The following is a 144179-nucleotide window of genomic DNA, read 5'->3' as shown; positions in this document are numbered from 1 at the left end:
AAAATCGAGACTCAAACAATTACATGATTCGCTCAAAACCACATAGCTGGTAAGTAATACTTATGATAGTTAACACCTGAATATTTACCACGTGTCAGGCACTGCTAAAGTCATTTACAGATACACATGATTCTCACAACCACTTGCGATGTAGGCACATGTGATATATCCACCTGGCTAAGCTACGGTCAACAGTTAGACAACCATATGCTAATCGAGGTGTTGCTCAGAAGATATTTTGTAGATTTAATTAAAGTCCATGATCAGCTGACGTTAAGTAAAGGAGATTGTCCTGGATCATCTGGATAGGTTTTTGGAATTGTTTAACTGGCACCCACAAATGTGTGAGCCATTTCCATATTACAAATATATATCCTACTGATTCTGTTTCCCGGGTTGAACCCTGACTGATATACTACTGCTATTATGTTCATTTTACAGATAAGGAAACCGAGGAAGTAGAGAGATTAATTAACTCATCCAAGGTCACATAGGCAAATAGTAGAGTGAGGATTCAAAGCTCAGCCCCTGGATTCCAAATCCTGGGTCTTATCCACTGCTTCCTGTCCTAGGCCACAAAAATAACAAAAATATATCCTCTTGCTGCTAACCCAGTGATTTTTTTCCACAAAAAGGAGTCTATTAGTTATATATTAGCAACAATAAATTGCCAATTATTTTGAGCTGTTTTGTTAACTTTTTCCTGATATAAACATGAGCCACTTTGTCTTCACTCACTGATGAGTTCATATTTGTGATTTCTAATGGACTAAAAACAATTTACTCTCTAACAGAAATATCACTGGGTTGTCTGTCATTCTATTTACTTAAAAACAAGAACAGTTCTGCTAGCCATAACACTTGTGATTATTACAAATTTGGTAGTTTGACCAAGTACGGATTTCAAGTCTAAAAATCAAACACAGAGCTATTATCTGTATCTGAAGAGAAAATTCACACAATTATGATTTAAAGTTTCCTTAATATTTCGTTTGCCAGTGTCAATCATTTGTTAAACTGAGGTAATATACAAACATTAAAAAAATCCTTAGCTTTCTAAATAGATATTTAAATTTTACAACTTGAGTTGAAAATAAACAACCAAGACCAGCCAACATTTTCAAGAAATAAGGTCTAAAATTAAAAAAAAAAATTAGGCTGCATCAAAGAAATGGAAATAAGGTGAATTAAGGCAGCTGTCATCCCCTTAGGTATGCTCATTGTCTTTTCCTTATGGATTTACATTTAAAAAAATTCAAAGCGTAGGGATGGTAAGAGTTCAGATGATCCTTAAAGCCCCTGCACCTTCTGACAGTACAAAAAGGTGAGAATTTGAAGCATTTTGTCGGAGGCGGGATTTGAAGAAACTTTCTATGAGGGTGGCCCTCAGCGGCACCACACAGGTAAGAACTGACCTTACCTTGTGGTGGGAGATGGAGACAAGAGCTCTTTGAAGGAAGAGGGAAGCCAACCATGACCTCCTTCTGCTTCCTACTTGGAGCTGGCCCCAGCTTGGTGTGTGGAGATGCCTCAATTTTAAACCAAGTTCATGGTTTTGATTAGTAGAGGGGACTGGGCTTCTAAGTTCTGAATGAAGACTGTGCTGAAATATAGACTAACTGGAGGGTTGTCATGACTTAAGAGTGACCAGGAAACCCATGTGGTGCCCTGTTTTTCCTTCAGGGAAGGAGTTGGCCCTACCAAATAAATCTAAATGGAAACAAAAATAAAATGATTTTTTTTTTTATAATATTATGTTAGTCACCATACAGTACATCCCCGGTTTAAAATGATTTTTTAAAAACCTGAAGAGACACTTATATGAGACAAGTCTATTCTAGGTACCATTTACATGAGTTGCAACATTTCCGTAAAGTTTCGCCCCCTTCGTGCCCTCCACGGGGGTGCCTTCCTCTCCAGAGCACATAGCACCGTTCTGTCTTCTTGGAGCATTCTTCGCAGTCTTAGGTGCTTGGAGCTGCAAATTCAAATACCTGTTTCTTTCTCCGACGTTACTTGTCATCCTGTCAATATGAAAAGAGAAAAATGCAAGCAAACAACTTATTCTTCTTGTTTGTCCCTCTACTTCTGACAAATCATTAACCTTCACAACTTCTTCAGCTGCCATACTCCTCAACTATTGCTATATTTTAAGCCTTTTAACTTCAAATATTATTTTGGGCCCCAACTATACAGTCAGTACTTCTCTACTCTGCAAGAACGAGCACTGTGGTAGGTCTTAGCGTATATCGTTTTTAATCTGTTTCATGAGAAGGTAAGAGAATGGGAGGTATTTTTTTTATCAACACACACACACACACACACATATTTAGAGGGAGATGCTTATGGATTTGTACTCAAACAGAAGACTATAAAAGAAGAGTGCTACTCCCCAAAGCAGTAAGCTTACATAAAATTTCCTTGTGGATATACCTCAGATGTTTGGCCTCATCTCCCTCAAATTTGTTCTTTTGCGTCCTTCCTTTCCTCTCTCCCTCCCTCTGTTCCTCCTCTCTTTCTAAAGCAAAGCCTCTGTTCTAATGTGAGAAGTTATGTCTTTTCCTTCCTTTGTGGCAAGAACACCTTTGCTCATCTCCCGGGATGATGCAAGCCTTTCACTAATGGAAGTGTCACAGAATCCCTGGCCAAGAAGGATGAGCTTTCCCTTTCTAATCTGTAAAGAAGGATAATTGTCAAATGTGTAAACAGTGAACTGGGCAGGGCTACTGTAGACCAATGACCTTGGATCTTCAGTGTGCATCATTTTAAATATCTTGACTCCGTCACCTTCATGAAAGACAGAAAGAAAGAGATAAAGCAAAACAAACCCCAAATCCCACGGAAAGCAAAATCGGTTTCCATTAACTCAAGTGGCAAAAGAAAGCAATTGTATAGGGTTATATATTTGGAAAAGCCTCTTTGCGTTTCAATAGCTCGCCACCTGCAAATATAACCAGCAAAATTGAATTTAGGTTAAATGGATAAGATGCAGCGTCTAACTCAAGGGTTACAATACATGAAAAACATGTATTCATTAGCAGATTATAGTTACATTCTGTGTTTGTTCCAGGGCAATAGCACATAGGCGCAGATAAGAAATGTGATACCCAGGGCCATATACTTGTTTACACCCCGTCATCCTTTCAGAGTTCTACTAAATTCTCCCAAATTGCCGTCTTTCTGAGAAAATTGTATTGTTGTTTACATGGGCTCCTTTCTCCTCTTGACATTCCTCTGTTGGCAGTCACTGTCACAAAGTATTACATTTTCCTCCCTTGATTCAGGTCCAGGTCAGAGGCAGGATGGAAATAAGTGACATGTTCATTCAAGGCAGAAATTCCTGACTGAGTTTTCTGGCCTGTGACCTGAGAATACCTATGACCCTAAAAATGACCTTCTCTTGACCAAAAGAGTCAATGACCACTTCCATTCACTTTTAGTTTCCCCAGGTTTTTTTGGTCTATGACATGCCCAACCTTGAGTAGGTGAAAATCACTGCAAAGAAACACCTCGAAAGAACCTCCTTTAGTGTCACCTAGTCAGAGATGAGCATGGTGCTGTGAGAACACAGAGGCTCATGGGTAAAAGGACTGGCAATATTGTGGGCAGTGCCGGGGCTAGAACCCAGGTGGCAGAGCTTCCCATGCCCCCCCGCCCCCGGGCTCCCTCCGTTTGTCCATCAGAGATGTCATGGACACATCATAGCCTCAAGGATCAGAAGAGCAGTTGACCCACTTGCTGCATCTCTGCTGAAGTGGGAAATTATATGGACATGGAAGACGGGGTTAGCTCAGCAATTTTGTTCACACTGGCCCAGACCTGCCACCGTCTAGCCATCTATCCCACAACCCCTATCCTCATTTTTATTTTAAGGCAAGTTTATTGAGGTATAATTTATGCACAATAAAATTCCTTCCTTTTTGATGCACAGAATGATAAATTTTGAGAAATCTATGCTGGTGAATAACTGTCCTAATAATCAAGAGAGAGAGTATTTCTCTCATCCTCATCCCATAAGGGGCCCTTCTGCCCCTCCATACTCTCGCCCCCTAGTCCCAGTGCCCAGAAAACTCTGATCTGTTTTCTCTAATTTTGCCTTTTTCAGAGTGTCATATAAATAGAACCGTGCAGTGTGTAGTGTTTGTATCTGACTTTCTTTTACTGAACAGAGTGCTCTGTGATTCATTCATGCTGTTGTACACAGCAGTATTTCATTCTCCTTACTCCCGAGTGCTATTGCATTGCATGGATGTTCCATACTTGCTTATCCATTTACAACTGATGAACATTCTGGTTCTTTCCGGTCTGGGGAGATTATGACTACAGCTGCTATACAGATCTTTCTGTGGGCGTGGATCTTTAGTTATTTTTTGGGTAATACTTAGGAGTGGAGTTGCTGGGTCATACAAAGTATACACTAATTTTATGAGAACTTGCTAATTGGCTTCTGAAGTGGGTGCACCATTTTGCATTCCCAACGGCAACGTTAGGGAGTTCCGGTTGCTTCCCATCCTTGTCAGCACACGGCACTGTCCATTTAAAAAATTTTAGCCATGTAAGTGTATCATAGTATCTCATTATTGGTTTAAATGTACATTTCTTTCTTGATAATGATGTTGGATATATTTCATGTGCTTATTTGTCATCCATATTTCCTCTTTTGTGAAGTGTCTGTGCAAATCTCTTGTGCCGTGTTCAATGAGTGATCGATTTTGTTGTTGAACTGTCATAGTTTTATTTTGATTCACTTGGCTCAGACCTCAAACGGGGGCTGCAGGACTGCAGGAAGCAAGAGGCAGAGTGTGAAGCTGTGGGTTTGTGGTTCAAGGTGCTTCTGACACTTTTTGGCTTTTGGGGCTCTGGCCCTGGAGGCTGGGCTTCCTCCTTGAGCCTCAGTCCTCAGAGCAGGGTTTCTGGCACCTGCTGCCAGGCCTCCCTGATGGCCATCCTCTGCCCACCCTGGGCAGTGGTAAGGAGGTCCTTACCCTTCTATCAGAAGTGAGCTAGTGAGTTTCTTTGGGGTTTGCACTTTTATTTCTGAATGTGTATCTTGACTGCCCATTCTTATGTCTCAGCCTGTCCCATCCAGCCAGCACTCATGATTCAAATATAGCCCTTCATGTCAACAAGACCAAAGCATGTCAGTACAGCACTGAAGCTGTCTTGAGGCTGAGACTCCACTGTTGCATTGGTTTCGTTTTATGTCTCTGTCAGCATTGAGTCCTCTAAGAAAGTTAACATGTTTCTTAGGTCTATCTGTGGTACTCACCCTCTGCTGATGCCCCCCCCCCCCCCATCTAAATCCCACTGTCATTTCAGGACAAATTGAAATCTCATTTTCTCTGTAAAGTTTCCCTTGACCTCCCTCTGTCCCCCAATCCATCCTAAAAGACACTTGTTTGCTCCCTCACGCTCTTGCTTTCCTCTGCAGTCTTTAGGAAGCACTAATTATTTCTTCACATTCAACACCACCTCCCACCGTTTAGAGGATTTGTGGTATCTCTTACCTCTTTGGCACCTTGAGTAGTTTTTGTTTGTTTGTTTCATGTTTGTCTCACCTGTTCAAAGGCAAACTCCTTAAGAGAAGAAGATGTCGTCTTATTCATTTTCCTACCCTCCACACGCTGCTGTGCATGTAGTCAGTGCTCAATAATTGCTTGTTCACATCTCCTGTCTAATCAAATTCTCTGTGTTTAAAGATTCTCTTCCCCTTCTTTGTGTTGTGGCAAGGACAGTCACTGGCAGCTGTGGGGGAGGGGGGCGAGGAGGGGGAGAGGGGCTGTGAAGCAGGAGCAGGAGCTCCCTCTCCCTAGACTGCTCCAGTTGAGGCAGTGTCCCCAGGGCCAACTAGGGTTCCCCCAGATCCATGTTGAAATCCTAATGCCCAGTGTGATGGTATGAGGAGCTGTCATTGAGAGGGCTCTGCCCTCGTGAAGATGATTGGTGCCCTTGTCAAAGAGAACCCACAAAGCTCCCTAGCCCCTTCTACCCTGTGAGGACACAGTGAGAAGTTGGCAGTTTACAACCGGGAGGAGCCCCTTCACCAGAACCCCTCCACACCAGCTCCACGATCGTGGACTTCCAGCCTCCAGGACTGTGAGAACCAATGTTTGTTGTTTATAAGCCACCCAGTTTATGGTAATCTTGTTATAGCAGTTTGAACTAAGACAAGGTCCTTTCTCCCTGCTGAGGGACCTGGTTCCCATGCATCTGGTGACCTATGGTGCAGATCTAGTCTTCGTCCATACCCAGCCCCCATGCCCCTCATCAGCTCTGCACACCAAAGACCACCTGACTGCTAGCTCCTGCCACCCTCTGCCTGAGTACTTTCCTTCCATTGCTGCAGAGCCTGTGCACCAGGAAGCCAGAAGTGCTGGTGAGTTTCTGCTCAAGGAAGCAGCCTTCAACCAATGACAGATGGGGAGTTGATGGATAAGTGTCTCAGCTTCCCTACCACCTCCTCCCAAGGTGGAGTGGCAGATATCTTCTACAGTGTCCCCTGAGATCCTGGCATGGCTGAGCTGTGGCTCCCCCTGCCCCTCTCCTCTGTTGGCTTCCTTCTTCTCAATCGTACCTCCCCACCCCCTACCAGGGGTTCCTAGGGGCAGCCTCCAAATAACCTACTTGCACTTAAAACTTTGTCTCAGGATCAGCTTCTGGAAAAACCTTAATCAGGACAATTTGTTTTCCATTCTTTTGGACATCTTCCCCCATGTGTCGAAAACAGAAGCCAAATCTTTTCAGAGCAAGCCCTGGTTGATGACAACAGAGGCAGAAGGACTGATTCTGGCAGCCTGGTCAGGCTTTTCTGAGTGGTCCACACAGCCCACTCTGGGCTGCCTCCCAGTGCTTCCAGTAGATTCCAGGTCTGGTCATTTCTAAAATGCAGAGCTGACTGCAGTAGCACCTACGAGAATTCACTGGGTCTTGGCTCTACGTGCTTCATACAAACCATGCAACTTCAGATTCTCTGAAATAAGTGGCTGTAGATAGACTGCATTTCCATAAAATTATCAACACCCTTCACCTACGTAGAAACCAAAGAACTATTTACATTCACAAGATTTGCCTAAGGACTTTCCTAAGTAGGAAATAGATGGGAACATTTTATCTAACAGACCGGCAGAATACTTTAAGAAAATTAGAAAATATTCTTTCATTAAGTAAGGATCAGTCTAGGATTAGAACAAACCTATTCTGCGGTATCCACTAAGGAGCCCAGTCCACTTTTAATACAGTAAAATTTCCTTCTTTACTGGTCTCTGTCATGTTTGAATCCATAAAGCAATATGACCCAAATTTGACATTATTTGTCAGTATAAAAACATGGTGTTCTGCAAAGAATTATAAATGCTTCACTGAACGCTAGTAGCCAGTCTTCTCTTGAAAAATGGAAATCAATGTCTACTGTAATATGCAGCACTCTTAGAAATAAGACAGATTCTATGGGGCTTGGTCGGTTAAGCATCTGCCTTCAACTTGAGTCATGATCTCAGGGTCCTGGGATCAAGTCCTGCATTGGGCCCCCTGCTCAGTAGGGAGTCCGTTTCTCTCCCTCCCTCTCCCTTTGCCCCTCTCCTTGCCTGTGCTCTCCCCCCCCTCTCTCTCTCAAATAAATAATCTTTAAAAAGAAAAAAAAAGAGAGAAATAAGAAAGATTCTATACAAGTGACAGAATCCTGCCTGAAACAAGCTTGAATATATTCAATCCAGCCATTGCTGTCATTACTGACAATGGATGAAGCAAGTTCTTGACAGAAGGGATTGGGAATGCTGGACTACAGGGCAATGAGAACCATAGACGACATACTGCAGTGTTAGCATCAACCACTGTACTCACTGTCTAGTGGGGTCCCCTATTCAGGCATAATGTCAGTAATTATTGAGAACACCTGGCCCACTGTCACTAGGGACTCGCACCTCTTTTGGTCTGATCTGGGTGGGTCTGGGAATGTCTTTTAATGTGGTCATGTTCTGCTGGTGTTCATCTATGTGTTGTGAATGCTCTTACTATCTTCCTCATGATCGGATTTTTACTCACTTGCAGAAAATTCTCGGCTTCTGCACACTCGGTTGTTCCGTGTTTACTTCAGTCCAGAATCTTTACTTGATGGCGGAGAGTATTCTATTTCCTTCATCGTGTGCAACAACGGACGGGCCACTGGTTACTCACAACCCAGAACGGCACCTCCCTACTGTACGGGGGGGGGGGGGGGCAGACTGGCTCTGTGTCTGTGTGTCCCCAGGCAGCCACCAGTGCTGCCGTCATAGGAGGCTTTATTATGCACACTTGATTTTAGGTGTGGGGAAAGAAGCATCCAAGGCTCATAAGATTTTTAAAAAATGTACTAGAATATGAATTCCAGGACTAGGTATCATCCCAATTTCATGATACAGAGTGATTCTCTCCCACCTGCATTCTCTGTAAGATTCTCTTTGAACATTAAACTATTGACATTGAGGTATGTTATGCTGACCAGTGTGTCCCTTTGGCTCAGGTCTTTGTTGGTCAGAGCTGAGCTCTCTTGAAATCACATGGAGTTTGGAGTTTAGGTCAAACTCATTTATGTCTCTGTAAATGTCTTGCTTGGAGATGATGCTTGTTGTTAAAACAATTAAAGGCAGAGCAGATGCAATAGATCTTTAGAGAAAAAAAAATGTTCCCTGGATAATGAAAATCAAGTGGATAATGTTAATGTGGAAATGGCTTTCAGAAACGGTTAGAGTGGTTTATCATAATATTAGTCGCAGACCTCAGAGGACATTAAGAAAATGTTATGCATGTATTAGAGTACAGGGAGTCTTTTCTGGATCATATAACTTTAGATATAGATGACCTGTCATTTCTTAGATTTGTTTAATGGCTTCAGTGCTCAGAATCCTACTGAATGGTGAAACTTAAGCTTCTTGAATGTGCGGGGCCAGCCAAAAACATTTCCCTGCACGTGTTTGCTGGATCTCAGCAACAGGTCAAAGGCCAGGTCACAATCATTTACCATCTCGTATTAAAATCACATACTAGTTCAGGGCTTTGTGCTATCGATTATTCCTTCCTTCTCCCATATCTTCAACCTGTTCCCTGCAGCTGGCTGCTTTCCACTAACGTTTAACATTGTAAAATGCTTGAGGCTCTCCTGTCTTAAAATTTAAACGCCTCACTCCACCCCCTTCTTTTCACAGTCAGATTTCTTAAACTGACTGGCTTCAGTTCCTTACCTCTCATTTCATTCCTCAACCCTATGTGAACACTTCTTTTGCCCAGATCACAAATGGCCTCCTTGTCATTGAATACAATGGCCACCTTTCAGTCTAAATTTCCCTTGACCTCTTGGCCACTTTTGGTGTTGCTGATGTCCCTGGGATCTCCCTGGGATGGGGTAGAAGCTGGCAGGTTGAGGAGGTAGCTCTCCAGGACACCAAGTGAAATTATAAGAGGTAGGGGGTGTGCAGAGGAGGTGGGAACTAGGGGAATGTAAGGACTCAGAGTCACGGGACACACATCACTCCTTCGCAGTTTTGCCCACATCGATACGGGAAACACAGCCCAGCGCCCTGTGTCATTTGTTGCAGGGAGGAAGGATTCTGAGTGGCTTTGTAGCATCTATTTTTTTTTTTCCTTTCTCCTTTTCAAAATTCACCTGATTGAGTAAGGATAAGATGACAGTTTCCAGGCAACACAGAAAAATAAGCACATCATCCTTCTCTTTGAATTTCTGGTGAGTTTATCAAGCATAATATGCTCATTATAAGCAAACGTTTTTAGCTGCTGAAACTAGACAGGTTAGCGATCATGTGTGTTTTCCCCTCCTTTTCTCTCCAGTCACATGTCCTTCCTCCACATCAAGCCATTGCCAGCTTCATGAAATTCTATAAATAGCCGTAACTTCTTGATTTACAGACTACGTCTTCACCCTCGCCAATATATTTGTCTCCACCATGATCCTGTAGCCATGACTTCTATCCAAGTAGCTTTCTGAGGTGCCTAGAAGGGCAGTCATGAATTTGTTTTCTTTACAGTTTTTTTTTTTTTTTTAATTTCCTACACAGAGCTTTCGGCATATAGATATATGGGGCCATAAATGGTGTTCTTCACAATGGTGTCTCTGCGGTCTCCTTCTCCTTTCCTCCCAGGCACTTCGGTAGCCACTTTGAGGTTGTGCCTTTTCTGTGTAATGCCCACTGATGAGCAGCTCTCTCTGCTGGGAGACCCGTCTTACACACAGTAGTGTTTAACGCCTCGGCTGAATCTCAAACCCCCCCACACCCACCGACGTTCATTCTTCCTCCCTGGGTCTGCCGTGAGTGGGTGCCCAAGAACACCTGTGTGTTTGGCTAGAGTATTGTGTTTGTGGGACTGATTGTTCTGCCCAACAGCGTGTCCAGTGAGTGAAGACGGATGTCATGTCTGCAGTCAGGGCAGGCCACCGCCTCCGTCTCTTCTGTTACAGGAAAAGAGAATGTTTTCTGCTTTGACTAAAAAAAAAAAAAAAAAAAAAAATCCAAAGACTTTACAACAGCTTAGAAGGCCATTTTCCTGTTAGCACCACACAAACCTCCGGCTACTTTCCCCTCTCACTGTGCTCGGGCCACACGGCCGTCCTGCTGTCCCCGAGCTCTCCTGCCGAGGGTCCTCCTGCCTGAGGACCTTTGCTCTCCATTCCCTCTGCCTGACTGCTCCTCTCCCCACTTCCCACTGGGCTTCCTCTTCACCTCCAGCAAGCCTGATCGAATGGGATCCACAGCCTGCACACTCTGCCGCAGAACTTCCAATACCCGGAATTCTTGCTCCATTCTTTTGTCCATAGCAAATGATGTAATTTACCTATTTGTTAGTTTATTGCTTATTGCTTGTCTCCCCAGTGCCCTGCCAAGAGTGCAGGGATAGCTGTCTCTTCCTGCTCTTCAGTGCGTATCCCAAGTGCTGAGAAAATGTCACATGTGTGGTAGCTACTCATTTTTTAAATTATTAGATGAATAAATTAACGAGGAGGTGGATATAAAAAAGTAAAAATGCATTATTTCCTGTATAAGTAAATTTCAACTGGTTATTTTTTCTTTTTCTGACAAATGTCTCGGACTGTATCTTGAATCTTCATGTTTTTTCACAGTTTAGAGGAAAATTGGTGCTTGGAAAACGACTGAAGAGTTTCAGTTGCCAGAAACTATAATTTTGACAAAGGATCGGGTGGTGAGCAGGTTTGAAAAGGAGGTGTGGATGGCACCCCAGATGAAACAATGAGTTGGAGAGATTTAGATTCAGGAGATGGCCCTGAAGGGTGAAGCAACAGAACCGTGTGCTGACCCACTGAATGGCCGCACAAAGGGGAGGGAGCAATCCAAGCTGAATTCTGTTTCTTGTTTGGAAGGGTCCCAGGCAGGGAAGTCTGCTGCTGCTGCTGCTGCTGCTGCTGCTGCTGCTGCTGCTGCTGCATTTGCTTTCAGTGGTGATGGACCTCAACCATGCTAGCAGAGCCAGAGCAGGAGGGCCAGGAGACCGTGCCAGTCGTCCAGGTGCAGAGAACAGCTGACCTCAGGGAAGACAGGCGTCCCTCAAGAACACGACAGGAACATGTTTGTGATTGTATCAAGGTTGTGTGGCTGCTGACACTGTGGTTCCTCCTGGAGGTGAGTGTTTATGGTATGGACAATGAACTAATCTAAGAGTTGTCCTCACCCCTTAGCACCCTCTGGGAGAGAACTCGTCACTCTCAACTTCCCAAAACTGGGAACAAGAGCTTTACTGAGCAGTGAATTGAGCCAAGTGCTCTGGAGCAGCTTCTCTGTGCCAGACCTGTGTGGAGCCATGTGAGACACGAGAGCCATCAAGATGCTTCTCCTTCAGGGACAAGACCACTGTATAAGCAGATCATCAATACAGTGGCCATTGAAGATGGTAATAAAAACCCTTTAATCTGATTGTTGAGAGGTGGTTTCCATTTGGAAGAATCAGGGAGGCTTTTATAGAGAAGGTGGTGGCTAAACTGTAATAGAATAGGTGGGACCTTGGTGGGCAATCAGTGGCTCATTCCTGGCAGAGGGGACCCCGTGGAGAAGATGTGATGTTGGAAAGGGAAAATATCATAGACATTCATTCAGTAAACTGCATAGCGCTTTTCAGGAGCAGTAGAAGATGATAAGGACAGAGAGGAAAATAGCATTCAAACTGGGGAAGACCCCTAGCAACAATGACATGTCATTGGATGTTTTTGAGCAAGTGTCTAAGTGGATCAGGGTGAAGTTTCTCCCTACATGTTAAGAAGTGGATACTAAAAAGAACGCCCCCCGCCCCCCTGCTGAGGAGGAGCCTGCTGAGTCCTGAATCACTCTCAGGTCCAGCTACCATGATAGACGTGGGACATCAGAAGGTAACATGGAATATTACCAAAGCCTAGGAGGCCGCTCCCTCTGCTCCAAGCTTTGGATCAGTACAGCCAAGCCTCTCGCTGGACCTTGCTGAGATGGGAGGCCACGGGCCCTAGTGAAGAAAGCATATCCAGGCCTGGGAGAAACTGCAGTCATATATCTGAAACTCATGTTCCCTGAGTAGATTTTTTACCTCAAATTGTTTCTGCCAGCTTGCCAATTTCTTTTTCTGCTTTTACATTAAGTCAAATTTTTTTTAATACAACCTTTAAAAGGAAACATAATAGACATACCAAGTGAAAAATAAGCAGAAGGGAGCTGTAAATCATATTTCTAAAAGTAGTAAGATAGAATAATCACATCCATTTGAGAACCGTGGTCACAAAGGCATCGTCTAATGTCTGATTAGGTAGTCCTCTTCAAGAAATAAATATAGATGTCGACAATTTTGTTGCTTTCTGTGCATGTCATCATAGGCCTGACTTCTTTAGAGGTTACAGGGCATGAGTAGAAAAATTGCTCTAAAAATATTCCTCTGTAATTTTTCAATTTTTAAATAAAATTGGTTACTTGGCTCAGAAAGTACCGCACAAGAGATAAATCATTTTTAAGAAACATTGAACTACTATTAAATTTTTTTCTTTATGTGGTAGACATTCTCACTTTAAAAATAAATATATACTTTACAAATTAGAGCATAGAAGGAGCATTTGTTCTACCAAAGTTGACAAGAAAACATGTTTGAAGGAGCATGCCATCTGTTTCTCTGCCTTATGTTGACACGTCCCTGTTCCTTCGAATGTACCTACATGCCTCAGTGTACGTCATGTATTAATAACAGACAGTGTGGCAGATGCTCCCATTTTTGTTGCTTTTGGGAAAATGTCACAGATTGTATTTAGCTATTCCATGGTGATATTGTCTCATGTTGAACAACCACTGCAGACGTATGCTGTTCTGTAAGTAGCCAGAGCTAAGCACCGACCCGTGTCTTTATACCTTACCTGAGGGCTCTGGCTATGGAACTGTATTTAAAACCATGAAGGTCGTTTTAGCCCATTTGGGACGCTATAAAAGGATACCTTAGAGTGGGTGGCTTGTAAACAACAGAAATTTTTCACTGTTCTGGAGTCTGGGAAGTCCAAGATCAGGGCGCTGGCAGATTCTGTGTCTGCTGAGAGCCCATTTCCTGGTTCACAGACTGCCATTTTCTTTCTGTGTTCTCACAGGGTGGAAGGGGAGAGAGAGATCTGTGGGGTCCTTCTCATAGGATACTAATCCCATCAGGGCCCCAACCTCATAATCTCAGCACTTCCCAAAGGCTCCACCTACGAATACCATCCCATCAGGGATTAGGTTTTAACATAAATTTTGTGGGGACACACCTTTCAGTCTATACCAAATGTATAGCAGCCTTGTCTGGCTTCTTCACACATCTTTGTTCTCTCTTCTGTAAAAGGCCTTAACAGGAATTTAGGGGTTTAAAAGTCTTACATATTTTGATTAACGGCCATGTGTCCAGAAATACATCATTCTTACTTTAAAAACATTGTGTAAATGCACACATAGGCGTGCTCCCACACGTGCACATACACCAGGATGAGCTTGCATTTTCCCTTAAAGATATTTGGCTAAAGTCCACAGGACCATCCTGGTATTTGAGGTAAAATCCAGTTTGAGTTTGTCTTCAATCAATCTACACATTTGTTTCAGTAATGCCACTCAGTTCTACTCACACACATCTTTGTCTTTTCACAGTATATCTTTGGAGTGTTGCTACTTAGTTAAAAAGCAATGCTTAATAAGCTTTACTGTTTGAACACAGTTACCAGATAGAAGCTCAGTGTGTGTCTATTGGTGAGAATTTATAGACCTGGTTTGACGGCTCTGCCCCTCCACAATGTGTAGATACTTTGTAATGCGTTATTGGATTCTGGCTTCTTTTGCAGCATAAATGCATTGATTAGGTTACATTAAGCGTTCTGTGTTTATATGCAATCATAGTTTTATTTTCCTTTTAGTGTAAACACCTCTGATGAACATAATGTATCCTTCATTTAAGTGTGACATTTCCCTGCTTCCCTCCCACCTAGTCTGACCTTTTACATATACACTCAATACTGTTCTGCTGCAGGACGTGAACAGTCCTTCCCATAGCATGATGAATCTAATCAAAGGTGTGTCTTAAGAGAACATGGAAGTATTGATGCTGATGTTCAAAGAGGAACAGGGTGGCTCGAGAAGCTGGAGGGAAGAAGAAATTAGGGAGGATAGGCCATTCTGAGGTACCTGTGATACTAGGAATATGACCTGAGTAACTTATCTTACAGTCCCAATCCAACAAACATAGCCTCCAGGGAACCAAATTTTAAACACTATTTACCCTTCCAGGTGATGTGTAGAAGAGTCCAGAAACTGCCACATGAAGAAGGAAACTGCTGAGGAGCTCCTTTTCTTCCCTCCCTCTAGCTACACACACACACAAATGGCTAACAGAAAAGGAGGGAGGAAACTGGTCCTGGGTTGTCCCTGAGAACAAGTTAGTATCAAAGTGGGGAAGTGTAAAGGGACCAAGTTTAACAATATAATAATGGCATGTAATTTGTATGTAGGCTTGCCCACTAATGGAATGAATGGGCTCGGGAGCTCCAGGGCACCAGTGCTTCCACAGGAACCACTGATGTGCTTCTCTGTTGGAGGATAAAATCGGCCAAGGTCAGTGGTTCTTGGAGCCGGCTTTTCTTTAGAATCACCTAGAGAATTTCTTTAAACTGAAGATTCCTGGGCCCTACTTCAGACTTACTAACGAGAATATCTAAGGGAAGGCCCCAAATATAGTCCTTTCATAGATTCTGCAGGTGGCTCAGATGTGCCTCAGCAGTGGGTAGCACTTGGAACATAGAACTTTCAGATGCCATTTCAAATTGAACTTCTATCCATGTATCCACAATGATTGCAACAGCAGTAACAATCATAAAAATAATACCTTTGTCATCAGATGTCTGTTCCTCTTTCCAAGCCCAAGCTTTGCTTTCCTCCATCTTGGATTCACTTTCAGCCAGGATCTCTCCAAGGGATGATAAACTGACAACTAACACATGGTTCCTCCCAAGTAATACTCATTTGCCAAAATCTTATCTTTCCCATAATATGAATAAAGACATGAAAATAAGCAGGAAGGAATTTTTAAAGAATTATGTGCTGTTAACCTGAGAACAGTACAAGACAAATTAAGTTTGGTTTAGACACAAAGACAAGCACCGTGTCACTAAAAGGCATCACATCTGGAATATGTTACTGTGGGTATATGCAAACATTCCTTTCCAGGAATCTCTGGAAACCATGTGGGGTCCTACATACCCAAGAGGACTGAGTCTTGTCTGTAGGTCAGAGACTCTTACCACCCTAAATTTTGTATTAACTTTCAACTCCCAAATGCATCTGCAACTCCAACAGCTTTCTCAGGTCTAGCTTCAGTGTTTCTCTGGGATACGTGTGTCTGTACCTGCTGGCTGGGGTTGTAATAGTTGGTGTGGCCCAAGGCCTGGCTTCAATTTTCCCAAGGAACCTTCATTTTCATGGTCTTCTTTGAAACCAGGGCACAGGGAGATGACTGGACTTTTGTAGTTGCTTTGTTCATTCTTTTGTTACTTAACTGCCCTCTCTAGAACGAGAGGGTTAAATTTGTTTGATTGGTACAAGGATGTATATCCAACACTTATGACTTTTGTTGAATGAATAAATCATAAAACTAATTGGTTTGAAAACTGGAAACAGAAGGGAGATTCATGGCCAAATTGTAGACGCTGCTTACTTTCTCTGCAGAGACTTTGCATACACTAGGTCCATCTGAAACACTAGGTCTCTCTCTTCCCTTCTGGAGACAAGAACCCTGGGCGGGTGACTCCAGAATGATGAGTACCAAAGACAGTCTGTGGTCTGCAAGCTGTGCTTGCCTTGGGAAGAGGTCATTTGGTTGAGCTCATTAACTTCAACAAACTAAGTCACAGACCACTGAATACCATCCTGCCAAGAAGCTGGGAAGGTGTGAGTGGTGTGCAAACTGTGAAGGGCTGTTCACTACACAGAATATCTAGACGTTCCATGGGAGTGTCCAAGACACTCCATGATGTGAAATCAGGGAACTGAAGATAGATGCTTAGTGGGGTCAGTGGAACCAGTTCAACCAATTAGAAGCCTTTCAATCTCCTCCTCATTTTGCTACCTCCTTCTCCTTCTTCTCCTCCTGCTTCTTTTGCTTCTTCTGTTTCTGCTTCTTCTTCTCCTTCTTCTTTTTCTTCATCTTCTGCTTCTGCTTCTCCTCCTCCTCCTCCTTCTTCTTCTCCCTCCCTTCTCCTTCTTCCTCCTCCTCCTCCTCTTCTTCCCCCTCCTCCCCCCTCCTCCTTCTTGTTTCTTCTTCTCCTTCTTCAGAAAAAAATATTTATTGTCTAGAAATATATATTTCAAAATTCCCCACAAAAGATGCTATTCTCTCATTTCCCCATCTTCTTCCTCTTCAACATCCCTGATACAAACGACATTATTAGACCTTATTAAAACTTTACCCACATATCCAGACAACGCTTCATCCATGTATTCTTCTGTGTTTACAAGCTGCATGTTCACATAGCCATCTAGAGATACCAGGTAGCCTTTGTACTCCATTCCTCATTTCAGTTTCACCATACTGGCTTTCCTGTGAATCTCCTGAGGAAAGGTTTGGGATTGAGGAGCAAACTCATCCCAATTACAAGCAAATGTTGTGGGCCACTCGCCACCAACCCAGCTGTTGTTTGTCCCTCGTGACTGGAGTAGCTTCGGCTGGGTACAGATCCTCCTTTTACTTTCTCATTTATCTGTATTAGTAAAATTTTTTTCTTTGGACATGTTAACATTGCAAATGAAAAATATTTTACTGCTTTATCCTATAAAAATTCCAACTTATTGAACCTACCTTGCCATTTCTAAGATTGTATTTGACAGAGAATGCCGTCTTCATGAGAATCAGTTGCAAGAGTGATCTAGGTGGTGGCCTGAGAGCCAGGAGGGGGTAGTTTGGAGACACCATTCCACAGGTAACCTGTCCTCCCTGAGAGCTGCCAAGTGGCCTTCACTGCCCCACCACAAATTGTTTTTGGATCCAACATTCTATAATTCACACTTAAACAAAAGACAATGGAATGAACATCTTGAAATTTTTAAAGAATTTCTTTTGCCACCTACCATCTAAACATGACAGACCAAATCTTCTGAAGAGTTTTCAACACCCACAGCCTGGCAACTGAGAGTAGGAAAAAAACTCATGCACAATATACACTTTCAAAAGTATTTTTAGTTTCTTCCATGAAGTGACATTTTATTTTACTCTTCTTAAAAACACTTAACTGTCAGCAAAGGTTCATGTCTGCTAAGTTCTGTAATTCCTATGAACAATGTGCTTAGTTCTTCAAGACAATGGACAGCTTCATCCTAATTTGTTTGCCCACGTTTTATCAGGCTCAGAGCAATTTGGTGTGGTTGTGAAACAATGGAAGTTTACCAAGGGGAGCGGTGGGATCTGCTCTTCTAGAACAAAGAGAGTCCAGGTCCTAATCTAGAACAGGATACACTTAGATCTACTCAAGTTCATATATATGAGATATATTAGTGTCCTTGGAGGGGGGAAATGGCAGATCCAAAGTAGGCAATTTGAGGGTAGTTTTAAAAATGGATTACTTACAATGGTGTAGGTGGGATTTGGAGACCTAGTAAGGAAATTCCCAGGGCTAGCAACAGCAGGGAGTCACCAGGCCTTAGACAGATGGAACAGTTATAGAAACTCAGAAAGAGTAGCAATATAAAGAGAACTTTCTAGTCCAGATCTCAGTCTCTTGTCCACCTTCCAGTCTCCTGCCACTGCCTCTCATTGGCCAAACCTGTCAGAAGTCAGGTGACAAAGAGGCACGTTGATTTGGCCTCCTGGGGCAGGATGGAGAGAGTGGACAATGGATTCCAGGGCAAACAGAAGATATGCAGTGGATGGAAACTGAGCGAGGCAAGGGTAATCTAATGAATGCTCTTATTCATCTCTTTGTTCATTCTTTCATTTATCAAACCTACATTAGGTAAGCACTTTCTGTACTTGAAAGCACTTTGGAAAACACAGGCAAAGGATGATAAGTTGTCTCTTCTCTCAAGCTTTAATTTTTTATTGAATGTGGAAACCAGACACAGCCATGTGGAACATCATAAAACAAAAGCTCACTGAGAGTAATAGTATGGCAGAGCGTATCAGAGGTGGGGCAGTCTGTGTGGGTGCTGAGACAAGGCAGGCTCAGGGGAAACGTAAGAGGATTTTCACAGGGCTTTGTGGGACTCAAGGGAGAGTCTTGAAGCCATTAGTCTCCACTTCAGTACCTCTGTGGAGTAATGGACTGGCCTAGTGAATTGTCAATGAATTCTAGGACTATAAAAGAACTAAATAAACGTACCATTTTTTTAATTGAGTACTTATAATGCATCAGTCATTTCACATGTAATATCTCAAGGAAGCCTTACAATGAGGTTGCTGAAATGAGTGTTATTTTTTCATATTTTACGTATGAAAATAAATAAAATTCCAAGAGGTAGAGTTACTTATCTAATGTCAGATACCTGGTGTTAGAGCAACTGGGACTCAAAGCCAGGCATTTCTGACATAAAAGTCTAAGCTACTAAGCTCTTTAAAAAATGACAATAAAGGACTCAGCAGTGGTGCCTGCCTTGGGTGTAAACATTGTCCTGGTAACACCCCCGTGTGTTCTCAGATAACTGGTAGTTAGAACTTTCTCCCTGTTTTAAGAAGCTGCTTGACTTATAATAGGTTATGTTTTCACAAATGCTGCCTGCACTTAGGTACAGTATTGGCCCCTCAGGAAATCTGAATGGAAGTGCTATTGTTGCATCTTTCCTATGGAAACCATCTAATGACTTCTCATTATGCTTGGAATTAATTCTTTGAACTATATGGGCAAATGATCTGGCTTCTCCTACTTCTGATTTGATCTCTTACTATCTACCACTTACTCCACTCCAGCCACCCTGACTTTCTTTCTCACCTTTGAATAAGCTTTGCTCTTCTCATCTTAAGCTGTTTGCCCTAGGTGTTTTCTCTGTCTAGAATCCTCTCCCCACAAATCTTCACAAACTGGCTCCTTTTGTTATTTAGTCTCAACAGAAATGTCAGATTCCTTTTCTGACCATGTCCCTCCTACTCAATCTGTAGAACTCCATCCTGTTTTATAATCACTGTAACAGACATCTTGTTGGTCTATTTATTCTCTGTCCATAGGAGGCTTGGACAGCCTTATGCAATGCTAGATAACCCCATGTCTTGGATAGTGACTGGATCCTTAAATCTTTCCAAATGAATGACTAAACTCATGGAGATGAACTCTGGTTCAGAAAGAAAAGTAGTAACAGTATGGTATATTTATTCATTATTTAATATCACTTACCTCTCAGGTATTATTTCTACTTATATTTTAAGATGAGAAAAGTGACATTTAGAGATGCTCAAGGTCATGCGAGCAATGGAGAAGGACTACACACACCTTTGACTGCAGCTCTACTGACCTTTCAAAGCCACTACGTATGAGTTACGGCCCCCAAGTACTGTCTTAAGTGAGGTCAACACTGATTTTTCTCTCATGTGTTAGTACAGAAGTGATTGTCTCCACCAGACAGAACATGTCATCACTGGGTCCAGGCTAGCTGTTCTGGTTTTAGCCATTTCCTCACCAGAATAAAGGGGGAAAGCGGTGGGGGGAGGGCCACAGCTTCCTTGTGAAGGTGTGATCAGGAAGTTATATGCACCCCCTTCATCGAGCTACAAGAAGAGCTGGTGGATGTGACAGCTGGTTTGGAGGTGTGTACCCAATTAAAACTTGACCATTTCTATTACTAAAGGGAAGAATGGGACACTAGATGTGAAGGATAGTAGGGAAACTGTTAGGTCTAATACCAACCACATTAGGTAGAGATTAGTATCATTTTCATTTAACATATGGAGAAACTGGGCTCCAAGAGATTAAAGACCATAGCATTAGTCAGGAAAAGGGCAGAACTCATGACAAGATTCCATTTTAGTCTCCCGTTTCATCATTATCATCTCTATTTCTCTCTCTGCCTCACACACACACACACACACACACACACACACACACACACACACCACGGCTCAGTGTTCTGTGCTTTGATGGGATTTACTCCATTTTCATCCTTGGAATGTCATTTCAGCCTTGATATATTAAAGAGAATTCAACCAACAACAAAAGGAAGTAAATAGAGGTGAGGGTCCTGAGGGCTAGGCCAGGTCTGACCATTTACAGCAGAACTTGCCTTCTCCTTGGTAGAGGGGTGCCCCGGGAAGCTGCCTCCACGGGCAGTGTGTTCTGATAAGTTAGGACCTGATCTTGGGTGGAGGGGCTTTGTAAATAATGAGCCAGGAGTCCCTGACTCCTGCCAACAAGAACAAATAGGCCATTAGTAGGTATGGTGGACACGTCTCATGTACGGGGATAATAATCCTTGTTTACAGCTGTTGTCCCAGTGCACTTATTAAAAGCATCCCCCTCAAAATTGCCCTAGTTCAGATGATAAATTATATGGTCACCCTATCAACAGCCCTATGTTACCATTGGTATTCAGCCTTAAAAATATTGGGGCAAAATCTCTAAAGATGTTGGACAGCTAACTAAGCAGAAGAGGTACCTAAATATGAGTCCCCGAATTTGGCTGCCACTGTAAAGTACTAGTAAGAAATTGATCGACTGTTTAAATTAACGGTAATCCCAGCCTTCTGGATAAGCCCAAATAATCTCAGTATAAAGGTTAATTTTATAATTCATTCCTAGATTATCAAAGGGAGTAAAAATGTCTTGGAGGGTGTTTTATGCTGCAGCATCATTAGTGATTAAAATGTCTGGGAACAGAAGCATGTATAGTTACAAATTATTCAAACCACACAAGACTTTATAAAATTCTGTCTATGAGAGGCATTCAATAAATAACCCAGAATTCATCTATTTCATGTCTATGCCCTTTGGTTTCAATGACATTCTCATTTTTCAAAACAGTATTGAGTTACACTGCACATGGAGTTTCAGAAAAGTTCTTCCCAGTTAATCAAAATTTACTCAATTTGTAGCACAACAATTTTATTGCCCAGAGGTCGTTATTGACACTCTGTATCTATGAACCTGGTTGACAAATCCTAGAGGGAGACTTGCAAAATGACAGTCCTCAAGTAACTTTGTTTTTCGGGATCAGAAAAATGAAATTAAAAAAAAATGAAATTAAAGAGCAACACATAAAAGTAAGTTTCTGCTTCTTGAAGTTAGAATGAAGTAAAGGACATACTCATTATCTAAGAATAATGGGTAAAAGAAAAAAACAGCAATCTAAAGTGAGCTCACTTAGAACAGGGAACAAAATTGTACAGTAAAAGAAAAGAAAGTTACCATAGGATTTAAAAAAATTAAAAACTACAGATTTTGGTGTAACTTTCCATCAAAACTGTACTTCAACATATACCATATCTCATTTGATGTTTTAATGACCAGAAAGAGGATCACTTAATAAAAATGTGCGAGGGCTTCACTGGTCTCCCCAGGGGATTCTTTTCGACCTGTTCATATACAAATACTCTCTTTTGGAATGCTTAGCTACACAGTCTCCATGCCCTTCTCTTCTCTCAGTTGTCAATAGGTCTAACTCCACCACAGCCTCATTTATCAAAGTCTTAGCTTGTGTGATTTAAGCAGTTTTCTAACATCACTTCCACCAACCTCACGAAATCCCACATCTTTGGTAAAGTTTGCCTTTTTTCTTTGCAATCAACGTGCACTGTATTAACAATGAATTGTTGGATATTCTAAACAACAAATGATCCTGGAGTCCAATCAACAACGACATTGATGTAATTGCTGGGAATCAACACTAAATGGAGTAGAATATTGAATAGGGAATAACTTTCTGTTTGGTCCATAGACAATATCTTCTTTTTAAGGCCCCGGGGCAACTGTGTAGTAGCAGGGCCTTAGGTAATAACTTCAGGTAGCCAGGACTCCCCTGTACTTTAGGCTTGAGCCCCAACTCCATCAGCTTGTTCTGTGGTCTTGAGCAGGTTACTTCATCTCAATAACCTTACAAGCCCAAGACACGCAGATTCTTTTCTGGGATCTAAGAAGTTCTGCATATATGTTTTAACGTGCATGTTCTCAGGGAGTGTGTGCATGTTTCTCTCAATTCTCATTAAGAATCTAAACCACTAATCATGAAGTATCTCACATGATCTCTAAAGTTGCTTCCAGCTTTCACATTCTCTGATTTCTGATTTTCCCTGGGTAAAACCATCTATAGGGAATGAAAGTAGAAGTTTGGGTTAGGCCACGGAAGGGAAAAAAAAAATCTGTAAACTGTTACCAGTAATTAGTGCTGAAATGTAGGAAGGTAATCCATCAATTCTAGCCAATGATCCACCTCCCAGCAGCCCCCAGAAGCTTGTTCTGAGAAACTAAAGATTTTCAAGTATTTTTTTTTTTCAGAGAAGCCAGAATGCTATATAGAAGATTGACTGATGTATGTGCAAATTGTTAAAGAAATATTGGTCACTCCGCTCAATGTACTTCTAAGGATTTGAAACATCACTAAATAATTACCATCCTACATTTGTAATTAATTATGACTAAGATCATTGCAAATATCAGAACTAGAAAGATAGAAAATGACACATACTATCTGATGTGGGCAGAGCAAATAGGGTTTCTGAGAGCTATAGTAACTGGGCCTTTAATACAGCTATTCTAAATCTTGACATCATCATAGCTATAACTTTATCAAATACTAAGTGCTAAATTTACCTTCTGAACTTTAAAGAGACCTCAATATGATATTCTTATAATAGCAAATAGGAAAGAAGAATAGGGAAATTGCTTTGATGACATCAGTCCCACTTTTAAGACTCTTTAGAATCTTCTTCATTGGATTAAAAAAAATCTGAGTATCATTTATTTATTTATCCATCAGGAATTCAGGATGGGGAAATCTGGTGTGACACTATTGCATTAGTGTGCAGGCCTATACTCATGAAATCTTGAATGACAATACTCAACAGTGGAGAGGCTAAGGCCCAGGACTGCAGGAAAATAGTTTGTATTTTTTATTTAGCATTCACAGGCAAATAGAACCTACCCCTCTGTCAATGTGGGTCTTAAGAAGTGTATGGAAAGACTTGACACAGTGATAGAGAGTAAGTTAATTCAAATATAATCAGAAACTAGAACACGAAAATTTGTTAAAGTGATTTACTGATGTACTTTCTTAGCCAGAGAAATTTTTTGATTTTTAAAGGGGTTGGAGAGACCATTTGTTGGACTCCTGATCAGACCACGATTCCTTACAGGTATGAAAAACACATATGAACAAAACAACTGAACCTGTCTGGAAAGACAAAGAGCATAGTTTACTAATTCTAGAATATGCTAGGATTTAAATTCAAACTGGATAGAAAGAGTAAGTAACTGACAATAGGAAGAGATTATTTTCTATTGCCAAACTGCCATGAGCCTATGAAAATCACAGATTTTCCAAATTGCACCATGTGAAAGTAAATGAATAGTTTTGAAAGAGATTGATACATTTTTATGACCATGACATTTGAACATTTGTGGACATTTGCCTTCCCAGCATTCATTTCCCCTTCTTTCTCCTACTGTTTCACTGGCATCCACCCTTCCACACTGTTGGTGCATGGGTCTATGGAACTCCATCCAAAGCTCCACGGGTGTCCTTGTGCTCAAATATGTGACTCAGGCCTGACAAATTACAGCAGCTCTTCCTTTTAGTCACAGTGACTGGAAGAGTAATGAGTATGACCAAAGTTACGGTAATAATTTTGAATGTCTGGGCTGCTAGGGATGCTACTGAAAACAGTCCTCTTTCTCCAGACCTAGAAGGGTATGAAAACATAACTGCCGTAGCAACTTTGCCAGGCACCATCTTGAGAAGCCCAAGCATGATATATTGCTACTGTCTAAGCCTCAGACCTCACTCCAGTTTAATCAAAAAGGTCCAGTTCTGAATCATGCGCTGCATTTGTCATGTCTGTGAAGTCCCCATTAGTGCAGAACAGTTTCTCAGTTTTTCTCTGACTTTCCTGACCTCAAATCTTTTGAAGATTATTGGCCAGTCACCTTTGGAATTTTCCTCCACTTGGGTTTTTCTGATATTTCCTCACAGTTGAATTTAGATTACGCATCTTTTGCAGGAATATCACAGAAGTTCTTCTAAAGGCCTTGTATTAGGTGGGGCAGGATTTCAATGTGTCTCATTGATATTTATTTTTTGACAACTTGAAAATGTGACGTCTGCCAGATGTTTTCACTATAAAGTTACCTTTTCCCCCTTTGCAATTAATAAGTGTTCTGTGAAGAAGTACATTGAAATTATGCAAAATATTATTTTTTCGTAAATCAAACTTCCATTTATTTATTTATTTATTTATATCTGAATGGATTCATAGTTTCCTATGTTTTTCATAATCATTATTTCTTCTGATGCACAAATTGTCCCAATTTGGCCCGTCTCACTTACTTCTGAGTCTTTGTGACCTATCTTCATCATTTGCTGATCACTTATTTCTCTGGCTCTGTTCTGTAGAAAGAACCTGAACTCAACCCCACCACGGACACACTGAATCTACAGCTCCATGTGGAACAATTTCCTCTGAAAACTAGCTGAACAGTTCCTACGCATGGACAAACAAGAAGATCTCACCATAAACCTCACGCTCAGCATGGCGACCCACAATCAGGAAGTAACTTACAAACCCAGAGCTTCAACCTGGGGAGTGAACTGTTCATACCCCCATCAGACACCCCAGATTTTAAGACCTTTACCCGAAAGATGAGCTCCCAAAACATGAAAACCAATGGGGCTCACTTCCACAAGACCCAAGAGGCTATGATGAACTGAGCGATGCCTCTTTAAGGGCTCATGTGTGAACTCACTCCCTCCAAGGCCCGGTGCAGAAGCAGCTATTTGAAAAGTCCAGACTTTATGTAAAATAGATTCATTTGCTAATCTTAAAGCATCATCCAGAGAGGCAGGGTCTGTTGGGATACTCTCCGGGGATGAAGGAGAGGGCAGGCACCATTTTCATGCTCTCGCTCGCTAAAGGTGGCAGAATGCTTTTTTTTTTTTTCTTAAATCACTTTAACTCCCTTTCCCCTCAGTGGGTAGCATCTTTACCCTCTAACCAGTGGGATCCATCTTTGCACTCTCCTTCTGCATCTTCTGCACGGGAACTTTAACAGATGTCTGATGCCCTAGTTCTTACGTCTGGTGCTCTGGTTTTTGCAGCTGCAGCCCAAGGACACCCCTTGATTATACAATTCTGGAGGCCAGGGGAGCTTGCATTCCTGGGTCCTCTGGGATTGTAACAATTAGAAAGATGTTTTTGGCAGACTACCACCCGCAGGGCACTGCACAGATAGCAGACTGAAACACAACCCCAGGTGTTCAAAGAAAGAGGCCTGTTTACTTATTCTGGAGCCTGGGGGACAGGCTTCAGGTTTGGAGCACATCTAGAGGCCTAAGGAGGGGTTCTCAGGGAACACAGGCCAGGTGACACACCATTTCTCTGCTCTCCCTCTGCCACACTATACCTTATCAGTGTCTCTAAGAAAGGAGATTATATGCTTGTCTAGAGCCCTGATTTTTGTGACTATTGCCCAGGGGATACCTCCAGATTACCTGGTCTGGTGGCTTCCAGGGCTTACACTTGCAGTCCCACAGAAATGTATATATTTGCATACTCTAAAAGCTGCTGCCTGAGGATCTGACTTCCAACCAGCCTGAATCTAGGTGTTCACTCAGATCTCCTCCTTTGGGACACTGACAGATCTTAGCACACCTTCAACTACTGGGTGCTACTGAAACCCAAATAGGCTGCCTGGACAATCACAAAAGCTTGAGAGACAACCAAGAGCTAGGACAAGGTAGATGATAAAGTTTATCTCCTACATGAGGCCACTCCTTGAAGACTAGAAGAGGTGGCTGTTCCATCTAATACATAAAAACAGAGTCAGGCAAAAAGATGAAAGAAACAACAAGATAAAACCTCAGGAAAAAAAATTTAATGAAATGGAGTGAATTATTTACCAGATAAAGAGTTTAAAGTACTCTTTAAACTTTAAAGTGGTCTAAAGACACTGACTGAACGTGGGAGAAGCATGGGTAAACACAACAAGAATTTCTCTTTCTTTCTTTCTTTCTTTCTTTCTTTCTTTCTTTCTTTTTTTCAAGACACTGAATACACTTTTATTGAGCCTTTTGATTTACAACATGAAGTAAAAGGAAAGTAATTTTTTTTAACCAAATATTTCAAACTTTAGGGAATTATAATGGACTACATATATTAAAAGTTGGGGATTGGGTAAACAATATCTGGATTCTTGAATTTTCCAGTTGACTCTTCCCTTACAATAGTAACCAGCTGTAATTAGTTACGTATATTTCCTTAAGGCCACATTTTATTGTTGCTGATGTCTTCACCGAAGACAATAGCAATCCGAAGCATTGCTATTTCAGTCAATATCAACTAATTCCACTTCAAAAATGAATTTTGCATTTGGTGGAATTTTAGCATCAGACTGTCCTTTCTTTCCATAAGCCCATTTTGGTTCAATCTCTAGTTGAGCCTTTTCTCCTTTACTCATAGTTAAGAGCGCTTTATCCCATCCTCTGATAACTTTGCCTATTCCAACTTTAAAACTTAAGGGCTTGGCGTTTTTCTTCTTTGAACTTGTTTGAATATTAGTATCAAAAACTGTCCCATCCAACACAGTAGGAATTTCAGCAAAGAGATTGAAAATACATGAAAATACCAAATAGAAGTCATAAAGCTGAAGAATAACTGAGCTGAAAAGAGACTAAAAGTGTTCAATAAAAGACTAGATAAAGCAGAAGAAAGGATCACTCAATTCAAAGATAGGGAAGTGGAATTCACCAAGAGAAACAAAATGAAAAAAGAATTTTAAAAAAAGTGAAGATGGTTCAAGGGACTTATGGGACAACATCACATTATAGGAGTCCCAAAAGGAAAATAAAGACAGAAAGGGACAAAAAAATTATTTCAAGAAATAATGGCTGAAAATTTCCCTAACCTGGAGGGAGGAAACAGACATCCAGATCCATGAGGCCCACAGAGTTCCAAGTAAGTTGAACCCAAAGAGACCCACACCAAGACACACTTAATTAAAATGTCAAAAGTTAAAGATGAGAAAAGAATCTTAAAAGGAGCAAGAGAAAAGCAACTTGTTACATACAAGGGGACCCTCATAAGACCATCAGCCAATTCTTTAGCAGAAACTTTACAGACAAGAAGAGAGTAGCACAATATATTCAGAGTGCTGAAAGTAAAACAACACATGCAACCAAGAATACTCTACTTGGCAGAGTTACCATTCAGAATTGAAGGAGAGATGGTTTTCCAGACAAACAATAGCTAAAGGGTTCATCACTAAACTGGCACTATAAGAAATGTTAAAAGGACTTCTCTAAACTGAAAAAGAAAGGGTGTTTATTAGTAACAAGAAAACAATGAAAATATAAATCTCACTGATAAGGGTAAATATATAGTAAAGGTAGTGGATTAATCATCTATAAAGCTAGTATGAAGGTTAAAAAAGAAAAGTAGTAAAAACAACTATAACCACATTAATTAGCTAAGAGATACACAAGATAAAAATAAATAAACTGTGACTTCAAAAAAATAAAACTTTGTGGGGAAGAGTAAAAATGGAGAGCTTTAGAATGCATTCAAACTTAAGATGTTATGAACTGAAAATAGACTGTTATAAATATAGGTTGTTATATGTAACCCTCATGGTAACCACAAACCAAAAATCTATAGTAGATATACAAAAGATAATGAGAGAGAAATCTAAGCATACCACTAATGAAAATCATCAAACCACAAAGGAAGAGCGCAAGAGAAGAAGAAAGGAATAAGTGGAACTACAAACAGCCAGAAAGCAATTAATAAACTGGTAATAACCACATACCTATCAATAATTACTTTAAATGTAAATGAATTAAATTCTTCAATCAAAAGACACAGAGTAGCTGAGTGGATAAAAACACAAGACCCACCTATGTGCTGTCCATAAAAGACTCACTTCAGATGCAAGGATACACGCACGGATTAAAAGTGAAAAGACTGAGAAAGATATTATATGCAAATGGAAAACAAAAGAAAACTAGAATGGCTATACTTACATCAGACAACATAGACTTTAAAATAAAGGCTGTAATCAGAGAAAAAGAGGGGTATTATATAATAATAAAGTAGTTAATAACAGAAGGATCTAACATTTGTAAATACTTATGCAGCCAACATAGGAGCACCTAAATATATAAAGTAAATATTAACAGACCTAAAGGAAGAAATAGACAGCAGTTTAATAAAAGTAGGAGACTTTAACACCCCATTTGTGTCAATGGATAGATCATCCGGAAAATAATCAGTAAGGAAACATTGGCCCTAAATGACATATTAGACTTAACAGATATATGTAAAACATTCCATTCAAAAGAAGCAGAATATACATTCTTCTCAAGTGCACAAAGACCATTCTCCAGGATAAATTATATAGGCCATAAAATGAGTCCTGATAAATTTAAGAATATTGAAATCAGGGGCGCCTGGGTGGTGCAGTTGTTAAGCGTCTGCCTTCGGCTCAGGGCATGATCCCAGAGTCCTGGGATCAAGCCCCACATCAGGCTACCCCGCTGGGAGCCTGCTTCTTCCTCTCCCACTCCCCATGCTTGTGTACCCTCTCTCGCTGGCTGCCTCTCTGTCAAATAAATAAATAAATAATCTTTAAAAAAAAAACAAAAAACAAAAGAAGACTGAAATCATATCAAGCATCTTCTCTAACCACAATGGTATGAAACCAGAAATCAATAACAAGAAGAAAACTGGAAATTTCATAAATACATGGCAATTAAAAAATATGCTACTGAACAACTAATGGGTCAGTGAAGAAATAAAAAATATACCTCAAGACAAATAAAAATGAAAATACAATATACCAGAATGTATGTGATGCAGCAAAAGCAGTACTAAGAGGGCAGTTCATAGTGATAAATGCCTACCTCAAGAAACGAGAAAAAGCTCAAACAATCTAATTTTACACATCAAGGAACTAGAAAAAGAACAAAGTTCAACATAAGTAGAATGAAAGAAAACAAAGAACAGAGCAGAAATAATTGAAATGAAGACTAAAAAGACAATAGAAAAGATCAATGAAACTAGGAGCTGGTTCTTTGAAAAGATGAACAAAATGGCAAACCCTTTAGGTACACTTACCAAGAAAAAGACAGAGGGCTCAAATAAATAAAATCAGAAATGAAAGAGGAGCCAATACAACTGATATTGCAGAAATCCACAGAACCATAAGAGACTACTAGAATAATTATATACCAACAAATTCGACAGCCTAGAAGAAATGCATAAATTCTCAGAAACATACAACCTTCCGAGACTGAATCATAAAAAAACCCAGAAAATGTGAATAGACCGATTACTAGTAAGGAGATTGAAACAGTAATCAAAAACCTCCCAAACAAATGAAAGTCCAGGACCCTATGTCTTCACTGGTGAATTTTATCAAACATTCTAATTGGAATTAATACTAGTTGAAATTAAATTTTCAGACTCTTCCAAAAATAGAAGAGGAGGGAACACTTCCAACTCATTTTATGAGGCCAGCATTTCCCTGATACCAAAACAAGAAAAAGACATCCTCCCGCCAAAAAAATAGGGAAAGAGAAAATTACAGGCCCATATCCCTGATAAACATAGATACAAAAATCCTCAACAAAATATTAAGAAACCAAATTCAACACTAAATTAAAAAGATCATACACCATGATCAGGTGGAATTTATTCCAGGGGTATAAGAAGGGTGCAACATCCACAAATCAATCAATGTGATACACCACATTAACAAAATGAAGGATAAGAATCATGTGATCAATTCAATAATTGCAGAAAAAGCATGTGACTAAATTCAACATACGTTTATGATTGAAAGTCTCAACAAAGTGAATACAGAGGGAATGTACCTGAGAATGATAAAGGACATATATGACAAGCCCATAGCTAACATCATATTCTTTCCTCTAAGATCAGAAATAAGACAGTAAGACAGTTGCCACTTCTAATCAACATGATATTGAAAGTCCTAGCCAGGTAAATTAGGCGAGACAAAGAAATAAGCATTACAATTGGAAAGGAAGAAGTAAAACTGTAACTTTTTGCAGATGACATAATATTATATATAGAAAAACCCTGAAGACTACCAAAAAACTGTTGGAACTAATCAAAGGATTTAGTAAAAGTTGCAGGATACAAAATCAATATACAAAAATATGACACATTTTTAATAACAAACTATCAGGAAGAGAAATTTAAAAATAATCTTATTTACAATTGCATCAAAAAGAATAAAATACCTAGGAATAAATTTAATCAAGAAGGTGAAAGACATGTGTAGAAGGTGAAAGACATGTATGCCAAAAACTATCTGACACTGATGAAAGTAACTGAAGAAGACACAAATAAATGGACAGATATTCTGTGCTGATGGATTGGAAGAATTAATATTGGTTAAAATACCCATATCACTGAAAGCAATCTATAGATTCAATGCAATTTCCATCAAAATTCCAATGGCATTTTTGACAGAAATAGGACAAATAACTCTAAAATTTCTATGAACCACAGAAGACCATGAATAGCCAAGGCAATCTTGAGAAAGAACAAAGTTGGGGGGGTGCGTGGGTGGCTCAGTAGGTTAAGGGTTCAATTCGTGATTTTGGCTCAGATCATGATCTCGTGGTCATGGGATTGAGACCTGCATCGGGCTCTGTGCTCAGCGCGAGTCTGCTTGAGATTCTCTCTCTCCTTTCCCTATGACCCTTCCCCTGCTCCCATTCTCTCTCTCTCTCTCTCTCTCTCAAATAAATTAATAAATAAATAAATCAGGGGCTCCTGAGTGGCTCAGTCGTTAAGCGTCTGCCTTTGGCTCAGGGCGTGATCCCAGAGTCCTGGGATCGAGTCCCGCATCAGGCTCCTCCGCAGGGAGCCTGCTTCTTCCTCTCCCACTCCCCCTGCCTGTGTTCCCTCTCTTGCTGGCTGTCTCTCTCTCTGTCAAATAAATAAATAAAATCTTAAAAAAAAAAAATCCTGAATTCCCAAAGTAATGTTGAAAAAGAAAACCAAAGCTGGAGGCATCACAATTCTGGACTTCAAGCTGTATTACAAAGCTGTAATCATCAAGACAGTATGGTACTGGCACGAAAACACACAGAGATCAATGGAACGGAACAGAGAACCCAGAAATGGACCCTCAACTCTATGGTCAACTAATTTTCGACAAAGCAGGGAAGAATATCGAATGGAAAAAAAGACAGTCTCTTCAACAAATGGTATTGGGAACACTGGACGGTAACATGCAGAAAGATGAAACTGGACCACTTTCTTATACCATACACAAAAATAAATTCAAAATGGATGAGAGACCTAGATGTAAGACAGGAATCCATCAAAATGCTAGAGAACACAGGCAGCAACCTCTTTGACCTCTGCTGCAGCAACTTCTTGCTAGACATGTCTCCAAAGGCAAGGAAAACAAAAGCAAAAACTAACTTCTGGGACTTCTTCAAGATAAAAAGCTTCTGCACAGCAAAGAAAACAATCAACAAAACTGAAAGTCAACCTATGGAATGGGAGAAGATATTTGCAAATGACATATCAGCTAAAGGGTTAGTATCTAAAATCTATAAAGAACTTATCAAACTCAACACTCCAAAACCAAAAAACCCATCAAGAAATGGGCAAAAGACATGAACAGACATTTCTCCAAAGAAGACATACAAATGGCTAATAGACACATGAAAAAAATGCTCAACATTACTCATCATCAGGGAAATACAAATCAAAACTGCAATGAGATACCACCTCACACTAGTCAGAATGGTTAAAAAATTTTTTAAAGATTTTATGTATTTATTTGACAGAGAGAGAGAGTGAGCAAGCACAAGCAGGGGGAGTGGCAGAGGGAGAGGGAGAAGCAGATTCCCCGTGAGCAGGGAGCCTGACACAGGGCTCCATCCCAGGACCCTGGGACCATGACCTGAGCCAAAGGCAGACGCTTAACCCACTGAACCACCCAGGTGTCCCTAGAATGGCTAAAATTAACAACTCCGGAAACAACCGATGTTGGTGAGGATGCAGAGAAAGGGGAACCCTCTTACACTGTTGGTGGGAATGCAAACTGGGGCAGCCACTCTGGAAAACAGTATGGAGTTTCCTCAGAAAGTTAAAAATAGAAGTATCCTATGACCCAGCAATTGCACTACTAGGTATCCATCCAAAGGACACAAAAATAGTGATTCTAAGGGGCATGTGCACCCCCAATGTTTATAGAAGCAACGTCCACAATTACCAAACTATGGGAAGAGCCCAGATGTCCATCAACAGATGAATGGATAAAGAAGATGTGATATATATACATACACAAAATGTAATATTACTCAGGCATCAAAAAGAACACAATCTTGACATTTGCAATGACATGGCTGGAACTAGAGTGTACTATGCTATGTGAAATAAGTCAGAGAAAGACAAATACCATGTGATTTCATTCATATGTGGAATTTAAGAAACAAAACAGGATCATAGGGAAAGGAAGGAAAAATAAAATAAGATAAAAACAGGGAGAGAGACAAATCATAAGAGACTGTTGACTACAGGGAACAAACTGAGGGTTGCTGGAGGGGAGGTCAGTGGGAGATGGGGTAACTGGGTGGTGGGTCTAAAGGAGGGCACATGATGTAATGAGCACTGGGTGTTAATATGCAACTGATGGATCACTAAATTCTACCTCTGAAGCTAATAATATACTATAGGTTAACTAGAAATTAAATTTAAAAAAAGAGAAAAAAATACGAAAAAATCACATACAAAAAAAAAAAAAAGAAATGCTATCATCAGAAAGATAAGAAATAATAAGTGCTGGCAAGGATTTGGAGAAAAGGAAACCCTTACAGTTGGTGGGAATGTAAACTGGTGCAGTCATGATGGAAAACAGTATGGAGTTTCCTCAAAAGTTTAAAAACAGAACTATTATATGATCCAGCTATTCCACTTCTGGATATTTATCTGGAGAATATGAAAACACTAATTCTAAAAGATACATGCACCCCCATATTCATCACAGCATTATTTATAAGAGCCAAGATATGGAGCCCACCTAAGTGTCCATTGATGGATGAATGGGTAAAGAAGATGTATAAAGAAACACACACACAGGGATACTATTAAGAAGGAAATCTTGCTACTTGCAACAACATGGATGGACCCCCTCAGGGCATTATATCAAATGAAATAAGTCAGACAGAGAAAGACATAAACTGTATGATTTCACTTACATGTGAAATCTAAAACAGCTCAAAAAACAAAACCCAAGAAACCCTCAAGCTCAGAGATAGAGAGAAATGACTGGTGGTTGCAGGGGTGGAGGGTATAGGCAAGCTGGGTACATGAGGTTAAAGAGTACAAACTCACAGTTATAAAAAAAAATAAGTCCTGGAGATATAATGTACAGCATGGTGCCTATAGTGAATAATACTGTACCGCATACTTGAAAGTTCCTAATAGATCTTCAGAGTCCTCATCCCAAGGAAAAATAAATTTGTAACTGTGTATGACACAAACATTAATTAGGCTTATTGTGGTGATCGGCTCATAAGATATGCAAATATATGTTGTTTGAATCATGATGCCATACACCTGAAAGTAATGTCATATGTCAATTATACCTCAATTAAAAAAATGCAACCAGAATGTTTAAAAAATGTTAATAGGCAACCTTTATTGAGTGCTTACAATTGGGGACTTTGAGAGGATCTGAATAAATAGCACTCCTTTACCCTGATCAAATTCTGAACAAACTGAGAAAAAAGACAAAGGAGTGGCTGATAGTGGCCAAAGTAGCACCCTGTTACCGATAAAGGGTAGGGTCTGGGAAACGGCTTGTTTCCATGGGCAAATACTTCTCTCCAGGGCCACCCCTAGGATGGGCAAGACCTTTGAAAATATTTTTGTTGGGCCCTTGTCTATATAAACAATTTGAATAAAAAATATTTAAAACCCATGGGTCCAAGTGACGTATTGTGATTTATCAATCAAAATTTAGAACAAATAATGAGAAGACATACTTACATACTTGTCCGTGGTCCTGTCAGTGCACATGAAGATTTTCCATACTATTCAGGCATCACTTCTTTCTGTCCAGGTGCAGGAGCCATTCAATCACGTTCTTTATTGTCAGATGTGATGTTCCTAGCTAATTTCATATCTCCCACACTGAGGAAATGATAATAGCATTATTACTCATGATGCCATGGCCTTTCAGAACCTGTTTGTACTGAAACAATACAGGTCTTCTTGCCTCTGCAGTTCCCTAATTCCATTTATTTAATGCTGGTTACATCATTGCATCACCCTGAAGTGTCCCCTGAGAATAGCCACAGCCAATGACTACTCTATCAAAGGTCGGTATTGTACTTCGTCGATGATGACCACATATGCAAGTCTCACTGAGAATATGCAGGAAGATATGAATAATTTCAGTTTCCAGATGCATTAAGTGTAGTGTTCTGAATCTTACAGCATAAACAGAGCAGCATGTCTTCCAACTACATCCTTTCCTGAATTTCTTAGGCCATAGTCTCTGCATTTCTAGAATGTCATCTCTTTCCATGGGAATGACACCCCTGCCTTCCACACATCATGAGCAGAGAGGAGGGGTGATGAGCAGCTCCTTTTGCACAAGAAATGCCAATCCCTCATCCAGCACCGTTTAAAAGCACTTTGTGAGGAGAGCATGACATCGCCACAGTTGGAGGCAGGAGAAGGCATGAATGCAAAGGGCCTGCTGGTGTTGCAGAGGAATGGTCTCAAGTGTCCTCAGAGGGGATGGGCATAGACACTCTGGAGTCCGCCTGCTGGGGGTTGGCCCCCTGGGTGCTAGCGGTGGGGGTGGAACAGGGGAATGGACACCTGCGGCCCCCACCCTGAGTCACGTAGACCAGGTGGCACCCTGGTGACGTAGGCCCACACATGCAGCTCAAGCCAAGACCTGAACTTGCTTTGCTTCGGAGGTGAGCGAGAGGTACTCCAAGTCAGCTTGATTCTGGGGGCTTCATCTTGCCCAGTCTTGCAAAAAGAAACATCCCACCAGTTAGCAGGAGAGTCGCTGGTGAGGACGCCTTCCTGGAACCAGAGCATGGTTGCGGCCGCCAGCATGAGCCCATGCGTGCGAGTCCTGGCAGCCCTGGGAACGTCTCTTTGAGCCCACCTACAGGGTAGAGGGGAAGGGGGCACCCGAGGACAGACACAGGGCTGGGGCCCACTCACCCCTGCCCAGATGTCACCGCCTGTCAGGCCAGTCCAGGCTCTGGAGGGAGACTTGTAACATTTTGAGGAAGGAACTCGGAGGCGCGGGCCCCCCCGCTTGTGGCGTGCGCAGGGAGGTGTGAGGGCGGTGCGGCTCTTCTCAGAGGGGAACCCCGGAGTCAGCCTGCCCGAGCGGTCCTGACAGCATCACCAGTCTCAAACGAGGGCTGCCCTTGGAAGAGCAGAGGCCAGCGCTCACTCGCAGGGGAGGAAAGGAGCTTTAGCTTTACTCACCCTAATCCTGACCAGATGAAGTCACTCTCCAGCAGGGGAGGGGTGGAGAGAGCCCAGGCGTGTCTCAGCAGTAGGAGTCCCTCCACATGAGGGAAACATGGGGAATGCAAACTAAGTGTTCCCACCTCCCCAGTACCGTGTACCGGACAGGATTCTAAGTACTTTGCAGGTATGAACTCACTCGGTCCTACAAGAGAGATGTTTTATTTCTCTCCCTGTTTTATAGATGCAGCCAACAGACACATGGAGGTCAAGTAAGCTGCCCACGAGCTCACAGCTAGTACGTGGTCAGACTTGGGATTTAATCTCCGGCAACCTGGCTGAGGGAGGAGAAAGAAGGACAGACAAAGGAAGAAGAGGGAGGAGGAAAGAAGGGACAGAGGAGAGTAAGAAAAGACCAGTGCCTGTCGCCTCTGGAGTAGAGGGCAGGATTGAGGGTTTTCTCCTTCACTTAAAACTTGCACTGTGTCGACATGGCCTCAGCTTCCCTCTTTTCAGGCTCTTTCAAGAAAGATCGCCCAGAACAACCTTAAATTTGGAAAGAAAAAATATTCTCCCTGGTGCAAAGAAGCTTATCCTCACTTTTATAGACATCATCTTTGACATTAACAGGTCACCAGGGAATGCTGTTACTCAATTTACAAGACAAAATATTCCCTTCATTGTGATTTTTTTTTTTTTTTTTTTTTTTTACCCAGCAGGTTTCCTACTTCAGGACCATGAAGCAATCACCGGGCTCCTAGGGATTATTTAATCAATATTGTCATACTTAAAAAGCCCCAGATTTCACCCTGTACTTTCATTTTAATAGAGGGCCCGCTGCAGAGCAAGCTGTCAAGAATGCCAAGGCAGGCCAGACTCCAGTCTAGAACAGACGAAGCATGCTTAACCTTCAAGCCCAGAGCTGAAGAAACGCTGTTTCCCATGAGGCCTTCCGCTGACTCTGCAGGGGTGAACTACAGTGGCGGCAAACAGGCCAGAGGTCAGATGGTAGAATTTTCTGCAGAGACAGTCCAACCAGAGAAGGACAAGCTAATTTTTTTCAGACATGAATTATGGATGTCTTCCCGAACGCGCTGCAACTCAACTTTCTCAGTGATTTGGGAGCAGAGCGTTACAATGGTGCAGTCTCTTCAAGCACGCAGGGAAGGAAGCTTCTCTTGCTTCCGGGGTGAAGGACTGTGGCACATCCCACTGCGAACAGAGAGGTGGTGGGGAGCAGTGAAGTAGCGCTGTGAGCGGGGGCAGCTCTCAGGCCCCCACCCCGCCTTTCCTGCACATTCCCATACACATTCCCAGTCGTGGCACTGTCTTTCTGAGCCGGTATCCAATAGTACCCCCTGCAGCCAACTGACCAGAGGTGAGGAGCTAGGCAAAGCCGATTTATCACCTTTGACTGTGGGAGACCCATAGGGTTTTAGGAGGGCCTCTGAGAATGAGTCAGGGTGTGGAGGTTGAAATCAACCTTCCCAGAAGATGCTGCACTTTTTTGAGGAAAAGGAATAATTACATATACCTAAATGTATCTATGTGCATTTTTTTTGCCAATATGGTAAAATATTAACAATTCTTAAATTTTTAAAGCCATAAAGATAGATGATGGCTACATAGGGATTTGTTATATATTCTTCTAATTGCTCATGTATTTTTGAAATATTAAATTTTTTTTTTTAATATTGACATATCTTTTTAAAAATCCCTTAGAAGGTTAACATTTGTGCTCTGCAAATGTGGCAAATAGTCTGTAGAGAAATTCTCAGTTGCTGGAAGCTGGAGAACCACTGACATTTGCTTTTATTTTGTCTCATTGTGGTTCTCCTGCTCTCCTGCTCTGTGCACACATTCTCCTGTCAAGACTTTCCTAACTTAAAACTGACCCAAAAATGGAGGCAGAAAAAAAAGGAGCTCACAAGTAAATGTCTCGATCTGCTTATTTGTCACATTTTCCCCCTTGGTCTGCTTGCAGCTGAGGACATGTGCACAAAGCAGGCAAATGCAACCTATTTCTGATCTAACCTTAGCGGCTGCTCTGACTTACCAAAGGATTATATGGGGGCAAGAAAGCAGGAGCGTAGCTTTTGGCCAAGTAGGACAACTGTTCGCAGTCAGAAGACCTGAATTCAAGTCCCAGCTCTAACACTTTCTGGCTGTGTGATCATGGGCCAGCCACTGCCTCCTCCCTAAGGGAGGTCATGTATTGGTGATTTAATCTTTAACTATTCATTGATTCTAAGTACAAAGCAGTCTATAAACAGACAAGCTCCTTCCTCCAAGTTGCTTTGGCCATGCTCTCCTAGCCTCCTCTGGTGTCTGTTACTGGAGATGATGGGCCATGGGTTTTCATTAACCAAAAGGATTAGCTGTCAGGGACAGACTAGGGCAGAACAAGATCATGTAGAGTGGACTTAGTATAAGTCACAGTAGGGACCCAGCATTTACCCCAATTCAGTTACAACTTGCTATCTACTTAGGCCTTACCAGTCTGAAGAAATACAACAGGCTTCCTTTGACCACATCATTGATCTTGCTTGGAGATGCGGGCAGTGGTCACTGGCACTGTGGGGGCCACAGGGACTGACAAGAGAAAAATGGTGGAGGTGGAATTCTCTCCACCTCCATAAATGCAACATAAACTTCTGCATCTCCTGAGATCATGTTTTGCAGGTAGGAGAATAAATCAATTTAATATGTTTAGGCTCCTCTCCTTAGCTTCTTTGGGCTTATTCTGTGTAACACTGGTAATTCCCAACTTCCGAATCATTTTTGATCCAAATGTAGTGTTTTCATCTCCACTGAAACAATGTTATAAAGGGCTACTGAACTTCCAGATGAGTCTGCAAGACCTATCAGTACTGCAGCTGAAATTTACCTTATTTATACTTACCTCGAATGTTAACTCACTTACGTATGCAGGAGAGAATATAATAGAGCACTGGACTCAAATCCTGACTCCCTTACTTGCTATGTATGTGGCCCTTGGCAGTTACTGAACCTTTTGATGCCTTTTTGAGATTAGAATAGTCTACCTCTAAGAATTTTTGTTGGGATTAACTAAGCTGGTGCATATAAAACTACCTATAAAAATTCCTGGCATAGAGTATGCACTCAACAAATGGTAGCTCATTTACTCACTATCCTACATCTTTCTGCACCTCGTCTGTTCTTTATAACCCAAACAGCATTCAGCTGTTGAGTTACAATATAGCAAATGTGACAGTTTGGCAGTGGGCCTTATTCCTTGTCAAGCCCTGAATAAGACAGTTTCCAGGGTATGTTGGTTCTGGTCCGTCAGCACAGTTACCAAAACCTGTAAGATATTTTGCCCCAGAGGTTGCACAGCCAGCAGGAAAGCAAGGCTTCAAAACTGCCTGGTTTTGTTCCAATTTCAGGTAAAAACACACTGGATGTTTATGTGTACATGCCATAGAACACAAGGAGTAGAAGGGAAAAGTAATAAAAACATAGCACAGGAAAAGAAGGTAAAACACTTTTAAGTGTTGATTTTTTTAAGCTCCCCATCTCTATCCTCATCTGCCGTAAATGTGAATTTAAAGTAAAATAAAAACTGACAGTCTGTAATGGCATCAAACCTAGGGTACTGCAATACCTCGGTCGAAGGATCCTTAGTCCAGGTCAGGAGGAAGAATTACTTGTTGAGGCCAAAGCCTGGTCAGTATGATGGTATGTAATGAAGCCCCTTAGAAAAGCTGTAGCACTTGGATTCTTTTAACAAAACAAAACCAAAACCAAAACCAAAACAAAACAAAAAACAACAAAACAAAACAAAACTAAACAAAACAAAAACAGGAAGACAAATGGAAGGAGGGCATAGCTTAAATTCCTGGGAAGAATTTAAAATAGCACTTAAGGATTGGAATAAAAAGGAAACCCTCTGTCAAATATCTATTCCTATTGATGAAACAATCGGGGGTAAGGTTCTCTACTCTTTGGCGTGATTACAATTGTTGAGGGCAAATGCCCATGGCTTTTTAAGGAAGAAATCCAGAGACTTTTGAAAAGGGTGGGGCTGAGTCACTTACAGATAGATGTCTACATTAGTGAGGACTTACTGGCTTAAGAAACAAGGGCATGGGGCACCTGGGTGGCTCAGTCCTCAAGCATCTGCCTTCGGCTCAGGGCGTGATCCTGGAGTCCTGGGATCGAGCCCCACATCAGGCTCCTCTGCTGGGAGGCTGCTTCTTCCTCTCCCACTCCCCCTGCCTGTGTTCCCTCTCTTGCTGGCTGTCTCTCTGTTAAATGAATAAATAAAATCTTAAAAACAAACAAACAAACAAGGGCATGACATACATCTCAGGCCACTCTCGGCAGAATAACTTAAGGATCCCATATTATCAAGCAGTTCGGAGATTCTCATCAGATCTTTTTTTGTTGTTCTTTTTTATTTTTTATAAAGATTTTATTTTATTCATTTGAGAGAGAGAGGGCACGAGCAGCAGAGGCAGAGGGAGAAGCAGCCTCCCCGCTAAGCAGGAAGCCCGATGAAGGGCTTGACTCCAGGACCCTGAGATAATGATCTGAGCTGAAGGCAGACAATTAACCAACTGAGCCATCCAGGTGCCCTTCATCAAATCTTAATGGTGATTAAGAAACTTTACTAACCAGGACATTAGAACTTCGGTCAGCAGTACATAACTTAAGGCAAAAATGTCTCTCTGTAACAATTTAGCAAAGCAATATGGCAAGGAAAAACAAAATATTTTTTCAAAATTTTGAACAGCAACCCCCGCCTGCCGTTTCTTTTCCTCATTTTTAAAATTCAGACTGCATCTCAAACAAGTTATTTAAATATTAACAATGATCAGATAGGCTGCTCCTACCCAGGAGGGTGGCATGAATAAGAAAGAACCCTTGAGCTCTTAAGAACCAGGACTCAATATTTTAATTTGTGAAATTGGAACAAAACAACCTATACTGCAAATTCATTATGAGGAGTAAAACAAAGAGCCTAACACAATGTCTAATACTTAGCACTTCATAAATGAAACTATTCTTATAATGTAAAAGTGCATTTTTTTCCTGGGCACCTGGATGGCTCAGTCGGTTAAGCGTTCTGCCTTTGGCTCAAGTCCTGATCTCAGGGTCCCAGGCTCGAGCCCCACCTGGGGCTCTCTGCTCAGTAGGGAGACTGCTTCTCCCTCTGCCCCTCACCCCTGCACCCTGCTCCTTCTCAAATAAATAAATATACATTTATACATTTTTTTCAATGAATCTTAGAAGAGATGCTGTGTTATAATCAAAAGAAATCATAGTGGCTTGCAGAATTTCTGTTACTGCAGTGAATGGCTAAGAGGTGGTATCTATTTCTAAAAAGATAAAGACCTCCTCCTTCCATTTTTCACTATAAAAACTGTATATTGATTATAAACTAAAAATACAAGATTGAATACATTGCCATATCCAGGCATGCAGCCTTTTAGTAAAATTATTGGTTAAATTTTAATAAAGTTCCCCTGTCAAAATCTTTCAACTTCTGAGAGGTAATTAAGATACTTTTATGATTTTCATCTGAAATGTTCATCAATCCTCACAGGTAGTTCCAAAATCAAACAATGATGGAAAGCAACGCTATTTCCCCATGACTTTGCATGTCAACAAAGAACATCTTTTCTCAAACCTTTTCCCATGCACAACCAGTAGTACTGAACCTATAATTTAGATTCATTATAGAGAAAACAAGCAGAACAATTAAGTGACTTGTCAAGGTCATGTTACGTCAAATATCGCAATGTTTGAGAGGAAAAATAGTAGATTCTAAGAATTATAAAAATGAGCTTGACATCACAAATTCTAGGGCAGATTAATAAACAGATGGCATGTGAACAGAGACAAAAGGAGGTAGTGTTATTTCACTAAGAATAAGGCATTTCCAGTTAACTTCATTTCCTCTTTTTTTTTTTTAAAGATTTTATTTATTTATTTGACAGAGATAGAGACAGCCAGCGAGAGAGGGAACACAAGCAGGGGGAGTGGGAGAGGAAGAAGCAGGCTCATAGTGGAGGAGCCGGACGTGGGGCTCGATCCCGTAACGCCAGGATCACGCCCTGAGCCGAAGGCAGCCGCTTAACCACTGTGCCACTCAGGCGCCCCAACTTCATTTCCTCTCTTGATTTAATATATTAGCAGATTAGGCTACTTCCATAGACAGTCCTATCTGCTTGTCTGCCAAACATGACATTTCTTGTGTCCTTTCAGGAAAAGATGAAGAACCATGAGCACGTAAGTGTTGGCAGTTGCCTCAACAGCTGTACCTGAAGTACTGATAAAGGGATCAAAGTCACCCGGAGCACAGCCTCTCGGGGCATTCTCGTGAGGGTCTGCCTTTCATCTTATTCTATTCAATCTTTATCATTAACTTGAACAAAGCCACTAAATAATAAAGGCATGCTTCGTCAAAACTGAAACGGACACAAGGCTAAGAGAACGAATCAGAACTCGTAAGGACCTTTACAAGTTGATCGAATAAGGATGAATGCAGTGCTTCAATGAGGTTACGGAGAAATTGTAGAAGTAATTTTAGGAATGGATTTGGCTTACCAGCAATGTCTGTTAAGTTCAGCAAGAGACAACAGTATGACATGCTTCCCTAATGGTGACGGTAACAGATAACATCAACATATTCCAATCGTTAACAGTCCTGAGAATCACTGATGTTGGCAATAAAGCCTCTGGACCCTGCTCTTCTCAGACCACGGAAGAACCGTGTTTAGTGCTGAGCAACGTATTTTGAGAGGGATTGAAAGTGCCAATACCAGGTTGGTCTGGAACGGACATCATGTAAGAACTGGGAAAAATGTGAAGTCTGAGGGAAGGTGTGAAGAGGTGACCACACAGAAGAGACAGGACTTTTCTGTCTAGTGTCACATGTGTGCTATTTATAAACACACGTGGGCAACACTCTTCTAACAATGAAATCCATCCTTGTAGTAATGCTGAGTGGCTCTAACTCTGGAAGCAGTGGCTGAATAAAAATCGTATGAAAATTATAAAAGGATTTGGCAGTAGAGAAGAGGTGTGCCAACCCTGTCTCTAGTTCCGAGACTCTTTCTCTAGCATGTGTTTATTCTATTAAGGGAGAATCACAATTCTAAATATTCTAAAGCTTCGAAACAAAATTAATGATTCGTTTTCTAATTTAACGCGTGCATAACCTATCAGCACTCAATTTACCCTTCTGAAATGGGTGAGGTCTTTGAACCCTTTGGAAGTCATGAGGAATCTTCCTCAACAGGTAGATATAATAACAATCCTATGTCTGATCTGGAAGAAGCCACTGAAGCGAGGTGGGCCTCTGTCCTGGAACTTTGAGGGTTTCTGCAATCCCGAGTCACTGTGGGAAATCCAGCCCTGCTAAACCCACAGGATTGCTGAGAACATAGGCAGGAGAGGGCAGGGACTACTCCTTCAGAGCCCTTCCGGAAGTCCATCAACAACTTCTGTATAGCTGGGCTCTCTGTTAGGGCCTTCTTAGTTCACAGTTCAAGGACTATGAAATCATATGCCCAGGAGCCCATTCCAGACTTTAACAGCTATGTTCTTTGCCATTAATGCTAAATCCTCCAGGGGCTTAAATTATAGAAGTGATGTGACTGCACAATTAAATATTAGAAATGACCACTGAGTACATCCTGTTTATTGTTTATGATTTACACGGAAAATGATGGACTGGGGTTGTTGAACAATAAACCAATCATTACATTTAGACCTGGGCTTTTGAAAACTTGCATTCCATTTTAACAGTTCATATATATTTAACAGCTTATATATAAATCCAAATCACAAATAATCTTAAGAGTTAGTTAGCTCAGAGATAAACAATTAAGAAACACAATAGAAAATCACATGGATCTACCTTTAAATATCAGCATTCATATTACAAAGAAGAAGAAAATGTTTTAAAAAAATAAAATTAGGTCAAGTCACTTAACATAGAGAATAAGAGAAACAATATTTTTATCAATATTTATACTTATTCCTAATTTTCCTTCATATATTCTTAACTTTTCCGAAAGAATCTAAACAGTATTTCAGAGGATCAAACAATATTTTGGCATCTGAACTTTTCCACCTCTGCTTGTATCAACTTGTTACAATGAAAATCCTAAAATCTCAATTTTCATAAAAAAAATTTTTTTAAGCCAACTCTTTTTCAACTTTTCTCCTTCATAGCAGCTGTTTATAGACAGTAGGGAGCCAAGAATGAAGGAGAGAAACAGATGGAAAGCAAAAAGTACAACCGCTATCTTAAGTTCAGCTCTCAACACTACTGGTTGAGTTTGGAACCCAAACCTCTTAACAACTGGCAGATAATAGCTAAATCTTAACAGGCAAAGAAGAAATATTTTCTTTGGGACAGCTGCTACTAGGAGAAGAAAACTGACGTCCCTTAATACTGCCTAAATATAATTTGTGGCTTACTACAGAGCAATCTGTAGTAATGTCAGTTTAACCAGTAAGCCTCACAACCGATCAGTATTACTTAAAGGAAACAAACAACAACAAGAAAGAAACAAGAAAAGGAAAAGAAAAAAAAAAATCACACTAGCCACAAAGTTCCACAATATACACATGAGAATTAATTTTAATCTGATTTGACTCCTTGACACTAACTGATCATCAATGAAATATGGTATGGAAAGATCACAGAGTAGAAAACAAGCAAAGATTAGTTTATACAACAGTGACTATATACATCAGAAGGAAAACATGCTAGCTAATGCAACATTAAGGCCTGAATGTAAGCATTTCCAAAGTCACAGAAGCCCCAAAGAACCCCTAAATTACAGTCACCACATTACATGCATGCAATGTTCAGTTTTGTTTTACCCATAAAAGGATACACAGTATTTTGCTGTAAATACCAGACACACATTTACAATATATGCAAAAATTAGAATGCAAGTGTTATGTTCCTTATATTTAAGCCTCAAATGTGCCAACAGTGAAAATTCATTTAAGAATGGAGAAAAGAGATGGAATATAAATACTCAGAGAAATTACACAAATAAAATGTAATTTTGCATTTGGGAAGCCATATAAATACTCCTTTTACGTGTCCAAACTAAATTATCAATGTACTACTCAGATGGATGTACACTCACTACGTGCTTTACAATTCTACTTGCTCAAATGTGGTATTCTAACACCTATCATTCTCTGGTGCTGACAGCAAATCACATCTGTAAGTTAAATATTATGTCCATTTGTACATATTTGCCTACTGGGTGTGATCAGCTAAACGGAAAGCTGTGCAGTCTTATTTTGGGGTTATATAATTATGGATGACCCTAAGGGCCAAATTTCCCCTAAAAACAACTAAGGAAAGCTCAATTCCTCACTATTATAGAAGAATCTGAACAGAACTCTTTTAGAGGGCAGATCGGGGGTCAGGGTCATCTTTTCTCCTTTAGAGAAAGGTAAAACAAGAAAGGAACCGTGTTACATGTTCAGTTCTGCTCATAGTCACTAGATGATCATATAATTTACTCCCTTTTCACCCAGGGCTTAATTTGGTTTAATTCAAAACAACCCATTTTTATTATTTATTTCCAGGTGAATAATTTTATCAAAATAAATCAGTGTAATGAAACAAATGCTGAAAATGTACTATGAATAATCCTTGTTCAGGAATACTTTAAAGGAATAAATTATAACACAGTAAGGTTTAGATATGTTGTAAAAAGATGCGGCCAAATCTGTCCTATACCCCATCAATGTTATACGTTATAAAAGTTGGTACCATTAAACTTCTGGTTTTTTAAGGATCAGATTTCCTCTTGGGATACAACAGAATGTTTAAACACTTTGATGCACGTTTGCAAACTTTCCAAAATATTTCAGAACAAAATTACTTTAAACAAACTGTATCTTCTATAAATTTATATACTTATTTATAAATTTATAAATTAAAAAAACAGTATTTATTTAACAAATGTGCCATGAATGTTCTCAAGTATACTGTAACCAGGTAGAAAGGGAGAAAGGATTTCATAAGGCCATCTAATTCATCTCATCATACCAAACACTGAGCACACTAGATTGTTCATAAGCTTCACTAGCCTTACCTCAAGCACCAACCATAGTAAAACACCCATGCCTTTTGCTAACCTTACTTTAAGCACATCCACCATTTAGAAAAAGAAAAAAAAATTATTTTACTATCTAATCATTCCAAGGGGATTACATTTAAGATTTTAAAATTTTGTGATGTTTAAGCCAAAATTCTAGCCTTTGTTTGGCAGTCTAAAAAGTCCTAATGTTAAGGAAAGATGGAGGAGTAGACACCTTCCTAAAAAAAAAACAAACACTCAGTATTATGAACCAAGAGGTTCTGATGTAGCAAAAGCAAAGTGACCAATGAAAAAAAGCATGTTTTAGAATTCTTTTTATTTCCAATGAAACCAAATTTTACTACTGTTGTGATCACAGTCTTCACATTTGATGCAAATAGGAGAGCTTAATTATAATCACTCAGTGGCAGTACTTCAGACAAAACCAATAATATGTGCCACATATATGATTATTTTTTCTGGAGAGAGTTAATTGGTAAGCTTGGCTTTACAATTAATACCAACATATTCAACTAAAGAAAATGGATGCACTGCTTCAACATTCAGCTTGAAAATGTTAAGTACTTTCTGCGAACCTAAATTTAGTTTAGAAAGGTTAATATTCTTCTTTCTAAACTATGGCATAGACTATATATAGCATTTTAAATTTATTTATATATAATTATTTGCACATCAGATTGAGAAGGAATTTGCAGATTGATTTTGACAGAGTGATCGCATTCAAGCGTTAAGGTTTAGGGGGCTTCTGCAGAGCTGTCGCCAGAAGGGGGTGCCTCCTGGTCAGGCTCGGAGGATGGAGCTGCCGATGCCTCGATGACAGCAGGTGGGAAGTGGCGGCGGCACACAGGGCACGTTCCCGACTAGAGGGGGAGGAAAACAAGGTCAGAGCCAAAGGAAAGGTCTTAACTGCCACACAATATCTTAGCAAAGAAAAAGAAAACAGTATCTGTTACACAAAAAACAAATCAAATAAAAACAAAAACTAAATCAACTTTAACCCACACAATCCAGAGACACAAAATTGTGATGCTATTTCCTCTTTATCCCAACCAGATTCTAATTTCTTTGAGGGTGAATAGTGTCTCCTAATTGTGTTTGTATCTCTCAGTCAGTCGTCTTTCATTTAGAATTAACGGAGAGTCTACTACACTCCTTGCCCAGCACTGGTGCCATGGGGGAGTGTGAGCAAGGAATCACAAGGCACGTCCTCACCTGAACTGAAGTAGTTTTATTATTTACTCCATGATGCCTACATTAGAGAAACCACAGACCTAATTAATTCACATATTTGTATCACCAAATCATCCCCTAGGATGGTCCTCCCTTACATATATTGAAGCCTCACTTAAGTTTATGTCAAAACAGATGGGCCTCACACCTTCCTTATTAGCCATAGAACTCCTTTTCAAGAAGACATGGAGAGTTAAGTGCCTGCTAACTAGGAAGGAAGATGGGACAGGGAAAGCAGTCATACTGTGAGTACATCCTTGGACCAAAGATTATAGAGATGTGTCATCTGGTGATAGATTATCCCCTTGAGAATATGTTTTTTCCTCTCAAAGAGGCAGCCCTGATAGAAATCATGCTGTTGAACAAAGATTTGTATCCTGGGGATCTTTTCCCCAGAGGAAAGGCTTTTTCTTGATGGGAAAGAGACCGAGGAGATTATTACTTTGGGTTAGAGCAAACTCAATGACAATTCAAAGCTGTACAACATATATAATGTTGACAATTCAAGAATTTAATTTAGCAAGCACTTATTGTGCTCCTGCCATACAGACTGGGCGTGAACAACAACATTTTAGAGTCACATCAATGTGGTCTCAAATCAACCCATACCAGCTGTGTAACCCTGGATGAGTAACAGTCACTGGAAAATGAATAAGGATATGTCCCAGTATGTCCCAGAGTTACTGTGAGAATTAAATGAGAAAATACACAAGTCATCTACCACCGCCTGACACATAGCAGGAACATTTAGATCCTTCTTAAGGCTTAGATACTATCATGGGAATTTAAATAAAGGGTATATGAAGGACAGAAAAGGTGGGATTTAAGCTAGCCCTACCTAGATCATCTAATCTTACGGATGGTACGGGGGAAAACTACACCAGCTAAGCAAACATCAACAAATGTACAGACGAGTAAATCTGAATAAACACGCTGGGGGCTAGATCACAGAAGGCCTTGAAAGCTGAGAGAGAAACTTCAAACTTTATAATGGAATAGTGAACATTTCTGCATTGGATTTTACAAATCTTAAGTAGAACTTGGACATCCATGAAGTAGCAGTAGAAGGGTAGCAACAGCAAAGAAAGAGAAAGGAAAGAAAGGAAAGGAGGAAGGAGGGGAGGAAGAGAGGAAGGGGACAAGGAAGGGAGTGGCTGTAGGGAAAAGAGGGAGTTATATCCCTAAGTAAATAAGCTGTGAAAGTGATTTGGGAATTTCTACCTTACTGCCTGTAAATATACTTTATGTAAAAATATAGTTCACAGAGAACATTTAAGTAAGACTCTTTCTTTTTTTCTTAAGTAATTCAAATGTTGTTAAAAATTATTGGGTAAATATTTAGGGAGAATATATATAGTTGGAATAAGAGGTACATGGTAGGTGATTACATATTTCTCATATACATTTTCAAAGACACTGATTTGTATTAGCAGAATATCTGTATATTATTATAGTACTTTGAGTAGTGCCAAAGGCTTTTTTTTTTTTTGCTTGTGATATTTTCAAAAACACAAATTTCAGGGATATGATTAAAGATCTAATTAGTTTTATCCTAAAATAATTTTTTGATATTTAATCATTTCCAAAAGTGATTAAATATGTCAAGCAATTAGTGTTGTCTATATTGTTTTTTTAGAAATGTTAGTAAAATAGTTTCATATTATCATTAATCTGTAATCATTAAGAGGTAATCAATTTTTTTTTAAAGATTTTATTTATTTATGTGACCGAGAGACAGCCAGCGAGAGAGGGAACACAGCAGGGGTAGTGGGAGAGGAAGAAGCAGGCTCCCAGTGGAGGAGCCTGATGTGGGGCTCGATCCCGGTACGCCAGGATCACGCCCTGAGCCAAAGGCAGACGCTTAACGACTGCGCTACCCAGGTGCCCCAAGAGGTAATCAATTTTTAACACTTAATTAAAAAGTACTATGAGTATGTAGCTAAATAAAACAGGCATAAAAGATACTATCATCATTAACTTTCAGGAGGAACTATTAAAATATTAATTCCAAAAAAAGTAAAAATAAAACTCACCTTCTGTAGCCAAATTGAGACACAAGGTTTGTGAAAGAAATGGTGACAGGGAAGCTCTGTTGCTATATCATCCTTAATATACTCACTGCAACAGATTGGACAGCACTGCTCCTGACCAATCGCTGAAAACAAAAAATAATCTCATCAATCCCACAGAGTTCAATTTTAATAAAACTGAAAATCAACATATTAACTCACAGATGATACCTATGATAGAAGACCCAATCTTTGAAAAAGTAATTTGCAAACATGTTTCTGCAATACATGACAATTTGGAATTTAATAAATATTGCTTTTATAGAAAAGTTGGCTGGGGCACATTTGTTCCAGCCCATGACTTAATAAATTAAAAATATTCTTCTACTAGGTGAAAGTTTGTCAGAATCTGGTTTCATAGAAAAACTGATGAAAGTTTCTAACAGTCAGTATTTTCTCTTTCAGGTGCATTGATAATATACTTAAACATGCAATGTGTCATTTGACATCAGAGATCAACTTTGTCCTTACCAGTGTGGTCTTCAAGAACAAGGGTCTCTGGAAGACCATCAATGCTCTCCTTACTGGCTGGTGGATTGGCCACCTCAACATCCACTGCAAGAGACTCTAAATGTGCCAGTGCAGTCTGAAAAAGACATCACAGTTCCTTGTTAGAAAACACTTTAAAACAGTAATAAACTATTTTTAAGGTATCTTTCAAAATTATATGCACCACTATTCTCTTCTGCTTCAGTCCCCTGCCCTTTTTGTCTCCTCCCAAAAGGAACCACCATCACACCATCAAAAAACATACCAAAAGAAGCACCGTACTTTTCACAAGAACAATAAAAATCTATCTTGTCTCAATAACCATCTACTTGCCCACCATATTTGTATCTTCAGAAGAGTGGTTACCTCTTCCAACTTATGAGTTCCTGTGTGGAATCAACAACATGAAAAAAAGTAAACTTTTGGACAGGCTCAACATAGGAAAGATAAAATATGACTGAGGTTACCTGATGATGTTCAAGGTATAGAAGCAAATAATGTATTCCTGAATGGCTGTATCTATCATGGCATAGAAGCAGCACACCCACACGATGAGTTCACTAATATTACTAGGTTATCTGGGATGTGAACTTTATTTAGGGGTTCAATGTCTATATAAAGCTACTATTCTAACAAGGATGAATGGAACAACAGATCATATGACCTCCTACTATAATCCTTCTGTGGTTTGATTAGCCTTCTGGATACAATTAAATTAGAACTACAGGTGGGATTTACAGTCATGGGATCCAAAAGGTAGAAACCCAAATACCCATCAATGGATGAATGGATAAACAAAACTGTGGTAGGTAAAGGTAAGTATACAGTCAAATTCAGAGTATTATGGTACTATAATGTAGTAATGTGTCAACTGCTTTATTCTAGTATAAAGGTTAAAGGACAGGAGTTATCACTATAGCTACAATAATTTGTTAACAATATACAATATAAAAAGAGGTAAATTGTAACATCAAAAATATAAAAGGGAGGAACAAGAGTAGAATTTTTGTATGTAATATAGTTTAGTTGTTATCACCATAAAATAGAGTGTTAAGATATTTTACGTAAGCCTCATGGTAACCAAAAAGCACAAATCTATGTTAGATTCACAAAAGATAAAGAGAAGGAAATCAAACAATACCAATATGGAAAATCAAGTCACAAAAGAAGGCAGCAAGAAAGGGAGAAAGGAAAAAGAGAACTACAAAATAGCTAGACAACAATTAGTAAGATGGTATTAGTTAAGTCCTTACTTATCAGTAATTATCCTAAATGTCAATGGACCAAATTCTCTAGGCAAAAGGCACAGAGTGGCTGACTGGATTGAAAAAGCAAGACCCAACTGTATGCTGCCTACAAGAGACCCACTTCAGCTTTAAGGACACACAGGCTCAAAGTAAAGGGATGGAAAAAGATGTTCCATGAAAATGGAAACCAAAGAAAGCAGGGGTAGCTACACTTGTATCAGAAAAAATAGACTTCAGGCCAAAAGTGGTAACAAGTGACAAAGAAGGTTATTCTTTAATGATAAAGGGTCAATTCATCAAGAGGATATAACAATGACAAATAAATATGCATCCAACATTACAGCACACCTAAGTATATTAAGCAAATAAAAGCAGATCTGAAGTGAGATACTACAACAATAAATAATAGTAGGGGACTTGAACACCTCACTTTAAAGAATGGATCATCCAGATAGAAAATAAAAAAGAAAACATTAGACCCGAACTACACTTTAGATAAAATAGATCTAAGAATATCCAAAACATTCCATGTAACAGCAAGAGACTACACATTCTTCTCAAGTGCACACAAAACATTCTCTAGGATAGATCATATGACAGGTTACAAAACAAGTCTTAGCAAATTTAAGAAGACTGAAATCATACCAACTCTCTTTCTGACCAAAATGGCAAGAAACAAAAAAAATCAACAACAGAAAGAAAATGGGAAAATTTACAAATACGTAAAAATTAAACAACACACTCCCGAACAACCAAAGGGTCAAAAAAGAAATAAAAAAATATCTTGAAACAGAAGCAAATGGAAACAACACGCCACCACTTATAGGATGAAGCAAAAGCAGTTCTGAGAGGGAAGTTTATAGTGATAAATGCCTACATTAAAAAAAAAGATCTCGAATAAACAACCTAACTTTACACCTCAAGGAAACAGAAAAAGAATGAAGTCAAAAGTTGGCAGAAAGAAGTAACAAATATTAGAGCAGAAATAAATGAAACAGAAATCAGAAAAATAATATAAAATATCAATAAAACTAATAGCTGTTTTTAAAAAAATAAACCAAAATGATAAATATTTAGACTAAGAAAAAAAGAAGAGACTCAAATAAAATTAGAAATGAAAGAAGAGAGGTTACAGCTGACACTACAAAAATACAAAGGATCATGGGAGACTACCATGAATAATTATACACCAACAAATTGGATAACCTACAAGAAATGGCTAGATTCCTAGAAACATACACAACATGCCGACATCAAGAAGAAATAGAAAATCTGAACAGACTAACACAAGTTAAGAATATTGAATCAGTAATCAAAAATTTCCCAACAAAGAAAAGCCCAGGTTTGGATGGCTTCCCTGGAAAATCCTATCAAACATTTAAAGAATTAAAGCCAACCCTTTTCAAGAAGCTCTTCTAAAAAAAAAATGAGAGAGGGAACACTCTCAAACTCATTTTATGAAGCCAGCATTATCCTGCTGTCAGAGTCAAATTAGGACGTAAGAAAGAAAATTACAGCCCAATAACCCTGATGAACATAGATGCAAAAATCCTCAACTAAATACTAGCAAGCTGAACTCAACAGCACATGAAAAGGATCATACACCACAATTAAGTGGGATTTATCCCTGGATGCAAAAATGGTTTCAACACATGCAAATCAATAAATATGATATACCACATTTAAAGAATAAGAGATAAAAATCATATGAACATCTTAATAGATACTGAAAAACACATTTGAGAAAATATATCATTCTTTCATGATAAAAGCTCTCAACAAATTAGGTATAGAAGGAACGTACCTCAACATAATTAAGGCATCCATATATGACAAGACCACAGCTAATACCATAATCAACAATGAGAGGCTGAAAGCTTTTCCTTTAAGAACAAAAACAAGATAAGGATGCCCACTCTCACCACTCCTATTCAACACCGTACTGAAAGTCCTACCCAGAGCAATCAGGCAAGAAAAAGGAATAAAAGGCATCCAAATTGGAAAGGTGTCTTTGTTTGCAGACATCATCTTTTATATAGAAAATCCTAAAGACTCCACCAAAAAGCTGTTAGGACTAATCAACAAATTCAGGGAGGTTGTATGGTACAAAATCAAGATATATTAATCAGTTGTGTTTCTATACACTAACAATGAAATATCTGAAAAAGAGATAAAGAAAACAATCCCAATCCCAATGCATCGAAAGCAATAAAATACTTAGGAATAAACTTAACCAAGAAGGTGAAAGATTCTGTTTATTGAAAATTGAAAGATGTAAGAGACTGAAGATACAATGGAAAGATATTCCATGTTAAGGAACTGGAAGAATTAGTATTAAAATGTCCATATTACCCAAAGCAATCTATAGATTTAATGTAATTCCTATCAAAATTTCAATGAAATTTTTCACAGAAATAGAAAAAAATCCTAAAATTTGTATGAAACCACTGCAGACCCTGAACGGCCAAAGCAAAGAACAAAGGCATCACACTTCCTGATTTTAAACTATACTACAAAACTGTAGTAATCAAAAACAGTATGGTACTGGCATAAAAACAGACGCATAGACCAGTGGAACAGAGTCAAGAACCCAGAAATACATCCTGGAATATATGGACAATTAGTATTTTTGACAAGGGAGCCAGGAATATTCACTGGGGAAAGGATGATGTCTTCAATAAATGACATCAGAAAAATCAGATAATCACATGCAGAAGAATAATTGCATACATGAAATTGGACCTGTATCTTAACACCACTCACAAAAATTAACTCCAAATGGATTAAGGACTTAAACATAAGATCTGAAACCATAAAATTTCTAGAAGAAAACACTGCTCCTTGACACTGATCTTGCCAATGATTTTTAGGTATGACAACAAAAGCACAGCAACAAAAGGAAAAATAACTAAGTGGACTACTTTAAATTAAAAAGCTTCTGTATATCAAAAGCCAAACTAAAGAGTGGAGGAAAACATTTGCAAATCATGTATCTGATAAGGTGTTGATATCTGAAACATATATGGAACTCAAATAACTCAGTAAAAAATAAATAAATAAATAAAAATAAAAAAAATTTAAAAATGGGTAGAGGAAATGAACATTTTCCCAAAGAAGACACATGAACGAATAAGTACATGAAAAGATGCTCAACATCACTAATCACCAAAGAAATGCAAACCAAATCACAATGAGGTATCACTTCACAACAGTTACAATGGCTATCACCAAAAAGCAAGAAATAACGTGTTGGCAAAGACGAGGAGATAAGGGAACCCCTTGGAGACGGTTGGTGGGAATGTAAATTGGTACAGCCAATATGGAAAACAGTATAAAAGTTCCTCCAAAAATTAACAGAACTACCATATGATCTGACAATTTCACCTCTGAGTATATATCTAAAAATGAAATCAGGATCTTGAAGAGATATCTGCACTCCTATGTGCACTGCGGTATTATTCACAACAGCCAAGCTATGGAAACAACCTAAGTGTCCATCAACGGATGAATGGATACAGATGAGGTACCTATATATACACACTGGAATATTATTCAGCCATAAGAAAGAAAAAAATCCTGCAAAGTGAAATAAGTCAGAGAACATAAGTATTGTATCATATAACTTAAATGTGGAATCTAAAAAATCTGAACGCACAGAAACAGAGAGTAGAATGGTGAGGAGTAGGGGAAGCAGGAAGATGGTGGCCCAAGGGTACAAACTTCCAGTTACAAGATGAATAAATTCTGGGGATCTAATGTATTAACATGGTGATATAATTAACAATACTGTATTATATACCTGAAAGTTTCTAAGAGTAAAAACCTTAAATGTTCTTACCACAGGAAAAAAATGGAAATTATGTGAGGTGATGGAGGTGTTAACTAACCCTAATGTGATAATCACTTTGCTCTATGTAAGTGTATCAAACGAATACTCTGTATACCTTAAACTCATACAATGTTATATGTCACTTATACCTCAATAAAGCTGAGAAAAATGCGGTGTATCATACAATGAAATATTATTCAGCTTTCAAAAGGAAATTCTGACACATGCTACAACATGGATGAATCTTTAAAGCATATGCTAAGTGAAATGAACTAGTCACAGAAGGATAAATACAGTATGATTCCACTTAAATGAGGTACTTAAAGTAGTAAAACAGAGACATAAAGTAGAACGGTGGTTCCATGGGTTGGGGAGAGGAGGAGGAGGGAGTTACTGTTTACAACGTACTTAATGCTACTTAACTATATAGTAAATAATGGTAAGAAGGGTAAATTTTACATTATGTGCATGTTACCACAATAAAAAGCAAACTGAGCCTCCCATGTAGGAGGAGGGTTCTGCCTGACAGTTAACGTTGCCCTCTCTTGGATGGCAGACGTAACCTTTATATACTCTTCCAGGATTTAGCCCAGATAATCTCACAATGAACTATGTCTTTCCAAAAAGGATCTGTGGGGACTTACAATAGAGGACAGGGCCAAGGCCTAAGCAAAGTGAGAACTAAAAAAGGGGAAAGCAAAAAAGGTTCATCATGAGTTAGTAAATAAAGTTAATAATCCTGAACACCAATTTGACACTGAATTTGCAGAGGCTGCAAAAAGAAAAACAGTGTGCCAGGAAAGGCATTACTGACTCTTAGCTCCAAATTCACCTTTCATTTCTGTTCTGTTAAAATAGATCTGGGCCTTTTGAATATTTTTCCCTTTTTGGCCAGCATGAGGTTTTGTCAGTAGAGGGCTCTGGAGAGATCGCACGAAGGACTTTGCTTCTTGGTTCTAGTGGCCTTGCTGGGCAGGCCCCTGTAGCGGTAACGGCTCCCTATTGTGGGCTTATGCATAACAGATGACTTCTTCAGCATGAGGCTCCTCTAGTGTGAGTGGCTTCTCCTGAGCCTAGCTCCAGAAGCACATGCCGTTTCTCCAGCGCCTGACAGACACAGTGTAAGGTAGCCAGCAGCTTCCCCTGGCACCCATCTTGGGTGGCTTTGCAGCAGTTGCTTCCAGTTAGTCACCTCCCTGTAAACAGTTTCTCTAGCACTCCAGAGGGCAGATTTCCAGCAAGTTCTGCCAGCAGGGTAGCACAAGAACTTCTCTAAGAGCAATGGCTGCGTCCTCCCCAATAGTCTGGATCTCAGCCCTGGGTGGAGATGGGGGTGGGGTGTGTGTGCTCTACTTCAGTCCTAAGGTTATTCCTTAAATCTGCTATTCCTGCTTCTGGCCAACAGGAATGGAATATTATCAATCCAAAGCCCGATTACAAATAATTGCATTAATCACAATCAAACTACCACTGTGGTCCACTGTAATAAGTGCCAACTAATACATGTGTCTTGGGAGCCCAGGTGCCTGCTGCACTTGACCTTAGGGCAATAATAATGACTATAAAATCTAACGTGGGATGGGATCCTTTAGAGTACCCTTGCTCACATATGAAGAGAAAAAGACAAACTCAGGCCCATTTACTCTCAGAGCGAGGTATTGTATAAGAACCACAGAGTTTCCATGATAGCCCTAGAACAAACAACTTATCTCTGAAGATCAAACACAAAATTTAATTGTGTGAACTACTGAATTAAAATGAGAGTTTAATCCTGTCTTGTCAAGTTTTTTAAAAGTTGTGTCACTGATTGGTTCAATCAGGATTCTGATATTTAAAATGGGAACATCTGGTTGGACTTAGAGGAAACAGACTATTTTGAATTCCCAAGTCACTCAGAGCCTCCTTTTTCCAGTAGAAATAGCATACAGACCAGCTTTCTTCAACTTGAGAATCCTGTGATGCTCTCACTTGGAATGTACATCTCTTATTACTTCTATGCCCAACAGTGAAGTTACCAGAAAACGACAACATTCACCCCTCCCCTCCAAAAAGGCAGGATAATTGAGAACACATACTCTTCGGGAATGGAGATTTGGGTCACTCCACCAAGTAAAGAATCCTAACCAGCTGAGAGTCTTGCTGAAGGCACAGAAAATATGGAATGGGTTACCGAAGAAGGAAACCACAGCTATCAATTACAGCCTGTGACCAAATATAAAAACAATGACTAATAGGCTTTGCATATTTTCTATCTGCAAATCATTTTCTTTTTCTCTCTCCTTCCCATTTTTATTTCATATAGCAGTTAACTTTACAACTTAATCTTTCTATAAGAGAATATTCAATGTGACTGACTGAATTTGTAGAGTAATTAATATTTAGTGATGGATATAATGACCCTTGGGAGTCTATTCATCTGTTCATTCTTGAGAAAGGGTGAAAACTTCTTCGTTTTAAGAATAGCTATATCTCGTTAGGTGGAATAGTTGCATTGCTGTTGAATAGAGTTCAAATATGTGTAGAAAGGTGTATATGGGATCCAACTGGACTGTTCTCCAGTTATCAATTATTGCTCCTCAAATCCAAATTCACTATTTTTGTCAGCTCTGTGAAAATGGATTTGGGCTATTTAAGTATCTTCCTCTGATAGCTGTCACACCGTTAACTAAGCTTTGTTCACAGAAGACACTGAAGAGACACGGCAGAAGGAAAAGGGCTTTGCTTCTAATCCCCTTGTGCCTGCTTGACACAGGCTTCCATGGCATGCATGGTTTTCTCCAGCAGCAGACTTCTGCAATGCCCACAGCTTCTCCAGCATCTAGCTCTTATAATGCATGCTGCCAGCAGCATTCAGTGGCCAGTAGCTTCCCCCAGCATCCACCTTGGACAGTTCTGTAGCAGAGTGCTTCCAGTTAGACATCTCCCTATAAATAGGTTCCCCCAGCAGCACCCCAGGGCTGATTTCCAGCAAGTTCTGCCAGTCCAGCACTCCAGTGACTTCTCTGCCATTCAGCAAGCCACAGCTGTGCCATCTCCATCAAAGTTTGAATCCCAGCCTTGGAATGGAGTGGGGATTCTTTCTTAGGTGATCTGAGCCCGACATGTGGTGGCCATTCCTTGCATGTGCTTTTTCTGTATTCTTTAGAAGTATCTTTATTCCTTACTAAGTAAATCCTTGTTACTCTAATCCCCAATTACAGTTAACAATTCTTTATATTAAACTTTACCATCAGGAAATAGAAATGGAAAGTAATAGCCTATTACTTGTCCCTTCTTTCTCAGATAACTATAATCATGAATCTCCTCCAATTTCCTGTGTACTTCTCAAGACATACTGTTAAGAATTCATCTGTACAGTACCAGACATTAAAAAAAAGGTGGGGATACTATTTATAGCAAATTCCACTTTTGGTAGGATAGTTATGCTCTGATACATGTTTGTCTCAATAGGTTCATTATTCCTTTCTGATGATTAGCACATTTGCAGTGCTAATACATACCTGGAATTTCACATATGTAAAAATAATTTACTGGCTTGGTACTGTACTAATACTTAAGGTGATCTGGAGTCTTAAGCAACAAGAGTATGAGAGACTGCTTTAAAAACACTGCTATGAAAATCGATAAAAATACAAAAATCTATCTACACCTCAGGCAGTATATTTTCCTGTTAGTCCAAGTGTCAGAAAGACAACAAAATAGACTAAATAGGACAATTCGAATATACTTGGGTTTAAAGTAGCATAATTCTTTGTCAGTACAAAATTTAGTTTTTAAAGAATAAAACACAATTTAGTTTTGAAAGAATGAAGATTTATAACGAGTGATTTAATATTGATTTTTGAATGATCACTGAATCCAGATTTGCTAGATGATTACCACCTGACTGATTTGAATAAATTTTTCAATACAGCCACTTATTGAGAGCTTACACTGCATCAACTAAGTGCTTTAACATAATGTCACAATGATCCATAAGGTAATTTTATTATTCCCACTTTGTAGATGAGGACCTGAAACTTCAGGTTAACTGAATGGTGCAAGGTCACACAGCCTAAATCAATCTATCGAACTCAAAAGCACATGCTCTTACCTCATGGACTACTTTCCTAAGGCCGATAGCCCAGTGTATATGAGGCGCTCTGTAAGTGTATAAAGACTTTCCAGGGCTCCATGGACATGGAGAGTCTTAAGAGACTCCATTTCAATTCAATTAACTTTCTTTCATAACCTTTCCTCATACTGATCCGCCTAAAAATGTACAGGCAGTCAAAGTAGCATGCTGGTTCTCCGTTTCCATGTTCCTTTTTACATTAACCTTTTCCCCACTTTATAAATAAAAGCATACTTCTTACCCATTCAAAAGGGCAATCTGAAATACTGGGGTCAAACTGAAGTAATGACTGAGTTACAGTTTTGTAGGTAGGCTCCAGTCATGTGCTTTCAAAAAAAATTGGAGGATCTAGACAATCTGTCAAGTTGATGTGATTTTGGCAAATATCTCAGAAATACTAGGTGACGTTGCTATAATAAACTTCTTCCATCCCCATCAATTTTTTATGTGAACTAGGTTTTTTCAAGCTTACATTCATAAAGATGAAAAACAAAATTGATGTTGAACTATATTTCATTTTAGGAATAAATAAAATTCACTCATAAACGTAATATGGAAGAAAAAAAGTCTCCCTCTATCTCATTAAAAAATACATTTCTGGTAAAATTTTACTTTATGTTTCAATATTTATCAACATTTATAAATTTGTTTTTGATGCTACAACTGGATGCTACAAACAATTTTAACTCTAAACCAATTTTTTATACATTTAATTCTTGACAAATTTTTTATTTTTATTGCAAAGAGATATGATACGTAAACAATATTGGTTAGGGTGCAAAGGGAAATATTTTTTTTCAAAACTGGCTGGGAGTAAAAACCTTTATTATCATTATATCAAACAGTTAAAGATCTTAAATATTTTGTCCTGTTCGCACTCAAATTTGAGACAAGATAGGAGGCAAATGTTTACTGTCAATATTTTCACCAAAAGCCTCTATCTGGAAAAATAGATCAGTCTGGTATTAAGAAAATAGCAGAAATGGAAACAACCAGTGCTGCAGAGAGATCAGGCTGCTTGAGAAAAAAAAAAAAGCACACAGTTTACCTTATTAGTTGTTTTTGTTTCATTTAAAGAACGTTGTTCAATTTAAAAGGAAAGATCAAAAATCAAAAAATCATAAATTTTTTCAGCTTCATTTTTCAAAATGATTAAACAACTAGATACTAGACACAGAAAAATAAAGATTTCTAGACAGTGATAAGAAGATGGAACTGTATTGATGGTCAACTGAATTCAAATAAAGCAAAGCAGAGCACTAAATATGAGGAAGCTGTGAAACAGTAGCGAAGGGAGACACTTAACACCATTAGTCAGAAGCAGGAGGATAGACAGGTCAAAACGACCTGTCACTGGGCTCCCTAAGAGCAGACAGAAGCCAACAATGTGGGGACTGTAAGTTCCCTGGACATACTACGTTCTTTCTTGACTCTTTCTTTGCTGACTCTGCTAGTGACTTTACACAGTATGACCCCCACCCACCCGACCAATCTTTCTGCTGCTTCAAGAAGCCAATCAAACGTCACATTTCCTACTGGTAACAAATAATAAAACTTCTATTTTAATTCTCAAAATTTCTTTTTAAAAATATCTTTATACCGTAGGAGATCATAAACCACTCGCATACTAATGGGAAAAACTGTTTAATAAGCACTGTGAAACCAGACTCCAGAATGTATATATTCCATTGTGGTCACTTAAAATTTATCGAACTCAAGAAAATTAGTGACCCTTCATCTTTATATATTATATTTCTGATACAAACTATTACACTGTGCTACTATTTCATGTGTCAGAATTTAGCAAGGCAAGAAATAATCTGGGAAAAGTCCTAAGTGTATTGTCCTATGATGTTCTTTCTTTCTCCTAGCACACAGTATTCCTGCTATGGTTACTTTAAAAAAAAAAAAAAAAAGACACATCAAACAAAGCATATAACTGATCAATGATCTCCCTGGAAGATTAAACAAGACATAAAAAAAGTGATGTCAAAGCAAAGCTACCTTAAGTGTGTGGATGTGTAAATAGATAGGTTGGTCTATCTACCCACCTACCTACCTACTGTCTAATTTGTGAATCTAAACTGGACTTTCTAACTTCAGAAAATGTCAAGATAAAATGCTGTTATAATGTCCCTGAAAGTTCTCTCATTCATTTTTGTTCTCTCACTTTTGACTCATTCACATTCGTATTTTTCGACTTTGGAAATCATTTCAGAAATAGTAACTTAAAGAACAGACTTCTAATAATGAAATCCACTAGTGCAGTGGTAGCTCCCAAACATGAAAGTTTGGGCTTCTGAGCTTAGGAAAACACAATTACAAGTAAGTATTTGTGTTTTAGTCAAATACGGAAAAGAAGGCAAGACAAAATTATGTGCCACACTTAAGTATGTATGTGTATGGAGATAACGGGAGTAAAATTTCTAACTTCGTAAAGCAGCAAGGTAGTATAAAGAAGCCATGAGGACAAAAAAAGAGAAGTGATTTGTAATATATCCTTAAAAATCTTCCACCTCATTTCACAAATATACCTGTGTGTGTGTATATAAAATACTCAGATTCACAGACCCAGATAATTCAAGAAAGGAAAAGTGTATTTTCTAAATGTAAGCAAAACATTTTCTATTCTGCACTAACTAGGAAATACTGCAAATTCTAGGCAAATTGGCAGAATGTCTAGAGTGATTTATATACATACACTAGTGGCAATCACCATTCAGTAAATGTTACTGATGAAAAATTATTCACCTTTTCTTAAAAGCAGTTAAAAAAACTTTTAATTTTTATAATTTTGCATCCCACCAACTTATATATGGGCATCAGCAAGAGTCCCTAAAATACCTCCATAGCCTGGGCTAAGCGTTCTTCCAGTGCCATGTAGGTGAGGAACTGAGGATCCACGTAAGAAATCGCTTCAGCAACTCCTAGTCCATCTGCAAAGCCGTCGAACAGGCTGAAAAAAATATATAAACATGATTTGGGAAATCTTTATGAAGATATAATTATATTAGCATTCCAATAAGCCAATAAACATAGTATAAGCAGAAAATATTAAATATTTAATAATATTTTAATATAAAAATATTTTAAAAGAAATAAAATACTTTATTATAAATCTTGTGTGGTGAGGGGCAGGAAGAACCCAACAGAAAAGTGAAATACTAAGCATGAGGAGTTAGGATACCACTACCTCTCCTAGCTTACTAGGACACAAAATTTATAGGAAAATTCTTACGTTTCTAGTTCTAACTCTGGGGATTGCTTAGGGCTGCAATAAAGGTAGTACTTTTTCCCCTCTTAATTCTTTCCCATATATTTCCCCTTCTGTTGGTTTGAGATGCCAACCTAAATTTACATGAGAACATGGTAAAGACAATTACTGCATTTATTTCAATTCTATCATTAGTCAAAGCCTCTTTTTCTCCTTGTACTGCTTAATTACTTAGGCCTTAAACAATATTTTATTTTCTCAAGTCTTTCTCTTTAATCTCTCTTCTATTCTCCTGAGAAGTAGGCCTCCTCTGTCATTACTCAGTTTGAAAAATAGTTAGCTCTTAACTTCTCATTTTTATTATCTTTTTTTTTTACTAAAGGACTATAATCCCCTTAAAGAAAATAAGTTTTATTCTGGTCCTAATCTCCTTCCTCCAGCCCTAGACATACATAGATTCCTCCTTTTCCTCTAGTCTTGGAAATACCATATACTTCAAAATTTGGAAACCATAGTATGTCCTCAGTCCTCTTCTTTTTAATCTTGCCTCCTTGGAAATTATATTCAAGTCCATTTCCTCAGTTATCCTCTCTGTAGGTTAATTCTTAAACCTTCACCTAATTCCTAACCCTCTTCAGCTCTTGACCTACATTTTTAGTTTTCTGTGGGGCACTTTACCTCGATTAACTCCCACCACCTCAAATCCAGTATCTCCAAAACTGAGCTTATTTTGTCTACCTAAAGGCAAACTTCTGTTGACTTCTGTGTTCCTATGAGAAGTCGAATACAGTCAGGAACATCCAGTTATACACACTAGCTCAAAATAATTTTGATGCCAACTTTTGTGCCATCATTAAAATTACAAATCTATTGCCAAAAGATACAAAAGTATTCTTACGAAGATTAAAGCTCAGTATTTAAAGATTAGCAGACACCACATAGTACAAAGAAAAATTCTCATATAATCACAGATTATAAAATTAAAATTTAAACTACAGGGGCGCCTGGGTGGCACAGCAGTTAAGCGTCTGCCTTCGGCTCAGGGCGTGATCCCGGCGTTATGGGATCGAGTCCCACATCAGGCTCCTCTGCTATGAGCCTGCTTCTTCCTCTCCCACTCCTCCTGCTTGTGTTCCCTCTCTCGCTGGCTGTCTCTATCTCTGTCAAATAAATAAATAAAATCTTAAAAAAAAAAAAAATTTTAAACTACAAATTAGTGAATCCAACCTTCCCTGTAACACTAGAACTAGCGTTGTGCAGTGAGATATACTGCAAAGAGGAAGAGACCTGGAGTCAAAATAGGGACTTAACTCCACATTTAACTGAGTCAGAGTTCAGCCATGTGAAAACTGTATTTAACTGTTACTCTGTTTCTTCATCTATAAAACAAATTAAATGAGTCGATGCATACACATGCCTAGCACAGAGATGGCACCAGAGTAGGCATTCAAGAAACAGCAAGAAGCCTGACTTACTGAAGTAAGTGCTCTAGTTCTGCCTGCTGAAGCAACACAAACTATGTCCACTTTTTCTCTGCAGAAAACTCCAAATGGTTAAGAGTCACTATCTCCTAATTCTTTTCTTCTCTAAACAAAGCTAGACATTCAAAGCAGAATTATCTACTTGTAAATTTGATCACTGCAAAATAATCAGCTAATATTAAAAATTCTAGTGTCATTCATTCAGCAATCACCATGGTTAATAAATGTTTCAGACAAAAATCACAAATGATACTAAAACTAGTAGACGGAAGTTTGGTAGTTTGAGAAGAAAGAAGTTATTTACATAGTTTTAACGTATTTTCCCACAAGATGCCGATTATTTATTTAAAAATATGGCAACAGTATAGTGAAGAAATCTGAAAGATAACACCTTAACCAACTGATGAGAATTAACATCACCAGTAATGGGACAATCTGGCAACACGTGCCTTCTGACATGAACTAAGAGAAACAAAATATCATTTCTATGGTGTTCCTGCTAAAAATCTGTAACTTGAATCTAATCACGACATCAAATCTAAGAGACATTCAGCAAAATAAATGGCCTATACTTTTCAAAAATGTCAAGGTTATGAAAGACAAAGAAAAACTGAGGAAATTTTCCGGACTAAAAGTGACTGAAGAAACATGTTAAGCAAGAACAATGAGTGATCTTGGTTGGACTAGGAAAAAAAATTTCTAATGGCATTGGCAGGACAACTACAGACATCTGAATAATATCTGTAAAGAACAGAATTGTTATCAGTGTTAATTCCTGATTTTGAGGATTTTACTTTCTAATATAAGAAAATGTTCTTGTTCTTCAGGACTTCATTCTAGACTATGGGTAAAAAGGCACCTTGTTTGCAACTTATAAATGGTGGGGAAAAAAAATACCATAAATATAGAGAAAGAAAGGAAAGAGAATAACACAAATGTGGTAAATGTTAACATTTAGGGAATATTAGTGAAGAACATATGGAAATTCTTTGCATTATTTTTGCCACTTTTCTGTATGCTTGAAGTAATATCAAAATTGTTTAAAAAATTCATGGTCATATCCACAGGGAATTAATTTCCCACAATCTTAGGTTAATAAATTATAACCCCAGTTTCTTATAGGAAGATAGGGAGGTTTAATAGTTATCAAAAAATAAATAAATGGTACAGTTGGGATTTGTCTTTATCTGAAATCAACTCCCAACACACTAGTTTGAGTATTTTACAACACTTCTATGACATCATCAAAACAAATAAACTTTATAGAGGATTTTTTCCATTTTCTTTTAAATTAGAATAAAGGATCAAAAAGTTTAACTTTTTGTTAAAGCTGTGCTAAAACAAAAAAATACATTAAATTTTGGCTTTAGAGAGAAGAACTGCTGCTGTTAGCCACGGCTTTTCCTTTTAGTTGTCAAAATGATGCTATTTTAAAAGGAAAATCAAATCATATTTTCACTTTATCAACCTGTAGTGACTGCCACATAAATTAATATAGCAAATAATGAGGTGTTGCCACATTTACATAAAAGTCAAAACAGTAACCTTCAGGATTTTGTCAAAAAAATCAATGCTAAAATGCTTTCTGTATTAAAAACAAAACAACTACTTTGAAGCTCCCCAAATTTGGGAACGATCAGCAACATCTCTAAAATCTTACAACAGCCATGTCCAGAAAGATCATCAGTGAATTAGAACCAAAAATAAAAAGTTTTCTAGTTTAAAAATTATATTCAAGAAATACCTCAATTATTTCTTCAAATTTTTATGTAGTACAACCTTTTTTGAAAGTTATTTAGAAATATATATCAAGATCTTAATAAATACTACTTATCTCAGTAATGTCACCTCTATTAAACTGCCCTAAAGAAATAACCTGAAATACAGAACAAGTTCTATGAGGGGAAAGGTTCACTGTAGTATTTCAATGGGGAAATGACCAATTAAATTTTAGTGCAACTATAGACTAGAGCATCTACATAATGGAGCTATAAAAAATGATTTTCATAAAATTTTGAAAATGTGCAAAAGAAAACATTTCTTCCTATTAAACCATAATTGCCTCCCAACATTCACAGACGATGCTAACTAAATCGACAATTCTGTCATCTGCTGAGCATTATGAGGAATGACTTTGCATAATGGAGACAGAAGACAGCAGCATCACAAGGAGTTCAGAAAGAGGGTAACAGGCAGATATGAGAGAGGCGGAAGAGGTAGGAGCACCAAGATCAACAAGACCAGGGCCAGGTGAGCCACTGCTTTCCCATAAAGTATGGGAAGCCAGAACATGGGTTCTGGAGCCAGGAATGCTTAGGATGTAATTACAAACTGTTTGTGTGGCTGTGAGGAAACACCACTTCCTACTTCCACAAAATGGTCACTGAAAGTCTGCTTTGCACATATAATCTTTTTTCGCCCTGGGAAGTGAGAATAGGAAACAGTAAGGAGGATTTCAAGGAGATGCTGAGTTTCATAACTGGAACAATGTGGAGAAGCACAAAGAACTAGCTACACATAGAGAAAGAGACAGAGAAGATACAAAGGAGGACTCAAAAACATAAGTTCCAGAAATCTGTAGTTATCAGGGGATATGAATGAGTTTTTCTTATCTTTATTCTTCTAAATTTTCTGTAATGGAATTTTAACTAGAAAAACAAAACAAATTCTTAAAAATGTATCTGTGTAGAGATGGAAACAAAGGTAGCACCAAGCCGTATTTTCTCCAGAAAAAGTCACAGAAGAGATTAGTTGGACCATATATCCTTTCTACATCTCAGTAACTACCCGCTTCCAGAGGTCTGCTGCACATTTGAAAGATAAATCTAACCATAAACCAAAATAATTCAATTCTGACCATTATATCATGAGACACAGCAATATAATCCACTATAATCCACTTAATTTATAAGCTTCTTTTATTTGAAGTTCATTATTTTTTGTCAGCATAAAGTAAACTGAATACTTTCAGCATATCTGGGAAGGTACAATTATATTTTCCATATTTTGCGTACAGAGAAGGGTAACAATATTCTTTTGATTCTTCTGATTCAATCAGGGGTTTTGAATTCTTCAAGTAGTATTTATTAAGGACTTTTTTTAAAAAAGGATTATAAGAAGTGCTATATTTAGCATATACAGCTAAATTTAAAAGTTCGAAGCCTCAAACCATGAATTTATAAATAACCAGGATATAAGGTGGGCTTCAAGAGAGCCAAAGGTCAAAGAGGAAAAGAGGTCACTGCCTGGGGTAGGTAGGAGGGAGTCTGTAGGAAGTGACATCCAGAATGAGCTCTGAAGAGGAAGACCGACAGATGGGAAAATGAGAACACTTCAGAGATTCGAGATACAGTGTTCATAATTTAGAACCGTGAACGAATTCTGCTCAATGAACAATCAAGCATGGTAATACCACTGTGTTACATACCTCCAGTCCACATCTAAGTCTTCACTTACACTGGAGTCATCCTCAAGATTATTGTTTCCATCCAGCATGAAAGCTTCCGGCTGTGCAAATTCATTGGCAGGCTCATTTCCCTCATCACTGCTGCTTTCATTAACTTCATTGTACTGTAACCAAGGAATCTCGCCCTCTTCCAAGGATGTCTGTTCCCTAATACAAACATTTTGAGGGAAGAAAAAGCATTATTTTAAAACATAAACTTGTTCTCTAAAAAGAGTTCTATTTAGTGCAAATAGACTCCTTTATTCTTTGAGTTCTAAAGTCTTGGTACTTACGTGATTCTAAAAGTCTGATTTCTTTAACTGTAAAGTTATTTAAAAGGTAAGCAAATTTGTCATATGTAAGAAATAGCTCCCAATTACCTAAGAACCTATTTATTTGACATACAAATTACCTATGCTCCCACATTTCCTCTTCATGCAGAAGAAAAATAAGAAAAATTCATTCTAGACAATTTTAATTTTTAAACACTGCTTTTGAGGGTGCCTGCGTAGCTCAGTCAGTTAAGCATCTGACTGTTGATTTCATCTCAGGTATGATCTCAGGGTTGTGAGACTGAGCGCCGAATTGGGCTCCTCGTGGAACCTGCTTAAGATTCTCACCCCCCCCGCTGCTCCTACCCACACCCCACTCCTGTTCATGTATGCTCTCTAAATACATACATACATACATACATACATACATAAAAATAAACACTGCTCTTAAGTAGTTTCCCTTCACAGTTAAAATAAAGTCCAAATTCTTCAGCCTGGCCTACAAATCCCTACATTATACATGCTTTCTCCTTGGCCCTCTTCTCCAACTGTTACCTCTGACCACTCTTCCCTCTATTTACTATATTCCTATTACTCTTTCTACCTTTGGAACACATGGAAATCATTTCCACCTTGAAGCCATTTTCTCTACCTGAAATGTACTTTTACCAGATTTTTGCACAGCCATTCCCTCCTTGATATTCAGGTCAAAGTAAATGTCAGCTCCTCAGAAAGGCCTGTCTTAACCACTCATTTTAAGTAGCTGTCCAGTCACTTACCACATAACTCTGCTTATTTTCATTACAGAACTTACTTCTACTTATCATTTTCTTACTTACTGTTAGTCTTTCTCCCACTAGAAAATAAGCTCACAGGAACAGGGACAGACAAACCAACGGTACAGATAAAGAAAACAAGGAAGAGAAAAAAAGCATTTCAAAGCAACAGAAAAAATAATTATTCAATAAATGATATTAGGACAACTGAGTATTCACCTGGAGGGAAGGAGGTTAAATTTTGTCATTATTTACTCATTAACATATTTCAAATCTACATTTTAAAAATGCACGTGCACCTCACCACCATTTCTAAAACAATAAAAGTATTAGAAGAATCATGAAATTTTTACAAAAATCTGTGTCATTGTAACCATGATGTAAAACCTAGAAGCCACAGACAATATTGTTAAATTACACAACTTACACATTAAAGAAATGTCAAAACACCAGAAGTATGGACACAAAGATCAAATTGAGAAGAATTAATTATACTACATGAGAAAGAGAAGCCAAGGCCGCAATAACTGAACAAAAGGTACTTTAGGAATTTATAACAGAAAATTATACTGGTAGGATTTTCTTATTTATATTATTTATATTATACTTTTTTAACAGAAAATGCCATTTAGTATGTCAAAAGGAGATTGATTATTACAGCATAGTTTTGACAAAGATGAATTTTAGTGTGATTTTATGAAGAAAAATAATATTATATAATAACGTATTTCAAGAGCAGTTCTAATTAGAATTCTATTCATTCTAATGTGCAGATTTAACTTTGGGGATAAAAACATTTATGAAAGAGATGTAGATGATGCCTACATATACGAACCAAGACATTTTAAAGACACAGAAGTAGTAACACCTAAACCCATAAATGTTTCTTTAATCTCAGGTCCTAAGCAACACTTCAAAAATAACAGGTTTGTAAGATTCAGTATCTAATATCATCTCTCTAGTAAAATCAGAGAAATTAGCATAACAAAAAATGCTTAATTTGTTGAAGGTTTACTATCTAACATATAAAGATAATGGATATTTTCCTTTTATGCATTATAATTAGGTCCAATGAAAAATGAAACCCAAAGTGGATTTAAAATACAAAATCAAAAATCCTTAAGCAACAGTTTTTTGTTTATACCTTTATGAAAGCAGTCACCACACTGTTTTAAAAACTTTCCTGTGACTCACCTGTCTTCTCCCAGACTGGGAGTTTTCCAAAGGCATACAGTGCTGTCTGTCATCACTGTAGCTTCACCCCCTTGTAGCAAGTGCTTGGCACTCAATAGGTACTCTATTTGTGTTGCAAATGTTAACAATAAAGCCTTGAAAAACAATCTTTTAAAAAACAAATAATCTGGGGATTAAGCTGGAATAGCCCTTGGAAATTTCTGTTATTTCTAGTGTACTGGTACAAAAAATGCTTTTCTTTTTCCTATCATACAGACATCAAAATAACTCAGTCACTACACTCTGTACTCAGATATAGAACACAGAACTCAAATATACTGGTGAAAATGATTCAATATAAGAAATAAATATGTTTTTTTAATTCAAAGAAGAATAAACCTAAAATAAGAAATTATTCTGAATACAGATAATTTATAACACATCATTAATACTCTTTTACTATAAAAGGGATTCTTGGCTACATATTTTGCTTAAACATTTGATTCTGTCTTTAATGACTCATAATAATGTAGTCATAGAAATAGAAAATAAATAGTATATGGTATACACTTTCAGTATGTTACCTAAAGTTCACATCATTTCTTACCAGTTAACATAAAATTTACCAGGGTAGAAGAGTGGCACTGTGCTGGGCCAGAGTTGGCTTGATACTGTAACAAAAGGAACTTTGCTCTTTACCAAAAAAAAAAAAAAAAAAAAAAAGATTCTGAACAATAGGGTCAAAAGTATCTTTCATTTTGTGACCTAACAAAGAAACAAATATCCCTGTGGGAATGTAAGCATATAATGTAAGTTTAAACGCTTCAGAACTCTTGAATATATTCAAAGCAATATTTCAGTCTTTCTCTCTCCTTATACATACACATTTACACACACGCCAGACATACCATATGTAACACAGTCACAAAAATTTCGACCTTCAATGTCCTTTCTTCATTTTGGTAATTCAAAAATTAATAAAATGCCATTATCACGTTACACAGTAATTTATGAGGTTTAAAAAGACGAATTATCTAATCATGTCTCCAAACGGTCAATTCTAAAAAAGGATTCCAGTAGGTGGAAGATGTAGAAGCCTATGCCTACCACAACCACAACTAAAGTCACAGGTATTTCAACTGGGAAGGGAAATTGCCAAGTTGTCCTTTCCTTTTGAGCACTTCCAGCACAGCCTGGAGGAAGTGAATGCTGCTGCCATGAGAGGAAGCTGAGAATGCTTTAAAATGTATCCCCACAACCTATTCCCAGTAAAAATCCTAGAAGACCATCAGCATCATCGAATCTCTTGATGAAAAGGCTATGCTTTAACTCAAAGCTTCAGATAAATAGAGTGATGTTCCCTTTATGATATATGATTAAAAATCCCCATTCCTCAATAATAGAAACTAAATTTAATGACATGTGAATAGCAATATTAAAATTATCAAAATAATTTATAAGCCAATATGGAATATTTTAAAGAACTTCCAATTTTAGAATATGCTATTATATAACCATGCATCATAGAATTTTCTGAGAAATAAAGAAAATGAAAGGCAGATAAGACCTCTGAAAATACTAACTACTCTGATTTTACATTCTGAGCGGTTTCCTTTAGGTAACTGATCAGCAATTTGAGTATCCATTATTTGCAGCACAAAATTTAAACCTTTGGGTTAACGCCAACATTTTAAAGGGCTGAGGCTTTCATGAAATAATCTATATTATAAGAAACTTTATAAAATCCTGGACAGCATAATAAGCATTTCTAATTAACTGGTATTTAATTAACTGGTTTTCATTTTATAAGTCAAGACACATGTTAAGTAGTTGCTAAGCTTGAGGCATAAGCTCATTTTTAATAATTCTAATTGTATAGCAAATTTTTCAAGATTTCAAATCCCTATCTTGGAATTAAAGTACAAAGGGAAGTAACTAAAATTTGAATTAAAAGTCAAAAAAGCCTCAAAAGGAATTATAGCTTACAAAATCACTGGTACCCTGTTCTATGTCATCCAGTCACAAAGAAGGAACCCCAGCACCTAATTTGAAGAACTGTTTCTTTATTCTAATAAATTCAGTGTTAAAAGGAAAGGCAAAACATTAAATTTTCATTAAAACATTTTTAGAATATTTATGTAAAAAGTTTGTAAAGTCACCAAAACAGCAGGAAAAACTTAAAGAAAAATACACAAGTGTGATATACTAATTTAAATTCAAAAATACTAATTTTAAATGGACATGCAATACTGTCCAGCAATTATTCAATGTTTACCTAATAAGTTTGTTGTCTAGCTTTCTGAAAGCCTCTTTTCCACCTTTTCTTCTTTCCTTCAATTTCACAATTGTCCTATCCTCCCCACTCTCACTATCTAGTAACAACAAGAATAATGAAGTCACTAGAGACTATCTTTTCTTCCCACTAGAGAACCTACCTACACCTTCCCATTAGTTACAATGGAAGTCTCTGTTCCTAAAGGCCCTCTCCTTAGATGTGGATCGGAACCCTCCTCATCTTCTCAAGGACTTCACTTTATCTTTCCTCTAATTATTAGTCAGTTATTCTCCTCTGGAACATTCTATAAGCAAACAATCATGCTTCCAGTTTTTGGGGGTAAGGACATTTTCCTAGGCCCAACATCCATCTGTGGCTCCTTCCCTTTGTGAAGAATTAGGTATGGTGACTATCTCTACTCTCTCACCTTTAATTCCCTTTATTTTTTAATTTCCCCCCCCAAATGTAAAATATATACCATCTATTTAAATTATAAAGCATATTCTACTGAACATCCATAAACCCACCACCCAAACCAGGAACTAGAATATTATCACTGACTAGCACACACCTTGTACCCCGCACCTATCCTATCTCCTTGGCCTTGCCCTCCAGAGAAAAGTACTATCTGGATGCCACTGTCATTCCACTGTTTTTTAAAACAAGTTTTCACTAGTTTTGTATACTTAAACAAGATATTTAACTTCTGCTTGTTTTTAAGCTTTGTGAAACAGACATCATATACATTATTTTTCCAGAAACAGCTGTTTTCATTCAGCACTAAGATTCGTGTTTTTGCATGTAAGTGTGGCTCACGCATTCCCAATGCTGTCTAAAACTCCATGCATGAGTACACCACTAACTTTTCTCCACTGAATATTTGGGTAATATCCAATTTTATAGCTTTCATGAAAAATACTCTAACGAACACTCTTGTACACAACTCCTGGGCCACATGGGGAAGTTTCTCCAGAGTATACACTTAAAAAGTGATACAGCTGATAGTCTACCATGCAAATTGTAAAATTATTACATGATTTCAGTGCATGTGACCTCCTTCACACCTCAACAAGCATTCATATCCTCCAAAACACCTACCATTGTCAAATTTCTTAGTGTTTGCTAATCTGATGGGTAGATAAAAAAATGACACCACCTTCTGATCTTAATGTATACTCCCTTGATTACTAATGATCTACGAACCTTTTGATATTTTTACTCACCATTAATATTTCCTCTTTAGTGAATTATCTGCTCAATATTTTGAACATTTTGCCATTAGACTGTCAGTTTTTCTTCCTGATTTCTAGATCTTTATATCCCGCACATTAACAATTTATATTCTATAAATATATTCCACTAGTTTCTTTCCTTTTTATTTTCAGTTCCTCTTCTTTTTATGTCTTTGTGTCCTTTAATAATTTCCCATCGTATCATGCCCACCAAGACCTTTACCATGCACGATGGCTGCTGAAATGGTGCTATGAGCACGCTTGTCTTGCTCCTGATTTTAAGGGGCAATCATTATTGAAAATGATTTCTGATTTTTTTTTTGGTAGCTACCTTTTATCAGGTCAAGGAAATTCTGTTCTGATCCTAGTTTCTGAGTTTTTATCATGTTGAGGTACTGAACATTACTAAGTGATTTTTTCCCTATATCTATAGAATCTATCGTATGAATTTTCTCCTGTATTCTATTAATGTGGTGAATGACATTTACAGGTACTCTACATTAAAACACCTTTACATTTCTGGAATAAACTCAGATTTGTAATTGAGTTTTATCAAAAAATATATACTTACTAATTCAGATCTCTAATTCTGTTTGGGATTTTGACATGTATGTAATGAAAGACATAGGGTTTTTATTGTTTTTGTTTTAAGATTTTATCTATTTGATGCAGACAGACAGAGTACAAGCAGGGAGAGCAGGAGAGGAAGCAGCAGGCTCCTCACTGAACAAGGAGCCCAATGTGGGAATCGATCCCAGGACCCTGAGATTATGACCTGAGCCGAAGGCAGATGCTTAACCAACTGAGCCACCTAGGTGCCCCAATGAAAGACACAGGTTTATATTTTCCTTCACATACTCTTTTGGTATTAGGGTTATACTAGCCTTTTAGAATGATTTGGAGAAACAGCTCTTTTTCTGTTCTCTTGCAGAGTGGAGTGACATGATCCTTAAAAGTTAAGTTTAAGACAATTTAGCTCTAAACCATCTGGATTAGTTGTTTTCTCCACAGTAAGATTTTAAACTACTGATTACATATCTGTAATACTTATAATATTATTCAGACTTCCCATGAGTTTTGGTGAATTCTATTTTCCTGGGAATTTGTCAATTACTTCTAAGTTTTCAAATTTACTGGTACAAAGTTCACAGTATTGTTTTTACTCTATCCAATCCTTATTGTATTTATGGCTGTGTACACTTTTGTATTTCAGTTTTATTTATTTGTGCCTTGTCTTTATTTCCTTGTTCACTATCCAACTGGACTGTATATTTCTCTTAATCTTTTCAAAGTATTACCTTCTGATTTCCTTGATCCTTTCTATCATAACTGTTTTCTAACTTACTAAGTTTTGCTCTTATTTTTCATAATTCTATTTCCTTACTTTATTTTAATATTCCTTTTCTATTTTAAGTTAAATGCGTAGTTCTTCCATGTTCAGGTTTTCTTCTTTTCTAACTTAAGTATTTAGAAAGATAAATTTCCCTTTACCAATTTCACTGTATCCCTCAAATTTTAATTGTGGTGGTACTCTCATTATCGGTAAGTAGAGAGCAATTTAGATTTCAATTATAATTTCTTTTTTGTCCTACTGGTTATTTTGAAGGATGAACAATTTAAAATGTATGGATTTTTTAAACTTTTATATTTTTGTTATTTATTTCTAAGTTAACTGCATGGTGGTCAGAGAATATAGTCTGCAGTATACTGATTCTCTGAACTGTGTTAATCTCTGCTTTGCAGCCTAGTACATGCTCAGATTTTTGTTTGTGTAAGCCACAGGGTGGAGCGTTCATTAAACCATGCTGAAATAAGTTATTCAAATCTGCTAAAGATGATGAATTTTTTATACCCACGAACTACAGGTAATTGAGAAAGGTATTTAAAAATCTCCCCATATGACGGTAAATTTGTAAATATTCTCTAGCTTGGTTAAATTTTGATTTACATATTTTGAGTCTATTTTATTAGGTGCATTCAAGTTTAAAGCTGCTACATTTTACTGGTAAACTGGATTTTACTACTTACTGACCTCTCACTCTCTACAATAATGCTTTTTCATCTTTAAATCTATTTTGCTAATGTTAATTTAACTATTTCATTCTTGTTTTGTATTTGTCTGAAACATCATTGTCTATCCTTCTACTTTCAATCTGTCTGTATACCTAGGCTTTAAGTGTATCTTTCGTAAAAAGCATTTAACTTTAAAAAGATAAATCCAACTGATTTGGAGCTTTGACTTTTACAAGCAGAGATTAGGCAATTTGTATTTGTTACAGGACTCGTTCCATCTTACTTTTACCCCTCTGTTTTTCTCCCTTTTTAATGATTTTTTCCCCTTTATTTTTATTTGGATTGACTTTTAATATTCTTTTTCCATGTCTTAATTCCTTTTTTCCTCATCTACAGGTTTCTAGTATATATACTCTTATGGTGGTTATCCTTGAAATTTTACCATACAAATTTAACTTACATCAAAAGTTAACTCTGAACCCTCTCCCAAACAATACACTTCAACTTTGATCTTCCCCCTTTCAACTTAAAAACTATTGGTGTCCAGTGTTTTAGTTCTGTCCCCATCACCCCACACTTTTATTTTTTTTAAACGAATTACTGGGCTTTATTACTGTACGGTATCAATGGAAGTAACTGATGACTTCCAAAAACGTTTCTGTTCATACTCGTATATTTCTATATATAACTATAATCTGGAACATTTCCCTTCAACTTAAAAGTTAAATATTCAAGAGTCTACTTATCATCTACACTGCATGCGTAACTGGCACTTAAAACTTCCAAAAAGAGCTCTTACTTCCCATTCCTCTCCCCAGACCTTCCCATCTCAGTCAAGGACAGTAACAACTACCCAATGCTCAACCAAAAAACCCAGCCATAACTGATTCCTCACTCTCCCTCATCTCACAGTCAATCCCTTCTATTATTTATAACTCAGAAATACTCTCAAACCTGTTTACTTTTTTTAATCCTCACTACCATCCCCTCGTCCAACAGCCTAGCCCAACTTTCTTCTCTCTTTTGTACTTTGATACCTTTCTTATTCAATCTCCAGAGAGAGAGCAACTAGAGTGAATCTTTTAAGAAGCTGTGTCAGATCAATTAAGCAATTAACTCTCCACTTAAAATCTCCCTGCTCTATGAATAAATTCCAGATGCTATATATCCAGCATAGTTTGGTACCTGCCCACTTCATCTTCTATCACTCTTCTTTTCACTTATTCACTTCAACCCCACTACCTCCCTACATATCAAGCCCTTTCCTTTGCAACACCTCTGCTCTTACCTTTCCTTTTGCCCAGAAAGCTCTTCCTCAACCGCTAATTCTTATCTTTTAGATCCCAGCTCAAAAGTCAGATCCTGAGAGAAGTACTCCCTGGCCACTCTAATTAATGTAGGTCCCTATCAGTTACTTTCTATCATATGAGTGTTTTCTTTCCTTCACAGTAATCATCACAATTTGTTATTCACCAAGCGTGTATTTTGCTTAATACACCTGCCTCTCCCACCACAATGTAAGCTTCAAGCTGGAATCTTAGTTTGTCTTGCTCATTTAATTCCAGGATCCAGCACAATGCTTGGTACATATTAAATGCTCAATAAATATTTGTTGAATGAATAATTACCATCACAAATTACATATGAAAAAATTGATAATACTTAGTAAACTAAGTAACAGTGATTAAAGAAAATCAAACATAAAATCAGAAGAGGAAAAAACCACCATTTTCAATCACTGTCAAAACAATTGCAGTTGTAAATTTCTTTCTTTATAGATTTTCTAATATATTTTACTCCTTACGGAATTCATCTCAAGCTGGAAATTTATACCTTTTGAGAAGTACAGATTTTAATATTAGTCCAAGCTGAAAGTTATGAAAATATACCTAACAAATTAGATTCCATGAGAGACTAAAAATTAGAACCAACCAATTATTAGAAAAAAACATTTAAATTAACAGATACTGCCTCACAATAAAACACAAACCTAGGTTTCACAAGAAAATACTAACAACTTTTAAAAGAATAAGCTATTTAAGTAAAATATTTAAATAACCTTTAAAGGAATAAATAAGGTAAACATCAAAGGGCTTGGGAAAAAAAGCATACACATTGTTTTAGCAAAGCAAGTATCACACTACCCAGACAAAAAAAGAGACAATCTCACTTATGCATCTCTATGTAAAAATCCTATGTCAACTATTAGCCAACAGAATCCAGCAGCTCATTAAAACAACAAACCATGACTATGTGATCATGTTGTTTATTTCAAGAAGCCAGAGTTAACTATTAAGAAATCTAGTAACAAAATAATTCCTCATAATCATTAGGTCAAAGGTGAAAAATCACTACGATCATTTCCACTGATGCTAAAAAACTTTTAATAAAATTTGGTAAACATTCTTGCTAGAAACCTATAAAATAATAAGGGATATTTCCCTAGTGTGATTTAGGAAAAAGAAAAACTGTGTGTGTGTGTAAAATCAATCTAAAAGCCAGAATCATTCTTACTTGGGAAATATTAGAGCAAGGGATGTAAACCATGCCCCTGGATTATTTCCAGCCTGCCACATGTTTTTATAAATAAAATTTTGTTGGAAGACAGCCACACCTGTTCATTTACATATTGTCTATGGCTACTTTTACACTACAACATAGGAACTGAGTGCCTGCAATAGAGACTGGTGCACAAAGCTGAAAGTACTTACTATCCAGCCCTTCACAGTGTAAGTTTGACAACCCCTGTAACTAGAGCATTCCCATTAAAGTTAGGAAAAGACAAAGGTGTTTACCAGCAATCACCGATTTCAGAGGTATCATCGGATGCAATTAGACAGAAATATTAAAACTTCAACTTTTGTAACCTTCTCCATTTCTGTGGATAAATCACTGATTTCCCTCTTGAGGCTGTCCCTTTCCTTGCCATCACCACCACTGTAGAGCAACGGCAACTCTAATTCACTCGCACCTAACTCAATCAAAACAATCTTTCAAATGCCCAAGTTTTCTTTAACGTGAAGTGGAAATATACACTGAATCTCAAGAGAATATAATGAAATTACTAGAATTTTCAATCTAATTGTTCTTTGTAAAAATAATGAAAAAAATCAGTAGGATTTACTGGTCCTACATAAGGCTTGTACATGCAATTAACAGTATACACAACATCTGAATGTGATGGATACCACTGTCGGACAATACACATAAAAATAATAAATCTCACTGTTAAAACATACCCTTCTTGTAGAGACAATTCTTGGTTTTCTTCTTCAGGACCACTGCTATCACTCTGTAGTTCAGGTTCATTCTCATCTTTCCCTGGCAAAGTCTCCCAGCTTTCATCACTTGATGACTGATCTTTCTCTGTACCAGAAAACCGATGAGGCAAAGAGGCAGACCATTCTCCATCACTGCATTCTGAACTGCAAATTCAGAACAGAAATACAATAACTGTCACTATTTGTGCATTTGTCATTTGGAGGCATCACAGTATACAGTGGACGACTGATGTCCACATGCTTCATAGCTGTCAAGTCAATTTAAAAAATATTTTAAAAGTAAATACAGAAATAAATACATTCAACAGAAGGTAACTTTTTCAGATGAATAAAGCATATGGCAAGTTACAGAAATATCAATTTATTATTTTCTTCACTGAAGTAATTAATTCCATGGTGCTTAGATAAACATTATTTTTTAGGCCTATTTCTAAATAAAATTTTAAATATAATTTGGTAATCATAAATTAAATGCTTTCTGAAATAAATAATAATAGATTTATTACTCATCCAACCCGACTAAAACAACTTTCTAATTACATACTGACAACTGGGGACATTTCCTCTAAATAAATTTCCACTATTACCATGTTTTAAAAGCTTAACTATTTTTTCCTTCCTTTTTTACAAAAGACTTTATTTATCTATTTATTTATTTATTTATTTATTTTTAAAGGTTTTATTTATTTATTTGACACAGAGAGCAAGCATGACCAGGGGAGCAGTAAGCAGAGGGAGAAGCAGGCTCCCTGCCCAGCAGGGAGTCTGATGTGGTGTTTGATCCTAGGACCCTGGGATCATGACCTGAGCTGAAGGCAGACACTTAACAACTGAGCCACCTAGGCACCCCTACGAAAGACTTTAAAATGAAAGTAGATTTAAATTCATAAAAAGCTGCACGACTAATCTTTACTAAAGTTCTTCGGTAGAACTGTGAACACAAAATAAATTTCAGAGCAAGAGAATATATAGATTAGGAACCAAAAGGTGTGATAAAAGGGTTAATGAAGAACCTCAGAAAATGACTTTTGGTTATATTTAACTTTGGTTAATTTGGTTACATTTAACTACTCTTAAAGTACAGTTATCTTGTACTTATTAATGGTGAAAATAAATCTTAAATGCCCCTTCCAACCATATCAACCATTCTGGTCAAGAATCCCCTTAAAGATTTCCCTTTGTGCCTTGACTTTTGAGAAACAAAAAAGTAATAAACTTTAGTCTGTTTCTGAAAGAAGTGATAATTAGTAAGAAATAACTTTTCTTTATGGTGATGTATTACTCATGGTTATAGTAATGATATATTAACTAGACTAGTTAATGAGTTCCTCCTTCTATAGGCAGATGAACCTGAGAGATCAAGAAAGAAAGAGTAGCACTAATGTAAGCTCTCAGAAGTCAGAAGTAAAAAAATAAAATCAACTTCCAATCTTCAGTAAATGATGGGTAGCAGGGCACAAACATTCCGGAGAAGGAATGATATATAGCTCTGGTATAGCAAGTAAAATGTGTTCCTTCAGTTGGATAGGACCTCAATTGCTTTTATTTTGTAAAATTTTCTGTAACCCAAAAAATAATCTAAGATCAAGTAAATCATTTCTAGATTTGTGTCAGTGTAAAAATCTAACACAGAAAATAGTTTTAAAAGACTTCTTGAACTAAGTTTCCTTGACTATGAAGCCTCTCAAATTTAAAGCTGTATTATCAGCTCAAATTTTGGTATGTCATTAACAATTAAGCTAAGCTTTCTTAATTAATTTGTGGCAACTTTACTTATTTAAAAGAAAACCTCATCTTTTAAACACTTTATGATCCTGTCTAGAAAAAGAATACCTAAAAACCTCTGAATTTTTTTAACTTAATGAAATAATTGATGGACTATCTCCAAATTTTAATTTAAAAAGAATGACTGTGATCAATAGTCAATATATTTAAGAAGCCTATGTCACAGATTGGTAAATTCAGCCTGTCGGCCAAATTTGGCCCTTCTACCTGTTTTTCTTATGGTCTCTGGATTAAATGTGTTTTTTTTTTTTCTTTTTACAAGTTTATCTTTGATTCTGCCTCTTAGTCAGCAAAATCTAAAATATATACTATCTGGCCGTTTAGGAAAAAAAAAATCTGCAGCTTCTGCCCTGTATCATTATTACTCATTATATATAATCCTCACCCCTAAGTAGGTAACTTTTAAATATATAACCCTAGCCCTGACCACTAAGCTCTCCAGACAGTTTTAGATTTTCACCCTCCTTTTCAAAGTTATAAAACAAAACTTATCTCACAGATAAGTGTCTTCTTGATTTTCTATCTGCTAATGGTATTTCCCTGCTCTCAAGCTGAAAATCACGTGTCTTTGACGCTCACAAACTCCTATGTTTGAGTCCTTTTTACTTTCCATTCTTTCTGTAAAATATCTCCTTTTTCTCCATTTCTCCTAAAAACCCTGGCTCCAGTATTTTTCTCCAAATCTAGACCTACACAGTCAATTATTAATTGGTGTCCTAAATTTAATCTCACTCCCTCAACTCACTTAAAAGATACATTTTAAATATCACTGTGGCTTCAATTTTATCAAATAGTACATACATAATATTATTCCAAAATCCTTCACTTTACTAAAGCAGTGTTTCACAAAATTAAGGCAGTTGCCTACTGCCCTCACAATTTTTGCTGCAGTCATACATTAATGCTGTATCTTAAGGTACCACAGTTGAGGACACAGGTTCCGGAGTCAGTCTGCGTGGATTTGAACCCACGTATTAGTTGTGAAAAAGTTACTTAACCCTTCTGTGCCTTTATCACCTCACACATCAGGTGAATTCAGTAACAGTACCCAGTAACTCACTGGTTCGTATGAGAAATAAATAAATTAACACATACAAAACATTTTAACAGTGCCTGGTAAATAGTAAGCCATCAGTAACTGTTAGCCAATCTTTTTTTAGCAACTTTTTTTTTTTTAACTTAAATACTATATTTCGTTTTCAGGTTTATGGAGCTGTTTAAGTGAATACTATAGATAAAATGTTTAGAACAATTTTTGGAAAATGGTAAACATTTAGTGAAGGTGATAGTTACTTTATTATATAAGCTGTCTGCTTAGATATTTCAACTGGATTTCCAACCAGCACACCACCATTTTGCTCTTTACTGAAGAAAATCTACTCTGAACCCTTGGTTTGTCTTATTGAATGTCAAGATCAGCCTCCTGGTCACCCAGTCCGCTTTAGTCTTAGTCTCTCTCTATACCAGGGGTCAGCAAACTATGCCCTGACCCATGAGCCAAATCTAGCCACATGTTTTTTTTGTTTTGTTTTGTTTTTTAAGATTTTATTTATTTGACAGAGAGAGAGAGCCAGCAAGAGAGGGAACACAAGCAGGGGGAGTGGGAGAGGAAGAAGCAGGCTCCCAGTGGAGGAGCCCGATGTGGGGCTCGATCCTAGGACCCTGGAATCACGTCCTGAGCCAAAGGCAGATAACGACTGAGCCACCCAGGCGCCGCAACCTGTTTGTTCTTTAACGGCCTGGAAGCAAAGAATATCTTTTGCTTTTTGGTTGTTTTGGGCTTTTGGGTTTTTTTATTTTTATTTTTAAGTGGTTGTATAAGTACCAACATAATATCCTTGATTTTGCTTTTTAGTCCACAAAGTCTAAAATATTTACTATCTGGTCACCCTTTTTAAAAAGTCTGCAGACCTTTGAGGTTCAGAGAAGACATAGCAAAGAGAAACCGAACATAGGTCAATGGAAGAGAAGTCATAGAACAGGAAAGGGTGAACAAACTGCTCAACAGAGGTACTAAAAAAAAAAAAGAAAAAAAAAGGGTACCAAGAAAAGTCAACTGGATGTGAGAAAGAAGAGGTCACCGTTAATATTAGAGAATATAGAAATAATACTGGGAATTCAATTTCAAGGCATTTAAAAGTGCGGAGTGCAGAAACACTGGGTATAGAATATTTATTCTGAAAATTCAGCAGTGGAAGAGAAAACAAACAGGCAAGTGGTTAAAGGAACCCTCAGGATTTAGAAAAGTTACAGAATGAGGTGGAGGGAAGGAACTTTGGTGTCAGAATAATAAACTCAGGTGTCACATATGACTACAGATACAGAATGAGACTAGTCACCTCTCTTCATTGAAGAAAAAATTAAAAGCAGCAAAGGATACTAATATGTTACAATACAGAGAAAAGGAAAACAAGAAAGTTCAGATTTAATTATTTTACTGTGTCCAGGAAAGCAAGAAACAAAGTTATCTACTAAGAGCAACAGGCGTGTATGGAACAAAAGCAGAAAGAGAAAAGATTTAAAAATAACTTTTCAAATAGAATAAGCAACAGAACAAATAGGACACAAAACTATCACTGAACAGCGAGGACCCATTTGTTCTTGAATATAAAAACAAATGAGTTAAACATTTTAAATTCTCAAAACAAAAACTAAGTACCACTTTGATTTTCGTATGGTCTTTCATTAGTATTGTCTCCCATTAGCATTTAGCGTAATATACAAAAGCAGACAACTGTAACTTGAATGTTACATTTTACACATTCAATTGTGAACCAAAAACACTTTTTTCACATACAGAATAAAATTACATGTGATTTCTAGACAAATAAGATAATTGTGTAGTATGAATCTTAGATAGAAATAAGATACAGAAGTAAAAGCATCCATAAGCAATCTTATGCCTTAAATTCCCCAAAGAACTGGTCTGTTAGTTTTCCCTGGCATTTATCACATCCATAAAAACTGAAGTATATAGGAGCCTAGAGAAAAGTGAAATTTTGGATAATTTTGTTATCTGACTAGCTGAGGACTGAAAACACGTTTTGAATTTTATTGAAAATACTCTGGATGGAAGCTATGTTAAGACATATCATTTTCAGAGAGTATACTGCACTTTCAGACAGTATACCGAACATAATCTAAGCAGTCTGGGACATTTTACCATTAACAATGAACTATGTAGTAATACAGTGATACAAATGGAAGTTGTTCAAATCTATTAAGACTGCTTAATTCAGTAAATAAGGTCCAGATGGTTCTGAATTGTGCCTGCCTTTTACAACTTTCCAGTCTTTTCCCTAAACATCAGAATATTGTCATCTGTAACTCCCTAACATGCCTGAGGAACAAAGCTCTTTATCTCTAATTTACTCCTTCTAAACTTTTATGAACTTGGAAATAAGATAAAAAGGTTTGCTAAAATGTTACAGCATATGCTTTAGGATCTTTGCTGGCTGCTCATAGATGCTTTATGTGTTGGGATACAGGGGTATCAGAGGAACTCCTTCTGCAAGGAGCTTACCTCATAATAATTAGCATTATGTTTTATCTTCCTCATAAGGCTGGTGAACACCAAGGGGACAGGGATCATTATTCGCATTGACAGACTACGTGGCAGAAAGTCTGACACTGAGGAAGATTTCAATACATCCTTTTTGAATAGAACACACTGAAATCAACTAAATAGCTGATATTCCTTTCATTTTCCCAACATCATCAACAACAAAAACATTGTCCTGACATTTTTATCTTAGGTAAGGATTTTTTGTGTTTGTTTGTTTGTTTTTAACTTTTTAAGCAATGTCAAGGCTTAGAGACAGAAAAACTTTGAAGGAAACCTCAAGTGCTCTAAGAAATGGTCAGTGGATAGCATGCCTCTTCCCTCACTTAGACCCAAGGTTAAAATGTGCTGGCATGGTTAAAAGTTCTTTTAAACTCAAGATCTAGTCATCAAACAGTTATTAAAGTTCTCCGGGTATATTTCCAAAGAGCTGGATGTTAACCTTAGCTCTTTGGTCTAATTCCAAGTCTGGTAATTACATACTGCCTATTAAAATCCCCTCACAATTCTAATTTAATAAGGTGGTGTTCAGTTCCTGTCAAACAGCTCAGAGCAATTCTACCAGCTGCAATGCTTATTCCATAGAGTGTAATGTTTCAGATATGATTAAGTGATCATTTAAAAGTTTTCAGGAAGGAAATGGATCACGCATTCAAATACTTTTCACTTTTAAAGAATATAAGAACTATGTATTTTTTTTTGAACTGTATTTTTAGAAAGTGGCCAAAATTCCTATTACAAAAAATGTCACAGTGATTTCAGTTAAGTTCTGGATAAGAGGGCTCTATTTGTAGCTATTATAATACAAGTGTGACAAGAAAAATTTTCAAGTACAGCATCTTTAAGTTTTACAAAGCAAAGAAAACTCAAAAAGAATCTCAAAGGCTCAAGGCAAAGGGTATTTATACTTTCTTTCTCAAGACACTTACTGTACAATCACTTTGTTTCCCCATTTCTCCAATCTCCTATTATCAGAACTCAGCAGGACTACAGCAAAACATCAAGCAGATGAGCAGGTGGCAAAATGAAACTAAGTAGGAATGTATGGTTATTAAATTTCAACCTTATTCTAACAGCATATTAGGAGACATTCTGGCAACTATGATCCATTGCAGGGAGTTGAGGGCAGAGGAACTGGAAACAGCATAGAAAAAGAATTACTTCTGACTCTGTCCAGACTACTGCAATCTGGTCCTAAACCTATGTCAAGGCTTACAGATACAAAAGTGAGTGGAACCCAAGGTAAAACCGTTGTTCTTAGAGAACTTATTCTGTGATGGTAGTCTTAAACAAACAAAAAAACCCCCTAAGTATTTCTGGCATTTCAATGTGTCTTAAAGATCGCTCCAAAATTAGTTCCATCTTTTAAGCACAACCCAGCTTCAGGTTCTGTAAATCAATATATTACTAAAAGGTCAAAGAAAAAGAAGTTTCTATTAATTGTTTTCTTCCTCTGTACATTCTACTTGTAAAAAATCTATCATTATTTAGAATACTGACATATCACTTAAGGAAACAAATTATAATTAAACATACTAAGACATATAACCATTCAAAGTCCAGTCATTCTAGGCAAATAAAACACTAATACTATTGTCACACACAATTTAAACCAAGAGCCAAGAAAACTACTTTTGAGGTTGATAAACAATGCAAAAGTTTCATCAATTTTATTGGATGACATTAGGCCTGATTATAAAAAGCAAAAAAAAAAGAAAAAAAGAAAAAAAGAAAAAGAGATTTTCATTTTTGATTAGCGTGTCTCCAAAGATGAAGGAGGCATGGCCAACTTAAATTATTTCCTTCAAGAAAGCAAAAATGTAATGGGGTAAAAATGCAACATTCTTATACTTTAAAAAAGATAAATTATCTAAGACAATAAGTTGATGTTATTATTATTTAATAGTAACTTAGAGGTATAGTAAAGGTTCACAATCCAATCCAAAAATCTTAGGGCTGAGTATGTTTTGAAATTCAGATTTTTCCCCTGAGATTTAGAAATACTACTTTAACAATTCCCAGTGGGGTCCAAGCCAAAAACTCAGTAATCAAACACTTTCATATTGCTACAGTAAAATGTTAGGAATGCTTCAAAAAAAAAGGCCTCATGTTAGTTCAGATCCAAATCTGCATCAAGTAAGTTAACACCAATTCAGGTTTTGCTGTCAATTTCCATTTTAAGAAATCTGTGGATTTTCCATAAAAGACTGTGAAACTAAACTAAAAAAAAGAAATAAGTTAGACCAAAGTTCTTAACTAATTTTACCCTTAAGCTTAAAAAACAGGTTATATAAATACTGTCTGCTAACTCTTGAAGTTTCTTGTATTTCAACTGTTTCTACAAATTACTTACATTGTATTATAGAAGCTTTATCCATATGTCCAAAGAAAACAAATATATTTTATTAATTTTATGACATGAAATAAAATATATAATATGTATTCATATTTAAAAGGAAATTTTTCTTCCTTTGTAGTAATTTCTAGTTTAAAAAAAAAGGTAACCATTATTTCTGCAAGTTAGTAAAGATCTTGAAACTGTACTGTAACTGAGCAAGGTCGGTTTCAACTGGCTCAAAAGGATATGTGACAGTCTGGACTCGGGTAATGAAAAATCAGAGGTTGGACAAAGAAATTTTCCATTTTTCTCTTCTTTCTATGGTCTTACATTTTGAGGGTAAGGCGGGGGGGAAGATTCTATACACAAGGAACCAGAACCAGAATGCTTATTCTAAGAAAAGTTGTGGAGTACCTCGGTGCCTTAGTCGGTTAAGTGTCTGACTCCTGAATTTGGTTCAGGTCATGATCTCAGCGTTTTAAGATTAAGCCCCAAGTCTGGCTCTGCGCTGGGCATGGAGCCTGCTTAAGATTCTTTCCCCCTCTCCCTCTGCCCTTCCCCACCCCTCTCACGCTCTCATGCTCTGTCTCTCTCTTTCTCCCTCTTTAAAAAAAAAAAAGAAAAGTTGTACGTTCTCTTAAGAATATCCACTTGGATTAGGCTATAAGTAAATATGCAATTACAGCTCCAAAATTTACTAGCTTTGTTACTTTGGGAAGTTAACTCTCCTGTGCTTCAGTTTCCGGGTCTATAGATGGGGGAAATAATAATATATACCACATTGAGCTATGACCAAAAATCAAATGCTACATAAAAATAGGTAAAAGTAAGCCTAAGAATAAAAAGAGCAAAAAGAACAGAGAAACAGGTGATATTAATAAATATTGGCAAAGTTAATACAACATTATCAAATTTTCTGTAATCTTAATCACTTTTTAAGCCCCAGATGGATTAACATACAATTTTTTAAAAAATACAATGGACGTTTACCTTGCATTTTATTAAATGAAATATTATGAATTTAAATAATTAGTATCTCTATCCTTTTGTAATAGCTAATTATCATTATCTGAACTTAGAATTTCTATAAACTCCTGAAATGCCCCAAAGAAAGTTTCTGTAAATAACTAACCAGTAGTTAGCATGTGTGGTCAGCACTCAGAAAACAAGAACATTTGATCAGTCAAAATACCTAATTCCCTGACCATGTCAGAGCGCCCATCCATCAAACATTACGGTTAGTAGAAATAAACCACCTTGCTTACTACACAATCTGACAAAGCACGAAATCTTACCTATCTTCATCCTTGTCATACAGTTGGTAATAATCTCCACAGCCATTCCAAAAGGCGTTCTCTACCACTTCTTGCCTTCCTGCTGTGGCTCCACTCTCCGCTGTTATTTGGTTATGTTCTGTTTCCCTATGCGTAACTCTTGAGTAAGGTGGATCCAAGAACATGCAGTCATGTTCCCCATCGTAGTCGTCACATTTTATTAAGAGGTCATCTGACCCATTTTCCTCAACTTCCAAAGCCTCCCTCCATCTCTGAACACTTCTTTGTTTAGCCTCATGCCTGTTAAAACCTGTTTCTTGGTCCACCTGGCTTGAACTTATCAGTTTTCTAACTTTGGGCCTCACTACCTGTTCAGGAAAATTTCCCTGGTTCTTGTCCTTACCACTAGTATTTTGTTCACTGCAGATATGCCCGGGAGCACACACTGCATCTTCAGCTGCATTTTCTCTCTGACTCTCCTGGCTAGTATCATTTTGTTGTTTCTTTCTAACAACTTCATCTTCAGAAGAGGACCTCTGAAATTCCTGATTGTTCTGACTGACAAACTCAGTATCACCAGTAGAACTTTTGACTAAATGTGCTGAATCTAATTCTTCAAATTCATCTCTTATTTCACAGTTAAAAGAGGGAACTGGTGGTGAAAGACCAGTATACGCCTCTACCTCTCCATTTGCCAACTCAAATACTGTGTTGCCCAATGCTTCCTGATATCCACCACCTTCCACAACTTCTGCAGAAAGCTGAAGACGGTCATTGGTCTCTCCATGTGTGCCATCTGGATTGTAAGAGTCAGTCTGAACCAATGAAATTCCATTTTGTACACTTGAAGCACTGCAAGCTTCTGTAGTATATTCTCCCTCAGAGTGATTATGAAGATCTGTACTGCCTCCTAGAGTCTCCCTGCCCTCCTCGCTAGGATGTACTGCAGCAAAGGATGGACTGCTCTCAGTGGTTTGATTCAATGTTGTATCACAAATGGGAATTTCTGTTTCACTTTTGTCAAATAAAGTGTCATTGGATAAAGAAGAATGAACTTGATCCGATGGACTGGAACCTTCATAGAGAACAAAGAAAACATATTTGGAGACATCAGATATAATTTTATTTAATAATGACTATTTAAGTAGAAATTATGCCACTTATTATGCACTTGAATACAAGTGAATTTCTGCGCCAGGTACTTCTATGCTCCCTCACTTAACTGTGAGAGCACACTGGTTACCCTATGAATTCATTTATGCCATTGTATAGCCCCTCAATATCCTCTCCCTCAAATGTCTTTTGGAGGTTTTTCACCTAAATCCTGAGACCTAAAACATTCTGTAAAAGACATTAAAAGGAGAGGCATAAGTCAAGTCACAGGGTAACCAATCTGCTCTCCCAGTTATTAGGGTGCACAATTCAAACTTAACTTCTTTTATTATGGGCAGGTAAAAACACTTCAACAGTATTTTTGACATAAAAGAACAGGTTATAGATCTAACAGAAATGAAACTCTACTGTGTTTGATGTCAATTCAGAAGATTATATCTCAGTCTCCAGATATTATTAGATTTGTCCCCAAAATGGATATTTTATAATACATCTATAATAATGAGTTAACTTTAGATATGTTATACCTATGACTGCAAAACAACAAAAAAGTCAACAAGTTGAATCTCTTTGCCATGGTTTGTCATAATCTTGATACAAGAATAAAATCATATCTATTCTATAAATCACTTTAAGCTTGACTATTTTTTATTACTACTAACGTAATAATAAAAAATGAAGACATCTGAGTTTTATTGGAAGATGTCTTGTTAGAACAAAAATTTATAAATTATAAAAAATAAAGCACAGTCTTGTCATACCACAGAAAGGCTTCTTTAACAGAATAAACTTATTAGCTAATAATTTAGACTCTTGTTTATAAATGAAAGTAAAAATAATCTAGAATTATCAAATTTGCTCAGGATAAGAAGAAGACCACACTCCGGCCCAGAGATGTGTAATTATAGTACATGGACATCTCCAAAATACTTTCCCAAACCACTGAATAATAAAGAAATTTTAATTAAATAACTACTACTTGACATTTGTATTTCATAAAATGATTTTAAAAAAAAAATCAAATTGGCCAAGCTAAATTATTTGAAGAAACAAAATAAAAAAAGCTATTAAACATAATATAAAAGAAAAATATATTCAGTTCACATTAAAAAGTTTTTTGATTGAAAGATGACAATCCCCACTGCCTGAAGGATGTGATAAGGTAATCACTACTATGGCAATGTAGTTAGTATTTTAACGACTGGCTGTATTCTATATTCTTCTATGTTTAAATGTATATAGTATTAATATTAAATTCAATTAAAATATCAAAATAGAATTTCTTGGTAGGAAATGTACATTTGTATTCGTAAACACATAAAACCCACACACAATTTCAAATTTTACAAGATCAATTCCTACATGCTTATTAATAGCTCTTATAAAATCCCATGTTGCACACCTGAGGAATTTTCCTTTGGCACATCATCTAGTTCCAATACTTCATAGTCATCACCAGCCCGACCCAAACTTCTTTCATGCCTGGTCATACATGGTTTAAAACTGACATATGCATGTCTTCTTCCATATCTCCTGCCTGTGATTGTCTGATATCCTCCTGCTGGTTTGGGCCAGGCAGCCTTGCTGGATTCTTGATCCATTGCTGAAAAACAGAGTTAAAAATAAGAGAGGCACACAATGACTTTTATTCTGGTGACCAGTAGGGATACTATTTCAACATATATGCTATTACTTGCCAAATCATACGCTACTGAACATCCACTACACCTTACTAATACTATAAAACACACTTGAAAAGTAAACATGAAATACGATGTTATGAGAGTTATGTGCCTCCCTACCCCCAAAATAGCTTTTAAAGTTTGGTACCTTAAAGATAGTTTAGATTTTTATGATGTAACCTACTAAAAACAATTTTTCATATGCCAAATTCATATGCCACACTGCAAAAGCTCACTGAAGTTTGGACAATAATCCTCCAAATTATCTAAATAAAGTACCTTACATAGAACAGCTTAATGCGGTAGTGAACAGTAGCAATCTTAAGAACATTACCACATCTATACATAAAAAAGTTTAAATTTCTTTAGTCAATTAGATTTTACATATATTATACAAGAGCAAATAAAATCTTTTCTCACAGTATATGAAACAATGAAACAATTACATATTTTTGTTTTATTGCATTAAAATAAGAAATACAATTGCTTCCAAGCACAAATAAAAAACATACATGTATTTATAACAGTTATCAAGTTTTACATTATGTTATTTAATTCCCTCAACGAACTTATGAGGTAGATACTGTACTTCATTTTAAAGCTCAAAAAAATTAAAGTTCAGTCTGTAGTAACTGTCCAATAATTGAATAGTATGACTCCAAAACCAGTACCCTTAACAACTCCTCCAAAGGAATAGTCTCCAAAATGGAAAGCAGAATAGCAGCCCAAGGGGTATGGAAAAAAAAAATAAAAATTTTTATTTATATCTATTTTCATATCAAAAATTAGAAATTAAGCTTTACAAATATTCAATATGTGGATTAAAAATGGCCTTAAATAAGACCATGATCCCATGTCATGTATAATACTCAAGGTATCTAGAGAGAAAAATAAAAGTCCTCAATGTAGAGGAACTGACAAAAACACTTTGCTTACCTGCTGGCTCTTTTTCAGTATACTGTGACATATATGGCAGTTTTCGTGTGCCCAGTTCAGTGCAATTATGGATGTGATTTAGTTTTTACTCACACAATGAATAAGCTGCAGAAGATTCCTACAAAGAAACCATGGATTAAACTAAATAATTATACAAAGCACAGAACAAAAATGACAAAACTAATACTCCTCCTAGTGAAGCTCTTTGTTAGCCCCATAATATCAGAAAAATATTATCTGATCATCAAAAAACCTTACAACTATCAAGATGGCTATTTGAAAAGTTACATCTCCTCTTGAAAAATCTTGTTGTAAGTATATATCATCCTTAAGACTGACAATGATAACGACACACATATAATTTAAAAGTAAATAAGCAAATATATTGGAAGATGTGTTGACTGAGGTAATGACCAAAATATCTGGGAGTCTACCACACTGTGCTCTCTTTGCTGCTCCACCAAGCACTACAGTTCCTTTAGCCCTGGCACTGTTAAAGGAAGTTAACTCTAAGAGTACAGACTTTATTTTTTAAATGCATAATGGTTTATAACAATTAAAAAGTAATGTGTGTAAATAATGATACTCTTTACAAATAGTCAATTTATCATTCAGATATTTTAATTCCAAATAAGAACCTATTCTAAATTAGAAAAATTAAATATTTTATCATGTAACAAATATAAAAAGACCTTCTTTTGTTTTGAAATTAATCCATTTACTATTTCAAAAGTTGCAACCTGTGCTTTTTAAAAAGATATGGTAAGGGGTTACATTTCTATTTAAACACCTTATTAAACAATGGAGCTATTGCTAATTGCCTATCACCACTTATCAGAAGATGATAGTTCTGCAAATGAGCTTAACTGTATATGTTATCTGTCTAGCCACAGGTAGCTATATATTAACATACATAGGAGTACACACACATTTTCCAATATAAATTACAAATTCAGCAATAGGTTGTGATCCTCTAATACATCTGAAACAAGTCAGACTGTTAGCAACAACTAAAGGGTAAATAATATTAAAAAAAACCAATCCTATCATACTGGCAAAAACATAAGCTCTAATTAATATCGCTTTAATACTAAGAAAAATGATCTGAAATAACTTGAATCTTCACATATCCACAGTACAGTACGTGGCAATCGTAAAGCATGACCACGGATTTAAGTTCACAAGTGTTTTACCCAAAGTCTTCTCTATAGAATAAAGCTTTATTTCACCATGTTCCAGGCACTATTTCCAGTGCTGAGGATATGACAATGAACAAAGTGGACAAACATTCCTGCCCTCCTAAAATTACAGTATGTGGTACAGACACTAAACAAAACAAGAAGTAAATAAACACATGCTAGATAATACATACTGTGGAGCAAAATAAAACAGAGACTGAAGAGTTGCTGATGGTGTGCCATTAGGAATAGGGTGGTTAGGGAAAACCTCACTTAGAAAGGATCATCTGAGCAAACACCTGTGAGGGAGAAAGCCATGTGTAAATCTAGGGAAAGAACGTTTCAGGCAGAATAAAAGGAAGTTCCTGAGGTGAAAACTTCCAGAAGTGATCAATAGCAAGAATTCCGGGATGGAACGAGTAAGAGAGAAAGTAACAGATGAAGTTAGAAAATTAATTAGGTGGGTGGGTGGAGGGTGAGGTGGAACAGATCACATAGGCCCTTACAGGGTGATGCAAGGAATGTAGGTTTTATTCTGAGTGAGACGCAAAACCACTGAAGAGTTCTGAACACAGAACAAGTATTACCTAACTTCTGTTTTAAGAGGAACACTCTGGCTACTGCTTTGAACAGACTGAAGAGGAACAAGGTCAAAGGTAAGGAGCCTGGTTGCAAAGTTATCGAAATAATACTGGCAAGAGATGACAGTAGTTTAAACCAGGGTAAAAACAGAGCTGGTGAGAAATGGTCAGATTCTGAATAAACTGTGAAAGTAGTGTCAATAAAATTGTCTGATACAGGTTATAAGATAAGGTAAGGAATCAAGGTTGACTCTAAGTTTTAAAGCCTGGGTAACTAGAAACATAAGAGTGACCATTAACTGAAGTAGGAAAATTTGTGGAAGAAGCAGGTTTGGAGAAAATATCTTCAGTTTAAGTTTTAGATGTGTTAAATTTGAGGTATCTATCAGACATTCAAGTAGAAATGTTAAATAAGAGCCTGGAGTTGACTAAAGAATGCTGAGCTGCCAGTATAATTTGGGAGTTATTAGTATAAAGATAATATTCAGAAAGGCATGAACTTGGACAGGACATCTAAGTGTACTTGGAGAAGGAAAAAAGTTCAAGGACTGAACCCTGAGATGATTCAACATGAAGAGGCCAGGAAAAAAGAAATATCAGAAAAATTGACAGAGGTCAATGAGAGAAAAGGAAAATCCCGGGGTGTGGATACCAAATGAAGAAAGTGCCTCAGACATAAAAACTGATCCACTGTGCCAGATGCTGCTAAGAGACAAAGTATGAGGAGGATCTGTACCTGGCCGCTGAACGTAGCAACATGGAGGATACTGGAGATCCTGACAAGGGCACCTTTGGTAGAGTGGTGGCTGTAAAACCCTGATCAGAATGCTATAAAGAGATAGTGAGAGAAAAGGAACTGGAACTGGAAGAGTACAGAAAAACTGAAAATCACTGTTTCTGAACAATAGGTTGGTTTTTTTTGTTTTTCGTTTTTTAAAGCAAGCTCCATACCCAGCATGGAGCCCAACTCGGGGCTTTAACTCATGACCCTGAGATCAAGACCTGAGCTGAGATCAAGGACACGTAACTGACTGAGCCACTCAGGCACCCCTTAAAAATTGTCTTTAATGTGATCCCACTTGCTTCCTAAAGATATTTTCTTCTGAGCCCTCCAACATCCTCATCTAAACTTAGTCTACTTGTTTTCAAGGCCTGTATGACCCTGGCTCTGATATCTTTTGATTGTACTTCTGAGGTAAGTCCCCTGATTTGAATCCCATGTTCGTGTGTGTGTGTGTGTGTGTGTGTGTGTGTGTGTGTGTGGTGTGTGGTGTGTGTGGCTGGCTGTCTTTACTAGAAGATCAAGTCTGTCTGTTTTTACTAGAAGATCAAGTAATTGTTTCAGAAATTTAATGTAAGGAGGTAAACTCTGGGTCCTTGCATGCCTGAAAACATTTTCATCTCTCCCTCACACTTTAGGTATAGCACAAGACAAAACTATTTTTTTTTCCAAATTCTGAGAGACATTGTTTTCCAACATCCCATGCTGCATATAGCAATCCCATTCTGCCAATTTATTTCTCATCTTTTGGTAAGTAAACCAATTTTTCTCCCTGGAATATTTAGGATATCCTCTTAATAAATAATATTCTATAATGCCACAGGGACTTAAGGGGCAGGCCATTTTAAAATTTCTCCTACACAGCCCTGATTGGGCTGTTTTAGAGACTTGTGTCAGTTTGTCTCAAAGATGTCCTTTTTCAAAATTCCTATTTTCTCTGTATTTGGCCTACACAGATTAATCCTTTGCAAACTTTTCTTTCTTATTTTCACTCTATGAGATGGTAAACTTCATCCACTTTTACTTCCAGCCTTCTAGTATTCTCTATAATAATCTTTTAAATTTCTTGTACTTTCCTGTTCTCTGCTTCTTTTATTATTTTCAAAAGTGGCTCATGCCTTATGAATGAAATGCAGAATAGAATCTCTCTGCAGATACTAATTATTTTTATTTCACCTAAGGCCAGCTATAGTAAAGTACCTAACAACAGTGTTATCTCATTTCCAAATAAAAAAGTATAAAGAAGGAAAAAAGAGGAGAACAGGGAGGAGAGAGGATGAGTAACAAGAAATAAAAACCAAAGTGGCGTGTCAAGATTAAAATGGTTAATTCATCAGTCCTGAATCTGTATCTCAAGTGAATCAGAAACATTCAGTCTGAGTTCTCTCTGAAGAGATGCTGGCTTGCTGAATTAGTCTCTTGCTCCTTGTACTATTCACTTAATAAGTAACATACGATTCCTCTCTACTAGTGAGGAATTCCAATCAAAGGCTTCGGTACTTTTAAATATTTCTTACTAATTGTCATAAAGCAAACTATAAAAACATGTTGCTGTCTAAGAATTAAAGAATGAATCAGCAAAGTATTAATTCTAGATCTTATTAACCTAGAAGTCATCACTTTATCATTTTAACTAGGATAGATATGCCAGCAGCTATAGAGAGACAATAAAAACAATCTTCAAAAGAATACAAGGGAAAGCATGGGTATGGGATACACACAACCCACAGCAGAATTTAAAGACTGGTGATTTTAAAGACAAAGGCCTTGTTTTATTTTTACCTGAATGCACTATTAATGCAGTCTATTAAATGCACTGCTTCTAATACATTGTCTAACATCGTATGTATTCAAATGGATGAATGGATGAATGAATAAATGAATGAACGAACAATTCTGTTCTACAAATTCTTTGATACTTCTCCCAATCTGCACCTCTCCAGTGTGGGTTGTACTTAGCGACTTGTTTCTACTGAAGACAATGTGATAGTAGTGACAATGTATAATGTACAAGATGAGGGCATAAAAGGCATTGTGGCTTCCTTCTTGCTCTCTCTTAGCTACTCTCTCTGGGAGAAGCAAGCTGCTGTATCAGGAGATCATTCAAGTAATCCTAAGATCCACGTGTTGAGGAACTGGCAGTTCCTGCCAAGAGCCGGAAGGAACTGAGGTCTTCTGGTAACCGCCATTTGAATGAACCACCTAGGAAGCGGCACCTTAAGTCCCAAACAAGTCTTCAGATGACCGTAGCCCCAACCCATATCTTGACTGCAACCTCATGAGAGACCATGAGACAAACCACCCAGCCAGGCTGCTCCTGAATTTCTGACTCAGAAACTATGAGATATAAATGTTCAGAGCTACCAGGTCTGTTGAAGCAAACGAATTATCCTGCAGTAAATAACAAACACAAATAATTTAAATTACATGCACTAAGATACTAGATTTACTTATACTTCTACCTATTACTAGAAGAAAGATTTTCTAATGCCAACTCGTGAAGTATATTTTCTCCCTTTTAAAAGATCTGCTTATTCTCAGCATAGGTAGTGCCATGCTAGGGTTGACAGTATCAGAATGAATTATACCAGTGTTTTGCTTGCAGGCTATGTCAGACCTGCTGCTTAGCTCCTATATTCTACCTATCTTCTAATAAATATTCACTACATAGCTACTACATCAGGAACACTTACTTTTAGAATTTAAATCTAGTTGATTTAAGTAAAGTTTTAGGCAAAGGGAAGGAGAAATTGGTTGAACTTCTGGAAGAGTTTCAAAAGCTTGGATCTATACCCCTGTGAACTGTCTGCTGGGAGCCAAAAATAATCCACTTAAAAAAAAACAAAACAGGTATGTTGATATACTAGTACTGGGTATATAACATAATGATTCGTTATTTGTATATAGTGCTAAATATCATCAAAGTAAATCTAGTTAACATCTATCACCATAAATAGTAAAATTCTTTTTCTTGTGATGAGAACTTTTAAGATGTATTGTAGCAACCTTCAAATGTACAATATGGTATTATTAACTACAGACACCATGCTGTACATTACATTCCCATGAATTTCTTATTTTGTAACTGTAAGTTTGTTACCTTTTGCCCCTCTTCACCCATTTTGCCTGCTCTCACTCCCACCTCTGGAAACCACCAATCTGTTCTCTGTATTGATGAGCTTTTTCACTGATTCCACTTAAAAAATCATACAGTACTTGTCTTTCTCTGTCTGGCTTATTTCAGTTAGTATAAGGCCCTCAAGGTCCATTCACATTGTTGTGAATGGCAGGATTTCATTCTTTTTATGGGTGAATAATACTCCATTGTGTACATGCACACGCACTGCATCTTTTTTCTTCCCCAGGAAAATCCCTTCCTCTTTTTTTTCCTCTTCGCTTAAAACATTCTCTCACAGTTCTGGAGATTAAAGGTCCAGAATCAAGGTGTCAACAGGGCCATATTTCCTCCCAAAGGCTCTAGAGGAGAATCGTTTAGCACTTCTAGCTTCTGGTGAATGCAAGCAAACTTCTGCATTCCCTGGCTTTGTACCACATCTTCTTTATCCGTTCATCCATCAATAGACACTTAGGTTGTTTCCATATCTTGGCCATTAAAAATAATGCTGCAATGAATATGGGGGTGCATATATCTTTTCAACTTAGTATTTTTGTTTTCTTCAGATAAATACCCGGAAGTGGAATAACTGGATCATATGGTAGTTCTATTTTTAATTTTTTGAGGAACCCCATTCTGTCTTTCATAGTGGCTGCCCCAGTTTACATTCTCCCCAAGAGTGCACAAGGGTTTTTTTCTTTTCATATTCCCGCCAACACTTGTTATTTCTTGTCTTTTTGATAAAAGCCATTCTAACAGACGTGAGTTCATATCTCATTGTGGTTTTGATTTGCACTTCTCTGATGATTAATGACGTTGAGCATCTTTTCATGTACCTGTTGCCCATCTGTATGTTGTCTTTAGAAAAATGTGTGCTCATATCCTCTGCCTATTTTCTAATTAGACTGTCTTTTTGCTATTGAGTTGTATGAATTCTTAATATATTTTGGATATTAACCCTTTATCAGATATATAATTTGCAACTATTTTCTCCCATTTAGTAAGCTGCCTATAAATAACTCATTGTTAAACTATCTTTCCTAGAAATAGAAAAGTAAGTTGAGAAACAAATACAATTTAATCCAACTATCTGAAAGGCAAAGTCTTGATTACCCTTCCAAGTGCACTGGAAAATTTGTTTTATATTCTCTCATATTTGCCTTTATAAAAATACCTGTAAAATGTCCTGAAAACGTTTCTTAAAATTCCTCATAAAACAAACTTCTAAAATTATGAAGCCTGCATTTCCTTTCAGTAAGATAATTATTTAGTCATACAAAATTTTGGTAATTACTGAGTTATAAATTCAATAATACAAACTTCACGACAAAATGAGTTTAGGACAAACTATGACAAATACTGCCAGAAAGCTGTGTTGTATATGTTGGAACCAATTACATTTTAACTTAGTTTGAAGATTTTATTTGAGAGACAGCAAGAGCGAGACAGATCACAGAGGGAGAGGTAGACTCCCTGCTGAGCAGAGAGCCCGACACAGGGTTTGATCCTAGGACCCCAAGATCACAACCTGAGCTGAAGGCAGACACTTAACCAACTGAGCCACTCAGGCACCCCTTAACTTAGTTTATTAACATTATCTCATCTTTCTATTTTTAGCTGCTAAGGCAAAATAAATATTCCAAGAGATTAATAAAGTATCTATTGTGAATAACAATCTAAGCTTGCACTTATTGTTCGTACTTACATATTCTTTTTAATCTCCCTCTAGATTTTTTGTATCTTCTAGACACAAGCACAAAAGGTTGCTTTTACATATAGACAACTGCAAAATACGCCACTAAATCCAACTAGTAGATACACAATAAATAAGGGCTAAGGTGATATGATTCCCATATATTTCTATAAATAAGTGGACACATTAATAAAATCAATTGCAGCAAATCAAGTAACGTACTATCAGCCACTGGACTTCGAAGTTACAGGCTGCTGAACAAGAAAACCTCCAGGATACGACTACTAGATTTTGTAAATGAACAACAGTAGAAATGACAATAATAGATAAATCAGAGAAATTTTAAAATTACAACTACTAAACTTCTGAGATAAATGGGTTTACTATCCCCAGGAACACAAAGAGATAATCTGATAAAAGGCTAAGCTTACTTAAATACTATCTTTCATGACAACTTTTCCGTAAACTATTGTAAAAGTGTTAATAAATTCAGCACTGATATAATGAAAATTCCACTAAAAAACATAAAATATATGTAATTAGAAACAAACCTTTAGATAATCCAAAATTTTTATGTTTAAGTAGATAAAAAACTGTATTTCCAACTTGTTATGGTAAAGCCTTTATCTCACCAAAAATGGTTTAAACAATTGTTAAAAACTTGTTACAAAATGGGGTACCCGGGTGGCTCAGTCGGTTAAGGGTCTGCCTTTGGCTCAGGTCTTGATCTCAGGGATCTGGGATGGAGCTCCATGTTGGGCTCCCTGCTAAGCGGGGAGTCTGCCTCTCCCTCTCCTTCTGTCCCTGCCCTCCTCCTGCCCTCTCAATCCCCACTTGTGCAATCTCACTCTCATGCTCTCTCATTCTCTCACATGAGTGTGCTCTCTCGCTCTCTAATAAATAAATCTTTAAAATAAATAAATAACTGCTACAAAATGCTATTTTTAAAGACTACCCATAGAGAGAAATCTGTGAAGAAAGAATTAAATGAGCATAAAGCCAACACACTAGAACAATAAAGATTTTCTATGGTTTACTGGAAATATACTTGGGTAAGGGGAAGAAAAGATTAAAGTCAAAGACAAATTGAGATGGAAGAATAAAATACCAAACCACTGAAAAATAGGATTAAGAATATTCCTCAAATTTCCCTCCCACTTAGATAGGAAGATCTGATTCAGATGTGGCACATCTAAGAAGGGCCTTGCTCAATCAACCCACCCACCCTCTGGGATGCCAAGTCAAATCACTTAGAAATAAGGAAAAAGTGTAGATTTATTTCCGTGTCAATGAGAAAGGAAAAGAAAAAAAGAGTACAGGAAAAAAAGGAAAATAGAAAATTCAATGTTATGCATACCAATGCAGCAAATTTCATTGATAATATAAAAATTCACAAAATGTGTTCAGAACAAATTAATATACCTGTGATATCTGGACACTTGGATGTGTCTTAACTACAAAAAAAAAGAGCTTATATGAGTGGGTTTGGAGAAACAAAGAAACAAGCATGGCAAAACGTTGATGCAAGATGTTGTTTAGATGTGGTTTCCTGTACTCCACAGAAATCTGTTTGGAAATTTTCATGATAAAACTTTTCAAGTATTTTCCTTTTCTCTGCAATCATTTGTTGAATGAATGAATTTTTTCACGTTATATATCTGAGTAACTACCACCTAGATCAAATTATAAAACACTACCATCATTTCAGAAGGTTCTCTCTTACTCCTTTCAACTGATTAAACTTCTCTCAATCCACAGGCAACCACTTTCTGGACTTCTTCTACTCCAGATTTAGTTTTTCCCGTTTTAAACTACACAAGTGGAATCATACAATATGAACTCTTTTGTGTCTACTTTCACTCAACACAATGTTTCTGGGATTCATTCATGTTGTTATAAATACTCTTATACATATTTTTTACCTTTCTTGGGTAGTATGACCTGGAATTAATGGGTCATAGTACAGGGCTATATTTAGCTGTAACAGTCATTACCGGTTTTCCAAAGTGGCTGAAACAATTTACATCCTCATTAGCCATATATAATAGCATCACTTGTTTTGTATCTTTACCAACACTCCTTATTGTGAGTTTCTAACTCTGGCCATTCTGGTAGGGGTATGATGGTGACATTTCCCTCATGAATAAATAATACTGTGGAGCAACTTTACCTGTACACACTGGCCTTTTGTATATCTTCTTTTGTAAAGAATCTGATCACTTTTTTGCATGTTTTTAAAAACTGAGTTGCTTGCCTTTTTCTTTTTGTTTTATAATTTACTTATATTTTCCAGATACAAGTCCTTTACTGAATTTATTTATTGCAAATATTCTTATACTCCATGGCTTGCCTTTCCCTTTCTTAATGATATATTGAAAAACAGAAATTCTTAATTTTATACAGTCTCATTTATCGATTTTATGTTCTATTTAAGAAATTTTTGCAAAGGTGAAAAAGATATTCATCTAGGTTTTCTTCTACAAGCGTCATAATTTTAGCTTTTACATTTAGATCTATGTTCAAACTCAATGAACTTTTGAAGATAGCACAAGGTATAAATCGAGGTTGATTTTGTTACCATGTGGATATCCAGTTTAACATGATTTATTAAAAGTAAATGCATTCTCTTCTTAATTTCAGTGGCACTTTTGTCACAAATTAAAGATGGTTTATGTGAAGGGCTATTTCTAGACACTCATATTCTTCCATTGATCTTTTTATGTACCTTGTTCTAATACACACTGTTTTAATGACTGTAAATTCATAGTAATTCTTAACATCTGAGACATTTACATTTTGATATAAATTGTGGAATCCATTTGACCAAAAACGAAAAAAAATTCTGGGATTTTCATATTGTATCAATCCCATAGCCCAACTTGAGGAAACTGACATGGTAACAAATTTGAGTTTCTTACTACATAAAGATGGAATATTTCTCTATTTATTTAAGTATTTTAAAATGTCTCTGGGAGTACCTGGGTGGCTCAGTCAGTTAAGCACCTTGGCTCTTGATTTTGGCTCAGGTCAAGATCTAAGGGTTCAGAGAGATCGAGCCCTGAGTCAGGCTCTGTGCTCAGCACAGAGAGTCTGCTTGAGATTCTCTCTCTCTCTCTGCACCTCCACCCCCACATTCTTTCTCTCTAAAATAAATAAATCTTTAAAAATAAAATGTCTCCGAGCATTGTTTTATCATTTTTAGTACAGAAGTTTTCCCAAATTTTTAATATATTTATTCTTAGATATATTATGTTTTGATGCTACTTTTTAAAATATTCATTTACTTCAGAGAGAGAGAGCACAGAGGGAGAGGGAGAAGCAGACCCCTGCTGAGCAAGAAGCCCAGGGTCCTGGGATCATGACCTGAGCCAAAGGCAGACACTTAACCAAATGAGCCACTCAGGTGCTCCTTGATGCTATTCTAAAGATACTTTTCTAATTTTATTCTACACATTTTTCATCGCTAGTATACATCATACAATGCATTTCTGCATACTGGCCATGTCTAACATACGCAACAATATAACAGAGAATAGAAGGAAAGATATTGGACATGAAACAAGGCTTTTCATTGAGTATATTGTTTGAGTATATTCATTGAGTACATTTTGATACTTTTTTTTTTTAAGATTTCATTTATTTGAGAGCAAGAGAGTGTGCCCATGAACAGGGGTGGGGGGAAAGGGAGAAGGAGACTCCTACTGAGCAGGAAGCCTGATGTGGAGCTCCATCCCAGGACCCTGAGATACTAACCTGAGCTGAAGGCAGATGTTTAACCAAATGAGCCACCCAGACACGCCCATTTTCTGATACTCTTTAGGAAGTTAAGGATATTTCCTTCTATTGCTAAGTTGACAAGGATTTTTATCATGAATGGATGTTGAATTTTGTCAAATGATTTCTCTGTTTCTACAGAAATGATCCTATTGTTTCTATATATTGTTCTGTTAAAGAGATGAACTACACTAATTTTAAAAACATTAAACCAACCTTGCATTCCTGGAACGAATTTGTAATCTATATTATACTTGATATGTATCCCAGATTATTTCCATATCTATGTTCATGATAAATACTGGCCTATAATTTTCCCTTTTCTGTCATGCTCTTGTCAGGTTTTCCTATCAAGATTATGCTAGAGGAAAAAGATGGCAGAGGAGTAGGGGTACCCTTTTTCAGCTGGTCCCGAGTTGAGCTGGATATGTACCAGACCATGCTGAAAACCCAAGGAATCAGCCTGAGATGCAGGAAGATACATCTGGATCTCTACAAATGAATATCTCCAGCACTGAGTATTGAGGTATGAAGAGGGAGCCGTGAATTCCGCGCACAGATATCGGAAGATAAACTTCTAGAAAAGGGAGGGAGCCGCCGTGCTCGGCCGGGAAGCAGTGGCCACCTGCACTGGGGAGCGGGCTGGACTCGCAGAACGGCACCCCTGAGAGAGCAGCCTGGGAACGCACACAACAGATTGAAAGCTGGAGCTCTGAGCGCTCACTGGAACCGGACTGAAACTGGGAGCTCTGGCACGTGCGCGTCCAAACTAAAAACCGGAGCTCCAGAGCGCACACTCGAACTAGACTGAAACGGAGAGCTCGGGAAAGCACGCGCGACCTGACTGAAAAGCGATCCGGGGTGTGCGAAACACACTGAAACAGAGAGCTCGGGAGCGCGTGCGGGAACCGGGGGCAGCTGGCGGTGTTAGAAGCACAAAGGACAGAGACATGCAGACCCTGGAAGTGAGGGCTGGGACACCGGCTATGGAGTGCACGATCCGGAACGCTGCAGGGGTATTGGCAGCACTGACAGAAACAGAGTTAAAGACGCCAAGAGAGCTCAGTGGAGAGCAGACTGTGATCTCTCTGTTCTGAGACATAGGCTAGGACGGGCCACTGCTGCTCTGACTCTCAGAAGAGCCACAGCAAACTGCCAGGGGAAGCCGCCAGAAAACAAAAGCCTGGAAATACCAGCTCACATTGTGCCCATCCCCAGGGGACAGGGAGACTCTACCCAAACAGGGCTGCCTGAATATCAGCATGGCAGGCCACTCCCCCAGAAGGCAGACTGAAAAGTCAAGAAGCCCACATCCCTAAGGTCCCTATAAAACAAGTGCACACTGCCTGGGTCCTGGTCAATAATTTGGGCTCTGGGAAACCCTGCAACCTCTCCTCATCAGAATGACGAGAAGGAGAAATCCCCCCCAGCAAAGAAAAGATAAAGAGTCTGTGGCCTCTGCCACAGAACTGATGGATATGGATATAACCAAATTACCAGAAATAGGGGCGCCTGGGTGGTGCAGTCATTAAGCATCTGCCTTAGGCTCAGGGCCTGATCCCAGCATTCTGCGATCAAGTCCCACATCAGGCTTCTCCGCTGGGAGCCTGCTTCTTCCTCTCCCACTCCCCCTGCTTGTGTTCCCTCTCTCACTGGCTGTCGCCCTCTGTCAAATAAATAAATAAAATCTTAAAAAAAAAAAAAAATTACCTGAAACAGAGTTCAGAGTGACAATGGTCAGACTAGGTGTAGACTTTAAAACAATACTAATGAAAATATTAACGAGAATATAGAATCTCTAAGGGAGGAAATGAGAGTGAATCTGGCAGAAATTAAAATGCTATGAATCAAATGCAGTCAAAACTAGATTCTCTGACGACCAGGGTAAATGAGGCAGAAAAACAAATTAGTGAATTGGAGGATGGGATGGTGGAAGAGAAAGTTAAAACGGAAACTTGGCTCAAAAAAATCCAATCTCAAGAATGTACATTATGGGAGATTACTGACTCAATGAAACGTTCCAATGTCAGAATCATCGGCATCCCCGAGGGGGTGGAGAAAGAGAGAGGTCTAGAAGAGACATCTGAACAAATTGTACCTGAAAACTTCCCTAATACAGCAAAGGAAACAAGCATCCGTGTCCAAGAGGCAGAGAGGACCCCTCCCAAGGTCAACCATGACAAACCCACGCCATGTCACATCATAGTGCAATTTGCAAATATTATATCCAATGATACAGTATTGAAAGTGGCCAGGACAATGAAATTTCTCATGTACAGAGGAAAAACATCAAAATAACATCAGACCTGTCTACACAGATGTGGAATTAGAGGAAGAGTTGGCAGGATATTTTTAAAGCTCTATCCGAAAAAAACATGCAGCCAAGGATCCTTTATCCAGCAAGACTGTCATTCAGAATTGATGGAGAGAAAAGGACCTCCAAGATCAGCAGAAACTGACCAAATTCATAACCACAAAACCAGCCCTACAGGAAATATTAAGGGGGGTTCTATAAAAGTAAAAAAGGCCCCAAGAGTGATACAGAACAGAAATTTACAATGTATAGAAACAAAGACTTCACAGGCAATGTGACATCATTAAAATCATCTCTCTCAATAATCACTCTCAATGTGAATGGCCTAAATGGTCCCATAAAATGCCACAGGGTTGCAGATTGGATAAAAAGACATGACCCATCCATTTGCTGTCTACAAGAGACTCATTTTGAAACTAAAGATACATCCAGGCTCTAAGTGAAGGGATGTAAAACCATTTTTCATGCCAATGGACCTCATAAGATAGCTGGGGTAGCAATTCTCATATCAGACAGATTAGATTTTAAAGTAAAGACTATAGTTAGAGATACAGAAGGACAATATCTTATTCTTAAAGGATGTATCAAACAAGTGGATATGACAATTATATATATCTATGCCCCCAAAAGGGGAGCAGCTAGATACACAAGCCAACTCTTAACCAGAATAAAGAGACATATAGATAATAATACGTTAATAGTAGGGGACCTCAACACTCCACTCTCAGCAATAGACAGATCGCCTAAGCAGAAAATCAACAAAGAAACAATAGCTTTGAATTACATACTAGACCAGATGGACCTCATAGATATATACGGAACACTACACCCCAGAAAAACAGAATACTCATTCTTTTTGAATACACATGGAATGTTCTCCAGAATAGACCATATGCTGGGTCACAAAACAGGTCTCAACCAATACCAAAAGACTGAAATTTTCTGTGCATATTCTCAGACCACAATGTTTTGAAACTGGAACTCAATCACAAGGAAAAATTTGGAACAAACTCAAACACTTGGAAACTAAGAACCATCCTGCTCAAGAATAATTGACTAAACCAGGAAATTAAAAATCAGTTTAAACAAATCATGGAGACCAATGAGAATGAAAACACAACGGTCCAAAACCTATGGGACACTGCAAAGGCAGTCCTAAGGGGAAAATACGTAGCCATCCAAGCCTCACTCAGAAGAATAGAAAAATCTAAAATGCAGTTTTTATAGTCTCACCTCAAGAAGCTGGAGCTGGAACAGAAGAACAAGCCTAACCCATGCACGAAAAGGCAGGTGATCAAGATTAGAGCAGAGATCAACGAATTAGAAAGCAAGAGCACAGTAGAGCAGATCAACAGAACTAGAAGCTGGTTCTTTGAAAGTTAAATAAGATCGATAAGCCAATGGCCACACGTATTCAAAAGAATAGAGAAAGGACCCAAATTAATAAAATTAAGAATGAAAGGGGAGAGGTTACAACCAACACCAATGAAATACGAATGATCATTAGAAACTTTTATCAACAGCTTTATGCTAATAAATTAAACGACCTGGAAGAAATGGATGCCTTCCTGGAAACCTATAAACTACCAACTGAAACAGGAAGAAACTGATTATTTAAACAGACCGATTAATTATGAAGAGACTGAAGCAGTGATCAAAAACCTTCCCAAAAACAAGAGTCCAGGGCCTGATGGATTCCCTGGGGAATTCTACCAAACATTCAAAGAAAAAATAATACCTATTCCCCTGAAGCTGTTTCAAAAAATAGAAACAGAAGGAAAACTACCAAACTCATTCTATGAGGCCAGTATTACCTTGATCCCCAAACCAGGCAAAGACTCCCAAACAGAAAGGAGAATTATAGACCAATATCTCCGAGTAATATGTATGCCAAAATCCTCAACAAGATCCCAGCTAATAAGATACAACAGTACATTAAAAGGATTATCCAACAAGACCAAGTGGGATTCATCCCTGGAATGCAAGAATGGTTCAACATTCGCAAATCGATCAGTGTGATAGATCGTATCAACAAGAAAAGAGTCAAGAACCATATGATCCTCTCAATTGTAAAGAAAAAGCATTTGACAAGATACAGCATCCTGTCCTGATTAAAACACTGCAGAGTGTCGGGATAGAGGGTACATTCCTCAATTTCATAAAAACCATCTATGAAAAGCCTACAGCAAATATCATTCTCAACGGGGAAAAGCTGAAAGCCTTTCCCTTAAGATCAGGAACACAACAAGGATGCCCACTCTCTCCATTATTATTCAACATAGTACTAGAAGTCCTTGCAACAGCAATCAGACGACAAAAAGGGATCAATGGTATCCAAATCAGCAAAGAAGAAGTCAAACTGTCTCTCTTCTCAGATGACATGATACTCTGTATGGAAAACCCAAAAGAATCCACCCCCAAACTACTAGAACTTATAGAGCAATTCAGTAATGTGGCAGGATACAAAATCAATGCTCAGAAATCAGTTGCATTTCTATATACGAACAATGAGACTGAAGAAAATTAGGGAATCCATTCCATTTACAATAGCACCAAAGATCATACGTTATCTCGGAATTAACTTAACCAGAGACGTAAAGGATCTCTATTCTAGAAACTACATATCACTCTTGAAAGACATTGAAGACACAAAAAGATGGAAAAATATTCCATGATCATGAATCAAAAGAATTAACATAGTTAAAATGTCTACGCTACCCAGAGCAATCTACACTTTCAATGCCATCCCCATCAAAATACCAATATTTTTCAAAGAACTGGAACAAACAGCCCTTAAATTTGTGTGGAACCAGAAAAAGGCCCTGAATCGCCAAGGAATTGTTGAAGAGGAATAACAAAGCTGAGGACATCACGTTGCCGGATTTCAAGCTATACTACAAAGCTGTGATCACCAAGACAGCATGGTACTGGCACAAAAACAGACACATAGACCAATGGAACAGAAGAGAGAACCCAGAAATGGACCCTCGGCTCTTTGGGCAACTAATCTTTGACAAAGCAGGAAAAAACATCCAGTGGAAAAGACAGACTCTTCAATAAATGGTGCCTGGAAAATTGGACAGGTACATGCAAAAGAATGAAACTTGACCACTCTCTCACACCATACACAAAGATAAACTCCAAATGGATGAAAGACCTCGATGTGAGACAGGAATCCATCAAAATCATAGAGGAGAACATAGGCCGCAACCTCTTTAACATCGGCCACAGCAACTTTTTTCATGACACACCTCCAAAGGCAAGAGAAACAAAAGAAAAAATGAACTTGTGGGACTTCATCAAGATAAAAAGCTTCTGCAGAGCACAGGAAACAGTCAAAAAAACTAAAAGGCAGCCCACAGAATGGGAAAAGATATTTGCAAACGACACTACAGATAAAAGACTGGTATCCAAGATCTACAAAGAACTTCTCAAACTCAATACACGAGAAACAAACAAACAAATCAAAAAATGGGCAGAAGATATGAACAGACACTTTTCCAATGAAGACATACATCGCTAACAGACACATGAATAAATGTTCAAAATCATTAGCCATTAGGGAAATTCAAATCAAAACCACATTGAGATACCACCTTATGCCAGTTAGGATGGTAAAAATTGACAAGGCAGGAAACAAATGTTGGAGAGGATGTGGAGAAAGGGGATCCCTCTTACACTGTTGGTGGGAATGCAAGTTGGTACAGCCACTTTGGAAAACAGTGTGGAGGTCCCTTAAAAAGTTAAAAATTGAGCTACCCTATGATCCAGCAATTGCACTACTGGGTATTTACCCCAAAGATACAGACGTAGTGAAGAGAAGGGCCATAATCGCCCCAATGTTCATAGCAGCATTGTCCACAATAGCTAAATCGTGGAAGGAGCCAAGATGCCCTTCAACAGATGACTGGATTAAGAAGATGTGGTCCATATATATAATGGAGTATTACTCAGCCATCAAAAAGAACGATTTCTGAACATTTGCTGCAACGTGGACGGGACTGGAGAAGATAATGCTAAGCGAAATAAGTCAAGCAGAGAAAGACAATTATATGGTTTCAATCATTTATGGAACATAAGAAGTAGGAAGATTGGTAGGGGAAAAAAGGGAAAGGGGGGGTAAACGGAAGAGGGAATGAACCATGAGCGACTATGGACTCTGGGAAACAAACTGAGGGCTTCAGATGGGAGGGGTTGGGGGTATGGGATAGGCTGGTGATAGGGATTAAGGAGGGCACATATTGCATGGTGCACTGGGAGTTATACGCAAGTAATGAATGATGGAACCTTACATCAAAAACTAGGAACGTACTGTATGGTGACTAACATAATAAAAATTTATTTAAAAATAAATAAAATAAAATTATTAGAGAAATATAAGAAATCTAAACATGAAAAAAAAGATTATGCTAAAATCATAAAATGTTGTGGGTGACATTTATATGTTTTCTCAGAAGAATTTGTGTAAAAGTCGCAGTATATCTTACCTAAATGTTTAGAATTTACCAGCGAAGCCTGGGTTTGTGGAAACTCAATAGACATTAGGCAACTCATTTTCCATTTCCCATGTCAGTTTTGATAAGTCGTGTTTTTCAAGGATTATGATCTTTCATTGAACTTATCAAACATTAATATAAAGTTGTTCATAATTTCCCCTTATTGACAATTAAATATCTATAAGACCTATACTAATGCCTCCTTTTACATTCCTGGTATTGGTAACTTGTGTCTTTTCCCATTTTTTCCTTCATCAGTTCATTACAGATTTATTATTTTTAAAAAGTCCTCTCAACAGACTGTAAAACATTTGTAGTCCCTTAATTTCTACTTTTATATATACAATTTCCTTCTTTCTAGTTTCTTTGGGTTTGATTCGTTGTTCCCTTCAGTTGCAAGCTTACATTAACAATTTTTAAACTTTTTTCTTTACTAACATATGCATATAAAGCTACAAAGTTCTCCCAAAGTACTGCTTCAGTTCCATTCCATAAATTCTAATGCAACATTTTTGTTGTTTTTCAGACTGAAATGTTTTCTAACCTCTACTGTGACTTCATGTTTGATTAATGCAGTATTTAGAAATGTCTTGCTTAACTTCCAAACACCTGGAGCCTTTCTAGTTATTTTTCTGTTACTGACTTGTAATTAATTCCACAACGATCAGAAAACATGTACATGTCAATCTGAAGTGTGATACTTATTTAAGAATTATTTTATCAAATGTCCCAAGCGCACTTAAAAAAAAAAGGTGTAGTCTTCAGTTGTTAGATACAATGTTGTATAAAGGTCAATTATGTCAAGTTGATTAATCATGTCATTCAATTGTATTCCTTTAGTGATTTTTTTTACATAACTGTTCTATAAGTTACTTTAAATGTATATTTAAAATCTCAGCTATGAATATATATATATATACGTCTTTCCTGTTATGCTAACTTCTACATTCAAAAGCTGTATTATGTCTGTGTGTGTGTGTGTCTACATTCAAAAGCTGTAGTGTGTGTGTGTGTGTGTGTGTGTGTGTGTGTGTGAACATACATTTAGAATTATTAGGTCTTCTTGATGAATTGACCCACTTATTATACTATATTCCTCTTTATTTCTTATAATACATATTGCCCTACATCTATCTTACACAAGTTTAATACAGTCACATCAGCTTTCCTTTGGTGTTTGCAGACAATACTCAATTTTTTTTTACTTTCATCTTATTTGTACTTTCACATTTAAAGTGTTTTTTATAAGAAAAATATAGGTGGGTCTTACTTACAAGGCTTAACAATATTTGTATTGCTATTGAAGTGCTTAATCAATTTACATTTAACATAATTACCAATATAGATGAGTTTAAGTTATCATCTTTCTCATTTTTTCTTTGTTCCTTTATCCTTCCTTTCTTGACTTTGGTACTGGTCAAAAAAATTTATTTATTTATTTATTTTTTTACTATTTCATTTTATTTCACCTACTAGCTTGTCTGATGTACCTTTCAGTACCAATCTTTCAATGGACTCCTTGAAATTACAAAATGCATCCTTCTTATATTCTGAATGTTATTTCCTAGAGGATCAGGATAATTTATCTTCCCTAAAGAGTGTTTTAAGTTTTCTCATCTCAGGTAATTATATTGCAGGTAAAGACAAAGTGTGGGTTGGATTAGAGTACAAAATCTCTGAGAACTGCAGAAATACAGAAAGTTGGCATCTACTCACAGGCTCTTATTCAGAGGTGCTAAAAAAATTGGGAACCAGGCTGGAGACTAAAGAGGCATCTTTCAGAGTGGAAGGAAGGTACTGCCTGCCAACAAAGGAGAAGAATAAAATTCTACCTGGGCCCTTCACCCATATGGGGGGCAGAGGGGACCTTACACTACTGACAGAAGGACACCAATCACTGTCCTCCATTGTGGCTAGGAGATGAGTAAAAGAAAAAAAAAATTTCTGGAATAGAGTTAGGAAATAGATCAACGATTTCAGGAGATGGAAATGCAAATGCAAGAAACAGAAGATACATTAATAGTGACCAAAAAGAAAAAGCACTTTACAGGCTCATCAAAGGACCGGGGGGAAAGTACAAATGAAATTCAAGACAGGTCATGAAAAATTACCGAAACTGAAATACAAAGTAATTAAGGAAAAAAAAGTGTGGAAAAGGACACAAAACAGAGCCTCCAAGAACCGCAGGACTATATCAAATGAACTACCGTCTATGTAATGGGATTCTCTCAAGAAGAGAGAGTAGGTGGTGCAGGACAACTATTAGAAGAGAAAATCTGGAGAAATTTCCAAATATGATTTAAGAGATCAAACCTTAAATCTAAGAAAAGCTCAGCAATCACACACAAAAAGCCCTATAAGTAGTAAACATGCACACCTCAGACAAATTACTTTCAACCTGCTATAAAAACCCAACAGTAAAGGAAACATTTTTGATGCAGAGGAATGAAGAATTACAACTGACTTCTCATCAGAAACTGTGCAAACAAGAAAACAATATATATGGTATCTTTAATGTAAGAAAAACACTGTGAACAAATAATCTATACCAAAAGAATCTTTTCCAAAGTACTTCGCAAAAAAAAAAAAAAAGAAAAGAAAAGAAAAAAAAAAGGAAAGAAAGAAAAAAAAAGAGCACATTATAGCCAACCCAAGAAATGCTGCTACCAGTAGACATGAACTACAGAAAGAGTACAAAACAGACATTTGATTCTACAAAGAAATGTGGAACTCTAAATTATCTTTACTTAAAGTGAAGATAAATGTAAAATATATTTGTTCCTTATTTGTAATTACCTCAGAACAGAAGTATGTGAAGTAGCAATCACTGTCTGATCGAACTTCCTGAGATGATGGAAACGTTCTATCTTACACAGTTCAATCTGAAAGCTAAAAGCTACATATGGCTACTAAGCGTTTAAAAAGTGGCCAGTACACAGAGGAAATTAATTTAAACTTAATACTAACTACGCTAAATTCAAATTAAATAGTCACACTGGCTAGTGACGTGATGGACAATGCAGGTCTAAAGCAAACATAACAGCAAGGTATTACAAGCTTATAGCATATGTAAAAATAAAATAGATGACAGTATTAGTGAAAAAAATAGTTAAAAAAGAAACTGGCAATATACTGTTGAGGAGCTCTGACACTATATAAAAAGTTGTGTAACACTGCCTGAATAGAGACTGGAATTAAAGATGTACAATACAAATCACAGAGAAACCAGTATAAAATTTTTAAAGAGGCAAAATAAGTGTAAGTAGTGAGCTAATAATTAAGATAAAAATACAGAACATTCAGTAGATAGGTTAAATTAAAAACAACTACTAAGATGGTAGATTTAAATCCAGTCACATTAATAATTACATTAAACATAAACAATCTAAACAACCTAATTAAAAAGCCAGCCTGTCAGGATGGATGAAAAAAACAAAAGTGGGTTGTCTATACCAAAACTACTTTAAATATAAAGGCACAGATGTAAAGCAAAAGGATTTATCATGCAAACACTAATCAAAAGAAAGAGTGGTAATATTAACATCAGATAAAGCAGACAGCAGAAGATGGAATACTGTCAGAAATAAGGAGGCATATTATATAATGATAAAGGGGTCAATTTACTAAGAAGACGTAACAATCCTAAATATATGTGCACCTAACAACAGACGTTTGAAATTCATGAAGCAAAAATTGTTAGAAAAGGAAAAACAGACAAATCCACAATTATACTTGAAGAGTTCAATTCTTCTTGAAATGATCAACAGAACAAGTAGATAAAAACTCAGTAAGGAAACAGAAAACCATAGAAGCACCATCAGTCAACTTGACCTGACAATTACAGAATACTTAATGTAAAATATAAAATTTAATATGAAACACAGAACTTACAGAATACTCCACCAAGAAGCAGCAAAATACACATTATTTTGAAGTACATAAGGAACATTTACCAAGACTGACATTTTCTGGGCCATAAAACAAACTTCAAACAACTTAAAGGAAATTATACAAAGTATGTTATCTGCCTACAAAAAAATTAAACAGAGAAATCAATTACAAAAAGACATAGGCAAAATCACCAAATATTTGGAAATTAAACAATATACTTCCAAGCAACCATGGGTCAAAGTGAAAGTCACATAAGAATTTAGAAAATACCAACATAACAAAATTTGTGGGGATATCTAAAGTAGTGTTTAGAAAGAAAAGAGGTCTCAAATCAATGGTGCAAGCTTATACATTAAGAAATCCTAACAGAATGGATTTAAACCCAAAAGCATACAAAAAGAGACAGTAAAGATTAAAAATCAATGAAATGGAAAAGTTTTTTTTTTTAATACAATAAAAAAAAACAACCCTGGATCTTTGGAAAAATTAAGAAAATTAATAAAGACAAATCAATAAAAACAAAAGAGAGGACACACTGCCAACATGGGGAATAAATGAAAAGACATCACTACAGTAGGACAGACCCTGAAAGTATAATAAAGAAACTAACTCTATGGTGATGAATAAGTGAAACAGACAAATTCCTTCAAAGACACAAACCACTAACACTCACATTGTGAATAAAAGTGATTCATGTAGTCAAAAACCAAGCTTTCCAAAAGTAGATAACCTATTAAGGTAATTGAATTTATCCTTTAAACCCTTCAAAAAGAAAACTCTGGGCCCAGATGGTTTAGCTTGCAAACTCTGACAAAGATTAATGAAACAAATACCACTCATCCAAAATTTTTCAGAAAATGTAAAAGGAAGAAACACTTTAAAGCTCTATGAGACCAGCGTGATCCTGATACAAAAAATTACATGAAAAAAGCATCCTTCTTGAACATAAATACCAAAAAGTACTCAATAAACTATAAGCAATTCGAATCCACAGATTTATGAAATTGATAATACATCATGACCAAATGAGATTTACAGAATGCAAAGCTGATCCAATATCTGAAAATAAAGCAATGTAATTCATGTTATTGACAGACCAAAGAAGATAAACCATATGATCATCTCAATAAATACAGTAAAATTCAATGTCCACTTGATAAAAATTCCCAACAATCAAGGAACAGAATGGGAGCATCTTTACCTTGATAAAAATAAATGCCTAGTATACTTAACATGGTAATATATAATATACATAAAATAATTCTTACTACATAATAATAACTGGATAAAAGGCCCTATTATACTTAATAATGAAAGACTGAAGCCAATAAGTCACTTCTAAAAAATTTTATGGAAAAGCGAAGAAACAGAAAATCCAGAATTATTTTGAAAAATAGTAAGTCAGTCAGAGAAAGACAAATACCACATGATTTCACTCATATGTGGAACTGAAGAAACAAAACAAACAAGCAAAGGGACCAAAAAAAGAGAGAGAGACAAACCAAGAAACAGACTCTTAAATATAGACAACAAACTGATGGTTACCAGAAGAGAGGTGGGGAGGGGATGGGTTAAATAGGTGATGGGGATTACGGAATACACTTGTTATGAGCACCAGGTGATGCATGTAAGTGTTGAATCACTATATTGTATACCTGAAACTAATTATTACACCATATGTTAACTAACTGGAATTCAAATAAAACCTTGAAAACAACAAGAAAAAAGTAAATACTAAAAAAAAAAAAAAAAAGTAAAGATGGGAGTATTTGTACTACCTGATTTCAAGACTTATTATAAAGCAACAAAATGATCATGTCAATGTGGTACTGGCAAAATGAGATGTACAAAGATCAAGCGGATTTTGTCTTTATCAATTTTCTTAATTTTCCCAAAGATCCAGGGTTTTTTTTTTTCTTGTTTTACTGCATTAATTGCAATTATTGCATTTATTGCATTAAAATCCAGTAATAGACTCATACATATATGGTCAATTGATTTTTGACTAAGTTAATTCAATAAGGAAAGGAAAGTTGTCCTAACAGATGGTGCTAGAACTGAGAAAATGAGCCTTAACTCTTCTCACACCATATACAAAAATTAACTCAAAATGCATGATACACCTTGTCATAAAAGCAAAAACTATAAAACCTGTGGAAGAAAACATAAGAGATCTGCACAACACTGCACTGAGCAAACTTAGAACACAAACACAAATCATAAAAGACTAATGAACTGAATTTATTGTTTTTAAAGATTTATTTATTTGAGAGAGAGAGAGAAGGAGCACAAGTTGGAGGGGGAGAAGAAGACAGAGAGAATCTCCAGCAGACTTCTGGCTGAGCGAAGTGCCTGCTGAGCGGCTGGAAAAGCCTGACCATGAGATCTCCACCTGAGCTGAAATCAAGAGTTGGACATTTCAGGGACTGTGCCACCCAGGTGCCACTGAATTTAATCAAAATTAAAAGCTCCTCTATTTTGAAAAGTTAGGAAAAATAAAAAGTGAGCTTCAGACTGCATTGTGTATGTATGTGTCTGTGTGGGTCAAAGGACTTACACAAAAATATATAAAGTATTCTTAAAACTCAGTAAGACAAACAACTTAATATTTGAAAATGGGCAAAAGGTTTGAACAGATACTTCACAAAGACACATAAATGACCAAGAGCAAATTTCCAATATCATTAATCATCAGATAAATGCAAATTAAAATTACAGTGTGATACTACTACATAAACTCACTAGAAGGGCTAAAATTAAAAAGACTGAAATAACCAAGTGTTGATAAGGATATAGAGCAATTGGAACTGTAAAATGGGAAACAGGTTTTTATATTTAAACATTCATTTACCATTCAATGCAACAAATCCACTTCTAGGTATTTACCCAAGAGAAACAAAAATCTGTATTCACACAAAACTTCATGAATGAATGTTCTTAGCAGCTTTATCAATAACAGTCCCAAACTGGAAACAATCCATCTATCTCTAAATAGGTGAAATGGTCAACAAATTGTGGTAGATCAATACCATGAACTACTACTCAACGATGAAAAGTTACGAATCAGTTAAACACACAGAAGCATGTATGATTCTCAAAGATATCATAATGAGAGAAAAAAGCTAAATGCAATTTAACTTTGCTAAATTTTTTGCTAATGCAAAAAAATGTAATTCCATTTATATGAAATTCTAGAACAAATGAAACCAATTTATAGTGAGAAAGAGAGGACAAAGGTTTCATGGGGCTGAGGGGTATAAATGTCACCGTACAGGGCAAAAGGGAACTTTTGGGAATGACAGATATATTCTATATCTTGACTGTGATAATGAAAGCACTCTAACTCTTGAATGTGGTGGTGGTGACAGGGACATATATATTTGTCAAAACATACTGAACTGTGTATTTTAAACACACACATTTTATTGTATGTAAATCATCCTGAATAAAGTCGATTCTTTTTCTTTTTTTAGGATTTTATTTATTTGACAGAGACATCATGAGAGGGAACACAAGCAATGGGAATGTGAGAGGGAGAAGCAGGCTTCCCGCTGAGCAGGGAGCCCAATGCAGGCTCAATCCCAGGACCCTGGGATCATGACCTGAACCGAAGGCAGACACTTAACGGCTAAGCCACACAGGCACCCCAATATAGTCGATTCTTTAAAATGGAACTCTCTTAGGAAAATATTAACCAGGAAACATTGGTGATGCCCTTATATAACCACTAAAAAGTCAAAAACATCAATAAAATTCAACACCCAGTTATGGTTTTTAAAAACATCATCAGAAATAAAAGAGAACAAAAAATCATATTGGAAAGCCAAGAACAGAAAATATTTTAACTTAATATTCTCCATTTGTAACAAAGTTTGAGCAAACATCATAACTGATGCTAGAACTTCAGAAGCATTCCCTCAAAGTCAGAAACGATACCACATTTTTAGCTATCACTGTTATTCAAAATTATACAGGAAGTATACTAGTCAAGGCAACGAGGAAAACACATAAGTTATAAAAAATAAGAAGAAAGTCAGAAAGCTTGAATACTTTCAGATATCATCAGCTCAAGTGACTAGATACATGATAAACAGAAAAAATCAGAAAGTTTTCCTATAACCAGAAAGAGAGAGAATATGTTACTGAAAGTTTCTATCCACGAGAGCAAATCAAATCATAAGATAGCTAGGAATTCTAGGAGGGAATGCCATACATATGGGGGAGGGGAAAAAAAACAAACAAACAAGAACTATAAAACTGTACCTAAGAATATAAAGCGAGATGTGAATAAAAGGGAAAGACATACCATACATGCATACAGATATGAGGGGAGAGACTCGGTATCAGAAAGGTCAGTTTGCCACAAATTTATCTAAAATTTCAATGTAACGTTATTCAAAAAAAACCTAAGGATTTTTTATTTAACTTATAAGTTGAGTCTAAATTTATCTGGAGAAGAAATGCATAATAGTCAAGAATAATTGTGAAAAGAGGGAGAAATGGTTATCAAAATTTAAAATATGCACACCATTTAACCCAGCAATTCCATTTGCAGGAATCCATTCTCCAGAAATAATCACAGAGGAAGTTTCCCTAACAGTTGACTTTTAAAATAAAGGTAGGACTAGAAAGGGAAGTGGGAGCTGCACTTTTTAACTTACATTCCTCCAAAATGTCTGAATTTTTAAAAAAATTTTAAGATTTAAAGTTTGTAATTAAAAACTAATCAAATTAAAAAGTTGGCTTCAAATAAAGCATTATTTGTGATAGCAAAACGAAACTAATTAAATATCTTTCAACAGAAGGTTAATAATAGCTCATTCAAACTAATGAAATACTACTTAACCTTTATAAAGTATCAGATCTATATATAACAAAGATGTGCAAGACATACAAACAAGAGAAAGAAACAAGTGATATACCAATGTGTTTGGTATTCCTCCCCGCCCCCCAAAACCCAACTTCACATGTATGTGTATGTGTTTAAAAACGCATTTATAAAGATGCACAGCAAATGGTTAACTTTAGACACTGGAGTAGGACTGGAGAATGAAAAATGTTCACATTTTACCTAATAGTTCTTTTTCTATGTTGTTAAGTTTTACATCAAGCTTGCATATCTGTGGTTAATTTTCAAAACTTAAACTTATTTCATATAAAAATGACATGAATTCTAGGAGACAAAAAAAAATAGTTAAAACGTTTGTTATTTTCATATTTATTCACATACTCTTCAAATGATCTGTAGTCTTCAGTAGAGGTGACTGTCATTTTAAGGAAATTTAACTGACCAAATAGGTCACGATAAAAATACTGTAAGCCTTTTTCAAAAAATCGTAAACTTCACAGAACCAGCGGACTCAAAGCAGCGTCCATGCGTACGCAAAAAAATTTTAATGCCTGGAGAGGGAAGTCTCCTAAACAGATTATTCTTCCTCCTTGCAAAAACAGTATTTACCTCCTCTCTTTTTCTTCAACTTGGTCTAGGCGACTTTAAACTCACCATTTTGAATGTGCGCAAAATGATTAACAGTCATCTCAGGGAGGCCAAAACTGAAGGTGGATTTACCACAGGAGTGCTCTGACCTGACATCGCCAACTGGCAGAAGCATTGATGGAATGGTGCTAATATCGGGAGAGGAACGATTGCTATGGTTTGTACTGAGGGTCTGCGTGCCCGAGGCTCGGTGACAATCGGGAAAAATGCAAATACAGCCAGGAGAGCGACCGCAACGGAAGGTTTCTCGGGGGAGGGGGGCTGCAGGCCTGTGGCGTAAGATGGATCAGCTCTATGCGGGATGACTGGAGAAGGGCAGAGAAGGCGGCTGTGAGGTTTTGGTGGGGACACACTCATAGAGCCGCCAGTGTCGGGAGAAAGGCAGCGGGGTCCTTGGCCAAAGCACCAAGGACAGCAGAAGAGGCGGCAGGGAACAGCGGCCGGTGGAGACCCCCAGATCAATCGATGCCATTCGCTGGGGGAAGCGGGCGCGGCGGCCACGGACTCGAGCGCGGCCCCAGGTCCGGGTTGGACCGGGCCCAGAAGGCGAAGAAGGCCTCTCACAGCCATCAACCCCACCCACCATGGCCGGCGCAGCGGGCAGGGACAGGCCCTGCTCCTTCTCGAGGACAGAAATTAAGAAATGGAGGGGGTGAAGGCAGCAATTTCCTCGCCCCGACCCTCACATTCCTGACATCAGAACAAGCTAGATTTAAAAAAAAAAAAAAAATCCCCTCACCGAACTGTGCAGCGGCTCCGGAGCGAGAACAGCGCTCGATCCTCCAGCCGCCACCACCGCCTTCTTCTCCGCCTCCGACTCCTCCCCCGCCGAACGCGCAGCGGCAGGCGGCAGCGGCGGCGGCGGCGGCGGCGGAAGCAGAGGCGGCGGCAGCGGCGCGTCCCGCCCCTAGCGCCGCGGTAGAGGCGAAGGAGGAGAGCACGCAAGCCCCGCCCCCAACCAGCACCGACCAATAGACTCAAAGGGCCTCTGCGGGGGAAAAATCCACCTACCCAATCGGAACCCGAGGAGTGGGCTAACGTCAATGGTTGGGACGTGGCAGAAAAAGGGAAATATACTTGGACGGTGTCTACTCCCCGGACCCCTTGTGGCTCAGAATGACTTCGCCGATTGGCCAGAAAGCGGAAGGATGAAGCTACACTCCCCCCAACCCTGTCCCGGTCTGGGCCCACCTCCTTTCCCCGCAGCACTGCGACGTTCGGGGGAGGGGGCGGGGCACCGTGCTGGGGCTGGAACAGCACGGCCTTTTGTGGTTTGGGCTGGGAGAAAGGCGGGGTCTCAGAGAAAGCGAAGGGGGTGTGGAGAACTAAGGGAAGGGCTGGCGCAGCTAGACTTTTTCAGAAATCCCAAAGCAACAGCCAAAATGGAGGCATTACAATCAATCCTAACTCGACTGGAAACCTGACTAACAAGGTTATGGTCTCCTGGCATAAAGTTCAATCCGTTGTAGTTCAGATGTGGGTGGGACAAGAAAAAATAGAAGGGCAGATTGCCCACCCTAACTCCGCGCACTATCTAGTGCCTTTTCCCCTCCCACCCTGCAGTGAGACCCTTGCATCCTCATTTCTCATTCTGTTGGGGCGGGAGCGGGGAATAGGGGATGCCTGCGTTTCCTCTCTATAGCCCTGGCCCGACGAGAACCTTTCCAGTTTGCATCTAGACGCTAATCGGCTGTGAAGCAGAGAAGTAACAGCTCCCATCACATGCAACCAAAATAAATACAACAGCTGTAGTCCCTGTACATCTTACTTAATTTAAACATGGGTAACAGTTTACTTAATAATGTCAGTGATGCTAAATTGTTTCTTCGTCCCGCACACGTCCTTTTTTTTATCCTGAACATGCCTGCTTCTCTGATTACAGTCCTGCTCTCCTCTCACCTTATTCCCCAATCCCCTCAACTCCTTATGTACACGTCCAGTGCCCAGGATATATTTATCGCGTCCCTCCCCCAAGAATTAAGCGCCCCACTTCTAGAGCTGTCACCGGCAACTGCAAAATCTGCTAGTGAACCGAGACTTTCCCCCCCTGTTGATTAAAGCGAATTATCCAAAATTTACTATGGGAACTTCAGTTACGAGGATTTGCTATAGACATTTTGTGAAATCAAATCTAAGTCTCAGCCCACCCTTATAGTACATTTCTTACCAAGAAACGTTTCTCACTTGATGTTTCTCTGCTTTACACATGTTGCTCTAGAAGCTGTGGCTCTTTTCCATCCAAGTCTCTCCCTCTTTGAAAGATAATTCATACTTTAATCACACTTCCCTATCTTCCTTTGGGATGTTGCATATTGATCCAGTTGGATATACTAACATGTTTGTTAGGGCAGGGTTTCTCAAACTTCAATCTTTTTCATACCATACCTGTGTATACTACTAGCAGTATTACTTATTATTTTCCTCAAATAAATGTATTTTTTCTTCAAAGTCTTTAAGAGGGAAACTTTATAAAAGGACTATGATGGGAAGTCTCCATCATCTATCCTAGGTTGAAAAGTAACTGTAAGAAAAGTACACAAAACAATTTTTAAAATCATAGCTAGAAACTATTGCCTGCTAAAGTCTCTGAGCCTAAACTCCGAGCCTGTTAAAAGGAGAGGTTACCAAGCATTAGACACATTAAAGATCAAGCAAGCAAATGGTGTTTTTATCATGATGTAATCAAAGGATAGAAAAATAGAGCTAAAATAGGAATCACTTTCTCACTATGTGAGTCACTGTTTTTAATCCTGCATGCATGCCCCAAATGAAGTCATCCAAGTCATCAGAAGTGATCTATGTTACTCTTTGGGAAACACTGGCATGGAGGCCTAAAGCATGTATTCTAGAATCAAACAAACCATATTCTTATAATAATTCCTGCATTTATAGCTGTGTGCCTCTGGGCAATCTATTTACCTCTCTGGCCTTGATTTCCAATTTAAATACGGGAAAAGTAATAATGTCTACTCATGGGTCACCTAATAAAGGTAAAGCATATCATACCTACCATGTTTAAGTACTAAATACATATTAGCTTATGTATTATTTTATTATGTGTCATAGAGATAATAATATGTATTATTGATTCCAGAGTTAAGAAGCACTTCCTAAGGCAATAGGTTGAAGGTATGGTGTAAAAGAGTGTTTCATAAAGAATGGTTTTTAAAGAGTGATCCCCAGACCAACAGCATCAGCATTACCTGGGAACTTTAAAAATGCACATTCTCAGTTAGGCCCATCCTCAGACCTGAATTGGAAACTTTAAGTGTGGAGCCCAGCAATCTGTAGCTTAGTGAGTCTTCCATGTGATTCTGATGCACGTAAAGTTTGATGAACACAGACATCATAGAAAGAGGACTGACTGGTCAAGGAGTGAGAAGGCCTGAGTTTTAATTATATAGTCTAAAAGTGACATCAGCAGAATGGAGGCATAAGGACCTCTGAAAATTCTTTTCTCCACTAAAGCAGTGAGAAAACTGGCAAAATTGTCAGAATAAACTTTTTCCGAATTCTGTATATTAACCAAATGCTTGCAGCAATCCAGGAAGAACTTATTCAAGAAAACAGCTAAATCTCTCAGTAAGAACAGCAAGCTTTTGTGATGTTTTGACTTGTTTTAACCCAATTCCTTCAGCTCCAGCTTGGCTGTTGCATTGAAAAACAGTAGCCCACAATTGTGGTGAAAACCAGCAGCCTGGCAGCCACTTAATGAGGCTAAATGAGATTGGAGTGCCTTCAAAACCTAATTCTAAGACAATAATTTCACCTAACTGATGTTTCCCTAGAAGATCTCACTTGCAAGGCTGCCTTCATTTGATTTGATTCAGAGCCACGCCAGTGCAAAAAGCCTTTACCCCAGAAGCATTTATCAACAACAATGAATGAGAGGAAACCGATTAACTTTCCAGTCACCTTAGGCAGTAGAAACAGTTGGGACAAACAACAGATTAACCAAAAAGCTTAAAAAGTTGGAGAATGTCTGTAGGAACTTTGAAAAACTCCAGCATATTCATAGGAATCTAGAAACCCACAAACATTAGAAACTCACACATATGCCCAGGGCTGTGTTAAACTGTGCCTAAGATCCGGAAAAACCCAAGGAGGCCAGAAGCATTCACCATAGGCTGACCTTGAGGCTTTGTAAAAGCCAGAAATGAAGGCTAAGAGAGAGTTGGCAATGCCTGGCTTAGTGTTGATGCCATGCCCCAACACACACACACCTTCAATAAACACTGGGAGACATAATGGTTCCAGACATTTAAGGAAATCTGTCTAATCACAAGCAGAGCACTACACTAACCAAGCAGAATCTTTCATGGCCACACACAACAAAAAATACAGACTTTATGCAGGTAGTTCAGAAAAGTCACTGAACAAACACAAAGCAACTATAACAAACAGCAACAACAAAAAACCCCAGGGAGGAAGAAGAATCTGATTTCCAGAGTTTCTACATTATTATTATTTTTTTAATGTCTGATTTTCAACAAAGCCAAAAGTTGCTTCTTCAAAAAAATCAACAAAATTGAAAAATTGTTACTAGACTGAACAAGAAAAAAAGCGAGAATAGTCAAATTACTAAAACCAGGAATTAAAGGGGACATTACTACTAGGCTTACAGAAACTTAAAAAAAAATAATTATAAGGGAAAACTAAGAATATTTACATGTTAACAGGTTAGAAAACCTTGACAAAAATGGACAAATTTCTAGAAAGACACAAACCACAAAAACTGACTCAAGAAGAAATAGAAAATCAAATCTTACCCTTGTTATTTATGAACTGAATGACCTTTATTTAGGCAGGTCATTTAATTGTCCTGAGCCTTATTTTCTTCAACTAAAAAACAGATATAATAAAAACTATGTCATACATTTAAATGAGGTGATAGAGAGGTTATATTAGGTATATATTAAATATATTAAGATACTCTAGCCACTGAAACAACTAAAATCCTTAAGACTCAGTAGCACCTATGCAAGATTACTTATTATTAAATGCCCATTCAGTAGAATAGGTGGGAAGCTCTGCTTCACATTTAGGGACCTGAGCTCTATCATCTTAAATACATGGCTTTCATTTAAAGTTTGAGTACTAACATCTAGCCACTAGAATAAAGGAAGCATGGAGGAAAAGAATGTGAAGGATTTCTAAGGTTTTTTATTAGCCTAGCATGGACATAGTTATTAGTGATCATGATCTACCAGCAGGTCACCTTGAACCTATGGAGGCTTGGTTTTACTACTCTACTTTGGTTTTGTCCTTGCTATTAGGATGTAGACCTTATGCCTAGGATGTGGTTCTGACTCTTAGGGTGTGACCGTTTTTGGGGTCTCAACTAGAAACCTGGGATATTTACTAAGATCCTTCTCTCTTGGCAGGACTGAAATTCCTATTTTTGACTACCAAACTGTATGATTACTGAAACCTCTCCTTCATTCTTTATAATCTCCGTCACTGTTTTCTGCTGGGTTTCTTGGAGTCTTGCTCTTCGCCTGCATCATTGAAGAATCAGCCAACAACTTAAAAAGAATTTATATGAAGGTTTCGAGGTTCCTTATTTGCAGTTCCTTCCTCTTGGGGATTTTCCACTATAGTTCAGCCATTTTGGCAACTTTGTACTCTGACCTCTTGTCTTTTCTGTGCACTAAGAATACCACGTTCTGTTTGAACTCTGGTCCTGGGTACCACAATTTGGTGTATACTCTCAGGGAAAAGGCCAGAATGTGAAGCTCACCTTGTGTTTAACTTCTCACAAGAATCATAGGCTATCAAGTCCTACCTGTTTGCTAACTCTTCCATGCCTTCAAACATTTGTTTTACATGTTTCCCCAGTTTTTATAATTGCTTTCAGTTGAAAGCTTAGTCAGATGCAAGTTAATTCACTGTGGTTGCAACCAGAAGTTCACCAAATGGTTGTTTTAAAGTTTGAACAGGGAAATGCTTTTCTAGTCTAGACTCATAGCTCTTTATCAATAGAATTCCTTCCAAATCTTAATAAAAGTTCTGATATTTTTCTTCCATAAGTGGAATGATTATGATTTATGATTATGATTTATTAGCCATATCCAAAGTTCTGTGCCAGATTTAATTCTCAAGTCTGGTTTAATTCTTTGCATCTTAACCTCCATGCCCCTCTTTTAATTTAATGGTGACTACTGTCAGGTTTGGGTGAGAAAGGCATACTCTTAAACTGGATTTTTTCCCTAAGGATTAGGCTTAATTGTTCTATGTTGATCAAAACTTTTCTTAGTCTTTTATCTACAGGTTAGCGTCTGGTGGAAGTCCACTTTTCCAGTCATTTGCAGCCCCAAAGTTTCTGGAATTTCTCTATTTTATTTCTATTTGCATACAATCATTTCTTGTCTGAGCTCATCTCTTTGATCTCATACTTTGCTAAACAACAATATACACCGCTAACATTTCGTTTTTAAAACTTTTCCCCTGGAGTTACAGACTTCAGACACTTTATCTGCCTTCCAAATTACCTGTTTTTTAACCAAATGCTTCGACATTGCATAGCATGGATCTCCATCTTTCCAGCATCTGAAATCAGTTGCTTCACCACTCACCGACCAACTGCTAAGTCAGTGCCATGTATTTACAATATTTTTTTTACAAAAAAAATCATGTATTCATTAAGCAACCCTAGATAATGTAACAGATAAAGACTAAACTGTTATGAAACACTGATTGGAAGTATATTACCTGAAGACATAAGGTCCACCTAGTGGTGAGAGAGAGAGGTGATGGGGGAGAAGTCCTTCTTTACAGTGGGATTCAATGACCCATGCTGGCTGAGGAGGAGCCATCTTCAATCATGTGTTCCAAGTTCACGCTGAGAATCCCCACCAGATAGTTAAAGAACTTTGACCAGCTGCATCCTGGTTGGAGGCAAGAGAACAAGAGAGAAAAAATGAAACAAGATGAAACCAGGGAGGGAGACAAACCATAAGAGACTCTTAACCATAGGAAACAAACCGAGGGTTGCTGGAGGGTAGGGGGGTGGAGGGATGGGGTAACTGGGTGATGGACATTGGGGAGGGTATGTGTTGTGGTGAGCCCTGGGTATAAGACTGATGAATCACAGACCTGTACCCCTGAAACAAATAATACATTGAATGTTAATTAATTGAATTTATTTATTTACTTATTTATTTTAAAGATTTTATTTATTTATTTGACACAGAGAGAGAGCACAAGCAGGGGGAGTGGCAGGCAAAGAGGGGGAAGCAGGGAGCCTGATGCAGGGTTCAATCCCAGGACCCTAGAATCATGACCTGAGCAGAAGGCACTTGCTTAATGACTGAGCCATCTAGGTGCCCCAATTAATTGAATTTAAATTTAAAAAAAGAGCAAAAAAAAAAAAAAAAGAACATGAAATAGGTAGTTGAAAAAAGAAATTATAAATACTCAACCAGTTACAGCCTGTGACATAATTTATTCAATGGGTTACACCTGTGGTTCTCATACTATTGAAACCTCACAAGCAGCATCAGCATCACCTAGGAACGAAATGCAAATTTTCATGCTGTATCCTAGTCTTACTGAGTCAGAAACATGGGGGGTGGGGCCCAGCACCGTGGTTAATGAATCCTCTGGGTGATTCTAATTTAGGCTAGGATTTGAGAACCCCTGGGTTTCAGGACATCAACGTAGGACTGAGAAGCGGGTGTGGTGATTGATAAAGATCTTGGTTCTCTCCTTTCCCAGACAGACTAAATGCAGTTATACGGTAGCTGTTTTTGTGTGAAAGAGTGTGGGGCTGTACTATGATGGACGATAATGACTGGCTTCTTCAGCCTTCATTCCAACTTTCCAACATAGCTTTGCACGTTGGAGAAACTGGAAAGTTAAGAACTTCACTTCTTAGATCCTGTTCCTGCTGGGGTTACAGATGTGACTTAGACTTTGCCAATTAGATACATCCATGTGAGATTTGCAAGGTGAAAAGGAATGTCTTAAGTCCATACTATTCTTCTGTTTTGATTATTTCTGCTGCAAGCCCAGGTTGAAGGAATTGAAATTATCTCTATCAGCTGTGGCAGAGACACTAGTGCCGAGTCTCAAGTTCTGTGACAGTGCAGTTAGGGGTTGAAACACCGTTTTGTTGGTGTGAATTGTGGTGGAGATGATGGGGTTCTGGAGCTGGGAACTACAGTAATGGTTTCCTTGAGTCACCGAACAGCCCTTGATGCTCTGTTTTTCTACTGATGGCAAGGGCAGAAGTTCTCTTGGTGGTCCAGTTTTTCAGTGTGATTTGGGGGATCGTTCTTGATGCCCAAATTAGAGCCTATTTCATCAGCTCTACCGGCCATTTTGTAGAATATAATAAATCTTTTTTCTGCTTTAACGTGCAAGAGTGTATTAAAAGCAAAGAAAAGTTTTCTGAAACTGATTTTGAATGATAACAGTAGGTGATCTGTTTTTTTCTCTCTGGAAGCTTTTAGCACATTTTCCGTATCTTTTTTGTTCTAAAATTTTGTAACAATTTGTTCTAAATGTGGGTCTATTTTGATTCATCTGTTTAGGCATTAAGTAAAATTTTTCTCTATAAAGAACTAAATCTTTGAGTCCCAGAAAATTTTTCTATATTATGAGATTGCTAATTTCCTCCCCTCTCTTTTCTTTGCTTTTTAGATATCTTCCAATTCTTTTCTCTCACCTTTTTCATCCTCTCTATTTTTCTCTAGATTTCTTAGAGTTCTTAAACTTTATCCTTAATTCCTTCCATTGAATTATTTTTTAGCCATCATATTTTTAATTTCTAAGTTTTCTCCCTTAGACCATACTGCTCTTATTTTTTGGATTTAATCTTTTCTTGAATCTTTCCAAAGTTCCCCTCCCCCCCACTTCAAAGACTGACAAAAAAAATGTATCTATTTAAGGTATACAATGTGATGTTTTGCTACATTGTAAAATGATTACCACAGTCAAACTTATTAACATATCTATCACATCATAGAGTTCCTTTTATTTCTTTTTTTTTGATATATACCCTCTCAGCAAATTTCAAGTATACAATAAATTATTATCAACTATAGTCACCATGCTGTACATTAGGTCTCCAGAACTTGTTGATCTAATTAAAAATTTGTATCCTATGACAATTTTACCCCGATTCTTTCACCCCGATAACCACCATCCTGCTCTTAATTACTATGGGTTGACTTTTTGAGTTTCCACATATAAGTGAGATCATGCAGTATTTGTCTTTCTGTATCTAGCTTATTTCACTTAGAATAATGTCCTCCAGGATCATCCTTGTTGTACAAATGGCAATATTTCTATATTTTTTGATGCAAAATAATATTTCATTTTCAGAGGTATTCATTCACTATGTTCTCCCTTTCCCCAATGGGAGAAATTGTGGATTAAACAGGTCTCTCTTGGCCCTGAGCTGTGCTGCCTTGGGGGAGGGATGTCACAGGTAAAGTGAAGCTGTTCTTCTTACCCTCTTCAACACACACATTCTTGGATTTTTTGCTCCAATGTTTCCATTGGACTCCTGGACTCCCACCTAGGTACTCTGATCTGTGGGTGGTTGTCAAAAATCAGTATTCTGTGGATGATAATAGAATGATAATAGAAAACTTCCATTCTGCCATCTTACTGGTCCTAAACATTCTAATTAGAGGTTTATTTTCTTGTTTTTTAAAGTTCCCTTCCATTCTTTGAAGTATCTCTGTTTCCTTCAGTGTTACAGTATTTTTAAATCAGTATTCTTTTCTTCACACAAGCTTTCTTCACATATATGATAACTCTTGATTTGTGTTTGGATTTGAAAGTAATAAGTAAATTATAAGTTCAGTGAATGTGAGTGGGGCTTGTTGGGGGAAGACCTCACCTTAAGGGCCACTAGCTCTTTTGATGAGATAATCATAAATACTAAGATGCCAACATTTTGCTCCAGGGCCATCCACTTTCTTCAGAGGGATGAAAACATATTTAACTTTTTTGTCTTGGAGAGATACTTGACTATTTTTTTTTTCATTCTGTAGCTTTCATATAGAGCTCCCTTGTACACTAGTAGCCATTAGCTACAGGTGGCTGCTGAGCACCTGCGTTGTAGCTCCTTTTAATTACGATGCACAGCGGTGTAAAATACACATCAGATTGTAAACATATAGTTCAATAAAAAGCAAAATATCTCAAAAATTGTTAGATTTTTATATTGATTACATGTTGAAATAATATTTTAGATATGTTGGTTTAATTAAAATATATCAACGTTAATTTCACTGTTTCTTTTTATTTTTTTAATTTGGCTTCAATAATATTTAAAATTGTAAGTGTGGCTTAAAGTATATTTCGATTGCTCAACACTTACACAGAGTTTTCAATGATCTTTCTTCAGTTCTTTATCTTCTGCTATTCATAGTTCTCATACCTAGCTTTCTGAAGTATCAAGTATCTCTGAGGTTCTTTGTGCTCATTCCCCAGCTCGGCTATAAGAACTCTTTCCAAGTATCCCTGAATGTTACCTTTTTTTTTTTTCTGCCTGGATCCAGTTAATTCCTCCACTTGATCTGTGTTTTCTAAAAATTTTTGAGATCTCACATGTGCCGATGCCCTTTCCCATTATCTTTATAAATTATTGTTTACACTTTTAAATTTCTCTAATATTCCTTTCGTGTAGATTCAGGAGGAAGAGGAGATAACATGCTGGTTTGAACATACTCTTTGACACAACAGATTATTCCAGCCTAAAGGACGTCCTCTGGATCATATACCTGGGTATGCCCTTAGTATTGCCTGGCACAGAGCACTAAAAACAGTAGAGATTCAGTTTCTAATGAATCTCATTCTTGTAAAAGAAAGAAACTATACAGTTAAATGGAAAGTGATGAATCCTATTTCCTTATGATGGAGACTATATCAGTTAAGATTGTAACTGACCAAAACTGGTTAGTTAAAGAAAAAAAGAAAATTATGGAAAAAATACTAGGTAGCTGTAGAGACGTGTAGGGAAGACTGGAGAAGCAAGCTTGGGAAGCTGGTGGGAACAAAGAGAGGCAGAGCATGCAGAATCATAGCCTGAGGCGTGCTGCATAACCAGCCTGGTGAGGACACTGCTCTGACCCCACTGAGCACCAGATGATAGCGCCCACACCAGCACAGAATGGTGCTTGCAGCAATTCTGCCACTCAGAATTGGCTGCTGTTGTTGCCAAATTCTTCCTGACTGCTTCTTTACAACTACTAGCTTCTGAGTCAAAGTTCCTGGAGAGGGCACCTGATTCCTAGAGCTCAAGTCATGCGCCAGTAGAGAGTAGGAAAGCAAATATCTGGCATTTTCTGTGACTATAATGGGAAGCTCTGTTCCCCTCCCCCCTTAAGATTTGTATAGTAGGGAATTACTCAAACAGGAAAGAAGTTAAGATTGGAGGCAGCCAAAGGAAATGACACAGATGCTTCAGAAGAAATGACATTTCAGAGTACATAGCCAATATTCAGAACCAATATTCGGTATAACTTTTAGAAATGTTAATGTTTAGGTACCTTTAGAAAATATATTCTAATAAGTTTAGAAGTTGCAAAATGAACAAATACACTTTGAGGTCTATAACACTATCACATAATTAGCGAAAAGATAAAAAAAAAAAACTGAAGGTTTCGAAGGAAGAGTTGATACCGATTGTTTTGGCTTCTTACTTAATGTGGAAGTTCTTCCCTAAGATCCATTTCAACATTTATAGTATTGGGGGAGCTCATTTAAATAGGATTTCATTTCAATTCTAAATTGTTAGACGTGGAATATTAGAAATTTCCTCCTTATATAAGATGAAAATTCCCTTCTTATAATATCCACCCATGAGACCTAGATCTGATGACTCTAGTTACTCAGAACAGAGCAGAGCAGTTAAAAGTTGTATTTTAACTGCTGGGGTCAAACCAATATTTGATCCTGGCCTTGTTTCCTAGTAGGTGAGTAACCTCTTTAATTCTTGTTTTCTACATCTGAAAAATGAGGATTATAACAACATCAACGCTAAAGAGTTATTGTTAGTATAAGGAGATAATTTAGTGCTTAAATCGGTAACCAGCACATAGTGAACATTCAAAAAATATTAGTGATGATAATGATTGATTGATTGATTGATTGATGACAACAGCCCTTCTGAAAGTGAAAATCAGCTGCCATGGAAATTTAGAATGATATTGGAGAAAAATAGTTGTAATTCTCATTCCACCACTCACTAATTCCTTAACCTAAAAGAAGTTACCATATTATTCTTTTTACAAATGAAATATTTGGATTAAGTTATCTTAACAAGATCCCTTCAACTCTAAATTTCTGAAACTCTATATGCACTTTTGTCATCTGTTTTTATTACTGAACATTACCAGTTTCATCAACTGTACCTCATATATCTTGATCAACAGATTTACCATAGCCTCTATCATCTTTTCTCAGCAATGCTTGTCAGTGTTTGGGCTACTATTTTATTAGCAGGTTTGTTTCTTCTACAAAATTCTTATCCATATTTAAAAAAAATGGAAAACAGAGCATAAGGCTATACATACAAAATGCAACAGTATAAAGCTATGAACCATATGGGTTGCATTAACTCTTTATGAAAAGAAAGTAATCTTACAGAAGCAAAATTTGATAATTGGCATTGTAATGTTTTATTTTACTTTTATTTTATTTTTAAAAAAAGATTTTATGTATTCACTTTAGAGAGAGAGAGGGATGGAGTGCAAGGGTCAAGGAGCAGAGGGGGAGGGAAAGGGAGAAGGAGAAAGAATCTGAAACAGACTCCACACTCAGCCCAGACCCTGATGCGGGACTCCATCCCACAACTGTGCGATCATGACCCAAGCCAAAGCCCAGAGTGGGAGTCTTAACTGACTGAGCCACCCAGGAACCCCCATCATGTTTTAAATAGAGGTCTCAGATTTCTTGATATATATACACATATATTTTATGTAGTTTATGTGTTTGATACCACTCATCTATAAACTCTGTGAAGACAAGATAAATGTTTACTTTGTTCACCACTGTACCCTGGTATTTAGCAAAATATATGTGCATGTACACACACACACACACACACACACACACACACACACACACACACACACGATGGATTGAAAACATGCAGCATTTGGGCAACCCTAACTGTACATCTAAGCAAAGACTGGCATTTTCCTCTTCAAGTGCTGACTTTGCTTTGGGGAGTGGTGCTATTTAGAATTTTGAATGGCAGTTCAAAAAAATATGGTGCTATATATTTTGCTAAATTAATTTAATTCAACCTTTACAGCCATTACCAAACCTTTGAAAAGTCAATGTTGCATAGACTTTCTATTACCAAGAGTTTGGAAATGTTGACTTAGAGCTGGGAATAAGTAGATAGAAATTGCTCTTGTAGAATACCCCCTAATTTTGTTTTGGAGAGAGACTAAGTGTGGATGAGGACACTGAGAAAAAGATATTTTGGACCGCAGGGCCATCATTACGCAGATAATATTGAGCTTTATTCAGCCATACATCTCCCTTTCCTCTAGCCCAGATGGTGAAATGACTCATCGATTCCACTGGCCAGAAAAACAAGGGAGATAGAAGAGGAGCTGTTATAATCCAGATAAAAATGGATGATGTTTCAGAAGCAAGGGGAAAATATTTCTAGGCAATGATGATGGTACTTTGATAGTACTTGTTAATACTTTACATTCCTTTTCAGATTCACAGCATGAGTTTCGTATTGCTTCTAGGATTCCTCAGTAGCTCTGACCAGGAATTCTTTTTATCTTCATGAGGTATGTAAGTTGCAAACATTTTTGACCTTCAAACAACTTACTTATTAATTTCTCTTTTTAAAGCTAACCATCAACCTTCAAATGTGTGACTTTATTACTTTCCTTGAAAATCATCTTTAATTTTATGTGGAACATATTCTCATTAAAGATGTGGTTAGGATGAATGTGTAATTCTTTTACCAAATAACTGGGGAAAATGGCTACTGCATAGGTAGAATAATGAGCTAAATAATTATGGGATCTGATAGACAAAAATGAGGAGACGATGATAAAGAGGTGCTGTGTATGCTTGCTTTCGTGGTTGCTATTACAGGAGTTGATGTTGAGCCTGTGTGTAGGGGTTTTTAGAAATATCATCACAGAAAATCTTGAATCTTGCATCCTCCTCCAAAGATCTGAAAAAAAATTGATTTCTAGGAAATCAGACTGGTCTTTTACTAGGTCTTTTACTAGAAATTCAGCTTCTAATGCCAGAGAGAGTAAAAATAACTAGGTAGGATTCGTTCTTTACTATTAATGGCAAAACTGTATCTCTGAATCTGACTTCCTATTCCATTTGCTCCCAAAGCCATTAACCTGAGACTCCTTAACTTGTTTCAATCGTATTATTCCTCAATCCTAAAACATTCCATAGCTATATATTCCTTGTGACACTAGGTAAAATCTTTCACTTGTGCACTCAGGAGAAGTGCTACACTGCTGAGCCTACTTTCCTATTATTCTTCTTCAAGAGCAATTTCATGCTCTATGGTAGATAAAGCAAACTTTTTAAGTTTGGGGGGGGTGGGCAGAGGGAGAGAATCTCAAGCAGACTCCCCGCTGAGTGTGGAGCCCAACTCAGGGCTCAATCCCACCACCCTGAGATCATCACCTGAGCCAAAATCAAGAGTCGGACGCCCAACTGACCTAGTGTGACCCAGGCACTTCCAAACTAAACTTTTCCATAAAACATACGATTTTTCATGATTGTATAACAACATAGCTGACACTGCAATTATTACCTTTCCCTATTACAGTGGGCATCTCCTGTTTTGTCTGCCTAACATATATTTCTCCTTCTTCTGATAATGATATCTAGATTTTTTACTGGGGAAGAACCTCCTCTCATCGTATACGATCTTGGTGGGTTCCTCAGTCAAGATGTTCATCCCAACTCTGGCCAAGGAATGGACACACTACTCAAGGTAAACCAGTAAGATTCTATCTTTCCTTGGAATTTAAATCTCAAGCAGCATAAGAATAAAACATAGTTGGAACTGATTCATTAAGGTAATAGTGCGTATTAAAGATTGTCTATTATTTCCTACTTTCTAGATATCCAAAGCTGTTATTTCACATCTTTACCAACACAAACTTATTCAGCTTCTCTGTAATTCTATTAACTAAACATTTATCCACCTAATAAATTCCTTATCTGCTTAAGTTAGAGACAATTTCTATTGCTTGTAAACAAAGAATACATGATGGACCCCATGGTAGGCAGAATAATGCCTCCTCAAAGGTGTCCATGTCCTAATCCCAGAACCTGTGACTATGTTATTCTACATGGCAAAGAGGAATTAAGGTTGCAGATGAAATCAAGATTCAGTGGACTTTAAGATGAGGAGATTATCCCAGGTGAGGCTAATACAGTACTTAAATGCAGATGAGGGAAGCAGAAGAGTCCAAAAGAGAAAGAATACATCTTGAGGAAGACATGACCCACTATTGCTGGCTTTAAAGATGGAAGGGGACTATGAGCCAATGAATGTGGGCAGCCTCTAAAGAAGTTGGAAGTGGTAATAAAATGGATTTTTTTCCCTAGAGCCTTTAGAAAAACATAGCTCTGCCGACATCTCCACTTTAGTCCAAACCTATATTGGACTTCTGACCTTCAAAATTGTAAGATAATAAATTTGCATGGTTTTAAGCCACAATTTTGTGGTAATTTATTAAAGTAACAGTAGGAAACTAATACAGACTGATAAAACATGACTGTGTAAATAAATCCTATATATCTTTCACGGCAAATAATACTTTCTCCATGAAGTCTTTTATTTTAAATTATTTTTTAGTTGTCAAATGTCTCAAACATTTGTACGAATTGAGAGAAATTTGTCATAAATATACATGTTTACCACCCAGTATTGCCAAATTATAAAATTTGCAATATTTGCTTGGTATTTTTGGAAACAAATAAAATATAACAAAATCCCTAGTGCTGTCTTCCCTAAATGTATCTCTTAAACTGAATATAACATTCCTGTGTATACTTTTCTTAATTTTATTTATATATAAACAATGTAACTTTTCTTCCACATTTTCACCTCTATAAACCTGTTAGTTAATCATTCGGCATCATACTTCTTTTCAAGTTTTATTCATGATAAAATATATAAATCTAATTATTTTCAACTTTTGTATTTTCAACTTTTATTCATGATAAAATATATAAATCTAATTTATTTTTTTAAATTTTAGTATCTGGGGGCATCTGGGTGGCTCAGTTGGTTAAGTGTCTGCCTTCGGCTCAGGTCATGATCCCAATCGGGCCCCACATTGGGCTCCCTGCTCAGCGGGGAGTCTGCTTCTCCCCTTCCCTCTCCCTCTGTGCTCTGTCTCTCTCTTTCTAGAATAAAATAAATAAATAAATCTTAAAAAATATTGGTATCTGATAGTATATAAACTAAATAACAGTAACAAACCCCCTCAAAATAAAGTGGCTTGGGTGTCTGGGTGGCTCAGTTGGTTAAGTGGCTGCCTTCAGCTCAGGTAATGGTCCCGGGGTCCTGGGAATGAGCACTGCACTGGGCTCCCTGCTCAGCAGGGAGTCTGCTTGTCCCTCTGCCCCTCCCCCTGCTCATGCTCTCTCTCGATCTCTCTCTCAAACAAAATCTTTAAAAAATAAAGTGGTTAAAGCTAAATAAAAGTAGAATTCTTTTTCACATAATAATCCAGAGGTGGGTGGTACAAGGCTATTCTCCCCTCTTCAACATGCGGTTTCCATCTATGGGATGAAAATATCTCTATTCTAGCTCTTTCCCTCTTCCCAGACAACTAAGAGGGTAAGGATAAGAGTAAGGTAGTTCCATTGTTTTTGGTATAACTAGGGAGTGACATAAATTACTTCAGCTCATATCCCATTGCCAGAACTTAATCACGAGTTCACACTCAACTGCAAAGAAGCTAGATGATGTGACCTCAAGCTCGGCGGAAAAAGGCCCAGCTCTAATTTGGAAGTTTTGTTTCTAAAAAAAGGAGAAATTTCAACATTCTCCTTTCATTAAAATATACCTAGTAGAAAGGAAATCATCAAGGAGAGAGGAAACCTGAATTCTATCAACCTACAGAATCCAGTTGCCATTGATAAAGCACTCTACCCAACAAGAGCAGAATACACATTGTTTTGAAGTGCACAAATATTTACCGAGAAAATCATATCCTGGTTCATAAAACAATATGAACAGCTGTAAAAGAGTGGAAGTCATGCAAAATACATCCACTAGCCATAATGGAATTAAACTAGAAATCCATTAAAAAAAATGACAGGAAAATCTTTAAACATTTGGAATTTAAAATACATTTCTAAATTCATCAAAGAATAATTCTCAAGGGGAATTAAAAAATGTTGAACTAAATGAAAAGAGAAGGTAGCAAAATCTGTGTGCTACCAATAAAGTAGTACTTAGAGGGAAATTTATAGTGTTAAATACTTATATAAGAAACAGTTTCCAATAAATAATCAAAGCCTCCTCCTCAAGAAACTAGAAAAAGAACAGAATAGCTCAAAGCAAGTATGAGGAAATACATTATTACATAAGACAATAACATTAAGACAAGAAATGAGTGCAGTTGAAAGCATAAGACAATAGAGAAAAATCAATAAAAAATAAAGCTGTTTCTTTAAAAAGATTAATAAAACTGACAAATCTCTACCAAGATTGACAAAGAAAAATAGAAGACACCAATTACCAATTATGAAGAATTTCAGAGAAGAGATACAGACCTTGCAGAAATTAAAAGTTAATAGAAGGATCACTACAAAAAAAACCTCTACACACATATATTCAATAACTTGATAAAATGAATGAATTCCTTAAACTAAAAGATGAAATATGTGATGAACAGTCCTATAACTACTAAAAAAATTGAATTAGTAGTTTAAATAATCTTCCCAAAAAAACCCTTCATGCCCAGCTGGTTTTAATGGCCAAAGCTGGAATAATTTTTATTGGCCAAAGCTGGAATAATTTAAACAACAAAATAAAGTAGTATTGTTTACAGTTTAGAGTATAAAATAAATATCTGAGTCCATACTGAAATAAATAAATGATTAGATAAAGTAATAAATGGGAGAGAATAGATAAATCTGTGCAAAAGAATTCCAAATAATTTATGATAAAATTTGGAAGTTTTGGGTTCATGAGTGGAATGGCTAAGAAAGAATTCTTGAGGCTTTTTGGTGCAAAAAAAGATGTTTTTATTATAGCATGGGGATAGGACCCGTGGGCAGAAAGAGCTGCACCTGCAGGGTAAGGGCAGGCTCATTCTATATTTTAAGTTTTGTGGAGGGAGGAGTGTACAGATAGTGTAGCTTTCTAAGGAATTTTTGTATGCTGAAAGCAGTCTTACAGGACCTTGAAGACTTAGCTATTGTCAGGATAAGGTTGCTTTTAGTCTTTAATGAAATAGAAACATTAAGGCATGAAGGCAGCCATGAACTCCCTGAGAAATGTCATGTTCTGCATGTCTCAGGTATCTATCAGTGGGCTGTAAGTTGAAAGGAAATTTAATTTAAACCACATTTTTTTTTTACCTTTGTTCTCCTCATCAATTTATGAAGATACTCCACCCTCAAAGATGGGTTAGCATAACTCCCCACTCTTTAGGTATAGGCTATGTGCAGTGATTTCCTTTTAAAGACTACTCCACAGAAAGTGGGGAATAAAGTGTGACTTTACAGTGGAGGAACCTGACAAACACTAACTCAGCCAGAGAATCAAGGTCAACATCAATATTCATAGATCATTTGCTAATAGTATGCACCCTTGATACGGTGTTACGAAAATGACGCTTGTGGTCTTCCTCCAAAAAGCCTGTACCCCCAGTCCTATGAGTGAAATAAAAGACAAAGACAAAAACAAAAACAAAATAAAAAAAGAAACAAACAAACAAATAGAAGACAAATTATAATAGTGGGGCATCCTATAAAATATCTGACCAGTACTCTTCAAAATTGTCGAGGTCACCCGAAACAAGTACAGTCTGAGAAACTGCACATCTCAGAGGAGCCAAAGAAAATACACAACTAAATGTTACATTGTATCCTGGATGTGATTCTAGAATAGAAACAGGACATTAGGTAAAAACTAAAAACATCTGAATAAATGATGGGCTTCAGTTAATAATAATGTATCAATATTGGCTCCCTGATTGTCAGAAATGCCCCATCCTAATGTAAGATGTTAATAATAGGGAAGACTTGGTATGGGGTGTATGGAACACTCTGTGCTATCCTCTCAAGTTTTCTGTAAATCTAAAATTGTTCTAAAACATGAAGTCTATTTAAAGAAAAAGATAAAAAATAGAAGGGAAGATCAAAATCACTAGAAAATGTGGGAAAGATAGAAACAGACAACTCGCAAAGAGGATATAAAAGTTTCCCTTAATTACATGAAAAGCTGTTCAATTCCATTCACAGTTAGAGAAATGCAAATTAAAACATTTCTTATTTTGTCTTTCCAGAACATTTTTTTTCTCTTCTGGAGACTATGGCCCCTTTTGTTAAAAAAGTGCTCTTCTACCCAGCTGCATCTCTGTGGTTCTAGTTAAAACTATCATAACCACTTGGAACACACTAAGCACTCAGTCACTGTTAGCTAACAAATTGTTATCTGACTTGTAGCAGAATCCACACTTGAGAAAATTTCTATTCATGGATGGCTTGGAATTGAAACACGGTCCTCCTCCTAGGTCTGGGAGATTGGAAGGAGGTTAATAGTCACTATAGTGGTCATAATGGAGGCAGCAACCCTGGCAGAGGAGTTATATGAATATCAGGACATATTCTATTATACACATGTCTGGATGCCATATTGGGTCAAGCCCAGGATATATGATATGCAGCTGCATGGGGAGGCACCCTTACTCTGCTCTCCTTTCTTATTCACGTGATTGATATCTATCACATTGGCCACCACAGTGAAAAGTTCAGACTGGTATTAGTTTGATTTATAGGCCAGCCATCAGGAAAATCTTCTGAGGGACTTCCTCCCACCTCTTCCCCCTTCCTCTCTATCTCTGTCTCTGTCTCTTACACACAATTTGTTTACCATAAACTTAAGAAATATGTGGGGAAGAATATTTCACTTCCAAGACTGCTTGGTCCACATTCATCTCTGTCCTAGGTTCTGAGAAGATGCTCATTGGTAGGTTTCACATAATCCAGCCATCTACCTGGTGGTGGATACTGAAGTCCAACTTGCAATATCAGCCATTCCCATTTCTTTTTTTCTTAGTAAATTACGGTTTCTCACTTTGTTTATAGATCTTTTTTGATTTCTAATATTGTAGCTGTGGTGGCTTAGTTTTAGATTCCAGCATAGAAATCTCTGGATAGATCAGCATTTGCAAGTGGGCTCAAGGAAAGGCCACTAATAACAGTCAATTTCTAGAAGCCCTGTGACACTTAAACCTAAGCCGCCCAGGAGACTGAAGGAGATATCAGAATGTGAATTTATTAACTTCAAATGAAAAATAATTGTCATGGGAAATAGAAGACCCACAGTTTTCTATGAATAGCTTATTCTCCCTCTGTAGTCAAGGTACATGTGATTAAAAGGTTGTCTGGTGAACACAGAAATTTAAAAAAGAGTCATTAGATCAGTCAAATGTTTGTTACTATCAGGGCTGATGTGTCCATGTCTCCATGGACATAGTTTTGACATAGGGACCAAGGTTCTCAAAATATGATGCCTAAAACTCCCTCTCATCAAGAATCTGTTGGGATGGATACCACCAACATTATTCCCTATAACTCTCCTTTGTGAGTGCTGTGAGGGACCCCAAACTACCCTCTCAGACTCTCCTTGCCTAGGTTTCCTTGGCTGATCTGACAGATAAATATATAAATATCACCTTTACATTATAGCTCTGAAGGCCCAGAAAATTGTCTCTTTTGCAGGAGAATTTGCCCTCAAAGATATGGTAATTATGCTCATTTTACAGTTTTTCTCATGAAGCAATCTATTTCCTTCATTTCTAAGTTCTTGAGGGCCACGTCTATATATAGTTCCTAATACACACCACATCCAGCTTCTGACAAGCACAGCACTTTCAATTTGTTGCCATATGGAGAAAAACTTGTAGGAAACTGATGGATAATAGCCTTAAAATTTTTATCTTTATATCATGAAATGCATTAGACAGGTGCAAAAATGTTGAGTTGCCAAGTTAAATTAATTACAAATGATACATATGTTAAATAACCAAAGCAGACATTTGTTCTTAGCCTGGATGGCAAGCAATCCCTTTGGATCATTCCTCATGTTTTCTGTGGCTTAACTGATTTTTAATTTTAGATGCATTTTTATCTTAATAAGTGTATAGTAGTTATTAGCATTAGATAAATTTGTTTCTAGAATGAGTGAGCAATGTCCTAAAATCTTTTTGTGAAGACCATAGCCCATATTTGAGTGAAAGACCCAAACACATTAAGAATATCAAAGAAACTTTATTACGAACTAAAAACTATTCTGATGCTATTGTCTGCATGTTATTTTTCTTTTCTTAAAGTCTCATGTAAGTGATAGTGACAAATCTCAATTATTTTTCATTTAGGCAGAGCTCAAAATTATAAAATGTCATCAACTCATTTGCAATTTATATTTTGAATATTAGCCAAGTTAACTTCATTTCTCACATGGCTTTTATTTTAGAACATTTTTTCTGAAAGCTTACAATATGTTAGTTGTACAAAATAGCTTGTTGCTGGAAGGGTTCTGGAAAGGAAGATATCCTTCTATCTTGCTTTTGGTTCCTACAGACCAAAATTCTGACTCTGCAGGCTGCAGTGAAACTATGCTTTTGGGTCCACATAGGGTAATTGGCTCTATATTTAAGCCAGTAACTCCTGGACAGTCACTCTGGGGGCGGTGGCTGGGTAGGGAAGATGGAGCGATTTAATTGATACAACAAAATATCTAAAACTTTTAAATAGAAATTCAATCCAGGAAGGAAACAGATATGTGACCTAGATGTGTTCACCAATCACTGGGTCATGTGAAACTTGGGGAAGTCAACAGCTCAAGAAAGGAAGATCTAGGACCCAGTTTGGCTGGTGAGGATAGTGACTAAGATGTATGGCTTTTGGGGTGGCAGTAGTTGCATCATTGAGTTTCTGGACCTGGAGTGGCCTTGGTACCAGCAGCGTGTGAGCTCTTGGCACCAGTGAAAACAAAGCCCCCCAGTGCTGGTGGTGGCAGTGGGAGTACTGGTGTTAGTTTCTTTATACCATTCTTTTTGTAAGTTTGGCTGCGTGTCTAGTTCTCCAGCCTTTACAACAATTCTGTAGCCCACAAAGCAGTCTTTCAATAAACTTCCTTTCTATTTAATGTTCAGAGTCAGAATCTGTAGTTACAGGTAAGAACTCTGACTATAATGTACAACTGGTAGATAGAGACCTGGAATTTCAGGGGTTCTGACATGAACATAGGTTGTTTGAAAATGAAGTTAGCGTAGATGAAAGAACTGGTTAGAGATCAAGAGTTAGAGACAGGCTGAGGTTTGATGAGTGCCTGGATCCAGACTTTTTTTGAAGCTACTATGAATAGATATGTAAGCCAATAAATACAATCTTTTTTTTTTTTTTACACACATCATTTTGGGTTGGATTATCTGTCATTGCAATTGAAGGCATTCTGATTAATGTAGATTCTTGGTTAATATCTATGTATGTATATTTATGGAGTGTCAAAGAATTTGTGGGTGTTTTAAAACCACAACAGTCACATGGTTGGTCAGTGACAGAGTTGGGATTCAAACCTGGGATGTCTGAATCTTACCTCTATGCCAAAAGGGAACTATGAATCAGACTATAATATGTATATGTGTGCCAAAAATCACAGACATTAAAAATCATATAGAGCAGTACTTTTCAAGTTTTCTCTCTAGCATCAGAAATCTTTAAACAAATGAATTTTTTAAAAAAGTAAAGCATTTATACACATATACATGCGTGTGTGTGTATATATATATATATATATATATATATATATATATATACACATATAAGTAAAGCACATTTTTCAAAAAACTCCCATTGATAAAGGTGGGATCTGGGCTGGAGAGGTAGGGATGGAACTCTGCCCACTCAATCACACTCTTAACCCTGAAAACCCCTCCTGCATCCCACAGGAAGCTCTAGGTCTCCTTAGCATGCCCATTTGAAACTGTCTCTTTATAATGAAAATCTAGGGATAGGTAAAAATGTTCAATATATAGTATTTGTAAGATAAGCAAGTTAAAAAGCAGTAGATGCACTGTGGTCCCATCTTCATTAAAAAGCAAGCATCCCTGTATATATATGAAAAAGAATTTAAGAAGACTCATAAACATATTAATGGACTAGTGGGCTTGCAGGTGATTTTAATTTTTTAAATTTTTATTTCTTATGTATCTAAATTTACTAAGATTACCTTTGTGTAGAGAAAAATCAAGGCTTTTTTGTTGTTAAATGTAATCTTTCTGTGAGAAGACTTCCCCTATACTTCAACCCTGATCTCATTACCTTAAAGTAAATCTTTGATGCTAAAGCAAATTAATTTTTCAAAGTTATGAGCAAACTGAGAGACATAGTGATGCCTGGGAAGTCATGCATTTAGCAATATTAGCAGCATGCTGACTCTCAGGGGTATTCCAATTCTGAACCAAACTTAGAGTTCTTGGTTCTTGCTTTTTTTTTTTTCTATTGAATAGAAACCACAAATTTGCTTCATGGTTCTTGAACTAGCCAAGGAATAGTTGCCCCTTTCAGAAACATGGCATTTGAATAGACACAATGGCTTTTCGATGCAAATAGATAATTTATTCAACACAGAGGCCTCATCTCCTCTCATCTCTCTCATCAATGCCCTTTGCAGTCTCACTGAGATAGATGTTCAGACAGTCATTGGATCTGTTCTGGCTCAGTGGTGGACAAAATTAGCCTATATGCAGATAGCATCCTTCCACATTTGCATGAAGAAGAGAAAATCGTTATCAGGCCTTTATTAGCGCCACTAAAGATTTTGCCTCTCTGATTAAAAACTGCAGTTTTTAAAACTCATTGACATAGACCGAGAGACTCAAACTCCATCCTGTTTTCCCCTTCAACACGTTACATCAGGATGCGTATATTTAAAGAAAGCTATAATAAGAAAACTCCTGGCATGTTGGAGTTGTAAGGGATCCTGGAAATCATATAGACTTGCTTTGCTGGTAAAGAAACAGGTGCTACAAAGGCTGCGGCTTGCCAGGGTTACACAGGACACAAATGGGATTACTAGCCTCTAGCTCTTCTCACATTGGGGCTGTTTTGTTCAATCATGCCACACTACTTGTTATGAGAGAGCTTCCTGAAAACTTCCAAATGGGCTTGAGACCTCTGGCATTTCCATGTAATGATATTTTTTTCTTATAGGAACATAGAGTTATTAGCTCGTGACCATTGTTCTTTGGCAAAGTATGCCAGGGTCACTGGGCCCTTTCTGAAAGGAAGGCTATATGTCCACAGTTAGGGTACACGAATAATATCAGTGCATCTCCTGCAACGAAGCTGTAACTGAATATCTCATTGAGGTCACAGTTTTGCCTGGTGGAAAATAATACAAAGGGTCAGAATACACCCTTCGTTATGCGGAGATCCCACAGAGACTTGGTTTTAGAAACCAAGGAAAAATTGTCTGTCATATACTCCCCTACTGCCAGCTAAGAGACCTCAATCCGGGGCTCAGGACAGCCCAGACAGATGAAGATTCTCACATTCAGGCAGAGGAATGGAAGTAATGTGGCTATTCACTGGGAATTAAAGGGTTTGAAAGAAGTATGAAATAGTCTACAGTATCATACTAATTCCTTCTCACTTCAATAAAGAGAAATTTAGCCCAAATGGCATATAACTCCAAGTTTAGGAGATCCTTACAACAACTGTATGATAGAATTAAAAGACTTAAAAAGCAATTTTAGGGGCACCTGGGTGGTCCAGTGGTCGACTCTTGATTTCAGCTCGGGTCATGATCTCAGGGTACTGGGATTGAGCCCCATGTCAGGCTCTGCACTCAGTGGGGAGTCTGCTTGAGATTCTCTCTCTCTCTCTCTCTCTCTCTCTCTCAAATAATGAACTAAATCTTTTTTAAAAATTTAAAAAGCAAGAAGCAATTTTATTTCATATGATTCTCTAATTGGTTCTGTGATGCTAAGACAGATGAGGACAATTAGGTCCAGAGAAACGATGTGACAGGGCTTGATCACAGTTCTGGCTGCGCATGAGGGACCACTCTTCAGGCCGTTAGTCTGTTGTCGATGCAGCTGTAGGGACCTTACAGACATAAAAGCGATCAGTTCAGAAGAACATAGAGATTAAGCCACAGAAAGTGTTCTGTTAAGGGCAAAAATCCCATCACCTAGACAGTCAAACGCTGTCTTCACAGGGGCCGGGATGTTCTTCAGCTAAATTTACTGAGTGGCTTCTTTTCATTCTGGCTTTTGGGCACAACTTTGTAACTTTGGGAGACTATTCTATTCTCTCAGCTGGTGTAAGAGAATGAAAATGTTTATTTTTTAAAACTGTTTCCAAAAAGGGAACAAATGCTTTTCATACTGTTTAATGTGTCATTGGAGTGTTAGATTAGAAAGCAACTGGGTTTTGACATGCCCTCATTATGGCTGATAGACTTAAAAAAGCAGTACAACTGGAAACGAAGGTCTTCCGCCCCGCGGGGAAGTGTACTTTCAAGTTCTGCTGCAAAATCTTTTAAAGCATCTGCAGACAGGTTCACAGATTGTCAACCTG

General features: G+C 37.5%; 1 protein-coding gene and 2 pseudogenes across 3 annotated transcripts; 1 reads left to right on the top strand and 2 right to left on the bottom strand.

The window, feature by feature from the left end:
• Nucleotides 1-13353: 13353 nt before the first annotated feature.
• LOC123799256 (small nuclear ribonucleoprotein F pseudogene) lies at nt 13354-22921 on the bottom strand (annotated as a pseudogene).
• A 20856-nt stretch (nt 22922-43777) lies between these two features.
• Nucleotides 43778-125237, bottom strand: PJA2 (praja ring finger ubiquitin ligase 2). 3 transcript variants are annotated; one of them, XM_087861933.1, is made up of 11 exons: nt 119122-119211; nt 92435-92539; nt 91063-91180; nt 89847-90047; nt 87353-88406; nt 78331-78516; nt 67333-67518; nt 62055-62166; nt 50003-50117; nt 49496-49617; nt 43778-47092 (listed from the first exon to the last, which is right to left on the bottom strand). In XM_087861933.1, exons 3-11 carry the CDS (start codon nt 91091-91093, stop codon nt 46967-46969), a joined length of 2133 nt encoding a protein of 710 aa, XP_087718059.1. In that variant the 5' UTR covers nt 91094-91180; nt 92435-92539; nt 119122-119211; the 3' UTR covers nt 43778-46966. The 3 variants fall into 3 exon arrangements, with proteins under 3 accessions (XP_087718059.1, XP_045664215.1, XP_045664214.1); XM_045808259.2 differs by lacking the exons at nt 92435-92539; nt 119122-119211 and adding an exon at nt 125094-125237; XM_045808258.2 differs by lacking the exon at nt 92435-92539 and having other exon boundaries at nt 119122-119260.
• Nucleotides 111364-119568, top strand: LOC148110026 (uncharacterized; annotated as a pseudogene).
• Nucleotides 125238-144179: the final 18942 nt, after the last annotated feature.

Source organism: Ursus americanus, chromosome 5 (genome assembly GCF_024610735.1).
Source record: "Ursus americanus isolate L20-20 chromosome 5, mUrsAme1.1.p, whole genome shotgun sequence".
NCBI classification, from domain to species: Eukaryota; Metazoa; Chordata; class Mammalia; order Carnivora; family Ursidae; genus Ursus; species Ursus americanus.
The sequence above is the reverse complement of the archived record's forward strand: the minus strand, read 5'-3'. Positions and strand labels throughout refer to the sequence as shown.

Coding starts and splice junctions, on each gene's coding strand:
- PJA2 (XM_045808259.2), bottom strand. CDS start 91,093: ATGTCACAGTATACTGAAAAAGAGCCAGCAG. Junction 62,167..67,332: donor GACTTAGATGTGGACTGGAG/GTATGTAACACA, acceptor TATTTTTTTCAG/CCTGTTCGACGGCTTTGCAG. Junction 50,118..62,054: donor GCTTAGCCCAGGCTATGGAG/GTATTTTAGGGA, acceptor TGTCTTTTTCAG/ACTGCACTGGCACATTTAGA.